The sequence below is a fragment of the Prosopis cineraria genome, unplaced genomic scaffold, assembly GCF_029017545.1.
Source record: "Prosopis cineraria cultivar Desert tree isolate PC_DT_omini unplaced genomic scaffold, ASM2901754v1 PC1, whole genome shotgun sequence".
NCBI lineage: Eukaryota > Viridiplantae > Streptophyta > Magnoliopsida > Fabales > Fabaceae > Prosopis > Prosopis cineraria.
The window spans coordinates 57,814,071-57,935,184 of NW_026555332.1; the positions used below are offsets into that span (position 1 = coordinate 57,814,071).

Below are 121,114 nucleotides of genomic sequence, written 5' to 3' on the forward strand. Positions count from 1 at the left end.
CGAGGATGTCAAAATTAGTGATGGCTAGCTCATGGATTGTTTGGGTGAAATTGCAGGGACTGGGAGCTGACCTCGCCGTGGAATGGAGTAGGAATCAGCGATAAAATTCCAGTAAGATTCATAACGGGCGATGTTGACCTGGTGTACACATCTGCTGGGATGAAAAAGTACATTCATGGTGGTGGATTCAAGAAAGATGTGCCTAGTTTGGAGGAGGTATTTGTGCAAAAGGGAGTGGCTCACTTTAACAATCAGGAAGCAGCAGAAGACACCAGCAATCTCATTTATGACTTCATTTCCAAGTTCTGATGCCTCTCTCCGTGCTCGATCCAATCATTTATTTGATTCCCTGCATTTTAATTTGCCTTGTGTGTTTATTGTAACAGGCTGTTTATCTTTGAACATCTTTCAACTCGTGGTTTTGCTTTTGTGTCCCCCAACATGCTACCTATCCATGGAGGCTGGCTGGAGCCATGCATTCTACTGTAGTATATCTCTGACTGTTTTCTGACCTGGAGTATACCTGTCTGTTTCAATGACTTATGCAACTAAGATATCGCGTATTAAGTGCCAGAACCCCCCCCCCCCCCCCGGAATCAAGATAGCAATGTGTAAACTAAGTCCGAAACGCATCATCGATCAACGAGTATCTAGTTAATGAGACGATTCCTCTGGGGATCTGGATTTGGTGAGAGAAGCAGAGTCCCCTCATCCCGTACGTGTTAAACAATGCACCATCTTGAACATTTGTTTAAAATAGGTGGTTATGACAGATTTTGCAAGCAGATAAAGTTGACACACTAAATCATGCACGCATTTTCTCTTACTCGTTGACTTTACCTTCCCGCCTTCTTCCCTCATTGCTTAGTTACAGAAATTAAAAAGAAGAAGAAGAAGAAGAAGAAACTTCGTCGGTTCCAATTATAATCTTTCTTCAAAACTATTACAATAACAATTACCCCAGGCCCAACAATAATCTTTCTTCAATATCAACTCAGCACACACGCAAAACAAATGCCCAAAACACAGATGCAGTGCGGTGGCGAAGAGAAGAAATCGAGAAAATGATGAAATTGACAGCAAGATCAGAATCCAGCGATGACCCAAAGCCCTAGATGATGGCATTTGCGCAAGTACCTAGCCTCCACAATTCCCAGAACTAAACCAGTATACTTGGCACAAGCATCGGAAGAAAACGTTTTAAGAAATTGTCATGCATCACAACCAAATATAGCTTATTTCCAAGCCTCCCCATTATGGGATCGTCACTGCGAAAACGCCCTGACTCCAACGTCACAGCAAAAGGTAAATATCATACTTCCTCGGAATCTCTCTCTCTCTATTTTTTTTAAAAGGCTATTTTCAGTTATTTTCATAAGAGACTTTACAAATTTTTAAAAATATTAAATCCTCATTTTCCTTAAATACTCCTGATTATTTAGAGAGAGAAAGATAAAACTGTAGTAATTTAATACTTCATTTGACTCTCTACATAAGTCAATTAAAACCATCATATTGGAATAAGATAAGTTAGTCAAATTGTTGACATTGTTTAAAAAATTTACTTTTATCAGGTGCATCATCTTTAAAAATATTCTTTTTCACGTATAATCTTTTACTACATGGACAAAATTTTTTTTTAAAAAAGAAGTAATTAATAATTCTTTTTAGAAGATTAGGACTAGAGGGAGTAAACTTTAGGGAGAATTACATTCAGGATCCTTGGAAAGAACAAAATTGTAGAAAGGGTCCAATACATTCTGAATCTTCTCTGAAAGCCAAAGGACTAAATTGATATTAATTTCTCACACTAAATGACAAAATTGCCCCTTATTTGAAAAACTAAAACCATCGAAATTATCTATCATGAAAAACCTGAAGTTCATTTCTCTCAATCTCATAACCTCATTAATGTTGTCAGAGCTTGTTTTTCACCAGATCGAAAGCCACTCTCTCTAGTATTGAGAGTCGAAGGTTGCTATCTTGTGAATTAATCGGTGAAAAGCGAAGGGAATTGATGTTATATCACTCATATGAGAGTCATTGGAACCATTTCGGCATTATTGTTGGCAAACACATTGAAGATTTACATTCGTGCAAGTGAGTGTAGCAAATTTATAAGAACTCATTATTTATGTGGTAGAAAAAATTTGAAAGAGCTTCACTATAGTAATTCAGCAAAAGTTTGTCTTGTATTATTCTTTTATTTTCACTATAGTTTGTAGCTGTGTAGTGTGAGTGTATAGGTTTTCGTAGCATTTGAAGAAAGAGCTTGATGAGTGAATCTAAAGTCTATGTTGTACAAAAGGCAAATGTTGAACTCTTGAATTTGAAGCTACCCTATCAATCAATCGAAATGGAGTTTGTGATGTAAAAATTAAAATGTGGTGTTGTAAAAACTTGGATTATAGTTGTAAATTCATAAACCAATAAAATTTTGGCATAAAATATGTTGGAAGTGAAAGTCACAAAAAGAAAAACTGAATTATATATTGTAGAAATGTGATCTTTGTCTTGTTGAGGAAGACAACAAGACAAACGGTTAAAAACATAAACATATTTAATAAAAAATAACTAATTTTAACTAGTTTTTTTTTTTTAAAAAAAGTTGTGTACAAATTGCTAAAGGTGTTCTATGAAGAGGGGAGGAAGGAGTAGAAATTGAAAAACTTGCCTCATAAATCCATTATTGTGAAAGAGGAACCCTAATTTTTTAATTAAATCAAAATACCAACCCATGCGCAGCTTTTAGCTTCACAACAGAAAAGGAGAAACGAGGGAGAGAGAGTGCCAGCGGTGGCGAAGAGCACCAATATGGCTATTCTACATCCAACGAGGGAGATGGCTACTTTTGAGATTCCAATAATATGGTATATGGACACTTAGATTTAACCTTCGATGGATGTTAGGAACTTGGGATTGGGTGTCCCCAAACAAGAGGCTTTGAATTTTTTTTTTAAGAGGGGAAAACAAAATTTGGTTGAGAATTATGAAGATCAACCTAAACTATCCTTACCATTCCCAACTAGAATTCTAATTTTTAGAATTTTATTCTTCTCTTAATCTAAAATCAAATTAATGATTGAATCAAGTTTCTAACATTTTTGATGTATCAAAGAGGCCACCTTTAAATTCTTCATCTCTTCTCTAACCTCCTCTCCTTTCAATCTCATTCCTTTCAAGATCAATATCCAAGCATTTAATCACAAGTTAGCTGTTTTATCATCACAAATCTTCAAAACTCTTTTTTTTTTTCAACAGATAACAACCCTCCAATATACTATGCCAGCAACATGAAGGTCTTCTCCCTCTCTTTTCTGTAAATAAATCACATTTAGGAAAGTATATACTTTTCAAGATTCTACTCCAAAATTCATCAGGATTTTAACTAATCTCCATACAGTTTTAGCAAGCATAACAATGTTGAAGGCTTTGAAATCTCTAAAACTCATACCACAATCAAGCTTAGATTTAGACAACAAACTCAACTTCCCTCAATGAATTTTTCCACTACCATCCTCACTATTGCCCCACCAAAATTTAGAGATTAACCTATCCAATTCTTTTCAAATTTTAATAGAAAAGGAAAAACAAGCCATTGAATAAATAGGTATAGCATTAACAATAACTTTTATCAAAACCTCCCTTTTTGAAAAAGCAAGAGAAGCTATTTTAGACCTAGCCCAAATGACAAGTAAACCAAGGTATTTTCCTTGTTGGTCAACACTAGAAATATGCCAAAGTAAAGATATTTCATCTCTCAACTCCTTGTTAGCATTAGCTGAGAAAACAAGCAAGATTTATCCAAATTAATTATTTGCCTAGTAGCAACACAATAAATTTCAATAATTTTTCTCAAAATCAAACAATTCTCCTTTTCTCCTTTTCAACCTTCATAAAAAAGAGTGATTAATCTACAAAAAAATAAATGAGATAATACTGAGCACCCCTTTACCAGCCTTAAACCTTTTAAATCTCCTTTTTTAACATGATAAATCATTATCTAAGACATGCAATGATGATAAAAAGAAATGGAGAAAGAAAATCTCCTTCACCTTTAAAAATATTTTATGTTTTATAAAAAGGCAATTGCACATAACCCTTCACCTTAAAAATTTAAATCAACTCCAATAATCTTTTATTTGTTTACCACAAACTTTCTTATTGTTAATTTTTTAATTATCTTACTACTAAAAGTTGCTATTTAATATTAAAAAGACATGTAGTAGCCTATGTAATATTTGATGTAAACCAATAGTAGCTTTATAAAAACTTTATTCATATTTTTCAGTTATTATTAACTTACATTGAATGCCACATATGTTATAATGTGTCTTTTTTTTAATATAAGATAAAAGATGACAATTTGTATTAATAAAATAACTAAAACAATAATAATAATAAAAGAATTCATGATAAAAAAAGATTTAAAAAAATTATGCATGTTAATTTTAATGAAGCTGTAATTTAAAATTATTTTATACTCCTTTCATTTAAAAATATAGAATATTTTTAATCGAATCTCACCCTCAAATAAAGTAATTACCTACTTTTAAACTAACCCTATTTTTTCATATTTATTCATATTAAATACTTTATAATAAATATAAAGTCACTATTAATAGGAACATTTTTTTAAAAAAAAAAGCAATGATTACACCCCAAAAAATTAAAAATGCCTTACATTTTTTTACGGAAGGAGTATATTTTAACCTATAAAAATAATAAAACAAACAAAAAAAACTAAAAAAATTAAAACTTCACATAATATATCTTCAAAAGATTAAAATCCTAAATTTATAATTTATTTAAACGTGTATAAAAATTTATCAATATATCTATATCCTAACAAAAAAAAAATCAATATCTATGAATATATTACATAAAATTTAAATCCTCAAACGGGAAATATGCTATAATTACTACGTTTTTATTTGATTTACATCGATCCGTGCAACATGAAGTTCTGCCCTAGTACACATGCACATCCACACCGGAACAAAAATTATCCAAAACATCATCAAGCGGGAGCAGTAACGATGATGACAATAGGAGCCTAAACATTCCCGCCTAGTTCTCTCTAGTTTGGGCTCCTATAATAAAAATATCACTTGTGTAATCATTGCTCGTTCAGTGAAAAACTAGCAAGCCTAACATTCTCAAAGAGTTATCTACTTTCTGACTATCATTTATCATAAATCGTCCAGATTAAAATCTGAGCAAGTTCAGAATAATTTGATAGCGAGGCAAATTCGAGATGTTGCTCGCTTGTCGCATTTGAAGGCTACAGAATTTCGGTTGACCTTCGCTCAGCCTTTTATAATCAAGCAATCTAAAATTTAACTCATCACCAAGGCATATAAAAAATTCCACCAAAACTACTAGAAAGAAAACTTAATTTGAAAATACACTTAAAATGACACTGATCGAACAAGAAATCTAAGAAACAAGAGCATTAAAGTTCATACATTACCATAACTGAATCAATAACATCAAATTTGTCTTCAGCTCGTATGATATTGCAAAATTTTGAATTTTTGAAGTCAGATCACCTTATCCTTATCCAAAATAAACAACTAGGATAAACTCAAACCCTAAATCCTTTGCTGTTCCTCCTTCCTCTCGCCCTCTCGAACTTCCTTCCCTTAGATCGCACATAAGGCTTGCTGTGGCTATGGGGCACACCAGGAGCAGGACCAAAATGCTTCACCGCTTCACGAGCATTCTTTGGGCCCCTAAGAAGGACCTGCTTCCAAGATTTTCAGGTCAAATTTACCGTCCAAAAACTGACAAAATCTTTAATTTTCCACACTTCTCTAATCATTAAACTACAATACCATCACACAAACATCTAGAGTGCTATTGCAATGGGGGAGAGGAGAAAAAGTAGCTAGGAAAAAGAGGGTTGAATGTTCTGAAACAAGTAGGGTAATGAAAAATTAAAATACAAATCCAGGCTTTTGTGCAAATCCAATCAATACTATTCCCTTAGTCAATAAAATTGTTAATTATTAGGAGATGGTAATTAATATATCCACTCAATCAGCACTTCCAACAAAATCTAAGATTTCTATAAAACACAAAGGACGCCACAAAATAAGCAAAATAAGCGCTATTGTGAGTCCCATGTGACAGCCTACAGAGATCTAACAACATAAGCATAGAAAAGAAAAATTAATAAATACATGTTCACTATTTAGATAAAAACACCATGAATGGGATATTAGATAAAGCAAACAATTCAGAAAATGGTGATATGGCTACATACCGTGTTCTGTCCCAGAGGAGCCCTAAGAGCAAGCTGATCAAATGTCAGGCATTCACCACCAGACTTTTCTATCCTAGCTCGTGCTGTCTCCGTGAACCTGAGTGCTGTAACTTTCAATGGGGGTACCTCATATACCCTTGTATCATCAGTCACAGTACCCACAATCACAGCGATCTTACCTTCCTATACAAAAAAAATTTCAGCACAGAATTAATGGAAATTACAATTAACTAAATTACAAAAGTTAACAAGATAGAGATATCTAACCTTTCCCTTCATAAATTTTATCAACCTTGACAGAGAAAGAGGAGGCTTGTTAACCTTGCTCATGACCAGGCGCTTCAGTATCACATCATTGAAATTGCTACCAGTTCTCCGGACTAGGAAGCGATAAAGCTGATCAAGAAACATTAATCAGAGTAAATCGATGTACGTAATAAATAAGAAACAAGTAACCTCACATTAACATGTAAGTAGATATATATACAATACATGAAATATGACGGGCAGATATCAAACTAAGAAAGAGTTCCCTCAGCATAAACTACAAGTCAAAATCATGATATCAGCATCATGATATCAGCATTAGCATGGTTTAACAGGCATCATAGGGAACCTTCCTCTTTGACAAGTATAAGATTGCCATTAAAACAAGAATTGAAAATATAAAATAAATAAATAAAATAACATCATAGAGATAATTAGATAAAACTATATAATGCTCAGTAATTAATATTGACAGGATATTCCATAACTTGGTTAAGAAAAAAGCTTATGAAAATGAACTAGTGAATTTCAGTTCTTGGTGAAAATATCTATAAATCAGTGGAATAGTTATTAAAAACCCAAAACTCTTCTAGTGCATTATATACCAAACGAAATGTTAGAGAAAAATAATTATTGTTATTTTTTCTACAGTAGTGATAAAAATGAAATAAAATGCTAGTTATTCCAGGCTCAGACAAATGTGGATAAATCTATTCCCAGACCTTCGCATGACGAAGGCCTCATAATGAGCTGGGATCACATTTATCATCATCGTGAAAAATACACCCATCAGATCAACACCGTATACTCTAACGACTTCCCACTTAATTAACAGGAACAGATTTATCAGACACAACTAATGGCTGGTTAATTTCTCCGAAAATTAAGAACATAACATACATAAATTCCACAGTAAAAGAAGGGATCGAATAGAGACCTTGACCAAGAGCTTGAGGTAGATATCATCGGACTTGGGAGCAGTTCTTTTGGTCTTCTTGCTCTTACCGCCAGCCTTAAGATCGATACCCTGTATAACAAATATAAAAGAAAGAAAAACATCGGCACTGAGGGGAAAAGGCCAAAGAAAGAAGAACGCACGAAGACACGTAGATGAGTGAGAGAATGAACCATTGTAGCTAGGGTGATGACAAGCTCCCTCTGTGCTCAGCTTGAACGACGCGACGACTGATGAAATATAAATCGGGAAGAGGAACGATGAAGTAGGGTTTTGTTGAGGTGCCGCCGGGCTTCGCCTGTCTTGTGTGGATCTGGGCTGGCCCATCTTTTTCATTAATCCGGGTCAGTTAGAGTGAGCCCACACCTATGCGTCCGGAAGCAACTTAGCGGCATTCGTATGTATGGTATGATATAAAGAATAATGAGAACGAGAATATTGTTTATTTTCCCATGATTTAAAGGCGATAATTTAGGTGAGCCAAATTTATTTAAATTAAACTTAAAATATTTTATCTTTTTAAAAAACTCATATAATCAAGTCTGACTCTAATTTTTTTTAGCTGGGTTCTGACTAATCCATCGAGTTTAGTTCAAATTATCAGCTCTAGGTTGATTGAATTAATTGCAACCCCGGATCCTAAATATGAAATTTCAGAAAAAAAAACATGTTTAAAATTATTCTAATTGAATTTTTTAATACTTATCTTTCATATTTTTAATAGTCATCCTTGACATTTTTAATACTCAATTTTTTTATTTTTTTTCATTAGTCACTTGAGATATATTAAATACTCCTTTTTCATGATTTCAATGCTGAAAAGTATTAAAAATAAATGTTTTTCAATATCATTAAAAAGAATTAAATGGAAGATGATTATTTAAAACACATAAGATGATTATGGGAAAATTGAAAATAGGAGTATCAATTACCAAATTACGAAGGCTGAGCAACAGGTAGGATGGATTAGCCTGAAAGGCTACCTAAAGCTTGTTCATGTCAGATAAAATGGGTACCAACTAGCTCGTACCTGTAGATAACCCTTTTAACCCATTTTTAAATGGGTTGGACTAATTTAAGTGGATTTTGGCTAGCCCGTTTTTTCTTGCAATATTTGCTAAATGAATTTTATAAAATTAGGAAGAAGAGGAGAAAATCAACAAAACCTAACCAACAAATTTACATGTTTAGAAAAAAAAATCTCATAAATTTATAGATCTAGCCAAAGAAGCAAGGCATTAAAAGAAAGAGAGATAGGTGTGGAGAGATAGAGAGTGGAAAATTAAAGGTGGTGATGGCAACAACTTTGTAGATCTACCAATATGGAGTGGAAAGACGCTCGTAAAGGAGAGGGAGATGCATGGGTGATGATGAAGTTTGGGGTTAGCTAAGGGTTGAGGCTTCTTCCTAACTTCTTCATAACTTTAACCTCTAATAGCAACCTATGTGGCTTGATTCTTGAGCTTGAGCACAGCACATGCATTAATGTTATGTGTCTTTTTATTTTTGTTTCATGTAAATTTTTTAAAATAATTATATATGAGTTGGGACGGGAAGTCTAAGAGATAACTTGTAGCTCGTCTCATCCATATATAATTGTTAACGAGCTAGGTCGTATGTACGGCTCGCCTATTTTTTCCTTTAATAAGTGAGTTTTTATTCCACCCAATTTGACTGAGTTTGGGCAAGCATATTAGGTTGCAGGTTGCTTACTTAGCTCTCTAAAATACTAAAGATGAGTGTTGGGAATATTAACTAATAAAAATTTTAATTTCAATTAAAGATTACAATACTTTTTTAAAAAAATTGAAATTTTAGGATCCTTAATTGAAAAAATATTTTTAGAGGGTTCTTAAATGTCATTATCCCTTGAATGTAACCAAAATAAAAATGAAGAGAAATGCTATAAAATGACCAAGTTGTCCCCTTGCAAAAAAAAAACCCTTAATCGATTAAAGGAAATCAAGTAGGATTAAGCATCATATAGAGAGGCATTTATTAAGAGATAATAATGGGTGATGATTGTGAATATCTGGCTGGCTTTGTTTACAATGTTAGATTGACAAGTATCACTAAAAGGACTCAACGTGTGTAACATAATCTGAGATAGACATTTATTCAATATATCCCCCTCTAGGCTAGAAATCATTATGATAATCTTTTGTTAATTACCTTGTGTTAGATGTCATTTTATATTTTTTACAATTGACGTGACATAATTCTATTTTTTAAGTATTCAACTATTCAAAATTTCTAGTAGGGCTCCCCGAAAGACTAATAGGATAAGGCTTTGGCCTAATCCAAAATCTAGTCTCTTTCATAGAAAAGACTAGGTTAGGCAACTTGTAATTTGATCCAGTTTCAACTTAACCTGAAATTGAATAAAACTATACTTGGTTCATAAGAGTCAAGAACTAGTCTCAGTAGTCCAATACCTTACTTTGTTTTTTTTCTTGTACAAGAGGCAATAATTTATTTCAACTTAATAAATTTAATTAAGATAACAAACATACTTACAATCATATAAAAATTTATCACAACATTAAAAGCTAATCATAATAAATTCATAACAATTTTCAATAAAAAAACATCAAACACGGAGTGAAGACGAGTACATAGAGTGAATAGTCTTCAAAGTTCGGGCTAGGGATGATTCATTAAACACTAAAGAACAAAAAACTGAAAATGTGGAGAAAACATTGGGTTGAGGCTCAAGCTTTAAAGTTAAAACTATATTAAAAAAAAGGAAAATTAATCACCCAATACTTATAGTTTCACCTGATTTTTAATTAAATACTTGTAGTTCTTTTCATTAAAAGTGTTGGTCCTTCCCTTCCTAAAAATAATGTAAGTTATGTATGAAAAATTATGTAAAGAGATTTATTGGAAAAAAAATAGTATGGTGACATAAGCGATTAAGACTTCTCATATTTGTTCCTAAGAAAAACTTTCTCATACATGTAATGTATATTAAGGGTTAAATGTTAATTTGAATCCTGAGTTAAATATTCCAGGCGACTTAAACCTTAAACTCATTATTCATACTTTTTTAAACCTTAAATCAATTACATTCGAGGCAATCTAGTCCCACTATTGATGTTTATGAGCTCTAAGATACTTGAGTGTAAGAAGCTTACTTTTAATATGTATGAGCTACAAAATACTTCCAATAGTTAAATTCCTCAAGCCCTAATAAAGCTCTTCAAATGCTCTCCCGAATCGCTCCCTTTCCTCTCATTTTGGCAAGTTGTAGACAAACTTATTTCTATAGAAAAGTGTCCATGTGTCATAGCAGATGCACAATGCACCACAGCGCACGGTATAAAGAGCATCTCCCCAAGCGTGTTATCACACATACACCATGGTGGATTGATCCACAAGCCACGATGCGTGGCACAGAACCTTGTCCTTTAATTTTTCTTCCTCTCTCCATTCCTGGGTGACCAGACTTCCTTCAGATCCACATTTAGGGCTAGAAATAAAATCAAACATGCCCATTAGACCTTTCTAGCCATATACCTTATGAAATATTCTCACTCCACTAAACCTTATTAACTAATAAAACTTATAGTAATCAAAAGATAAACTCAAAGGGTGATTATTAAAATTTAATTAAAAAGCAAGAGATCTTAAGATTTTTAAATAATAATGAGTTTAGATCAATTAAAATTTTTTATATCAGAGTTAAAATAAATTTTGAAAGCATCAGATACCTTAGAAGAGTGAAAGAAGTCGAAAATGGTTGAAAAACAAAACATGTGTTGTGGTACAAGGCAATGCGTTGCTGCACTGCATCGTGTTGCTCTCTGCGCCATGCACCCTGGCTCAGGCGCCATGCCTGGAGGTGTGTTGCATGAAAAAATAGCAGATTCTGCTGTCATTTGACAGCACAATCAGGGAACTTTCGACAGGCCCCAATTTTCTGTCTGACATCTAAATGACGTGATTTAGGGGTCTACGAAAAGTTCTTTAAATGAACTAGCTAATGGTATGGGTTTTATTTTTAAAACAAGTCACACTAGGAAGTTAGACATCCAAACTCATTTTAACTACTTTTCATTGCTTTAACACAAAATGAGTGTCTAAAACCCTCAACATGTGCCGAAAGCTTTTCCTAACACCTAGACCATGTCAATAGACCTAGGACTATCTATGCAATATGTCACAAGTATTAAAATAATAGTATAATAAAAATTCACTCCTCAACCCCATTCAAGCAAAAACAGAGAAGGAGGTAAATTGCTATTACTTTATACCCAAAACAATCAAAACATACTCAAATGTCTATTTCTATACTTGCACTAGTATTTTGGCCCTATTAACAAATATATATCAATATACACAAAGACTCAAGGTCTAAAATACAAATCTAACATTCCCGACAATAAAATAGTGCAAGTGTGATGGCATGTATCCTAAAATTGGCAAACATATGCTATTACACAAAATAAACTAAGCTGGAGGCATGTAGAAAGGAATATGCTAATTCGTAGTCTTTTTAGCCTTCTCCCTCTCAGCACCAGAGCTAGAGCCTGAAAAATGTTAAATGAAAGGGGTAAGTCTAACCATTCAGTAACCAAGTTTAAACCCACCCTATGCAGTTATATATCAATTATAAATTAAGTACATGCATAAAAAACCATGTATGCAAAACAAGCTCACATATATCATAACTTGTCCTTTATCATGGAATAACTTCTTTATCTCTCATAAACTAGGTGCATTATCACTATATTTTTAGATATGTGACACAACCTATTATTCATGCGATTTGACACCACTTAACACGTGTGACACATCATATATTTACTTAGGCAATGATCAACCAACCTTATATTCTTCTTATTTTCTCAAACCAAAATCGTGGGCTATAACATTGATTAGGGCTTTGTTCGTATAATCGGACTACCCAAACTCATCAATATTAAGGTGTGACTCGATCAAAGATCACAGGATTCACTCTCGGACCATAGCTTCCCCTATTCTCGAATCCTTGGGGTGTCTCATACCTTAGGCTATTCTCCTTATTGAATCGATAGAGATAGCTAAGTTCTAGTTCTTTGACAAACTATGGGACAGTCCCTCAACAAAGTGTAGGACAAGGCTATACCCCTATGCATCAGAGGGTAGCCTAAATACCATATGAATTTTTCTCTACGCCCAATCCTTAGGTGAACTCTCGCCACTAATCATACCATAATCAATACTCACTTATTTTAACTTTTCATTTTCATTTACTCATTATCACAACAATCACATTGGGCTCATGACCATATGCTATCCAAGTATGTATTCTCATTATTTTTTCAAAATCCATTTCTTATTAACACACATCTATTTCACATAATCATCACATTCATTTTTCTAAAGACATATGCATGTCATATTCAGATACATCTTAATTAGGAATTTGCATTTTAAGCCATAATAACTTCATGCACATTCCATTTTTTTCATAAACTCATCAAAACTAGCACGTGCTTTTCACATTAAAAATCAACCCATGCATGCCACACTCGTAATAAAAGTTAATTTACAATTAATTAATATATAACTACCCAAAGTAAAGTTTCCCCCGGTTACCTCAAACGTTTGAGAAATCAAAGGTTTACCTCTCAATATACTAGCTTCTAAGATTGAATTTTTCAATCCAATAGGTGATCAAGAGCTAAACATTACAATCAACCAAGTTGAATTTCATCAATATGACCATTTAAGCATTTAAACTCTCAATTCTCTACTTTCAAATTGCTCAATGTTCACTTTACATGAGTTGGAGCCTATTTATTGGGTTCATTATCTATCTATAACATCATATAACTTCATTGAATAGCCACATTGCCATTAATACCTGAACAACCACAATAATAACAAATTTAATATCTATTTTCAGACATTAATGGAGCCCATCATCCAACAACTATCAAAATTATTTATACTAGATTTAAATACTCTAAACAACTCTCTTTAACTCCATTTGATCAATGGGTTCATATCCATACCCCATATGGACTGAAATCACCATCCTCATCTAAACCTTAACTTAAATCCTTGAGAAAATGAAAGAAGAAAGGAGAAAAATAGTTTAGAAATCTTACCTTTGATGATTTAAAGCTTCAAACCTTCTCAAATTCTCATCTAAGTCGTGCCTTAGCAGAATATTGGCGTGTTTCTCCATTTTCTCTTTTCTCTTTTTTGTCTTAGGTTCACATCTAATAAATTACAGAAAATGGCCATGTGCCGCGGAAGATGCAAAATGCATCATGGCGTATGGCACAAAGAGATTCTCCTAACATTTAAAGTGTCTGTGTGTCGTAGCATATGGCACAACAACATCACTCTTCATTTTTCTTCAACTTTTGATGCTCAGGTGGCCCGCCTTGATATCAAACCCACAAGTAAGGTTAAAATACAATCAAATATGATTATTAGACCTCCATGGCCACACACCACTTTAACTTACTTAATTACCCTAAGTAGTTTTAATTAATTAGGGGATTAAAACTTGGGATGTTACACCTTACTATTAAACTCAATTTGACCTAATTCAGGCTTAATTAGTTTAGTTTAAAATCAAGGATGTTACATAAATAAAATATTAATATAATACCATAATCTCATAGTGCAAGTAAGCTAAAAACATGAATTTCCCTCACTGGCAATATCATGCAAGATTATGCACATTAATAATCAAAAAGAAAAATGAGGCCTATAAATAGGATAGTAATCCTATACCTCAGATTATTTTCCCTCTATCTTCTGACCTGTTGAGCTAGCTCCTGTATATTGAAGAAAAGGAGTGATTATTTCCCTCAGATTATAGTTGATTAATATCCCTTTTTAGATAATGTTCACTATTTAATCAAACACTTCTCCACTTTTAAGATTCAATCCCTTCACATATAAGGGTTTCTTAACTTACGCTAACTCTCATTAATTTTATTGGACTCTCAATTAGCTATTAATGAAGCCATATTGCCCTAATTATCACATTTATGGTGGGGTTTTCCGATATTTATTATCCCACAACTATCAAAACTCATAATACCATAAGTTACAAGTGTTAGTAGCTTAAACAATTCTCATTATACTCTATTTAAGTTAATGGTTTATGACTCAAAGCCTTATGGACCAAAAATCATCTTTTTCAACTAAACTTTAACATTCAAATTCAAGAAAAATAGAAGAGGAAGAGAGATTTAAGTTTAAGGAACTTACCTCTAGTGTTTAAAAGCTTTAAATACTCTTAATACTTCCAAACCTTAAGCCTAGTAGAGCTCTTTTGCTTTTTCTGTGTTTCCCTTTTTTTCCTCTCTAATTTTTGTTTGTTTTTACATCTTATTTTGACATATTTGTCATCATGCACCATGGCGCCTATACCACTCGCCGCGACAAGTGGTATGGAGAGATCGCTCTCGCCTTTTGTTGGCTTTGTGTGTTATGGTATGCCATGCAAGCACCATGGCATATGGCACAAAGTCATTTCTCTTTGTTTTTTCTTACTTCTTCATGCTCAGGTTGACCCGATCTCACTTCAGACTCAATTCTAAGGCTAAAATCACAACCCATTGATACCCATTAACTCTCTGTAACCACGCATCATATTAATTTACTTTAATCCTCATTTATCGTGCCTTAGCAGAATATGGCGCGTCTCTCCATTTCGCTCTCTTTTCTTTTTTGTCTCAGATTCACATCTAATAAATTACAGAAATAGCCATGTGCCGCGGAAGATGCAAAATGCATCATGGCGTATGTCATAAAGAGATCCCTCCTAAATTTAAAGTGTCTATGTGTTGTAGCATATGGCACAACAACATCACTCTTCATTTTTTTTTCAACTTTTGATACTCAGGTGGCCCGCCTTGATATCAAACCCACAAGTAAGGCTAAAATACAATCAAATATGATTATTAGACCTCCCTGGTCACACACCACTTTAACTTACTTAATTACCTTAAGTAGTTTTAATTAATTAGGGGATTAAAACTTGGGATGTTACACCTTACTATTAAACTCAATTTGACCTAATTCAGGCTTAATTAGTTTAGTTTAAAATCAAGGATGTTACATAAAATACTTAATATAATACCACATCTCATAGTGCAAGTAAGCCAAAAACATGAATTTCCCTTACTGGCAATATATGCAAGATTATACACATTAATAATCAAAAAGAAATGAGGCCTATAAATAGGATAGTAATCCTATACCTCAGATTATTTCCCTCTATCTTGACCTGTTGAGCTAGCTCCTGTAATATTGAAGAGAAAGGAGTGATTATTTCCCTCAGATTATAGTTGGTTAATATCCCTTTATAGATAATGTTCACTATTTAATCAAACACTTCTTCACTCTTAAGATTCAATCCTTCACATATAAGGATTTCTTAGCTTATTCTAACTCTCATTAATTTATTGGACGCTTAATTAGCTATTAATGAAGCCATATTGCCCTAACTATCACATTTATGATGGGGCTTTTCGATATTTATTATCCCACAACTATCAAAACTCACAATACCATAAGTTACAAGTGTAGTAGCTTAAACAATTCTCATTATATCTATTTAAGTTAAGGGTTATGACTCAAAGCCTTTGTGGACCAAAAATAATCTTTTTCAACTAAACTTAACTTTCAAATTCAAGAAAAATAGAAGAGGAAGAGAGATTTAAGTTTAAGGAACTTACCTCTAGTATTTAGAAGTTTTAAATACTCTTAATGCTTCCAAACCTTAGCCCTAGTAGAGCTATTTTGCTTTTTCTTTGTTTCCCTTTTGTTTCCTCTCTACTTTTTATTTGTTTTTACATCTTATTTTGACATATTTGTCATCATACACCATGGCGCCTATACCACTCGCCGCGATAAGTGGTATGGAGAGATCGCTCTCGCCTTTTGGTGGCTTTTGTGTTGTGGTATGCCATGTAAGCACCATGGCATATGGCACAAAGCCCTTTCTCTTTGTTTTTTCCTACTTCTTCATGCTCAGGTGAGCCGATCTTCACTTCAGACTCAATCTAAAGCTGAAATCACAACCCATGATACCCATTAACTCTCTGTCCAACACATCATATTAATTTACTTTAATCCTCATTTATTCAACTAATTCGGGGTTAAATTCTCCAGGATGTTACGCTTGGCCTTTGCACACTCGACACCTTCATGGTTTGGGTCAACTTTAGAGAGCTGGTATTGACTAAGTGAGTTTGGAATCAATAAGTAAGGCATTTTACCCACAATTTTGGATTCAGGCAAAGAAGATGAGTTCAAGGACTTGAACGATTGAATGAGTACCACATGTGAGAGGGGGACATTGAGAGAGAGAGAGATAGAGAGAGAAAGGGAGAGAGAGGATAGGATGTTAGAGGCACATATGTGGCCACCACTAAAAGTAACATATGTTTAGTCCAGATTGATGGCAAGGCTAAATTGCCCTGAATGTAATTGTTCAAGGTTGACACCGAAGATGAGTTTAAGGTTCAAATTGCTTTTGAGCTTATAGTTTATAATTCAAATTGCCATTTAACACATATATTAAAAGGACCTACAGGTTAGGGGGGCCATAGCCCCCTCCACTATACACTTGAGTCTGCCTTTGCTTGGATTGTGCAAGTCATGAGCACATGTTAGCCGCTTCATTGCTTTTAAACATCAAGTTAACGTAAGGAGAAATATTTATAAGGAAGATAATTCTGAGGCTTTAATTAAAAAAACTTGTAAGGACCTAATTAAAAACTATGTACAAGGATAAGGATTGGCGAATTAGCTTTAAAAATAATTATAAATATAAATATATTAAAATTACTGTACAGGACCAAACCAAACTAAGGCTTGACACCTCAATCTCCTATTCAGTTTAATTCAAAAATAAAATATGATCCTTTTAGTCCATTTTTTTTAAACCAGATTGGATTAAATTTGTTTGGATTGGACAAAATTGGGAAACCTTTTTGCAACCTACTTTCTGGGGAGTAGAAAGTTAGAAGTTCATGAAAAATTCAAGCAATCTTGTTCAATACTTATTGTCTAAAATAAAATAAATATGCTATTTTTTTATATTAAAAACATAAATATCATTGCTTCAGGCTTAGAGAGCTATATCATTTCATATTTATTTTTGAATGTCATCATTAAAAAGTCAGAAACAACAACATTCCAAATTTTACCCGGAGTTATATTTGGGGATTCAAGCAGCTGGCTTTCTACATCCCAAGAATCTATACATTTCTCTGAATCAAATTGAAGTTACCTACCTTCTGAAAAGTTTACATCTTCTGCCTCACTTTAGTGAAGCATGGATCAAAATAACACATTTCATATCATCTTAATTAAGCCTAAGAATAATAAGTCTAACATGGTTATATAGTCATACTCACAAAACAGCACATCTCACGTATTTCACGCGTAATTTGTTAGGATGTAAGCCCCATTACTTACCAAAAAAGAAAGAAGAACGACTAAGATGGCTTCAATTTAACCAAGTTGCAAAATTTAATAGGAAAACACCATAGCGTTGTATTTGTCAGGGGCCAGGGCACATTAAAAGCACATTCAGCAAAGCTACATGGACCAACACAAGTATCGGACGGCGAGAGGTCCGTGCAAAGGACTCCGTTTTTGTTTTTTAAATACTTTTCACATGGTAGAGAAATGAATCATTAGATGCGCCCGTGATTCGTAGCCCCGGATCCATCTCCAGATATACGAAAGCAGCCTTGTTCAAACAGAGCATTCAATCACATTGTTTACACAATTGGCGTTGCAAAAGCCATTAGCCTTCAATCAAGCCGCTCCATCTACAACATGGTTTAAAGAGAGTCAACTACGTTATATTGGTAATCGAAAGAGAAGACAGCGTCCCCATTCGGTCCACCAAGTGCTCATCAGGTTTGGAGCACTCGAGAGCATTCTGCTTTCCTTCAGCCATGATTGCCTAAGATCAGACAAATAAGAAATGTAGGCTAAAAGTCAACACAGCCAATAGAAAATGTTCATACACAACAATATCAACAAACTAGAGTAACATTGAGGCAATACCACAGGGGTTTCCGCTTCCACCCCCTCATCCAGGAGACCCCCAGGAGATGTGAGACCAGGGACACATTATATTGGCACCCGCCAAGACAAATTTATTGCACCTCGGTCAACTTGTAATTCTTCATTATATTAGGATCTGTAAATCAATAAAAAAAAAATAATGATACGCATCTGTGAGCATATTTAGTCTTTAGTCTCCCTCATCACTCTATAAAATGCTTTTGGTTGAAGCATTAAAAGTCAAATGATTTCTGAAAAATTACTAATCAACACCTGCAACATGGGGACTAAAGTTCTGAAAACAATGATTTTGTTCACACCCCACATCATCCTGCTCTCTCTCTCTCTCAAACACACACAAAATTAAAAATCCTCTTCCCTATGTCCATTCTTTAGCCGGACTTTAGCTCCAAGACTTAAACACTGTAATGACCTTAGAAATAATCACAGGACTAAAGGGCATGCAAAACACACAAATAGTAGGAAATACTTCAAAAGAAAACAGAGAAATCTAAGAAGTAAAACATCTGAATCTGACTGACCATGGAACCATGCGATCTTCCCAGAGTTCACTTCTGTCTTGTTCAGGATAACTGACTGAACTAGCAGATGTGAACACTACTATCCTACCACACAATAAAGACTCATAAGTCTAACAAGGGTTAACCTGGAAAGCTCCCACGTCCTACAAGAACAGAAGGCCCTAAGTCACCACATGTCAATCTGCCTTCTAACCTAGCCCACTCACACATAAGTCATGCTGGCCATCAGCCAGAAGCTGCTTCATTTTAATATACTCTTGGTCAGTATACCAGTTTCTGGAAGAGATATGAATTATAGAATGGTTTAAGCATGTCTCTATTATAGTGTACAAAAGAAATAGCATTGTTACAAGTTAAATTGTTAAAAAAATAAAAAGTTAGACATTACATTGATGGAGAAGTCGTAAGGTGGGCATGTATGGTCCATCACGGATACTGAAAAACAAGGGCACGTTGTTCACTAGAACCAGATTCAGATGGTTCTGACTACAAAACAAGGCAAGAAACAATTGGTTAACAACCACATGAGCAGTGATAAGAGGAAAAGTAGACTGAGGAAAACACAGAAAGAAAGTAATATTATCAGATATCACAAACCATTTAGCAACTATAAGAGGGGACTTCTTTGGAAGAATGTCATCTAACACTGGTTCAAGTCCTGGGTACTGCAAAAGAGTGATGAACGGATGATTAGATTATATGCAAAAAAAAAAAATAATACCCATGATAAAGCAAATGTGAACAAATTTCTGCAGCCAATGGTAACAGCACCTCTTCTGCAATACTCTGTCGTATTTTCCTTTGAACAGATGCCTTCACTTGGTTTTGTGCAGACACATCTTCTGATGAGAATCTGAATACTCATATATGTAAATATTTAGATTCAGAGTAGTTCATGGAAGAATTATTCATAACAAACAGTAGGTTATACCCATCAAGAAGAGCATCAGACAGGAAAATTTTAAAAAACAAAATAAAACACTGTGGATTGGGGCATGGCATATCCATCAGGGGGTCAGGAGAGGATATCGGTCTCTTCAAACAAGCTTAGAAATTCTGTTCAGCATAGGGATCTCATAGACTATGCTCATATCCTCAGCTTGTTACCCAATCCCTTTGGCAAACTAACCCCCTCCCCGAGAAATTCCTCGATTTTGGTACCACAGAATCCTCCCGACAAAGGAATTGCAAACTGGCACTCATTAGATACGGTCCGATTGTGTTCAAAACAAAATAGACGCGTTGCTGCACTCCCTCGGAACCATCTTAACAGACTTGGGAAAAAAAAAACATAGCGATGGAGACTAAGTGCCTCAAGTCTCGCTAAAGCAAGAACTGGAAAAAAAAGAAAACAAGAAACACACTGTCAGATACGAGAGAGGGGGAAGAATACTTTTTGAACATCTTTAATGGGAAGCAGGTCCAAGACGCTTTCCAAATGAAAAAAAAAGGTTCTATATGAAATCGAGGGTTCTAAGTACAAATGATCCAATTAGTGTGAGCTTGAGAGAAAATGAAGATGGTGGCGACTGAACAGAGATGCGTCCACTACTCTCGCCACCGGCGCACCAGAAGCCGCGTTGTCATTAAGCCTCATTTCCACAAGGCCCCCATCTTATTGGGCCTCCGACGACAACTTGATGCTGAGGTATGTTTGTCCGTTTTCTCAGGCTTCTACTATTAAAGTTTAAAACAGCCTCCTACATGAAGATCCCGTGTTTGGATCAAGGCCCATCGGGAGAATTTTGGGACAGCCTTCGGGATCTAAGGCTCAACAAACGACTGGGCGCGATCCCACTGTTTTTTGTCTTTTAATTAATTTTAATTAATAAGTAATCAATCTCTGCAGTGAAAGAATTTCAGCGCGTGATTGGGAAAGGTAAAAATTAGATTTAATCAGTTGCCCTATGTCAAGTATTATAAGCTAAAGGAATTATTGTAATTAGAAAGGTTTACAAACAGAAATCTATTTGAATCCATAGCCGATCAAATGATGGAGCATGTGGGGTAGGCCAAAACTTTATTTTCATAAAGTTGAATTGGAAAACAGTAAAAGGGGCATTTCATCCCTAAAGTAAACAGAAAGTTGGTCAATAAAACAAAAAAAAAAAAAAGACTTAAACATCATCCCTAGCCCAAAATAGGTTGGTTGGGTTAAAAATCAAGAGATTTAGTCCTCAGAAATTTGCATTGATAAATCTGTGTGAAGTTTTTCTTTTTCTGCTTAAAAAAAAAACAGAGAGAGAGAGTGTTTTAAATTTTATAAAAAATAATAAAAATGAGTAAAAATACTAGAAAATGAAAATTGCAAAAATATATTCTCCAATCTCAATGTCAGAAGATTTAAATCCTAAAATCAATTATATCAACCGGCCTCACAAGCAAGTCAAGTCATTGACAAAGCTTACAATTTTTGTTAGTTCGATTTAATTTTATACGTAAATTAACACAAGTATAAAAAAAATAAAAATACAGTTTTGCAAAATCTTATATAAATTGAGTTGATTTTTTTTTTTAACTGTGGTTGCTCATATGGGCATGCTAACAAATGAGAAGGCATGGGAAAATTACACGACATCTTGTTATAATATATTTTGTGTGTGAGTGAGTGACTGTGTGTATTAATTTGAAGTTGCCGCACACAATTCAGGTCACACTGGTGCTCGCCTTGATTCCTTGAAGTTATTTTCGAATTAATGGTGAATTCATTTTACAGTTCCCCTTAGATCTTCCGCGTAGGCAAAGGAGTCATGCATGAAGCCCCCCGGCGTTGGAAGATTGCAAACTCCCAACTTTCATGGAATTACATAATTATTTTATTTAAATTTCTGTTTCCATCGGCTATCCTTGCTCTGCTTTCTCTCTCATCCTTACAGCGTGGCTTCTGGTCCATCTCTCCGGTTCCAATTCCTATAATTTACTCCGTCGCCTCAAGGATCTGTTGGTGGATCCTCTATTTACTTTATTTATCTGGTCGCTCGCTCGTGTTGTGGGGCCAATTTGTTTGAGCCTTGCACCCGTCTCCGGAATTCCGCTCTTCATCTTTCTCCCTCGCGAGAGAAGATGACGACCATGACGATGGAGGGAATGATGGACAAGGCCGTGCTGGATGATATCATACGGAGGCTCCTCGAAGGCAAAGAAGGGAAACAGGTCCAGCTCTCCGAGTCGGAGATCCGTCAGCTCTCCGTCAACGCTCGCCAAATCTTCCTCTCTCAGCCCATTCTCCTCGAGCTCCATGCTCCTATCCACATCGGCGGTCCGCTTCTCTTTCTCTTCTCCCTCCTCCTCTTCCGTATCACCATAATCAAAATTAAAGACTCGTTTGTCATGATCGTGAATAAACAACTAGGCTTGACATTGCTGGTCGCATGGGGTCAAAGTTCCGTCAAACAATATTTTGCCTTCCAATGAATCGGCTGCCTGTTAATGAGTTTGAGTTTTGGGGAGGCATGATATTTAATTTCCCCTTTTATATGAATAGGTATAGACAGGATAAAGGTTTGTCAGCGATATGAAGTTGATTCATGGGCGCGGAATTTCATTGGTAACCATGCAAATTGCATCTTTCTTTAAGATTGACTTAATGCCCGTATACTTACTCTAATATAGATTATGATAGGGTACCCAAAAATCACGTGAATCTTGATTTGATGGACACTTTGCTAATGCTTAGAATTTAAGAAACGAAGAATACCTGGAAATGCAGTTTCAATGCCTTTCCAGTTTCATTGTTATGGGGTCATGTCTTGAGGGTCTAACCTTCATTTCATCGGTCATATCTTGGAGAAAGTAATTACATGCATTATGGCACAATTATATGAATCGTGTGGTATAATTTCATCTTGGAGTGTTGTCCTATATAATGTACAAAATCTTGGAATGAGTTATATTGTTCACGGCTTGTAAATACTGTGGCTTATGATAGATTTTATTATTATGGTTGTATACAGATTATATTCAATGCTGAACATTATGCCATTGTTACCTCGTAATGCTTTTCACCATAATCCCTTGCTTCTGGTACTGCAATTCTGTTGCAGGTGATATACATGGGCAGTACCAAGACTTACTGAGGCTTTTTGAATATGGTGGCTACCCTCCTTCTGCAAACTATTTGTTTCTAGGGGATTATGTAGACAGAGGAAAGCAAAGTTTGGAGACAATATGTTTACTTCTGGCCTACAAAATAAGGTACCCCAACAAAATATATCTGTTGAGAGGAAACCATGAAGATGCAAAGATAAATCGGATATATGGATTTTATGATGAATGTAAAAGGAGGTTCAATGTTAGGCTCTGGAAGATATTTTCTGACTGCTTTAACTGTTTGCCAATAGCTGCACTAATTGATGACAAGATACTCTGTATGCACGGAGGCCTCTCTCCAGAATTGAAAAATTTGGATCAGATAAGGGAAATTTCAAGGCCTACTGATGTTCCGGACAATGGTCTTCTCTGTGATCTGCTCTGGTCTGATCCTGATACTAGGATTGAGGGCTGGGCAGAAAGTGACCGAGGCATCTCAAGTAATTTTGGCGCTGATGCAGTCACGATGTTTTTGGATGAAAATGACCTCGATCTCATTTGCCGAGGCCATCAGGTGAACCCCTCTCTTCTTGTGAGTTAATTGAACATGTTACGCATCTTGAGTTAACAGTTTAGCCTGTGCTTGTCTTATTTTTGTGTTTTATCATTATATTCAACAAGCCCTGCCATCAGGTTCTGACCCTTTGCGGAATTAGTTCATTTACAATTCAAAGTCTTTAGTTTTGACTTAAGCGAAGATACTCTGGGCCTTTGGCGACACTAAATTAAGTTTTGCCGCCTTCATCATCCAACTAATCCTGATTCAGTTCTCTGCAAAATACATCTTATAGGTGGTGGAGGACGGATATCTGTTTTTTGCTAAACGAAGGTTAGTCACTATATTCTCTGCTCCAAACTATGGGGGGAGTTCGACAACGTTGGCGCATTGTTGAGCATTGATGAATCTCTTGTATGTTCCTTCAAGATCATTAAACCGATTGACAGAGGTTCGTCAAAGATGAATCTTAAGAAGGTATATATGATCATTTTGCTTTTGTATTTGCAATGTTCATGTGCATGGGAAATCTTAACTTGTTTTTTTTTTCCCCGTCAGCCTTCTAGTTCCAGATCTGGAAGGTCCTAGTTATGTGGCAACGAGCTCGGGTTCTCAACTTTGAGTTTGGCAAAGGAGAGCCTTCCCTAGCGCTACGAGTTGAAGATTGGCGATGATCTAATGGCTCTGATACTGTATTGTAAATTAAAACCTCCTCTGGATTCTTGGTGCGATTATACACCATTTGGTCACTTTTGTTTGGCAATTTAACATGTAGTTTGTGCGAGCAAACAGAGTTCCATGTTTGAGAAAATGTATGTTCGCGAATCACGAGGCTTTTGGTGTTCCCATTTCCTTGATATAAGTAATAATAGTGTTTTGGATTAAAAAAATTCATACATGAGTTTAAAATCAGTTGAAGTTAGAAAAAAAGTTTGTAACTTTAATATAATTTATGTTTGAATATATTTTATTTAAAAGTCAGTTAAATAAAATAAAATTTATTTTAATGATTTAATTTAAAAGTTAATTAACATGTATAATGATAAAAATGAATATGAGTTTTCTTGCATATATTTTTTAACTAATTTGATATTTTTAGGAAAAAAAATATTAAACTAAAATTACAATTTTTCTAAAGAAAAGTATATTACAAATATAAAATACATTGATAAAATTTGAATTAGTTACAAAAATATTCAACATGCTAAAATAAATTCATAAATTATAAAATATTCAATTCTAAAAAGTGAAATAAATTTATAAATAAAAAATATTCGATTCTAATAATTAATTGTGTCTCAACTTTACATCACGACTGTAACATGAAAAAAAGGGTATAAATTTTATTATATATATTATGACTAATTTGATATATTTAGAAATATTAAACTTTAAATAAAAATTTTTTTTACCTAAGTAGAATAAAAAAATTAAAATAAACTGATAAATTAAAAAATATGAAATTTCAAATATTTCGTGACAAAGAAATTATCAACCCTTTTGTTTTACAATTTTTCTCATCAAAAGCTCAAGTGTATCTACAACATGGTCCCCCATGCAAAGCTTCGACATCGATTCACAACTCAAGCCTCACTCCCATTCAGGAGGACAACGGAGGAGTGAAGGACCAATGAGGAGGAGAGAGAAATGCGCCTTGGATTTGAGAAGCTCTTTTTCACTACCTTTGTCTAAATGAGCATTTTTTCTAAAAGCTCTTTTCTACATTTTCTCATTCAAACAAGATTAAAATGTGTAAATGAGCTTTAAGTACTCCAACTGTGGTCCAAACCTAAGTTGAAATGTAAACCAAATACAAACTATAAATCTCGGTTCCTAAAACACCCAACCATGCTCCAAACTCAGAAGGAAAAACATACTAACATCTGAAAAATATGGTGCGTTATCCTGAACTGTAAGAATCATTTTTCCCTTCGTTTTCGTTAGCCATCTTGGTCGATTCAAATCTGGCGGTGCTGCGTCTTAATCTCCCATTCTGCTATTAACTAGAGTTAATCCCGTCAAAAGTTTTATGTTGAAGTCCATAACAAACCAATGTATAGAAAATTGGTCACCTCAACATATCTCCACCCAAAAACAAAACAAAAAAAGAAAATCAACAAAGAAAAGAGGGAGTGACATTTAGTCCGCACATCTCCTTGGAGCAAAGGTGGATAAACAAGTGTTGATTCCCGGGATTCAAAATAACATGAACATGACTATGAATTCGAAACTCATTCTTAAATGAAATCTGAACAATAAAAATTTATTTTGGGCAGTTTATATGTACAATTTTAATTCTTGATTTTTTGAGTAACTATTTATTTAAAACGACACAAGATTAATTAAAAATATAATCAAATCTAAACTATTCAATTTTAATCTAGACACTAAATTAAGAATGAACATCCCATATGAAGATAAGCTTGAATTCTAATTACAAAGTAGCACAAGACAGTTTGTCACAATCGAAATGCCACATAAAAGGCAATACATTTCAAACAAATCAAAATCTTACAAAAATTTTTATATTGAGAATCGGGGGAGTAGTTCTGGTCTGGCATCATTCATTCAATGATTAGAGGTTATTTTTCAGAAATAAAGTTAGCCATAAAACAAACAGGAAGAATGGAGAACGAGATAAAATATAATGCATGTATTTTCGCTTAAGTATCATAAAAACAAACTCAAGATTCACCTACAAAATAGCACAAGTATGATATAAAACATACAAGGAAACATTCATCTTACAAATCTTTTCCTATTTTCTTGAGCACTAGAACTAGAAGGTCGTTGATCCATCATCCTGCCTTCTAGTTTTCTTGCAGTTCGTTTTATAGCTGCCAGCTTCTGGCGTTGGTTATGGCTCTGCCTTTTGCTGCATGATCAGCGTATGGATGTAAGTAGGAAATACATACAAGTAGTCTTAGTGAAAAGACAATACAGACAAAAGTCAGAAATAAAAATATAAAAATCTATATTCTGTCACGTGAGTTCAATATGGTATATCACGTCAGGGGAGGAGAGAGGTGCGCTGATTTCTTTAACAAGCTGTTATATTATAGAGAAATAGCCAGAAAATGGGCATGAAGCAATACAATCAATTGAGGAAGGGTCAAAAATCGTGAAAGTAAATCAAAATAATGGATTATATTACACTTTTTTTTTTTTGGGGGTATGTTAAGTCACACGGAAATGCATATCAAGTAGCTCTCATACACAGGAAGCATTGAAGGCAGTATCCTGACCTCATAAACACCAATCCTGCTGTTAGAACCATCCCTCCGATAGCCCAGGAAATTCTTTCACTTAATGGCATTTGCCTCACCCATTGAGGGATATCTTCAAACACCCTCAATTTGTCACCTCTCTGGGTCACCCCAAACTGTGAAGCCTTCCATGAATCAGCGACTGACTCTAGGCTGGTTGCATCACCATAACAAGATGTTTTTTCGGTGCTAATATATGCATTGTCATATGGTTTCACTTGAAAACCTGCAGCAAGACAAAGATCTGTACCATTGGAGACCCATTCAGCAGCCCTACCACATACAAAGTCATTTACTCCACAAGGTGCTACAATCTGGGAGGTAAAATCAATCCAAAAAATGGATTTTGTCAAGCTTATATAAGGAGACATTTAAAATTTCAGATTCTGGTACTAGAAAAACGAACGAACGAACACACACACTCACACTGACCCCTCAAGTTACTAGATGAAGGTGATTTAAACCCTTAAACAGCATGCCGTTATAAATTATTAAACATATGTGTCCTATCACATGAAGCATAATCTCCTTTTAAAATAAGCACCGTACAAATGAATTAAATTACTGAGATAAAGATTAAAGATAACTTAATTCATGGAAAAACCCAAATCACCTCCTCTTTTGCTAGCATGTAAAGAATTCAAATTCACGAGAAAATTTACCAGAAGGATGGCAAGAGAGATGCCCACATACCTGTGTTTTCACATCCATAGAGAAGTAAGCATTTGAACATGCCTCATAAATTCTGTCACAGAATGATGCACATACGAGGGGGGGTCCAGGCTGAACACCAACGCGTGGATCACATATAGAGCACTCCAGCAATTCCCATAAGCCCAGGCACTCCTGGCTGGCTTCCCCAGTAGACGCAAGCTTCCTTACAGCCAAAAGAGCGGGGTAAGTCTGGGTTATGTCACAGCAAGTTCTTTTGCGAAAAACCCTGCAAAGGGTCAAATCTTTGGGTCCTTTTTTGGGAGGCTTCCCCTCTGACGTGAAGGGTGGAAAACGACTACCTTGAGAAACACATGCTCCATTTGGTTTAGCTGCATTTAAAGAATGAAAGGATTGTGAAACTATTTTGAATATACAAATGCTGTTCCATTAGAAACTTATCAAAGTAGTAGAAAGAAGTTATTCCAGACCCATAATATCATTTTATAAATATTACAGTTACTACATCATAATTTACATGCCTGATCTAGCCAAATTGCCAAAAGCAGGTTGTCCTTGTTGCTAGAAGAATGTGAAAAGTCATAGCATCAAAGAATGTGAAAAGTCAAGCCCTCAAGCCGAGTAGCACAGACAAAGGTAACCAGTATTGGTCCATGTCTGACTTTACGTGCAATGAACAGAGAGGGCAATATAGGTGGTGAGTACATATATGCAGCACAGATGAAAGTCCAGCGAAAATTTGTTTATCCTAATAGATTATGGCTTTATCAATGAATCAAACAAGATTATGGCAACTGACATTTGAAGCATTTGAAAAACCATCTCTAATGTTATCAAAAGCTACAGCAAATGATTGGTTCCTATGAGAAAGCCTTTTTCTCAGTCTACACAAAGAGAAGTAGTAGTTAATGGAAGAAGAAGCAGTGGGATACTTAATCTTTCAACAGATAGACAATCTAGTGGCTGCAATATTCTAACCATCTACATGGCCAGGGATAATAGCTTTAAGGTTCCAATGGTGCCAGAGAATAACTTGGTTTCTGACTAGATACTGTTGTTAAGAATCCCTTCAGAAGCACACGCTTTATCTAATCTTAGATTATGTGATGCCGGGGCGAGTCAGCTTTTCTAATAGACCAGTAACGCCCTAAAAATATCTATATAAGTCAGGCTCAAAAAAGACCAAGAAATTCTTATAACTACTGTAGACGATCCGCTCCCACAAAAGAAATGAAAAGAAAAAAAATAAAAATCAAAAGTAAAGACTTGCCCAGATCCTTAACTACTCAACTACTGCGACACCAAAATTTATATTTCAAATATCTTTCTCTACCTCGGTGTTCATAACACCGGGGAAGAACCGATAGAAAATAAAATTGACTGAGAAATTTGCAAAACTGTAGAAGATAAAACTCTTTAGATGAAGAATCTCACCGAGGGAGTAGAGAAGGAAAGGATGAAAAAAGATCAGGAAAATCAGAAACCCATACTTCATATTGTTCGCTCCGTCCACGGGTTCCAGGTGCGACCGCAACCATGCTGTGCAATTATGGGATGGCCACCATTTAACGGGCTGAACAAGGAGAAAGACTGGAGTCAAAAACCTAACTGCAGGGATTGTAGATCGAATTAGAGACTTGGCCCAAATAGCTCTTCTTCCATCTGCAAACTCTTGAAACAAGAAGTATAAAAATTGCACCAACCAAATTGGTTTAAAAAAAAACAAAGAGATTAAGCATCATTTTTATTTTTAAACTGTATATAAAAATTTATAAATAATTTTAAATTTAACTATAAATTATTTATATTATTCAACTTTAAATATTTTTTATTTGTTTTTTTTGTCCATTTTTTGCAACCTTAAAAAATTTAAAAGTGGGCTCCACAAAGAAAAAAATAAATGGAAAAAGCAGCAGGTGATGAAACAAAAATTTTTTGAGGTTGAAAAATATAAATGACTCATAATTAAATTTGAGATCATTTATGAACTTTCACATATAATATAATAGAAAAATAACCCTTAATTCAAAAAATAATAATGGACCCTTTTATTTTAGCTTTGAAAATTATATTTCTTTGATCCTCTATATAAATTATTTTTACCAATGTCATCAATATTAATATAAAAACATAAAAGAAGTGAAAATATGTAAAATTTTAAGTACTCTTCTATATAACAAATTTAAAAAATAATGGCATATTATTTTTTTTATGAAGAGTAATTTTAAAAATATTTTTTAAATATTACTTATAAAGTCACACTATGACTTATAAATAAAATTAAATAAATCTTCTAAATGATTAGAAATGAGTACTTATTTTTTTAATATGTAAACCCTATTGTTAAATAAATTTAAAATACTGAAAAATAAAAAACAAAGTTATACAGGGTACGATGAACTGTACGGATGGCAATAAATCTGTACGGGAAATACTGAAAAGTAAATAAATAAAAGATTGCACGGGGTTTCATAAGAGCCACACTGCTAACCACTTGTAAATAACGTGGACTGATGGATATTTTATATCTTATATTGACATGGCTTTTGCCAATATATATATATATATATATAAACGATATTTAAATTTGTGCCTAAGATTTAAATAAAAGTTATTAATAAAACATTATTGTTCATGTGTAAACAACAAATATTCAAATGTGTCAGAAACACTGAGTGTTAATTGATAACAAAAAGGATCTCGAGCTCCCTTATCACAATTCACTCGGATGTAAAAGATACGTAAGACTTAATAGAATAAATATTTTTTTATTTTTATTAAAATGTAAAAAGATTACAAGTCTAAATTGAAGGTAAAAACTAACTGCTAAATTTAAAAAGTCATGAGTGCAGAATGCGAATCTTTGTTGAGTGTTGACTGTCCTTTTTTTGTATTTTCGTATTATATTTATAATGTCGGAGTGATGGTAGCATCTCCCTTAAGACCTACAATGTTTTGTCGAAGAATCAGGGATCCTACGAAACTCATGACACGGTCTTGACTCAGTGTTCTCCATTTCTGGCAACCATCTTGTCTCACAAAGATACTTGAGCATGATGATACTGCTCCCGTGGATTCCGAAATCACTTGGAATCATATCTTTATGTTCCAATGGTCCAGTATTTGCAATTGGTGAAATTTCGACAAATTCATCCTATTGTGATCTTTTATTGAGCTTGGAGCCAGCTCCTCCATTTAGATTGGACCTGACTTTTCAATAACTTAGCTCAAATAGCTTTATAACGTATTGAGCGATATTTCATATTTTAACCCAAACAATTATTATAATTTTAAATAATTTTATTTTGAAAAATTTTTAAAACCCCACTCTCAAAATATGTAAATTAATTATATCTATTTTTAAAAAATAAGCTGGAACCTTTTTTTGGTATAAATAAACTCGAGCTTGACTTGTATTAGTTTGCATCCAGAAAAACAAACTATATGAAAAACATTTCCCCCCCTGTTTCGGGGGCCAACCTTTGTTTTATTAATGAGAGTTTCTTATACAACTGATGAGATTAACTGAAGATTTGAGTATTAGTATACCTAGTTAAATGAAACCCTTTTTCCTTCAAAAGCATTTTCTGTTATGATACCTTGAACAGGAAACTTTGCGTTTAAAGTATAACAATTCATCCCCTGATATTAGTAAAGGATACTTCGAGCTTTCGGCACATTCATGTATTTACTTTTATGGCCAAACGGTCAAGGTTATTCACTCCAGTGTTAATTTCACATTTGGTGACGGTGATTAATCCCGTGCAAGTCCCTCTACTGTCATTTTCACCTCTGCAAAGGCATTACCAATAATGGCAATTACAATCTCCAAGCCTGATAACACCCCATCGTTAGGAACTAGGACCTACATTTATAAGCCTAATTAAGAGGTTCTACGATGTTCGTCTTACTGCATCGAATCCCCCGACTGTCCGACAGATGCAAATTCAATCATGTTACGAGTGGGGCCAGCCAGCGGCTTCACCATGAAAAAGACAACACTAACACGAGAGCGATCGAGAAACTACTTCAGATTGTTAACTATTCAGGCCGAAAAACTTACAGGCAGAAGAGAAATCTAGAACAGTACCAACCAACGAAAACTGAAAAGGAAAGGCATCACACACATACACATAATTCTCTATTTAATACTACTCCTTCGGGACACCTACATAGCTCACCACACCTACGCTCCACTCCAGACTTCACAACCCACGGCACCACTTCATCTCATCTAAGCGTGCGCACATCTAACACAAAAATGGATACATCCACCGGCAGCATCACGGATCGAACATCTTCGTGCTTCCGTCGTTGTGAGATACTACTTCTCAGACATCGAAAGGAGGAGAAGGGCTTGATTTGTTCTCGCCTCCCTTCTCGTACGCATCCGATGTCGACCTTCTTCGAAACCGGAAGGGTTCTCTACCCCCTGAAACCAAACAAACGCACACATCACCATTACACACTTTCTTGCTTCTTTTTACGACCTGTCCTTCCTTGAAATCAAGATACGAACACACAACCACAATACCAATCATGAAACATCTACAGTAACTGATGAATAAAGCTGCTTTGTTCTGAGTGCCATTAGATACGATATAACACACCAGATCTGAGTTCGTGATTTCAGTAGAGATTGGGATTGACATGATACACAGACTACACCTGATTAGTATGAATTAAATTGTACCACGGCACAATAGAGAATTAAATTAAATGCCAAATGAACTGTGAGGGTACTCAATTTCAAACCATGACCATTCATAAATGGTATAATTATAACCAAGATGAAATGTATGAAATGACCCCTAAAGTCTGGACTCCAGAGAATATAGAATAATTTATTAGACGAGTATTACTGGGATTCATCTTCTGTAATGGTTTTATTTTCAATGAGATTTAAATTTAATTTGAAGGGTTCTATTAAAAGTTTTATCATTTTTATATATTAATTATTCAGATGTTCTCTATATAATTCAAATATTAATATATAAAATGATAAAAAATTTAAGATTAAACTAAACCATTTAAATTAAATTTAAATCAAATTAATAAAAAAAATTATTAATGTGAATTGATGATCCAAATCTCATTCTATTGATGAGCAGGACTCTGAAATCCAGTCCGGTATAATTGCGCCTGTGCGTGGATATGCCCCTCAGGCAAGTCATAATCCTTCGGGAAAATAAAAAAGTAATAAAAATTAAAAAATGACCATTCTGGCCAGATGCACCTAACACTCTTACCCCTTACTCATCACCCTAATCATCTCAATCCAACAAAAGATAACCACCAGCGCACAATGACAAAATTATCGCCTAAATTAGAGCATTTCATCACGTTAACAAGCTTACAGCAAAGCCATCTATGTTTCAAGTTTCAGCGCAAGCCAATTCCATTTCAGGATCCCACTATACATTCTATTAATGATGGCAAAAAGAGAAAATAATGACCTTACCCGAAAACGGAGAGACCGGCGGAGTAGACCCAGCTGGCGAAACCGGAGGCGAGCCACTCTGGTACCCCGGCGGCTTCACGATCATGATACTACGTGTTACTCTCACCGCGTCGTCCGAGGACTCGTCATACGGTCTCACGGTCCCAGCATCTGACTCTGATAGAAAAAACAGCCCATATATTATTAGCATGTTACTGCTAAACCAGAAGGCACACATACGCTCTAGTCTGAAGCGTTTCCAAAGCTATTATCTCCGGGAGAAAAATATCCAGTTAGATTCTAATTGTTTCAGTGTCCCCGATCTTCTGGTAAAAGCCTCGAGTGACAAAACAATAGATCATTCGGGCTTGAGTTCTTTAAACAGTTAAAATACAGAAATTGATACGCAGTTTAAAAGTCAACAATTTAGAGCCATTAAATTAATTCAATTGCAGGTCAAGTTCTAGTTGCAATCCTCTTAATTTTGATCAGCGAAATAGGCTAGGTAAACTCTACAGCTAATGTCCAGCGCCGGCGGAAGATAGCAAAAGTTTTGCGTACCCTTGCCGGAACTCTCTCGATAACTGAAGGTGTTGTGCTTCCGGAGCCTGCCGAGACCATTGTCCGGCCGCGGCCCGGCAACGGTGTCATCCCACAACTGGTCGAGGAGACCCATGGCAAGCAGGATCAAGCGTATTATAGCAGATCCAGCAAATCGGCTTCCACCTCGGTGACCAGGTTTAGTAATAGAACCTTTAGAAGCAGATGGAAGAGATACTCAACGAGGGCTAGGCTTTAAAGATCGAACAAGTCTTGAGGTGAAGAGCGATCTGGGCCGCTGACTAGAATGCGAGTGGGACTGCGTGACGTGGCAATGGGATCGAGAAGCACGTGCAGATAAGGTTAGGCCCGACCGGGTCCCGATAAGTAGGAGGTATTCAAGACGAAGGGTGACACGTGACATTTTTACAGAGGCGTAAGGTCACGTGACCAGTCATTTTCCAAAGAGATTATTTCGAGGTCCAGGAAACCCCCGACTCTCGTCGGAGTGAGGAAATTAAGCCCCCCCATTTTCCCAGAATTACAAAAGCTGGCCCTATAGGATGATTGAATTATTGAGTGACGAGACTGAGATCGTATCTGCATAGGGGGTTATTTCAAAAGAAGGTGCGATCGAATTCCATTCCACTATAAGACATGAGTCGTGTAAACTATGATGTCAAAAACTCAAAAATTGACAGTCATCGATCGTTGTCCCAAGGAATCGAGACAAACCTAACCCCCCCAATATATGCAGTGTTTGATAAACATCGTGGCCCACATGAATTGATCCGTTCTTTGAGAATAACAAAGAGAGGATGCTTCCCAGTTTTGGTTTAATGACGATGATGACCGCGGTACTGTTTTAGCTTTAAGATTCAGATACACTGTCTTCCTCTCTTTCTCAGGGTGACTAAAATGGGATTAAATTCACACATTCCGTCCCGCGCCCTAAAAACAGGGCACTTCTAATTGTGTTGTTAAAATAAGATGAGAGAGTTATTGGAATGACCTTAAAAAAAAAAATGCAATAACTTTTAAAATTTACCCTTATTCGAGAGCATGAATTCTAAAAAAGTGGAAAGTTTAGGTCTTGAGAAATCTGGTTCAAAGCAACAGGCGATAGGCAAGCATGAGAAAGACTGGTTATTTAGAAGGTGTAAAGTGAAGGTTTTGCCGTCAGTTCGGCCCCAAAAGAAAGTAACAGTAACATGCGGTTGGAAGCATGAAGCCCGCGTTTTTGAGACAATGAACATACACAAGTTGAGAAATGGCGAAAACTTGCATGTTGGCTGTTTGACATGGCCAGTACCATCAATACAGGTTCGGTTGCTTCGGCGATGCGCATTCCATGTATCAGCTCTTATTCTATTAGTTTTTTCCGATTCGTATATTCCTTGTAACTGCTTAGAAAAACATGCTTTTAAATCTGATGCTGTGGCTGAAAAGACGTGAATCCCGAGATAAAGTGGTGGCAGGGGTTCATCATTTTCCTTCTTTTGGTTAGTGGTTCACCATCTTTACGTGAATGTCGAGATAAACATGATAAGATCCATAATGATAAAATATTAAATACAACCGAAAGAAGGTTTCATAATTTACTCTCGATTATAAGCTGAACCAATATTCTCCTATCAAGGGGTCCCCATCCGACCCTAAAATACAGTAAAAGTAGATGGCGTTAAACAGAGGCAACGATTCGGTCGCTTTCTCCTCTTGACGTGTGTTTTTTTTTTTTTTGTCCTTTTGTCTTCCCTCTTGTCTTGCTAGTGTTAGTTTCATGTTTACCCCCACAAATAGCTCCTTGAGACGAGGCGAGAGGGACGTCCGCCACTAGAGGAAGAGCCCGGTGGCCAGTGCCTATCTCCATTAAAAGAATAGACTCGACGCCTAGTTGTGTTTATCCCTTCCCCACCCCAAATTGTCACTTTTCAAGTAGTCTAATGGGCTTCCCATCAACTGGCCCATACAATTTGGGCATCGTTTCTAACCCCAACACCATTTTAAAATGGGCTTTTCCCCAGATGTCCACGACATAGCTCAAGGGCGTTTTACCTGAACACTGGACTGCTGTCCGATATAATCCGATCTAGATCCAGCGAGTTATTTAAATTCATTTACTTAACGAGGATTTCAATTATAATTATTAAATTTCATCAAAGCACAAAATTATCAAGATATATTTTTATTTAAAAATTTATAATAACTCTCATAATTAGAACACATCTTACATATATTTATCCTCACAAAAAAATAGACATTTAGTACTCTATGAGTATTGATGACAAAATTTCTGACAATCATTCCATTAAATTGAATAATTATTATCACATAGCACGAGATACCCATTGAATAAATAGATACATGTCATTCACTTAATCCAAAATGCTAAATAAGAACTGCAAAAAGCCGTTTATCATTTCTCCAGCCAATTATAATCATAATGAAGCCAATTAAAAGCTTGATCCACATTAAACGATAGCTAAGTTAAGTAACTAACAGGGTTCGAGCACCCTAATCTTTCTCTCAAACGAAGACATGCATGCAGTCATTAGTGTTTAAGAGCGAAAAATGGTGATTCTTTGGAAGCTGCGGGTGACGTATATAGTCTTCTTCAGAGTTATCATTGACCAGACATCACCAATTGAGTTAGAACAAAGAGCGGGGAGGAGGGGCTGGCATTTTGGCGGCACAAAAGTGACCAACAAATCTGACCATTATATACGTAACGAGATGTGTGTGGATCTCGATTCTATCCCGCAGTTGAAGAGCCCTCAAGAATAAGATTCACTGGTTCGCGTCAATTTCAGGGTCCCATCTATCAGTCTCCCTCCTGCAACTCCCACTTTCCACCCCAAGAACGTGCCCTTCACTGTCGATAACCACAATATTTTTACGGACAGATATTTCTTCACTGTCAAGCATTCCTTAATTATAACACAATAAATATATGCACAGATTTTTCATAATCTACCATCCAGTTTCTCAAACATCTTTCACATTACATTTTTATTTTATCATATAATAACTTGGTAGCATACAAAGCGTGAGCAACTTCATCTAATTAATGAAATGGCATTGCATTAAATTTATGGATTATTGGGGGGGAAGAACCACAGTCAATGCCCTTCTAATTGACGGGTATGGCCCCTTTATAACTCCGAACTGTTGCACAGTGCAGAGTAGCTCGAGAGGTTGCTTCTTTCGCTCCGACGAGTCTCAAAAGAATGTCCACTTCCAGACTCAAAGTTTTAAATTTTCTTCAACTCGCACTTATCACTTCTTGTAAACACTGTATTTTATTCAAGTTTTCAAACATAAATTAAAAATTAATAAAAATATAATAAATAAAATAAAGAAATAAAAAAGGAGGGGCTTTTGTGATACTAATAACAATAATTTTTTTTACCCCAAATTTCCTTAGTTATGTTTCCATTAACGTTAACTTTTTTTAAAAGAAAATTTAAAATATTTGAAATTTAATTTGAGAAAATTATGCCTTGATTGAAATTTGTTTTTAACTAATTAAGAAAAAAATTTAAAATTTAAAATAATAAAAAAGAGTCAAAATAGAAATTGCATTTTTTATTTGATTCTATGTAAGTGAACCCTAATTAACACTTAGAGATCGAGAAGAGATTTGAGAGAAGGGATGGAGGAAAATTTGGAATGAAAAAACATGGACGAAGGGACAATGAAGCAAAGCATATAATAAGTTGTCAAGTGCATTGTTATGATACGTATATATTCTTCTTCATTTGTGCCATCTATGTTTTTCATCTCTAATGAGTAGCCCCTACATTTTCCTTCCTTCAACAATAAATTATTATGCTCAAATGAATGCTGCAAAGTACGGGTTAACATGGAAATTCATTAAGGGCGGAGCTGACATAGGTTTCACATATTGTGTATGATTTGTTTCTTTGTTATTACAAAATAAAAATCTGAAAGTGTGGCCATTAAGATCGCTTGAATGATGAAGAAAAGTCATGGGGGTTGCTGACATAGAAATTATGGAAATTGCTTTTCTTTTATTCTTTTGATGGCTATTGATTATAAAATATATTGATAAAAATGCTTGTGCTTTTACTTAGGTTAATAAGATGAGAATATAATTTTTTAAATCTCTTCCTACTTCATGGTATTGTCAATAATAAGAGGAGCAAAGTGTGATTTTTAAATTAATTTATGATTACAACTTTATTAATTTTTCATAAGTGATATTAAATCACTGTGAATTTTTTAAAAATACCAAATATGATACCTTGAATGATACTAAATCACTATAGGTATCCAATTTTATATTTAAAATTTTAAAATTAAATTATTCTATAAAAAAATTAACTTTGAAATTTTCTTTAAGGCTTGTCACGAGTAATACTAAATTACCGCGTACACATCAAAGCATTAATTAGTGAACTGTGAGTGATACTAGATCACCACAGATTCCAATATTTATTAAATTTCCCTCTCTTATGCATTATTAATAAAATAATGAAAACTTTAGCATATTTTAGGTTATCCCATGAGTGATATTAAATCACCATAGATTTTTAAAAGTATCAAATGAGATACCATGAATGACACTAAGTCATCGCAAGTATTTAATTTTATATTTAAAGTTTCAAAATTAATTTATTTTATAGTAAATTCACTTTGAAAATTCCTTTAGAGTTTGGCATGAGCGATATTAAATCATCGTGTGTACTTAGAGTGTCAACCAACGAACTGTGAGTAATACTAAATCACTGCAGGTATTACTAAATCACCGTAAGTTTTAATATCGATTATTTTCCTTTTATCCAAAGGGACATTATTATGTCAATTTTTATTTAAAAATAAATATAATTATATAACACAAAATAATCTTCTCTTTATAAAATAAATTAATAAACATTTAAAAGAAAACCTAAATAATAATATTTCAAACTACATTGATTTTAATCCCTATCACAGGATATGTAGGCCTTAAATTTTAATCCTAGGTCAAGTCCTTTCATGTAAATAAATAATTTATTTTTTTATCTTTATTTTTCATGTGCGATAAATGATAACTAAGATATTATTAAAAGGTCATTAATTTTACACAATCAATTTAGGGTAATTGTTCTTTTAAACGGATGTCGTAAAGTGTCTAATACCATCTCCATATACAACCGTCTTCTGAACCTTATTTTAATTATCATAAATTATTTTATATTTTAAAAAATTTTTAAAATTATCTTTTAAAATTTTGGTGGGAGTTTCTTTTCTTGAAGAGATCACAATCAACTCATCATTATCGCGATTCGGGCGCGACACTTCTCTGTCCCTCAATCCAACCTGCATATATATTAGAGCTCCGGCTTCTCAAGCACTCTCAGGCTGGAGGTTCCCTGTGGCTGCACAGGTGGGTAGGTCCTGTTGGAGAAGCAGGGCACGTGCAACATATCCGCCGAAGCCAGCTCTAGCTGGTGTTCGTGAGAAGATGCACGTGCTCCCCTTCTCCAACACGATTTTCCTGTCTCGTTCTTGTGTATCTCTGCTATTTGGTGGGTAATTACATACCTCAGCAAGGTTTTCATTTTCTCTGCTTGGTTCCCCTAGCTCTGTCCTCATTCCTGTCCAGTAAGTTTTTTTTTTTTTTTTGGTTTTAGGAAAGGAAGCGGAGGGTGGAATGCTGCATTATATTGCATGCATAGTGTGAGCTAGAGAAAGAGAGAAAAGCATCATGGGGAAAAATTAATAGGCCTTTTCTTTTCTTTTTCTTCGACCACGAGAAATTAACAGGGCCTTTTTTTCAATGGAAGTGGATATTTTGCAGGCTGATTTGGAATGAAGAAGGAAGACACAGAGTCAAGGTCAGAGAGGGTCTAAACCAGACTGCGGAAGCCCTGAGGATTCTTTGAGAGGCCAATGCTTTGTTTTTGTTTTTGGTGGCAACTGGACAGTAAATTTCCAGTTCATATTCCGATAGAGACACTGTCATTTTGTCGGAGACTCCGTTACGAACCACCACAAAGTCAATGTATTTTCATTATTTTTATTTAGTTCGAGAAGCTCGTGGGACCATGTAACAGGCGCACAACTCACAGCACACAAGTAAATATAGTACAGACAGTGTAATTTTTTTAAAAAAAGTACAGAAGATTTATGCTCAGCTCAATAGACTTTCCTTAACCAACTCTCTAGGCTTCACCAAGGCTTATTACCAGTACTACTACTATCATTATTCATCACCTATCCCCCTGTAGTTTAGATTTTATAGACAAATTAAAGGCACATCATGCAAAAAATTAAAATGCCAATGCAGGCAAAGAGGAAGTGACTGTTAAATCACCCTGAGATGACAAAGTTTTCAACTTGAATACAAATAAACTTCATTGTTTCTACCTCTGGCTCCTCCGCGTTCGAGTTTAACTATAAAAATGACAGTATGACGCAAGCATTGTGAGCGTCCTATATATGTCCATAATGAAAGCGAATCAGTGAATCTTATTTTTCTGACGCCAGCAAGGTAATGTTATATAATATATTGTTGCTCCCAGAAGGGAGACAGCACTTCAAGCGAGCAATCCTCACAAGTAAAGAAGCCATACGGAAATGTAAGAACCCTTCCCTTGAAGGAAAGAGTTGACAATCTTTCTCCCCCCCCCCCCTTTACACTCCATTTTCACGGAACTCTCCTTTTCCCCCCTCGGTCACGTTTTAATAATGCGAGCGCGCTTTTCAATAGACTGGATGATTAACCATTTAGTTAATTTTCTTTGGCATATCATGCATGTATGTGTTACATAAGCGACGAAGCATGCTTGGATGGATGGATAGCTTTTGGCTCTACAAAAGGAAGTGGAGATTTTGACGAAGAAAGAGGAAGATAAAAGGGAGTGAAAAGGAAAGAAGGAATTAGGAGGAAAGATGTGAAAGTAAATTAAGGGCGGAGCAGTTTTTGACTAGAGCGTTTGAAGTGCTTGACTAACTATAAAATCTGACAGGAAGATGATGTAATGAAAATGAAAGAAAGAGTACTTGGCCTTAAATATGTCTCTGCATTATGGAGGCAATTAGAGAGGATTGATTGAAGCAGAAGAGGATGTCAGAAGAGGGGTACGATCAAGATGGCGTGAGGATGATGGGAGGAGAGAAGAAAAGAGGTTTGAAAAATCAAGAGGAGGAGGGGAGGAGGTACGAGTTCGCCTAAGAAAGTGGGGGGCTCTGCTCTATGTCATGCTGTGTCTCGTTTTAGCTTTGCAGATAAGGAAGCTCTTTTGCATCAAAGAGGAACTGGCAGTGTTGGGAATTGAAGCGTCCTTGGAGGAGACAGGAATGGAAGGCCCTGCTGCCCTACTGGGGGAACCTTGAAATGCAAGCAATGCTTTACTCAGATATACGAAGGGAAATCACATGGAATAAATTATCACGCCCCAACACGCAATACACGAGTATCAAAGCAACGCTGCAGATGAAATCAACGGACACAGTATATTAATTTATTCGAGCAGAGTCAGCTGTAAGTAGTAAGATATTTAGTGTATTTTTTGTTCGGCCCGAAAAATTTTTAGTGAGTTTTAGGCATTTCCTTTTATATATAAAATATTATTATGTGAATTTATTTAAGCTGTAACTTCCGCATACTTTAATATCTGATTTTTTTTGGACGGATTTTAATATCTGATTTTACTTGTACAAGAAGCGTGTAGAGACTAATTGAGCCAAAAAAAGGAAAAAGGGGAAACGAAACGTAAACTGGATTCCCGAAATGGATTAAATGCACGTATCGTGTACTTGCATTGTCAGTGAAGGGACGGAGTCGAAGAAGCTTGGTGTCTTGCAAATGGAAAGCGGAGAAAAAAGAGAGAGACTCTCTCTCTCTCTCTCTCTCTCTGTGGTTGGGGGGGGTGATTGGCGGGAGTGTGGGGTGGTGAGGGAGGGGAGGACTAATCAAATATTCGATGAGAGCTCCTAAAAAGATCGAAACATGATTACCTTGACCACTAGGATTCCTGAATAAAAACACAGAAGAAATGCTCTATGTTTTAAATGCTCTTGGCTGGGGAAAAGCAGAGTTATCGGACCAAACTAGGGCAAGCCCTGAAGAGGCTCGGTACCTGAGAGATTGCAGAGATACTTCCATGAGACAGATCACAGGCACCAAGTTACGGAACAGTTAACGTTTGTCACTATAAAGTTATTTATGTTTGGATTTTCTTTTTTTTTCAAGAAATCAGATAAATTAGAGGGAAAATGACAATTGAGGACTTAATAAGGACATGAATTTCAATTAAGGACTATAAAATTTTACAATCCCAATTAAAAACCATTGGGATAAAAAAAATGTATTTTGTCTAAAATGCCCCTGAAAAAAAAAACTCAATTATATTATTTTTACAATGTAAGTTAGACAATTTTTTCACGTTGGGTTAGTAAATTTTTAGATGGTGTTAGTGAATTTCACCACACATTAATGGATCTCAATTTAAACAAGTTACTTTTTTTTAAAAAAAATTAATTCTTAAATGAGGTTTTATTTTTTCATAATATACGTTAGAAATTTTCTTACGTTGAGTTGGTGAATTTTTAAGTGACTCTTTTTATTAAACAATCGATTCTCAAATAAAATTTTATGTTTTCACAATATACATTAATAATTTTCCTCAAGTTAGATTAGTGAATCCACAAATGATATTAGTGAATCTCACTTCATGTTAGTGGATCTTAGGGGCATTTAAGACAAACTATATTTTTTTTATTCCATGATCCTTAATTGAGATTTTAAAATTTTATGATTTTTAATTGAGATTAATCTCCTCAGGAAGTCCTTAATTGTTATTTTTTAATATTAAAATTTATTTAGATGATTTAATTCAAAACCCCATTGAAATGTATAAGGACAAAAATGAATATTAGTTTTAGGAAAAACATAATTTTTAATCATATAATTTTATCAAATTTTACTTTTAATTTTTATAGGGATTAAAAATATTAAAAAATTTGACCTAGTTTTTTTAAAAATATGGAAATTGAAAATATTAAAAAAATTACAAAAACTAAAAGCAAACGTAAAATATAGAGGCTATGATTGTATCTTTTTTCTTAGTTTTATTGTCTACATTTTCGTGACTAATTTTATCTTTAAAAAAAATCATAAAATTTAAATTTCATTTTTTTAAAAGGTAGACTTAAAATATCTAAAATAAATTTTTCTTTTGACAAAAAAACATCTAAATAAATTAATTATTTTGGAAATCATAACTTTTGAAAAGAGTAAGAATGAAATGATAAATTATAGTCTAGATATAATTAAAATTTAAGAAATAGTCAAATTTGATCTTCTTAAAAAATATTAAACTTAAAATTAAAATTAAAAACATTGATATTTATAAATTATAAAAATATAAATAAATTAATATATCTTAAACAATTTATGATTTGAGGAGGATTTGGAGTTGACCGAAGAATAGCTCTGCAAATGGCATACGTGGCTTGAGCATCGTTCAAGGAAGAAATAAGGTGGAATCGCAAGGTGAATACTTTCTCTAAGGCCTCGTTTGGTATGATGGAAGAGTTTTTGATGGAATCGAAATCGAAATTGGAATTGGAATCGAAATTGAAATCAGAATAGAATTGAGTTATAAATGTATGTTTGGTATGAAGATGGAATCTGAATATAATATTAATAAATATATGTATTTAAAATAGATAAAGACCAAAATGCCCTTATAAAAAAAATAAAAAACTCAACCATCATGATAGAGTGTGTATGTGGGGCACTTATGACAATTCCATGGAATTGTAGCAATTCCATCATGATGAAGATGGAATTGAATTCTACGTATTTTGGTTGAATTGGAATCCATAAGGAATTGGATTCATGCATACCAAACAAGTGAAAACATGATTCCAATTCCATTTCTCTTGGACCCAATTCTAATGTACCAAACATCACCTAAGTTATACAATTTATGCAAGGTTAGAAGGTGCTGGGGTTGTACAGCTGCTGGGAGAACTAGCTAATAAATAAAAGCAATGAAAGATGTTCACTGATTCCCCCCCCCCCCCCATCTCCTCATCCCTTGATGAACTCAGCTACTGCTAAAGTTCACTTCAATAAGATTGTTATGTTCACCGAACTACTACAACCACGACACCACACCCTCACCTTCCACCATTGGATCAATTCTCCTGCTCCACAGACAGCAACAACCAGTGACTTCTTCAATACAGAGGCAAGATGAGTGTCAAGCTAGCGGGTAAGGAAGAGTAGAGAGACTGACACAATATCCACCGCTGCTACAACAGCGAGCAAACAGAGACACGATGCCCGAGCAACACAGTCGACAGAAGATCAAACAACAACAATGGCAGTGAGCACAATCTCCGGTCAGATCTGCGCCGATGAGGAGGAGGTGAAGAGCTCTCATGAAGGCACTCATGAACGGTTGAAGAGTGAAGGCAAAGCACACAGATTAGGCAAAGGTAAATGAAGAGAGAAATTAAATGCTGCCAAGGTGCACCACCAAATTTGAACACTCGTTTGAAAGCTCCCTCAAGTGGCTACAATGAAAACGCTCGTTCACCCTTGGACACTCGTTTACTTTTTCCTAATCCTAACAAGATCAAATGAGCTTTTAAATCCAACCTAGGTTTGGACCACCCCAATCTAAGTTGAGATGTAATCCAAACATAGCCTTAGGAGTTTTTTTCATATCGCGTTCAGGTGGAGTTATCTTTCGACAAACTTCCGTCCCTCCCTCATTTTCCAGACAAACATGAATCACATTAAATATCAGCAAAAACATTGATTTTTCCTTTTCAACGCTTCTATGGTAAATCCCAGGGCAACTTCCATGAGCAGCATATTAAAGAACTGCCACAAGGCAACAAGACGAGGTCATTTAATATGCTGCAAAGTTGCAAGCACACATTGATAACCATGGAAACCAGCACGATGCAGTCAATCTGTGTTAAATATGGCAGTCTGACAAAAATTATAAGAGAACTCTTTCCAATTAAATATCAATGGCAATTGCAAAACTTTCAATAAACATGAATGTTAAGTTGCACCTGATGGAAAGAAAGCAACATATTTTAAGCAATACAAAATGGAAAACTAAAAGATTCATATGTGAATAAGCTGATCAATTTGATCAATCTTCATCCTCTCCCTCGTTCTCAGCAATGTTGAAGTATCTTAGTTCATAAACACTTCTATCCTTGTTAGAAGCAATCACTCTAAGCCAGTCCCTCACATTGTGCTTCTTTAAATATTTCTTTGTCAAGTACTTCAAGTACCTGGAATCATATATGGAAAGAGAAGCGTTAGAGAAAGTGCGGAACCAATTTCATGGAAACCAACATGTACTTTTGTATACAAAACTTCAAAGACTATTTTTCCGAATGTTGAGGTTAGAGTGGCTCAGTATGCATATATGAACACAATCTGTCTATTCTAATCAGTCACCAATATTTTCCAATTTGAACCATCGAAAACAAGCAATAGAGTAATCAGAAACACAGGCTGAACTTCCATGTTCAAGAGAACACAATTCACAGCACAAAAAGCCAGTGCAAACTGAACTTTTAATGGCAAAACATTGAATCACAGGTCAATGGAGCAAGCTAAGCTGCACAACTGGATGCGTCATCAATTCAGCGTGCATGCCTTTATACTCCCAAACAACAATGAATAATAATAAAACCCCAAATTTTCATGCCAATTCATTATCCACACCAAACAATGAACGTAAACTTATCACATAAAAGCAATGAGATAGTCCGAGATTCAAGACATGACACTACAACAAGTAGATCTTGCCCAAGGGCTAATATAAGAGCTTGCATATCACATTCTGACAATCAAAGGTTTGTTTGAAATCAACTGATTGAATGAATGCAGGTCTAATTCCCATTGGACAATACAAATATGAAACTAAGAGTTATCTCTGCACGAGTCCTTGTATGAGCTAAGGGTTAAGAATGAAACTGCACAATCAGTTTTCAATTTTAAAATTTAACGTTATGAATATGGTTGAAGTAAATTAAACTACCGCTTAGAAAAGTTACTGTCAGAGGCAACAGTAATCTTGTTCTTGTCACGGGAAACAGTGACAGATTCACCAAGAGCACCAGCCTTGCCGCCGACTTTAATCCTCTCTTGAAGAAATTTTTCCAGAGATGCAATGTCCATGATCTTGTCCTCCACTGGCTTGGAACAATCAATGGTGAAAGTAGCCCCCTTCTTTTTCCCCTTGGGAGCAGCTGCACCTCCTCGACTCATTTTTTCTTTGGGACTTCTGCACCCCTCACAATAAAGCAATTTTTTTTTAAAAAATACTAAATAAAAAAAAATCAGCGTAAAGTTTTCTGCATTTATATGGCACACTCTTTGAACTCGGGGGCACGGTCATCAAGTTTAAATATTCTTGCTTCAACCTCGGGTGACAATGCTACCAATTTCTTTTATTTTTTTCTTCATAAGACTGTTCTACTTATCCGCGCAAGCCAGAATGCAAAATATATATAGAGAAGCATACAAGTGCATAACTTTTTTTGCAGGGAAACATTTGCCCTATTAATTTTTATAATGTAGCATACAGGATCAGAAGACAGGAGCTATATAAAGTTCCCAACAATGTTAAATTGGACGGAAATAAGGGCGAAAACGCTTTGTCCGTCTGATTAATATCTGGAATCTATTTCAAATTGGACAGAAGGTGAAGCAAGCAGGTTCTCATTATCACAAATCTAGTGTTTAAATCCAGAAAACTAAGACCTCATGATGAGCTTCGCGTAAGGAGAAATGAAATAAAAGGTTCCATAATTCAGTCAATATCAACGAAATCAAAGAAGGCGTAAGGAGAAATGAAATAAAAGGTTCCATAATTCAGTCAATATCAACGAAATCAAGCAAGAAAAAACACAGAAAGCGTTACCGCTCGCCAACACCGAATAGAGCAGCCAAAGGGGAAGATTGGCGGCTTCAAAGACTCCACAGGAAGGGGGGAAAAAATCAAGGTTTTGATTTATATTGGGTTAGGTCAGAGTTAAGAAAACAGGCCGGCCCGCAGATTTCAGTTAGGGTTCGCATTGAAAAGGTTTGTTTTTCTGGATTCCAACCCAGCCCGCCGATTTTTTATATTTGCGCTTTTTAAATCTGAATTTTTCCGTAAATAAAATCCATTTTTTCTTGTAAAATAAATTTACTCACTCTAACTTCTAAGCTTCATTCACATGCTTCTTCCAATAGTGAAAAACCAAAGATGTCATTCTCCTATCTCTCTCGCCACCCTCAATTCTAGTAAATTTTCGAAACTCACATATAGGAGATTAAGTATAGCTGTCATAGAGGCTTTTAATGTTTTAATGTGAGTTATTTTGCTGAGAATATTTTTTTGGGATTTTGTGAAGCTATATATAGGCTACAAATTGAATATGTTTGGCAAGTTTTTTCCCATTTGATGCATAATTTTTATACACATTGAAGCCACTTTACTGCATTGCTACAATGATGCATTACTTCCATTATAAATTAATGGGTTCTTAAAGGAAAAAAGGAGGATTGAATTGACATCCGTTCATATGTCATTATTGTTGAATTCGTTGAATGTAAATATTGGTTAATGACAAGTCTGAAATTTAAACTGTTTTTGTTGGGCTAGAAATATCCTAAACGCATGAGCTGTCTTCAGAGATTATAGTTGGTGCATCGATGAAATAAAAATATTATGAGCCTTTATATGTTCCTTTTTTTAATTATATGGGTGTTTGGTTAAATCAAAACTAGACATGTTTTTTAAGTGGATGTTATACAAATGATGAGGAGATGAGACATCAATTTTTAAACATAGCATTAACCCATTGTATGCTTTGGTGATTTAAATATCATAATATTACCCCATTGGACATGAAATTGACCCTGGTTTTATTCAATGGTTGAGAAATATCTCATATCGGCGTAAGTATGTCATATAGCTTTATTGGGATAAGTTTAGAGTAATCTACTTACTATGCTAAATTTATGGTGTGTGATATTTTTTTTAAAAAAAATGATATGGTGTCTACAATCTTGCACTGTTTTATGGACGTTGCTGGAAAATGTCTTCTTTTTTCATTCACATACTAATATTTAAATTGTGGGTGATGTCTGCATGTGTTAATTATAATTTAATTAGAATCATTGTTGTTAAGGTATGAAAATATTTTTCATATAATTGAAATATTTCAAAGTGTGGGGTACTTAATGTGTGGAGCATTTTGGAAAAAGTTATTTTTCTTTACTGAATATGTGGTACCAAAATATTAACCTCATTTTATAAATGCCAAGATATTATTTTGTGTTGTGATTTAGAGAAGAAAATTAATTAAGAGGAGGCTATTATTTTCATGAAAGCAAAAATTGTTAATTATGGAATTTTTGTGGCTTAACTTGAAACAAGCGTTGTCAAATGTAAGTGCATGACTTATTTATCTTGGCATAAATATTGATTATTGTGGATAATGATTTATTTACATGAGTGTTATGATCCTATTAGATAAATTAAATATTTTTTGAATTATGATATTATGACTAGTGGATTCCTATTATATAAGAGACATGATGTTAACTAAATTATAAAATTGTATGAGAAAATTCATCAGTGATTATTCACTCTCGATAATGATGAAATCAAAATATAATGATAGAACCATAGTGGAGTCCTAGTTCATTAATTTGAAATTGGATTGGAAGCTAGGTTGTTGGAGATCTTCTTAACAATTATTTTGATGCGTAAAATCAACACTTAGTGTTGATGAGTTCTCATGATGCTAATATATTATTTAACAAAAAATGATATATTTTGTTACTCAATATATGTGTACACAAATTTTTGAGAATTTGTTGCATTGATCAATATTAATCCCATGATATAACTATATTGCACAAAGATTGAGCATAACATTTAGTCTCATAACAAGATGAGATGAATGAGTATTTAAGGGATGCCATAAATATTGGTATTATGCATGGTTGGATTTTCATTGTATTAAAAAATACAATGAGGTTGACCGAATTTTATATTCTGATGAAAAAAATCTATTGATAGCCAAATAAAATATCATGTGAATTAGAGTTTATTACTCTGAAGTTAGCTAATAATGATGCTAAATAATTGAGAAACTTCTTAATAAATATTGTATTGAAAGTAAAAATGACACATGCTATGTCGATGATTTGTGTAATTGCCAAATGAAATTAATCAAAGAGAATAATGGTACGTAAACACCATTTGAGATACAATTACATATGTTAAAAAAGGGAGTTATCTAATCAATTATGTGATATTAGATATAAATTTGAAAGATCTGTTAACTAGCCTCTAAGGAAGAATTTAATTATTTAAATGTTGAGGGAAATGGGACTTGAGCCACTTTAAAATTAATGGTAATGTCAATCCAACTTTTGTAATTAGAGATCTCATAAAGAACGTTCAATGAGTAAGAATAAGTCATTTGTTAGTTATGCTAGCACTAAACTTTTTTATTCCTTCCTATGGCTTGAGAAAGTATTAGGATGCATTGATCGAAAACTTAGCGAAAGCTCTTATTGTTTTTCCTAATCCTTATGGATGGTGTATTCATTATAAATACACTTGATGAAAATACCTATACAAATGTGGAATGAGGCCGCTGTTATGAGTTTATGGCAAAATTTCTAGAGCATTTGTTAAAACTTTTAATATACGCTTAAAATTTGTTAGTTTTTAGAAACATAGTCTCACTGACATTTTTGTATACTAAGTTTTATTAATTTAGGTCTGATTTATAGAAACATAGTTTCACCAGATTTAAAATGGTTATATTCCATGTGAATAACTCAAATGATACCGATCCTTTTGACATATGTGGAGAATTATTATAATTGTATCAAAAAAGAAAGTCTCATGTTACTTAAATGAATGTAGGCCCTTGTGCATGTAAACTAAGGTGTGGACATGGGCTAGTAAATAGACTTAAAAGAGAAATGAGCCCTTGCATATGATTGTGCAAACCAGTTGTGGTATTAAGCAATTTTTTGAAATTTTAAAAAAATATTTTGCGGAGTTACAAAATTATTTGTATAAAATAGTTTTTCAAGAATTTTTTCCTTCATTTTAAAATATGTAAGGATTGTTGGATATTATAAAATATTTTAAATATTTTAAAATGAGTTATTTATAAATTACTAATATTAATTACCATAACCTCCTACTTAAAAATATTTATCCAACCTCTCTATTTTTATAATGGACTTTTTATTGTTATTAATGTAGTTTTATTGCCCAATTTTTTGATGTCTCTACCTATAAAAAGCAGTACTTGCCATAGGTTCAAGAAAAGCCTTTGAGTTTTCAGACTTCTCTCTTATCACACTGTTTCATATGTGCTATTACTTGAGCTTATTATGTGAATTTTTGTTGTTTAATATCCCTGCTTTTTGTAGAAAGAGTCTGTTTAATTTTAAGGAACTATCGCTGATCAACTCAATGTGACAAAATAAATCTTAAGGATATTATCTTTGAACACGATTCAAACTATGATTTTACTTATTATTGCTCACAAAATGTACTCCGGTCAAAGATTGACATTGTATTCCTGAATTATGGAGCTCTGTTACAAGAGCTGGTAGCTCTTGTGTATCAACCAGGAAGCAATGCTAAGGCTCGTCGGGCTCTCTAGGCCTATCATCAAAAGCATAGGCAATACAACTGCCATGCAAGCACCTGTATTGCTTCTTGAACTCGAGGATCAAACAGCCATAGAGGATGAGCCCAATTAGGACAAGTAACCTCGTCATCAGACCAAAATGGCTTCTTTTTCATCTCGCCTGGTTCATCAGGACACAATTTTCAATAAGAAGAAAACCATGTACATAGTCGCTTCCATGCTTGGGAAAGAAATCGCTTGACCTCATTGTCAATGAACCACATTGATAGAGATTCGAATACCAAGTCCAGTGGCTCTCGATTAAGGAATGGGTCGGACAGGTTACCTTGACAAAATCGATGATGTACTTTAAAGGTACTTTTTGTTGTGAAGCAGGCTACCACTATGGCAAAAATGATAAATTTAAACATAATTGAGGAACCTTCATAATGATTTGGTGTTCGGCCTATTGTAATGGTAGACAGCGCTCTGACTGGCTCTGAAATTTTCTGGCAACCACACAGCCTGCCCTTGTTCCCTTGCCTTTAAGGGTATAAAGTAAGACTTATGTCACGGGACCATTACTCTCTTCTCGAAAGGCTAACCTATTAGGACATACAGTGCACCCACCCATATAGCCAAGATCCTCCCCAAGTCCCTCTAATGTGAAATCTGACAACTCCCTTGACTAATCTGTGACATCCCCATCACGGGTGGCCCACCAGAGGGGCCCATCAACTGAGCAAGCTCGATTCTGACTCTGATACTACTTTATCATGAGACTATTACTCTCTCCTCAAAAGGCTAACCTATTAAAATATGCAGCACATCTGTTTATATAACCAAGACCCTCCCTAAGCCCCTCTAATGTGAAATCTAACACTTTGATGGCTTCTCATGGGCCAAAAACCTAACGGGGGAAGTTTTTTCTCAAGCGACAATCAGCCAGAGCAGATGCGCTTGAACGTTCGTGTTCTTCTTTTTATGTTTGATACGGACGCTCATGCCAAAGCTGTATTGATATAAAAGTCAAGGCACTTATTCACCTCCATTCCCTGGCAAGTGCTCGTAATCGAAGACCAGTGAGTACATAATTTGCACGGCTACAATATCTTATGTATGATTCTAATTAAAGGCCATAAAACCTGACCCTAAAATCAGAATGTAGTTAAAAAAAAAAAAAAATCAACGCACAGTTACATAACTGCTGCTTTGAAGTATCTTGTATTAAAAATCAAAACAAAATTATATAAATCCTTCATAGATCACAATTAAGAGAATCAAATTATATTGAACTTGAAAACCGCGACACTAGTTTTGTCATTTAAGGTTATAAACCCGACACTAGTGATCTGAGACAAACCAAAATTATGAAGCCATACATAAAATAATCTCGTCAAATGATTTCGATGTTCTCAGCAACAGAATCACTGGCTCTTCCATCAAAAGCAGCGCAGCTGGGTCATATAATCAAATGGCACACCTTTACCCAGATCTTGACAGTTTCCATTGAATCCCATTAACATAACTACCAAAATCCAGTGCTTAGACCCTAAGCATCGCTTGGTACCACAAAAACTACACATGCCAAAATCACAGGTACAATACTAACTGTCCATCCAAGTCAACGTACCACAGCCCAAGCATAATAGCGTGAGTACCGGCACCTATCGAGTGTCCTGATGTTTTTCACCTCTCAATTTAATATTGTTCGTTATAACCAATGGATTCTACAAATGAATCTCAGGTAGCCTAGTGTTCCATCTATCAATTAACAGAAGCATTACAGATAGTGTGCTCATTAATGAGTCAACGATCTCCGGATTCAACAGATCTGCTACGCTCAGATCTCACCTGCCAAATACACGTACATCGTCAGGAGACCTCCACACAAATTACAAAAGCAGAAATTAGGATTGCTAATCAACTAAAAGACTATAGTGGCTCGAGGGTAATAAGCATACTGAAGGTGAACGAGATTTTGAAATGCTTCTAGGACTTCGGCTAGGACTGCGACTCTTGTGAGGTGGAGACTGCACAGTAGAACAGGACAACGTATAAACTATGTCACAGAATGAGTTCGTGTTAACATAAATATGTTACAAAGTTACCACCCACTATAATGTGTTTCTCATTCTCTCCCCTTTTTCCTCCCAGGTTATTGGTTGGCCGAAGGAATTCAAGTTAATGCAAAATGTCAATCAAATCTAGTAGTCATAAATGTTCGCTCCACTCCTTTTAAGACCAATAACATATTGCAGGCCAAAAAAGGAACACTTACAGATGAATTTGGTGATCTAGATCTTGACCGAGATCTGCAAAATTTTGAACAAACAAACCCACTTAATATCCAGAATAACCCACCAAAACGTTTGTTCCTCAAGCCCAATACCAGTTTCACATCAGCGTTTCCATAACAAAGGGAAAGAAATTGATCTACCACAGGTCCCACGCAGCAACCAAGTGAAAAAGTATTTGAGCACAGTGTCTCATATTTTTAGTCTCAACAATTGCTACACAACTCATTCCCAGCAGTGCATGATTCCTTGTTAAGGAGCAGATATATAGACAAAGCCAGCACAATAAGAGAAATCCTAAAGAAAGGACAAGATCAATCCAAGAATCAAGAGCACGAGTTATGTTGAAGCAGTTTTTGGATTGAAAGAATGCTGATTTGCTATGGTTAGTACCAATAGCGCTTAGTTCACAGTGATCCAGCTTTTTTAGATTGCAATTCATCCATCTACGTTCATCCAGTCTACAACAGTGGCACACCGTGCCTAACATCAACATATCATTACTGTATCAATTGTCACAGCATTAGGGTGTTCAGAGGTGCTCATCAATAAAACAGCATTACCTCGACCAAAAAAGTTGCAAGCATTTGAGCACCGCATGCCATCAAGATCCTAACATGCAGTCCCCAGGTCACTGCAAAATTCCACATCTAGCAAACAAACAAGTCAACCCTATTGAACATTGTATAGCCTGCGCTCAACCTGGTGACCCACTGTAATCCCCCCATCACCTTCGCACAAATGAAGAATTGTGCAGATATGCCCATGAGACACTAGGTTTTACGAGATAGAATGGACGGAATTACAGTATTCACTTTCAGACAATTACGAGGAAATGAAATATTCCCTCAACTTCAACTTAAAGAAAGAAGACAGGGAGACTCCACATATGCTATTGACAACATAAGACCCTGATAACACGCTGCCACTCAAATTACAAAATAATGACAACAACAATAAGTGAAACCCTCGACTATGTGCAATAAAGCCGTGAAAGAACTCTGCATATCTCTCCTCAATGGGAGAGGGGACACCTAATAGCAAAGCTCCAAATGCAGCACTTCAGACTGCCAATCTTCTATCAAAGAGATAGACACGATACAACACCAAATAGGCAAACGATGATTAAAGCAACCAAACATTCCTCGCTGGAAAAAAAAGGTCCGAGCAAGTCCGTCCATTTAATATAAATGATGAGGGGAAATACTTCATGATAACAATAAATGATGCAGCTGCCTGCCATACTGCATCACACCTTTGATTGATTAAAAAATTCAGCCTCTATGAGTAAGGGCTGCGCCAGTCAATGGGGGGGGGGAATAACTAAAACTTGTTGGCAGTTTAAAATTTATAAGCAGTAATTTAATAAACCTATGATTATCATTTAAGAGTCCCCTACTCCTCCTTTATTTTCTGAACAAAAGGGTCCAATCAAAATTCAAATATTCAAAAATCATTCCAAATATCTAATAAGTTGATGTGGAAATTAGCAACCCATCAATAAAACTGCACACTTGTCGAACTAATTCAAAACTGACCTTGATAATGATCGTCGTGAACGTTTTGCTCGTGCAGACAAGCTGCAAAGCTAGAATATCAGTTCAAATTCATGATTACCGGGCATAGACTAAATCATACTTCAAGTCTCCAATGAAATGAAATGGACCTTTGGCTCCTGTCACTGTAGCTAGGACTTTGACTTCGCGTCATGTAAGGGCTGCGACTTCTAGAATAGCTTCTCCTTGAATCACGGCTAGGACTCCTAGAATAACTTCGCCGATCATATTCCCTCACCTAAAACACCGAGATAGATAAGTGATTGAAAACAAATATACAAACATCACATATTTTTACTCAAGAATATAATCATTCTTCTCCTTGCCATTGCAGATCGGTAGTCTAGAACGTGCCAACAAACTTACAAGCCAGTCAGGGAGCGCACGTGCACAAAAAAAAAAAAAAATAGTCATCACATACCCGTATATATGCACGAGAGAAGGCATTACGGAATTCTGAGTCATCAAGCTTCCGGATCTGTTAAAAAATTGCAAATAGTAATGAAGCCTATGCCATCAATGATAAAGACACCAATCACAAACTCAACTTCCAGGGCACGGGCAGGTCAGATATGAAGCGTTATAAAATATGCTGACATTAAGATTCAGATCACTTACAGCATATTTCATATCATCATAGTTTGTATAATCCACTATCCCAGTCATACCTGCACAAAGTTCCACAAAAGTCTAAGAAATGTATTCTGAAAAAAAAAAAAAAATCATTCCATCAAAAAAGAAGAAGAAGAAAATTGTCTCTGGCATAAGTGACAAAGAGTTACAATGCACGGTAATGGTTATTATTTCAGGCTACCTTTTGGGACCTAATTTTTACCAAGTCAGGTTCAGCATGATTATGAGTTATAGTATACTAAGTCACCTACTTGCATCAATCAGAACTGACATTACAAGAAAATATAGCTCCTGTTTGTTCAAGCTTTTAACAATAATCAGAATCTAGAAAGTGAAGTAAAAACATTGTGAAGTTACTTTCAGTAGGTTCTAATCATTCTGAAAAGCATTGTGACAGTAAAAAGTGCTTATTATGATGATAATCAAACGCAATATTGCTTCTGCATTTCATAAAAATCTCTAAACAACAGAACAACTTTTTTAGGCAATCTACAAATAACTGTTTTTAAGCTTAAGCAAACATGCCCACAGCCTCTCCAAAAAAACACTGTAAAGACTAATTAATTTTTAGCACTTGGCACATTCCATTCTCGCATTATTCTCAATGGCTACCAATACAAGCCGAAACCCACTGAAAAAGGTCTTCTTATAAGCAAAGCTGCTTGACGGAAAATATCTTTTCAGGAAACAGAATATCCTTGTTCTTACTAGCTAATTAAAAAAACACTTAACAACTAAAGCTGCATGTGAAATACAGTCTATTTTATTCCACTTACTGCCACGTTCACGGAAGACTTGAGAGAAACACACATCACCAGCTCTGCGCATGTGATCCTAAATATTGAACACTCAGAATCAGTAAACATAATACATTCATGCCAAAGGCATAAATCATATGTCAAACAGAACATTTGACAACTGATAATCGATATTGAGAAGAAAGAACCAATCAGACCTTCAAGTCTTGCCAAGAAGCAGAAGTAGGTAACCCAGTAACCATAACTTCAATAAGAAAACAAAAGATCATCAAAAACGTTCTTCTTATATCATATAAAACAGAAGCAAAATTAAAGTTAGCTTAAACTCATAAAAAACCAAAAATGTTATATCAGATAACAAGTACCGCGATAGTCAGATCGCCTGGAAATTCCATAGCTACCACCCCTAGAGCTATAACTACTGTAGCGGTCTGCTGATGATGAAGATCCCCGCCCACCATGTGCCAGCTCAACCTATAGTGACAGATACACCAAAGTTAGCAAGTGCCTTCGTGTAGCATATACAGTAGCAAAAATAAAGGAAAGTGCATATGTCACTAACTCGTAAACGAAAACCATCAAAATTGTATCCATCTCGATAATGAATTGCATCTTCAGCATCACGAGGATCTTCAAACTGCAACATAACACATTCAATATATGTAAGAATAAGGGTGGGAAAAACTTGCAAAATACTTTGTCATCTCCTTATATCTTGGATTCCAAACATACCTCAACAAAAGCATAACCAGGTGGCCGTGGAGGGATTTTTAAATCAATGTCAACAATGGGACCATACTACAATCAGATGATGAAGACAATAATTAGAGAATATATTCAACATTAATACTACCAAATATTTAGAAAGAATGGGGAAAGAACATTGGTACTTAGGAATATTACTAATTCAACATAACATGTCCATTTCACTATGCTAAGATTGAAAAAGATTCAGCAAGAATATGTATGAGCTTTAAAAAACTAAAATTTCATAACTTCAAAGAAAGAAGGAAAAAATATTCTAACAGTATAGTGAAAGGGAACATTTCAAAGCGAAAGATATGTAAATTAATGAACATAACAAAAAAAAAACAACACAGTATTTTCCAGGACATGAAAAGTACATGATATACCTTGTAAAAAAGATCCTCTACTTCTCTCAAGCGAATATCACCGGGAAGATTGCCAACATAGATGGTGCGACTTGAACGGCCACTCATTTTTTTTTTTCTGAACAGTCATCAAAAGTTAAATTTGTTTTATTTTGTGTATTTTTTATATCAAGAAAATTGAGGCACATAGGTTTCCACATCATAATACAACCCAGTATATATATATATATATATAAAATTCACCGTTAGCTATAAAAACACGAGTGGTGAAGAAAATTAGAAAGAAATTAATGACAAACTGAAATTTCAGATGGAAGGGAAAGAGAAAAGAAGGCATGATCAATAAAAGATTGTGACTCCGCAAAAGTGCGGAACAACCAAACATTATGGAAATCGAATTTAACAGCAGTTCAAATATTACGTGGAAAATTAGGAGGTTAGCAACTAAGTATTTCCATAACTGTTCCTGTTTGTAAGGGAATTATTAGCGTTCAAGACAGCTTAGACCATTCAATTCCTCCTACTCAACTGCGCAGACTCCTGCCACTTGGTGAGATGAACTTTACTTCGAATGCTCGTCCCAGAGAAACAAATCTTTCGGAAAAAGCGATAATGCGATTAAAGAAAGACAAGAAATCATATCAGAAATAACGGCACATGAACGTGAATCATTACGTACCCCATCATTTAGGGTTTGGACAGCAGAGGAAACGGCTGAAAAATGAGTCATGAAATCAAGCAAACTATTATATGTGACAGATGTAGAAGGTGACAAAAGGACTCGTACCTGAGCAGAAACTGGGTGAAGCGGAGGCGTCGCTGGGATCTGTGGTGTCCAGGCTTGAGTGCTTCCGCGTCTCTGCGAGCTGTCGGTTTGCAAGAGACGAGGAGGGGGTTCTAATTTCAGCCGAAGGCGACTGACATAGATAGTTCTAGTAATTTACGGCGATGCTTTGGCAATTACACGTGCACTGTCGTTCATTCTTGGATTGAACTGAGTCCCAGAGCCGATCAAATCCAGGCCGTTCAATTTTTAATATTAGTATTTTTAATATTAATTGGGTAAAAAAACTTTAAATTAAATAGCAAAAATAACGGCACCAAAGTATGTTAATAAGACACCAGTATTTTTTTGCTGAAAAAACCATGTATTCAAAAGTCCAGCTACAAAAGGAATATTTATATAAACAAAGTTCTGTAATGGAATAAAAGTTGATATGAAAACTGTTCCTGTTAGAAAAGAAGAATCTTTTCAAGACATTTTATCAAAATTGAAATTTTTCCATCGCGGTAGAAGAGTAATGCCTCCACACATACACAATTGAACCATTCCAGGAAATTTTAATCTGTAGAGATTTTTTAGACCCTGGTTTCCTGAAATGAGTGAACACTATGAGCAAATCCTTTGGTACGTTGCCAGGAAATAACGTTTTTCCATTGTTGGAGCTTCAAACTGTAACTAAGCTTGTTGCAATCGTAGTTTGTATGATGCAAGTCTACTGTCTTTGAAGAGCACATTTGCAGGCTGGCTGGTCACATGTTGAGGTAAAACCTAATAAAATACCCATACCGTGCATGAGTCGTGTATGATATTTTTTTAATGAGTGACATATCTATTATTCATAATGAATTTTTATAACAAAATATTTTATTGACATATTCTCCATGTTGTTCTATATGTAGTGGAGATGTTTAGCTATCATTAATAATATGTTTGCTTATTTAAGATTAAAAAGTAAATAATTTTTAAACGTTTTAAAGATTTTATAAATATATATATATATATATATTAGAAATCTTATAAAAAATAGGCATTATTTTATGTTTAATTATAATAATAAATAAATAATTATTATTTTTTTGTTTTTAAATGTTATGATGTCCCCTTGATTTCTATTTTATAAGAATAATTTATTATTTAATTATTTTAAATTTTTATAATATCTTTGTATATCACTCATTTTTAAAGCATTATCTCTCACATATTACATTAAGTTACTTTCGAAAATTATACTGCAAAGCAGCTTCTTAGCTTCTTAAAAAAAAAATCTGCTTTTTTATTCTGATTATTTTTAAAAATTTAAATAAATATAGTAAAAACTAAAAAAAAATCATAAAACAAGTTGAAACAATCTGGCAAATTATGTCAAGTGTGAAAGAGTAAAGTATAACAAAATCGTAAAAATATATGTTGTAAATAAATACAATGTGAATGTTATAAAAAAATAAAAATAAATACAATGCAAATTAAATTAAAAAAATTCATAATTTTTTATATTAAATTATCAACGACTTCACTATGAACAACACTTGAAATTCTAATGGTAGAGAGAGACTCCATATCATTATCAAGACTCAATATTTTTAAGTATTCCGTGCTTTAAACACAAGAAACAGCAACATATAATTAGTTGACAATGAAAACATGATAAAGTTGGTACAATGTGACATGACATAAGCTCTAATCCTAATTTTATTAATGATCATGGAAAATGCAACATGATGAAAAAGTATCGCCTCATAATAAATAGCAACTTGAAATTAGATGAATACACAACATGCGATATATATATTTCTATCTCTTCATTTGATCTAAGCATTTCTTAGGCTATAAAGATATGTTCTCTAATTTGTGTAATTATGAAATATATGATATTACACCACTCCATAAACTTATAAGTTCTTGTATTAAAATAATTGAGACACCCGTTTCAAGCCTTATTTCATAATTTGGGAGGTTTGGTATTGAAATCGAATTTAAAAAATATATAAATTAAAGGTTTTGAAGTGAATTTAAAAAAAGATGGAGAAGAAGGAGAGAGGTAGGAAGGGGGGAGGAGAATTTATGGGACAAATGACCAGCATTTGAATATAATTCGTAGTGGAGATTAAATTATCTCATATTTAATTGTGTAAGGTTAAAATGTATCAATTATGAGTTTAGGATCTAAATCACTCTTTAGCTTATACTTTATGGTTTACACCACCACTTAACTCATATATATATTTTCATGAAAATAATCAATTTATTAGTATACAAATTATTGTTGAAAGTTGTTTATAACAAATTTGGTGTTGTATACGGCATGTGTTAATAATAATAATAATAATAATTGTTAGGACTTGCAAAATTGCAATCCATGATTGTTTAATATTTTTTTTAATAAAAAGCCCATCAAAATAAAATGACACTATAAATATGATCATCTCTATAACAGACTCCTGTCGTTTTAATAGCATTAATCAAATTAAGAGAAATTTTTACCCAATATACATGTCATTTATGTTCAATAAAAAACATGCCATGAATAAAATAAAATAAAATATATTATTATTTTTTAAATGCCTATTTAATATATTATTATTTTATTATTATCAATAAAAAATCAATTTACCAATGATTATCAATAGCAAGTCTATATTGATTAAATTGATGATAACCAATATTCAAAATTATTATGAAAAATTGTTTTAGCTTGCTTAGTTTACAGTTTTTCCTTGCTGTAATGGTTCCAGGACTTCTTTTCTGTGCATCCATCGCTATGTTGGAATGAAGGTTTTCAGAATTTAGTCAAAAATATGAAAATATAGTGTTCTAATTTTATGCCAATGAACATAGAAAAAGCTAGTTTCACATAGCATGGATGCATGAGGCGATGTATCAAATCTCTCTTCCAGTTTATTTTGCGTGGCCACCCGACCTCTTTTTTAATATTTTTTATAATACTTTTTAAAATTATTATGTAATAAATAAAAATAAAAGTTATAAAGCTTTATAACAAGGTGAGTATGGAATCACAATAAAAAAAAACGATGAATACAAAATTAATATTCTTTTCAAATCACAATTGAGGACATTTTTTAAAAATTTTATTTAATTTAAAATATAAAATATTGAGTAATTTTTATAATTACGCAGATAAGTATAGTTTAAAATTTATAAACAATTTTATTTAGTTATCTTCTTTGCATTTTTTTATATTAAAAATTTTAATTTTCTACTCTTTTTTAAAATTAAATTCGTTAACATCTATGGCAAAAAAATTATTAAAATATTTTTTTAACTATTCTTTTTTATTAAGCCTGAAAATTAATATTTCGTGTCCGAGTATATAGTTTTTATTGAAAGGGGATCACGGAAGTCCCAGGAGCGGTTTTCGGAAACAATGGGCCACGACTCGACAATCGCGCGCCAGCTATATTCGTGCGTTCGCCGACACATGATTCATTAGCTGACGCATGTTGGAGGTTTAAAATTTCGACTTCGCTTCCCATTCTCTCACCTCTCAAATTCTCCGAGTCCCGATCCCTCCTTCCTCCAGATTTCCATCTGTACGCAGCTGACAATGGCGGATTCCAAGACCAAATTTGAATCTCTGAGGGAATGGGTCGTCGAGCACAAGCTTCGTACTGTGGGTAAAAATATTTAAATCCTCGCGTTTTATGGTTAATTTCATTTTTCCCTCTCTCGTAGCAATCAAGTAACCAAGAAATTTTTAGATATTTTACTCTGATCATCTAGTATTTCCGTTCTAATTCTCAAGGCTTCTGATACGGTATTTTGTTGTGCTTTTCTTTCCTATTACGTTTCTCACCCTCGTTTGAATATTCTCAAGGGTCCCTTTGGCTGAGCGGTATTGCGGGTTCAATTGCATACAACTGGTCTCGACCCAACATGAAAACCAGCGTTAAGATCATTCATGCTAGGTAAGTTGCGGTTGCTTGTTGTACTCTCCTTTTTCTTCATCAATGGACGAAGATGGGTTTGATTTGGTGATAAATCCTTTCTATCGGAAAAAAAATTGCTGACAAATCTCATTGTCTATTTTGAACGACGAATTAAGAAGTCCAATTTTGAATGAGATATGGTGACAAATCTCATTGAGTGCATACCTCAAGCAGTATCGCTTCCAATAGGAGGAATTAAAAAAAAAGGAGTCCAATTTCTGCTTTCCATTTCTAGATAGCAATAATGATTTGAATTAGGGAACTGATCATTTTATCGGCATCGAATTATCAGGCTTTCTAATTAATACATAATATTATTTTCGTCATATGACTGGGTTAATAGGTAACTAGTAATCTGTTCCACGAGTCCACGACCTCTGGGTGTCATTTAGTAAGGCCTCTTAGCTCTAAATATAGTAGAATATTTGTTGTTGTTGTTGTTGTGCTGATAATTTTCACCTTGATGCAACGAAGGCCGTATGTCTAATCCCATGCCTTCGAGAATCTCTCTCTCACACCTTTTTTTTTTTTCAAAATTTTTGAGTAAAGGTTTAAATTATAACAGAAGCTTTTACAACCAGTCTTGGTAAACTTGAGCCACGTCGGAAGTGACAACAGTTCTGTTTCAAATTAGTTTTGTACCCACGTTGTACCCTTTTCGATGCCTTGCCCAGCATTTCAGCTAAAGATCAAGCGGATCCAAGTTGTACTCTTTTCTCTATCATTCAAGTGTAGAAGAGATTTACGAGACACTAAGTATCCCTTAGATTTGGGCTTCCAACCTATACCCCCTTACTTTCTCAAAAAAAGTTATGCGAATTCCACTGTAAAAGCCTGCAAAAACATTTAAAATTACTTCCTTATACTCCTTGACATTGACATTTACAAGTTTATAACTATCCTCTGAATTCAAAACGCAGATCTCATGTGGAAGAATGCTGCTAACACTTAGGTTAGTATAAATAGTCTTTTGAGAATTTGGATTCTAAAAACAGTGTTTAATTGTCTGGTGATCATTATTTCATTTTGGTTTTTCTTGTAGCTCAACAGTAATTGAACAAAGTCCTTCTTAGCTAACAGCCACAGTCTCTATTTTCTCATCCTCCCCTGACCTACCCGTTGAGAAATACTTTTCTACCTGGAGTGGCTACCCAATTAGGTCTCCTCTGCCCAACTTAACTAGCTCCAGTTTTGGGTAGGAGCTCCTTTCTTTGCTTAACTACCTTCTTGGCATCCTTTGCTGTTGCTGCACATTTCTCTTCTCTTGAAACCTCTACTAGGTTTGACGTGCTGATACCTATTGCATAATTGCCTCTGTGCTTGGTTCTGTTGCTATTCTGGAGTCCATGTTGCTCTTCATTCATTTCCACTATGTATTTCCTAATCACTGCCACCTCCGTTCAAGGACTCCAATCTTCTCTCTACCGCCTCAACCCCCTCCATTCAAGGAACAATCTTTTCTCTACTGTCTCAACCCTTCCTTTCTTCCTCATATTTATCATACCTTCTGCTATCTCTGATTCCAAATATGTTGGAGATCAATAGTAATGTGGTGTTATTTATTAAACAAAAGCTGGATTGAGCTCCTCTGTTCAATCAGATATAGAAGAAATAGCCTGGGGGAATCACTGAGCTACCAATGCAGGAAATAGCAAAGCAAAATCTCACACCAAACCAGTCTCTGGTACTTGGAAGGGCAGAACTCTCCACTCACTAACTACCAAGTTGCCCCTAACCCAGCCCAACGCCCTTGTTAGTCCTGGAATAAGTTAACCAGCTGCTGGAAACGCACTTTGTCAGACCCGTCATTTTTTTTTTTAATGAAAATGTGATCACTCTATTTCATGAAAGAAACACTGTAAAAAAAACAAGACAGAAATGAACACCTCTCATCATCATCTACCTCTCAAGTTAGAGGGAGTTGATGATCAAAGGTCCAAAAGTCCCTATTACTATGAAGGCCTATGCTAATGAGATTGTTCAGATGTTGATCAGAATCGTGATATTCTAATGAAAGATAGATACTCCCTGCTCTAGAAAGCAATAATCTGGTTTCACGAACACTGTCAGGAAAAGGATGTTCTTCCACCTTGTCACGGGCAAGGAGATTGTAGCATCGTACATATTTAGTAATAACTCCCACTATATTCCTTCCCTGGTTGCCGCAAATATGTAGTCCAATCGTATGGCATTTATCTGCAATGACCGTTGGCAGTCTTTCATTTGAAGCAATGAAGCCACGGACCTTGTATAATTTTTAGAGCTAATAATTTGGGCTAAGCTTGATTGGCCAGCTCGAATAAGTGCGAAAATCTTAGGGCGAGGCTTAGGAATTTAGGAAAACCCCTTTACTTTAGACTTATTTGAGTTACCTAAATAAGCCCGAAAAAATTTAAGCTTTGGGTTTTTTTTTTTTTTTTATAAAGAATTGAGCTCGCAGTGTTCTTCTTTCTGCTCTGCTTGCCCTCCCTTCCCTTTTTCAGATTGTTCTTCTTCAAGCTTTGTTCAGATCATTGTTCTCCTTCAAATGTAGAAACACACGCATGCTCTTCTTTCTAGTTTCTTCTTCGCAGGACAAACACATCCTCTTCTAGTCTTCTTTCTTCTTCAGTCTTCACTGGTCTCTCACATCCCAACAGCTTCACTCTTCTATACCGTCAGTTTAGTTATTTCACAAAGGGTGACCTTCAGTTTGCTTGCGGTGGCACCTCCGACTCAGATTGTGTTCTTCAACCTCGCTTCAAATTTCAAGGCCAGTCATGACTCACGATCTGTGCCTCCTGTGCTTTTTTTGTTTACATCTTTTATCATCCGAGTAGCCATTAGTTCCAGTTGCATCATTTTCTTCATTTGCCTTTGTTGAATTTCTAGTCATGCAAACCCCCTTTTCCTTAGCGTTCGTTCTTCTTCATCTCTGGAACATTTGTTTTCTATTTTAATTTTGATTTTTTGGTTTTATCTGAAGCTAAAGAAAAAAGCTGCTGAAAATTTTTTGTTCATATGTTTAATTTTCTGGAATCTGCTACTGCAATATTTTAATATTCCGAAATATTTTATTTTGATCCTTCTTCTTTGTTCGAAAAGGGGGAAAAATAATTTTTTTAAAAAAGTTTCTAGAATTTGGGTTGGCCTGAATAAATTCGAAGCCTGAGAGTGTCAGGGATTCACTTAACTATATAGATCTTTTATAAGTTTGAGTGTTTTAAGCTCGGCCCAAATAAGTTTAGCTGGGCCGAATTAGCAGTTCTAATAATTTTGTCCCTAATGAGAATGCGGTTCTCTTTCCTCTATGCAGATTTTTTTCCCCAGACCCCGCATAATTTCCGGTTCATGTTTTAAAAGTTTTTTTGCACGATCTATTCTTAGGTCATTATGTCCAATTCATGTTTGCTAATTTTCTTACGTGCATTATCTATTTTCAGGTTGCATGCTCAGGCTCTTACACTTGCAGCGCTGGCTGGAGCTGCAGTGGTAGAGTACTACGATCATCAAACGGGAGCAAAGGCTGAGAGATATGCAAAATTCCTCCCAGTGGAGAACTTCAGCTCACAGAAGGATTGATTAATCTTTACATCTGACATCAGTATAGCACATAGGTTTTCGAATGAATTACACATGTTTTCGAATGAATTCTAAGTAATAAATCTGATTGTAACAGGAGCAACCCATCACAATTTTCCCCGTTATTTTTGTGCCGATACTTTATTCAAATGAATCTTTACATGTGTATTTGATATTTGATAGCAGGCATTTAATTTGATGCATTTTTTTTTTAGAAGAAGGAAACAATTTCTTCAGAATGATAAATGTAATGAATTGATGTGCTGGCGTTCAGCGCAACAGGTAGAAGTGTTTCCGTCGTTTGAACGGATTACATTTAAGTGCAATTTCCACTGCATTTGTTGGTAGTATGCAAAAACTATATATTGATTACTGTATCGAGCCTTGTGGAGTTGGGAGACTTGTTTGTTTTATCGTAACTTTTTTTTTTTAATCTGTTTTAATATGGTTTTTGGTTTAACTGTGGGAGAAGCGAAGAATTTTAATAACTGAGGGATTCTGTAGAGGCGATAAAGGGGAGGGATATGAGGGGTTTTAATATTTGGGTTACCTGTTAAAACAAAGAAAGCCTCTTGCAAAATTTAATATAATGAAAATGCAACTTTAGGAGATGAAATTACAAATTTTTAGGGGTACTATTCAAATAATAATTTGATTACAAATTTTTAGAGGTACTATATAAATAACAATTTGATACTTTTTAAATTTAATCATTAAAATTTGTTTTGTATTAAAATTAAGAAATTAAGTTACAAATTTAACTAAATGAAATAGTAAATTTTGGAAATAAAGTTGTAAAATACTAAAATATTATAAAAGACAAATTTGTAATTTTATAATCTTGAATTTGTAAATAATGTTCTCAATTCTAATAAAAAATATAAATCTTAATGATTAAATTTTAAAAATAACATAATATTATTTGAACACTTCTTGAAATTTGCAACTTCATTTGTCAAATTTATAATTTTTATTATTGAATTTATAACTATTGGGAACATATTATGTTATATAAAAATATTAGTTACGAATTTGTGAGACTTACTTTATACTTTAAAATTTGTTAAAACTTCATTGAAATAAAATAATCCCATAGAGATTTAAGCGTCATCCCAAAAGAGAAGTTTTGGAAGTTGATATTAGTTTATCTGTTCCGTTTCATTTTCTATAGCATGTTCTTTGTCTTTCATGATTGTGTGTCAAGTTCTATTTTTGGGTTTAGTTGGAATTGTAATTTTTGCCATTACCAAAGAGGTATTATTAATTGAGATAACAGGAATAGTAATAACCCGTTCGGTTTTGTTCTCTCTCTTTTTTTTTTTTAAAAAAAATAATTTGTAAATAATTTTTTTAAAAATACTTTTTTAACCACATTTTCAAACTTGTTTTTCAAAACAAAACCAAATGAAAATCTGTTTCATTATATTAATTTAAAAATAATTTTAAAGTTAAGAAAATGGTTAATAGTAGTGATTGCTAATGGTTAATGATGATGACTTATAATAGTAGTTTACTATAATTGAAAATAATTTACAATAGTCAAATATAATATGTTTTAAAAATAAAGAAATGAAAATAACTCTAAATTCTTTCCTGAGAATAATTTTGAAAACATTTAAATCTAAAACACCTATTCAAATAACTTTTTTATTTTAAAAAATAGAAAACAAATTTTAAAATAAAAAACGAAACACTCGCTAAATTCATGGATTTCACTCATAATTGAGAAGAGTGGTCGAATGTCAGGAAATAAGGTTCCCATACAAAATTGAGAATAACAATATTTTGGCGATGAGATTGAGTTCCTGAAATGCGGATTTGTTTCATACCTCGTTTCAACAACTTGCGTTAAGAGAATACTTTCTGGCAAGAGTTTTATGATCATACGTGGTACTAGGTTTGGAGTGAGTCTGGTTAAGAGGCAACTGGAAAACACATTACCAACCATAATAATCATGGCTCGCCTTTACTGCATGCCCCACATCAAATAACATCAGACTCATACACCAACCGTGCACCTTCATTATGTTCATACCCCTAACATGGGACTGGAATTGTTGATAACTCATCATGAGCACCCCTTTTAGAAATACAGCTAGTACTTGAACAAACAATGAGATTATGAGAATGCCAAAGTGTGGATTAACATATTGTTCCAACCTTTTTATTTGAAAAGGTATGATTACATGAATGTATAAGCAAGCTTCAATTTCTTATGCCATGTCATATTTAAAATATGTAGCAAATTATACTTGACTGAATGTATACTCTATATTAGGTTGTCAACAACTTTATTTCTAATTTTATTACACAGACATAAATATGCCTGAATATGTTCTTTTCCTTCCACTTTCTTTACATAAACTCAAAATCACGTAATCATGCATTTATAAAAATTTAATAGCTTTGGCGCACCTTATTTGAATTCTTCAACCATAAATCACACTATAATCTAATAAACCAGAATCAAATAAGGCAAAAACTAGATATTTGAACTTGTCTCATTTTCATTTGTAATCAACCAGACGAATTTAGATACACCTTGCCAAAACTTTGATCAAACCATCCAAGTAGTACTTTGACCAAATGAATTTTATCAATAGGACTTAGCTCTTAAGATTATTGGCAATAGTGAGTAAAGTCATAGTTTAAGTCATGTTCAAGGACATTGTTCTTAAGAGCTATTCCGTCACACCAAGTTAATTAGTGGCAACTCTCCAAAATTAAACAGACTCTTTCTACAAAAAGCAGGGACACAAAACAATAAAAATTTACATAATAAACTCAAATAATAGCATAGATGAAATAGTGTGATAAGAGAGAAGAGAAAGTTTGAAAACTCAAAGGCTAGAATATAACAATAACACGGCCAAAAAACACAATCAGCATAGCTTTTGTACCCCACAATCATCCAATCCAATTAACAAGTCTAAAACTAATCTTTCTATTTTATCAAGTGAATGGAGATTATATCTTCCACATGTATAATAGCTACACTTGTGATCACTTTTCAACTCCAGCATGCATCCACAAGTGTCCATGTGTGTGTGTGTTAATTTTTCCTTTGTATATTATTCAAATAAAAGAGAATAATACAAGAGTTATAAAACTTAACTATACGCTAAGCACAATTCCTGCTTTCAGGTTATCATTTACATACAGACAAGTAAACACCCAAGAATTTTCTTAATGAAAAATTCACAGTAAAAGTTTACATGCTGAAGAACACAGAAAAGAAATCTAATTATTGAAAACCAATATGCCAAGGGTAGAAGCCTTCCAAATCCACGAGGGGATTACCAAACTCCATACTTTGAGATTTTTAAGGATTTGCAACCCAAATGGGGAGGCTAGCTACCTGCAATATGTGTGTCCAAGTTTGCATTAGCTGTAATCTTTATATATTAGTTGTTGTGTTTGAGATATGTGCTGATTGGATTGCAGAAATTCATGTTAAATGCATGTCACAATATCATGGTCGATTCTTTTAATAATTTTGCATGGATAAATTTCATGTAAATGAATACCAGTTTTTACAATTCTCAGGTAACGGGTCTGGATTCAAGGATTTCATGGACCAGGGGATAGGAATAGATTTTGATACTCCATGGTGTTTGAACTTTAACTTTCAAATGCCACAAACAACTGCTAAGAGCCTGCACTTAGCCAACCCCAACCCACAGTACTAGCGTGTCAATTGAATTTTTCAATCTATATAATTTCTTAGGAGGAAAGAAACTCTAAATAAATAAAATTGTTTATAACTACTAACAGGAATTTGGCCTCGTCAAGGGGGCTAATTCCTTATAATATGAAGAATCAATATTCGAATCTTCATTAAAAGAAGTGTCCATATTTAATACTTGAATGTGTTTTGAATAAGATTATTTTTAATAAGAAAATACTTATGAATAATAAAAAAAATTTATTCATAATGGGTAGGGGAGGAGAATGAAAGTTTATGGATCAAGCTATTAAAGTAGTCAATATTGTTGACACTTTCAGGCTTCAGGTAAGGAAGATTTTATTTGCTTTGATTTTCCAACCATGATCTGCCGTTTTTCTGGTTTATTTACAATGTAAATTGAATATTCTTTTTCATTTTCAGGATGGAAGCAACCCGCTTTTGATGATAAGTAGTTTGTTACTTATATGGATAGATATATGAAGTTGGTGACAACCAAACTAGAGGAAGAGAAACAATTGGAATCTAGACTTGTTGGAGCAACTAAAGCTTAGCGGTCTCAAATTCTCTGTTTTCTCATTGTCTTCCATGTTCCTTGATTCTATGCTTCTTGTTCTGGTTACTAACAACTTATCTATTTTTGCTATCGCAGAAATGGTAATGGTTGAGTTCTGATGTGGCACTCTCATGGGTGACGCCTTGACGGTGAGCCCGTTCATGGCAGCATGGCGACTGCATGCTACATATTATATTACATATTGAAGATTACGAATAAGATCCTATTATCTTATGGGCAAGTTAATTACATATTATATGCATAAAAATTTTAATTGACAACTTGTATTTCACAAATATTTTTTTATGCCTTCAAATTACATCCTTAAACTTTTGGTTAAAAAAAATTATATCCTTAAATAAGAGAGTTTCACATGATAACATAACCTCAACAGTCACCTAGTATCATATGCAGTTGAGGCTATGATTAATATGTAGAATAGCAAACCATAAAAGAAAAAAGAAAAGATGTGAACCGCTCCGCACCAACACGGTTCGGAGATAAAGAAAATTACTGCTTAAGTGCTCAGACTATCAATCATTAATTATTTTTACTCCCTGAAACCCCATCGCTAAATCTAATTCACAACCACATGTTTTTCTGAAAGAAAGAGAGAAAAATGTCGGACCGCCAAAAGGGATAGTAATAGCGAGCTATAGGGTACAAGTATAATTCCGAATTAGAGTAAATTTAGCACTTGCGAACAAATATCAAACACCAGAGGTGGCTTCTCCTTGTCTTGAGAAATGCTTTGGGCGAACTGGAACTTTACTTCCAGAATCCAGCTCAAGCATAATAATTCAGGCTTGCTTTCTTCTTTGCTTGAACTTGAATGATACCTTCATTAAAATCCTCATGATTTACCTGAAATCGTACAAAATATGGATCAATGATTTGGCCGCAACAACGAACCGATTCTGATTTGATCCTGACCATTCAAGTTAAGCTCCTCCAACGAAGAGTGAACACAGTTGGCAAAGATTACTTAGCAATGGCAGGATAGGAGACAAGTTAAACAGCGGTTTCAAACAGAACTGTCACCGCAGGAATGGCCTCGTGTATTTAATTAATCGTAATATTCAATAAGTTGCATATCTCAAAGAGAACAAACCTCAGTTGCATCACGTCGAAGGGCTAACATGCCTGCCTCAACACAGACAGCTTTTAATTGTGCTCCATTGAAATCATCTGTGGACCGAGCTAGTTCTTCAAAGTTGACATCTGGGTGAACATTCATCTTTCGGGAGTGAATCTAAAAGATCCATGTGAAATGAGATACCAGTCATCGATTGTTCAGAAACTTAAGTTAGAATAACGACAGCAGATAGAGTCAGAAGCAAGCAAACCTGCAGAATTCGAGCCCTGGCTTCTTCAGTTGGATGTGGAAACTCAATTTTACGATCCAGCCTACCAGAACGCATTAGGGCAGGGTCAAGAATATCTGCACGGTTTGTCGCAGCTATCACCTGCAAATTACAACAATAATGAAAACACTACTTCAGTTTCCTGAATCCTCACCAGAAATAAAAATGGACTGGTTGGTTATTAAAATTAGGCTAAGGGACTAGTCCAAGGACATAGGTTTTCAGAAGTCTAGTGAGCTTAACCCAACAACAGCAAATGTTTTCGTAGTTCTCCCTGATTACATAGATTATGTAAGTAAGCAAATAACAGGTGCGTGGAGAAAAAGAAACGACAACAAACCTTGATCCTTTCATCACTGCTAAAACCATCAAGCTGATTGAGCAATTCTAACATCGTTCGCTGTACCTCCCTATCTCCACTTACTTCACTACAGTCAGGCAACAAGAAGTCATGTCATAACAATGCTGAATAGCCTGGACCTAGATTCCCTTCAGCATTGAAGGGATCCCATCATGAATATGACACTAATAGAACTCAATGGAAAATTCAAACATTTGTAGATGTAAAATCATGCCTGCTCATACGTATTAACCATACCTGTCAAACCGCTTCGTGCCAATTGCATCTATTTCATCTATAAATATAATGCAAGGAGACTTCTCTTTTGCCAGCTGAAAAGCATCACGGACAAGCTTTGCTCCATCTCCTATGAACATCTGTACAGAAATTCCAGGTAAAACCACTCCAAGCCCAGTAAAAATGACATGAATTCAGAGCTTATATAAAAAGACAAGATAGACAACCAAGATGGGCAAGAGCTACAAAATTATTCGTTACTAATTGCTGAAGCATGATTTTACAAGGAATGTGGAAGGTTAAGAACATAATCTTCATACAATCAACACCTGTCCAACAGCAACATGCATATATGATACATCACCAGTAACTCAGTAGGCAGGGAAAAAAAAGGAGAATAATGTATAATATGGTACCCAGTGAATTATTAAAGATTGACAAAAGTCAAGAAATCAACTCTACTTAAATTTACAAGAAAGAAAATGAAAACCAAAAACCGGACAAACAAACCACAATAAAATCATTAGCCATGCTGACACTTAAAACTGAAAATATAGGACAAAGCTTGGTTACAAATTATACACCTGGACCAGTTGGGGGCCTGCCAATTTCAGAAAAGTGGCATTTGTTTGTGCTGCACAAGCACGAGCCATTAATGTTTTTCCTGTCCCTGGAGGTCCATATAAGAGCACACCCTTTGGTGGACGAATTCCTAACTTCTGAAACCTTTCCTTGTGTGTCATTGGCAAAACAATGGCTTCAACTAATTCTTGAATCTGTTAACAAAGACCATGTTAGGGATTCATGTTGCCAAAAATAGTGTGCTACAATAGATTCAGCCAATAATTACACCTCACCTGCTTCTCTAATCCACCAATGTCATTATAGTCTTCAGTTGGCTTTTCATCAACTTCCATGGCTTTTACTCGAGAATCATACTCAGAAGGCAAGGTATCCAAGATTAAATAACTATCTTTGTTAACACCAACTAGATCTCCAGGTTTTAACTTATCAGGGTCAACAAGCCCAACAACAGGAAGAAAGATTGTCTGGAGCAGGAAAAAAAAAACACAATTTAAGATTTTATCATTGCCATGACAAAGACGAAGGGCTCTTCATCACTAACTAATTCCAAAAACATTGATGCTGACAATGTACGTAGGGTGCAATTTAACAAACCTTCAAATGTTAAAAACAAATAATACAAATAACAACCTTAATGACAAAACAATGTGATATAATCTATGTCACCTGTCGAGTAGATGTCTTTAGTACAACACATTTCCCCTTCCTTTGTGAGTCAAGATCAATATTGGCACCGTCTTCTTCAGCTTCATCCTCTGGGTTCATTTCCAATATCTGAAAAAAGGATCAGAATTTGAGGAGAATGCGGGACATGCCGACATAAGAATAAGCTAATAGATCACTACCAAGGGGAAGTGAGGGGAGTTTGCTCTAAATATTTATGTAAAAAGTACAGATTCATGTCTAAACGATATCTGATTGCCTTCTAACTTGCTACTCTCTACAATACCAAAACATCGTCATACAAAATGCAACCTTCACCTTTTCATGTTCCAGAGTATAAGGCACATTGGCATGTTATTTAATAGAGGGCCATACGGCCTCAATTTTTAAGCGTTTTAAGATAAATCAATATGACATAAAAAAAGAAGATATATGAGAAATATCAAGAGAGCACTTTAATTATGTAAACAGCATGATTAACAGGTATCAGACCTCAGAATTTCACCAAATAAACATATCTATGGCATCATATGCGTGAGTGCTTTAACATGCCATGACAATAAAAAGAACTATCAATCACAAATTTATTTCTTTATTTGACCAATTTGTTGTTTGAAAGACAGAAATCTTAATCTTCAATATAGCAGGCTATTATGGATTACAGAATCGCAAAAAAGTAACTGAACGACATACACCAAGGCTGCTAACGAAAATAAGACTGATGCACAACAACAAAGAGAGTAAGAGCAGTGAATTACCTCTACAATATTTCCTACAAGGTAGGGCAACTGCTTATTGAGCTTGATTTTCTCCTGATTCTCTTTTATCTTCTCCTTGTATGATTCCAACTCCAGATTAGTCCTCTGCAACTCCTCCTGCATTCCAAAACCTTACAAGTCAACATCAGAAACTCAACATCAATTACACCAAAACATTAGAAAGGACAACTAGTTCTCTATTTACCAGGATATAGAAAGTGAACATTTTGCATCAATAGCAAGAATAGGTGAGAAGCATATGAACAATAAAATTCTGATTATTTGGTAATCAATAAAATTCTGATGTCTGAGAATATGAAGAATTCACGGCGAGACTTCGGAAAAAAAATCTGAAATTTTCCAAGTTAATATTTGAAACTGGCGAGAACAATCAATAGGTAACCCTAACAGCCACGCTATACAGCAATCAGAAGCAGAATAAGCAACAATTGCAATACAAATGAAAAGAGATAACTAGAGAGAGGAGATCAGACCTTCAGGATTCGAATCTCGTTGTCGAGCAGACGGGAAGCTCTGACGATGTCGTCGGTGGTCATAGACGCCAACTGGTCATCTTCGAAGCTGCTATCCTCTACCATGGCTGTTGCCATCGAGAACCAGTGAGAGGAAAAATTGAGAGGCGATGAAGCAAATGGATTATCGAATGACCAAAAAAAATGATTAAATTTTAACAAATTTTTTTCCCTGCACCGCTGCACGCATCTTGGAGAACGGAACAGTGAGACATCGAAGGGAGGTACATTCGATTTTCTAGTTCTGAGCACTGGATGTACTTTTTTAATAATAAAAAATTGGAGGAAAACTTGTCTCCAACGAAATATGCAATGCGATTGCCATGGCTGAAAACAAATGGACTACTGGGCCAAGCCTTCTTTTACGACGTGGGCCACGATCTTGTTATTGGATGTGTTGAAAGAATTTCTGGGGTTAAATAGAAAAATGAGGTGAAAATGGAAATGTGAATTAACATGCAATTTAAACATATGTTTGATGTGTGACATGTAAATGCCTGAATGGACACCCTGTATTAATTTATTTTGATATAAAATGACCCGCATCCCCTACCCGTAGCCCATAAGTTAAACAACTGCCCATTATCATTGCCACCAGCATGATGAGGGGTTGTCTAGGAATGTGGGATGGTAGCAGTGTTCGAAGACTCATACCAATCCGGATGATAAGATGATGAAAAAATCATATCTAATCTCTTTTAAAAAAATTAATCACAAATAAGATCAATACGAAGTGAATTATTTTTTTTTTAAATGAGACTTATTGTTGATCCTTATTTGTGATTAATTTTTTTAAAAGAAGATTGGATGTAATTTTTTTTAACATCAATTGGACTGCTCCCTAAATATAAAAAATGACTTAGTTTGATTTGTTAACTCAGTTTGAATGTAACTATGTTTGATATGCTTGGAATTAATGGGGAATTTGAAACGGGTTTACTTGACTCAATTGGATCTTAGGCAGAGCAAAAAATTTATCTAAAAAATTCTACAATTTTTTATCTTATGCATTGCGGTGATATTGTATACTGTGAATTTTTTTTTTGTCAAATTCATGTTTAATTTCTTAGACACGCATGTAGGCACATGGAAATATTTTTTTATATAATCATCTCTACCGATATGATCGTAAGTCTAATTAATTAAATTATGAAAATTGTGACTCCATCTCTTCGATTTATCATCCGATTGAGTTATTAAAATATTATACGGCAGGAATGTAGGATTAAACATGGAAGGGACATGACTTCTATTGCAGTTCACTTTAAGTTTTAAAACCTCCCTGTCCCTACCATTGAAATGAGGTATGGCTATTTTGTTGGAAGTGAACTTTTACGGAGGGGTGACTCACCAAAACATGCCCAAAAACAAAATTCACTCCCACTTTTACTTTTACTTCCATCCTTCTACTCTCATGGTAGCAAATGTAGGAGGGTACAAGAACACATGCTTTTCCTCTCCCAACATTAAATCACAAGCCAATGGTGATTGATGAGAAACAAACCTGCAAGGTGCCGTTTCTAATGCGGAGGTAAGATTCTCAACTATTGTTTTTAACAAGTGAGATCAGATTGCTATTGGCCAGAATCTGATTCATCATCTACAGCCACTTGATGTTGATGGTAAAGGCGAGGGTAAATATACTACTGCTATGAATAGGGCATAAGAGCCAAAAAGATGATCAAGATGCTAAAAATATTCTATTCTATTCATCAATGCTTGTTTAAACAGTACATGAATGCTCCTTGTATACATAAGCTGGCGCAACATAAACTCTTACAATATAATGGCGTGTATATACTACTCGTACATAAAGAAGACCATTCCTAAAAATAAAAGAAATTATTTCCTATGATGGAAAACATTTTTGTTTAGAACTGATAATTTGAATCAAGTCTGACGGGCTAATTTAAGCCTGCCTGAAAAATTTAAGATCAAGCCCATAAATATTAATTTTTTAACGTTCGAGCTTATTCGGGCCACTTAAACAGACCCAAAAAATTCAGGCCAAGCCCAATAGGGTTTGGCCTTGGCCCGAAAACCCGAATAAATTTTTTTAAAAAAATATATATAAAATATGATAAATATTAATTAATTTTTAAGTTTTATATCATTTTATACCAAAAATATTATATATTTGAGTGTATTACTATAGTTATTTTTTTAAAGAATTTAAAATAGTTATATTTTTATATTTTTAAGGAAAAATTAGTTTTTTAATTCCTCAATTTTTAACTCACTTGTAACTCAATCCCTCAACTATAACTCAGTCCCTCAACTATAACTCGCTGTGACTCAATCCCTCAACTTTTGATTCATCTATAATTCAATCCTTATTTTTTATTTTTTTAAAAAATTTCTTATCAAATAAGAGGGATAAAAGAAATCCTCATATATTATTCTAAAATACCCTCCTTTTGCTCATTAATGTGAGATCTAAGCTAATATGAAAATAAAATTAACAAAAGCTAATGGACTAAATTATAAGTGATTCAAAAGTTGAGGGATTGAGTCATAACAAGTTATAATTGAGGGACTGAATCATAAGTGAATTAAAAGTTGAAAGACTAAAAGATTAATTTTTCCTATTTTTAATTAATAAAATATCTCAAAATAATATTTAAAATATATTTTAATATTAATTTTTATATTTTAAGACTCAATTTTTTAAAAAAATATTTCAGTCCTATGTATCATTTGTGTATAAAAAAATTAATTTTATATTTTTATAAATAAGATAATTAATTTTAAAGTAAAAATAAAATTAAAAATAATTTTAAAAATAAAATTCGAGCATTTATGAATTCTCAACTCTACTACTAGATAAACATAATAAATAGGACAATATTTTTAAATAATTATTTGGTTATTGTCCATGCTATAGTTGGTTAAAAATTAAAAATAAATTAGAGTAAAAATTTCTTGTATGTAATGGTTAAACAACATAAAAAGTTAAAGAAAAATAATTTCAAAAAAATTATACTTTACTCATAATTAAATAATTTTTCTTTATATAATATAATGAAGGGTATTTTTCTTATATTCATAAAAATAAAAAATATAATTTATTCAAAAGTTATTAAAAATTTTGAATTAATCATAATAATAATTTTAAATTAATAATCTAATTGTGATTGAATTAAGATTAATTAATTATAATTAAAATAATATAATTTAACTAAATATATAAAATATTTATATATGACTATAATAAGTGCAATATTTAAATAATTAAAATATTAATTTACAAGCAACAAAAATATTCATGAATAAATTATACATAATACAACAAAACAATAATAAAGTTACTTAAATACAACATTGATAAGTTATTTTTTATTTTATTCTTTTAAAGTTAAAATAATATTTGATGTTTAATAAAATTATTAAAAATTAAAATTGGTTAAAAAATAAAAAAAATATTTTTAAAAAGTTTTGGATATTTGGACCGCCTGAATAAATCGAAGGTGTTAGGGTTAAGTATATGAATTTTTTAAAAAAGATAGAATAATTTAAGTTTCATCTGAATAAATTCGACTTGAATTGAGTTCAACTTACCTGAATTACTTGCATTATTTTTGCTGGCATCTGAGAAGCAGCAGGAAGTCAAAGCTGAATCATCATCATGAATAAAGGTAGAATTATCAAAAAAATTATAGTTTCATAGAAGCTCAAGACTGCCTTTAACCATGAGCCTCGTGAATGAATCGGGCTTCGACAATTTTGATAGAATCAGTTTTCCTTGAAGAACCGAATCCATTACACCAAAATAAAAGACAGCACATAAATTTCACTTCCATTTTTACACCTACAATTCTATTGCACCAAATTGCCATAAATGATAAACCTAATACAGGTTCTACTACTTGGTAGATGTATCCCTGCAGAGATGAAGATCATGAAGGTGAAGCACGAAACAAGTTTCCATAAAGAAAAATGTGTTCTAAAATCCTCGATTGTTAACCCTTAAAAATCTTTGGCCAAAAAAAAAAACCCCTTAAAAATCATTAATAAGAAAATGAAAGAAAGAAAGCTCCAGCACCGTAGGCACATACATGTTGCCAGGGCTAAAATGTTGTGTTTTGCAAAACAGGTTGCCAGGCATATGAATCCGAATGCTGGTAAAGAAACTATGAATCAGAACTTGGCAAAACAGAAATATCTGACAGGAGTATTGATTTTGCCTTAAAAGGTACTCACCCCGCCAACCCAGCTTCCCCCTCTTTAAAGAAAAAGGAATTATTCTGGTCAGTAAACAACCAATCTCTTCGTTTATCATCAGAAAACTGCGCTTCAACACAAAGCACATCAACCAATGCTTGCACCATCCACTCGCCTTAGAGCACAAGGGCGGCGCGAGCTTACAAGATAATGCTTTATGGAGCACATGAATGTCTGATTTGGCTAAGCTACATCATTCCAGAGACAAGGGGGAAAGGAAGGGGTAACAAACAATCAAACATGATATAATTGCAAACTGATAGAAGATTAAAGGGAATGCAGACCAGAAGCAAAACACAGGTGGAGGATCACGTGATGCACCTCCCTCCCTAGATTTTTTACTGGTTGATACGAAAGTGATTTCCAATTATTAAGCAAAATGGCGGAGCAGCCAAAGTAAATATATGTCAATCGGAAAGCATACTAGAGTCCTAGCAGGTGCGTTCGTCAAATCGCGCTCCGCAAGAAAAAACCCTAGCCGTAAATTAAAAATAGGAGGGAGGAGGCAGAAGATTAGAATATGAAAAAACCTAACCATCTCAATCGTCCAGGGTTAGGACGTCTGGCTTTCACCCAGGAGACCCGGTTTCGATTCCCGGCAACGGAATTTTTTGGACAAAAGAAGAAAGGACGTACACGTTTTACCTCATGATATGCTGGACCGCTTTTGGGCAATCTGAAGTCCTGAACCCAGTCTATTTTTGGGCCGATTCACGCAACATTGCTTTGGTGGGGCAATCAAATTTCGTTATTTTCTGTACCAAAAACAGGATTGGCTGTTTTGAACCTATAATTTGTTTATCCATAATGATGATGCAAACATTCAATAAATATAACGTATATTTCATTTATAGATTATTTAATACTTGAATTTTTTTAGTTAGTAATAAATATATCAATAAGTTAATTTAATTTCTATACAGTTAGTTGGAATAGAGATGGATAGAAAGTCAAATAATTACTTCCCTGTCCTTTATATATATTTTATAATAAAAATAAAAACTGATTTAAATTATAAGATGTCTAGTTAAAAGATCAAATTATTTTTTATTTTTATCTATATAATTTTAATAGATTTCTTGTAAATTGAATAAAGTATAATGAGACTCCCTTTAACTAATAATAATATAATTAAAATATTAAGATATTTTGAACAAACAAAATAACATACTCTCTCCATCTCTCAAATTATAGAACACTTAAAAGTCTTTTCGTCTTAAAATATAAAATACTTTGAATAGATTAAAATTTTATTAAATATATTAATTTTAATATTACCCTTTCTTTTTCTATAATCAATTTCTATCTATTCTCTTTTCAATACATTAAATGATAAAAAATTTTAAAAAATTATATTTTATTTTAAAAAGATAAAATTGTTAAATATATTTAATAAAATTTATTAATATATAAAATTTCATTTAAAAATATCTTATAATTTAAAACGAAAGACGTTGTTACTTTTATTAATACATGTGAAAAAATATCTAAAAATACCTCATAATAATTTATATAATTGAAAGGGACCAAAGGGAGCGTGTCACACAGTAAAGGTATGTCTATGCGTTTCATTGATTTGTTAACCATCCCCTCTATCTCATAAAGGCAAGTTCGAGAGAGGAAAATAATTTGAAACGACCATTTCTTCTACCCTGAGGGGCACGAATGCGTGGTCTGGGGAGATTCCAACAGCGAAGATACGTTCCTGCAACCAAATTCTTCAATTCCTGGCCTCTGCTTTCTACTTTCTAGGACAACAAAGCCGCTTCATGCTGTCCGTGAATTAACAATAAAAAATGAATTTCTCAAGACCATAAATTTACTGCTATACAGAATTACAGAATTGTATTTAAAAGAATTACAGTACAAAGCCCCTATCCCAGGCAGAGTCTCAGAGACAGGAGGATGATTCATGCAGCAAATGAATGAAAACAGAAAAGCAGCCCCTGGAATAGTGAATACAAAAGGAACTCGTCAACACAACTAACCTCGAGAAAACAGCAGTCTTTCTGTTTTTTTTTTTTTTTGGGTGCATGTTCACTTTCCAATGCCAAGCTCTTTTGTGATGTCTCTTGTCAAGCTGAACTGCAGCGTATTGTGCCACGGAAATAGTGTACGAGTGACCGGAAGCTTCCTCCGAAGATCCTGCGAGTAATTGTCATTCCCGATCCTTAAATCTCAACAAGGGTAAAGCAACAGATTTGTACACAAGCAAAGCAGGAAATATGCCTTGCCATTTTTTAAATCACATCAATTTCTTCTATACAAGACTAAACATGCAATAAACTAGTCCAATGAATTATACAATTGAAAAAAATGAGACCACATTGTCAGGTTGAGCGATCAAAGGTATATAAGCCCCTGCACAGCAATTTCAAGTGTGAATGTGACATCATTGAACATGAGAGCCATCCATTTAAATGATGCAATTGACAAACGTAAAGGAAGCAGTGGCAAATTCACCCATGCGATCCAATAAGAACTGAGAAGGCAAGTTGAAGTACCCTGTATACATGAACTATTCATAAGTTCAGTTCAAATTTCACAAATGACTAGAGAGCATAACCAGGAAAAAAAATCATCAGAGCATTGAGCGGCTGGCACTAACAGAGATGCATGACAAGAATGAGATTACTTCAATAGGAGTTAAATTATCACAAAACAATTCCAGAAACACTACATCTAAAACTTGGACAGAAGATTAAAAGAAAAAAAAAGACGATAGTAAGGAATACCTTAAAAGTGGAATCAGGCAAGTTTAAATACGATGCCTGTAAAGGAACAACTGCAAACCATTAGTATATCATGTATAATTAATTAAAAAATAAGCCACAAGATGACAAATTCAGAACCTCAAGAGAAGCCAGGTACTCTGTTTCATGGTGACAAATAATGCTTGATATGGCAAGGGCACAATCTTCAGGGGCCTGAATTTAACAAATATCAAGCACCCAAGTGGCCAATCAAATGATAATATATGAAAAAACCAATGCAGGGATATGAGTCATCCATGAAAAATAAATCCCAGTTGAAGTATCTGATACGTCAACAATTAGCCCAGGAAAGTAATAAAAACATCTTCTCAGCGTAGCAACAGGGACAATTAGGTTAAATGCCAGTGGAAAACAAGTAATAGTTGTCAGGTTTACTTAACAACCATCATCATGTCATTCGTGACGCAACTCTCCAGTAAGTATCTCAAGCTCATTTTTTCTTTGTATATATTATGTTTAAAGAATATCCTGTCAGCAAAAGCAAATTATTAATATGACACTCGATAGGTTTTTCTCTTTAATAGGATATATTTGAGATGCCCTAGATGCTATCAAAGAAGCAAGGAAATTGACAGCAGATTGACAGAGATAATGAGCAACAGCAAGGATACAATATTCGCAAGAAACTATATGCATGGAAATGCATGCCTAATGATGGGAAATTAGGAATTTTTTTTTATGTTTTAGTAATTTATTTTTTTTGACTTTATTTTATTTCCTTTTAGGCTTTCTGAGCTTGTTGCCTATTTGATGCTTTATTTTACTTGAAATTTAAGTTAGGAAAGGTTTGCTTTTAAGTTAGGGTTCATTTATATTTTTAGGTTTAAGTTATAATTATTTTAATAATTGTATTTAAAGCTCTATAATTTAGCCCTCCAGTTATTCTCATAATCGACCTTTTGATGAACTATTACTGAGTCTAAGGGCTTGTTTGTTTTTTATTTTTTAAAAATCGTTTTTTGTTTTCGAGAACAAAACAATTTAAAAACTTATTTGGATAAGTGTTTTTCATTTAATTGTTTCCAAAACTTTTTTCATTTTTTGTTTTTAAAAACAAAAAAATAGAAACAACTTCAAATTGTTTTCATTTTATTTTTCTTATTTTTAAAACACATTAAATTTAATCATTGAAAGTTATAGTTACCTTAACCAATTTCTATTATTAATCATCACCATTAACTATCTATAACCATCACTATCAGTTCATTTTTTAATTTTAAAACTAATTTTTAATTGACATAACCAAATAGATTTTCATTTCATTTTGTTTTGAAAAACAGTTTTGAAAACTGGATTACAAAACAGTTTTTAAAAACAAAAAATGAGAATAGAAACCAAATAAGCCCTAAATATTTGCTGCCAGTTGTCTCCCCACATCTCTCTACCTGCCCCTCCCTCTTTGTTCCTTTACTCTACATCCACTAATTCATCCCTTTATATCTACACGTAAGAGAAAATAAAAGGTGAAAAATATACTGATTTGTAGTAACCTGAAAAAGGGTAGAATCTTTGCACTCATGTTTTGCATCTAACTGCACATTTCCTTCTTCAAAATAATGGGCACCAACCTGAAAACACGACAACATGATTCCGTCGTCTGTATCATCCATTCAAATTTATGTATCAAAAAGCTATCTTACATTACCTGCATTTTCCCCTGTACTTCAACTATCTGTAGATCATCGTTGAACAGAATATTCCATACTGAACGCCAACTACCATTGCTAAGGAAAGGCCAAAAAGAGTGAGGAAATAATAAAAATAAACTTCATCTGACAAATGGTAGTTGGAAAATGCAGAAAGAATTTCATCTGACTAATTTCACACACCAGAAATTCTGTGGACTATGCTTAGCTGTAGAAATCACTACAACAAGCTCAAAATCAGAACCTGGGCCCTCTACGTCTTTTCCATTTACACAGTAAACAGAGCAGACACCTTTTGGATAAGCTTCACCGACATATTTAAGTGTTTCTGCATCCAAGGCACATCTGCAATAAAGATATACTTTGTCATGCAAAGAGCTGCAGATAAAATTTCATTGGTCATTGTACTGAACTAGACAATATTTCACACTCTCATGCAGGTAAAAGACAAAAAAATTAATTGAAATAACACAAAATAACAAGGTTGCTCAAAAGTATGTAAACAAGTCAGAGTATACTGTCCCATGAGGCCATGATATTGCATAAAATCCTTTAAAGCTTGCTTTAGTTGAGGAAATTATGAAAGCAGACAAAATTTCAAGCATAAAATAAAAGAGAGAGCATACCGGAATTCTTCAATATATGGAGATGGAAGTTCTTCATCAGTTGCAGGTCTCACCTCTGTACAAACCTGAACCATTTAGCACATTATAATAACACAACAGGTGACAGTGTTACACAAATTAGAACATGCAGTTGAGAAAGAAAATGGACCAAAGTAGAACTGCAAATGTACTCCACTGTACTCTCTCTCCCTCTGTGTAGAATAGAATAGAATTGATTGAGCTATAAATAAAATAACCTATGGTTGCAGTAACAATTTTTCATAATTGGATCATCCCCCAACCTCAAATGCAACTTCAAGAAAATGAGCATTATTGGTGAAAGAGTCTTAAAATAAACAGAAAGTAGAGTACATTTGACAATAATACTTTATTTAAACTCATTGAACTGAAGATAATAGATGAAGCTGCAGGATAAAATTAAGTGGTGCTATAGTTTCCTTCACCTTTGTTATATTGCAAATTAAACCAAAATGAATGAAAGGAAAAGGTAGTGATCGTGAATAACGGCCAATTTTAGTTTGTTTTCACCATTCCTCAAGCTAAAAAAAAAAAAAAAGGAAAAAATCACTAAAACCATAGCATATTCCAATCTTTCATCAAACTATAATAAGTTTGCTAAACTGAACATTACCAATTCAATGCCTTTTGTTTCCTCTTACTTTTTGGGCAAAACTTACTTGTTTAACATGGTCAACTATGGCAACTTGAGTAGTCCTCGGATCAAGATAGGCATTCTCTTCAAGCTCACCAAACGTAGTAACCAGCACCTGCATGCATATGATAAATTAGGGTGCCAGAAGATATTTTAAATAAAAAAAATAATGCAGCCGAATATGCATAGTTAAGTAAAGTTGGGGTATTTGTACTATTCAACCCTTCTAGATATCACAAGGATTTTCAGAAAATAATCCTGAAGATGTACACAAAACGATTCGGCAACATAATCGGTTAATCTCATATGCAGAATTATGATTACCATTATTTATGTGAAGTAATGATATGATCTAGTTTTCATTAAAAAAAAATAATAATCGGTTAATGGAGGGGGAGAAAAGAAAGAAAAATTACAGCGCCCTACCAGTCTAACAATTAGCATATCCGAATTTGATATCATGATTTTTTTTTTCTTAAAACGAAATTTCCTTTGAATAAAAAACATGTAAATGTTGGGAACAAATAAAACCCTAAGAAAATAAGGAGACCCGTGTTTGGAGAGAATTTCGTCGATACATACGTCTCCACTCCGATCCGGCATTTCAAGGGAAATCATGTGAGATTTATTGTACAAGGAAAATGCCTCCAACGCCGCCTCACGATACACATCGTCATCGTTCAGAATCGATTTCACATCTGCAGGGGCAACTTTCAAATCCATATAAATTTAAAGCAGAAGAAAATATGTATAAATTCTAGGTATCCAACTACACGAGATAAACCAGGTGCATGTAAAGCGGATAAAGCAAATCACCTTTGGCCACGTATTGGATTTCTCCGGGAGGAGAGTTGAGGAGGAACCATTTGGCAATTTCGATCTTCTGCTTGTCGCTAAGCTCCGCTTCTTCTTCTTCTTCGGCCATACCTCTGGGACTCCGTCAACAAGATTCCGATATGCAAGTTCAGTGTGGAGAGAGCGAACGAAATGAGCAACCACGAAGGCCGCGCAGTGATTGGGATGCTCCTTTGAAAATCAGGACCATCCAATGGGTAGGGTCCTGAATCCGAACGGACAAGATATGCACAGTAGCTCAGGTGGAGCCCAGTGGATGATAGTAATATTCTGCTTCGCCGTTAGTGTGATCTGTAAAATGCTCTCTGCATCAGTGCCCTGTGCAACTTCATAATTTTGGTCGACAATCACGGTGACATCAGGTCAATTAAAGGCTTTGTTTGGTTTTGGTGGGTAAGAAAAAATAATTATATATGAAAAATTTATTTTTACATTAATAAAATTATTTTTTAATAAAATATAATTATGAATATTTTTAACATATAATTTTTAAATATATAAAATAATTATTATTATCAAATATATTATTAATAATTTGTCATTGCTAAATTTGTTTTAAAAAAATAAAAAATAACAATTATATAAAAGAATTTATTAATCATTATATAACAAAATCAAATCCTTTCCTTTTACTTCCCAATTTGTAGGGCCCCTCTCCTCCTTTTTTCAAATTAAACAAGTGGAGAGGAGTAATCTCTCCGCTCCCTCTCATCCAAATGTTATATCAAGCATGAAGCTCTTAATTTTTAATATTGGCCAAAAGAATTTTTTTTAATTTAAAATGAAAAATAAAAATACAATGATAATTTAAAATGAGTATAGTATATATTTCTGTCAGGCACACGTACTATATATTTACTAAATGTTTTTAAAGTCCATCGCCGATTAAAAAAATATCAGTCAAAATTTTCATAATTTAATTGCATATATTGTTATTGTTATTGTTACCTATTTGACAGCCAAAAAATTAAAACTATATTTTAATATTTAAATTTAAAGACATTACTATCATAACTATTTACTACAAACTTAAAAAATTAATATAAGGTAAAATTAGAGTAATTTATATTTTTAATTTTACTTCTTGTTTATTTATTATTGTTTAAATTAAGAATTTACTATGATTATTAATTATAAAGAATGATAGAATTGAAAAATTACATAATTTCTTAACATTTTTAATAATATAACTATCATAATACCATTTTTAATAAGCAAAAAACTAGTTAAATTTACCTGAGAACATTAATTATAATCACAAATGAAACTAATTTAGCATTAGAACATTAAAAAAAACTAATACTAAAATATTGATGTTATGAACAGGGGAAAAAGAATCGTTTATTATATTAGATTTCAACCCTTTATCTGGTTTTAGCCATTTTTAAACAGTCCTTTTTTTTTAATACCAAATTTTGAAAACATTCCTTGAAGCGTGGAGCCAATCTGAGCAACGAGCACCAACTAATCAACTTTTTAAATTAAACCAGTCTATTCTATATATAATTATTATTCTTATTATTATTTACAAACGATAGTTGTGAATAATTTATGCCATTCAATCTCCATGTGTTAATTATAACTAGACAAAGGACTACAAGTAGCTAAAATACTTTTTGAGCTTGTTGATAAGAAATAAATGAAAGCCTTATATTGAGCCAAAAATACAAGAAACAACTCCACAAGGAAAAATAGATAGTCGTTCCTAATATTTTAGCTCAAAATAAGGCCCTCATCTGTGTCTTATAAATAGGTGCTGCGGGAGGAGTAAGAATGCAAACATCCTAACGTCTGCTGCACAGCAATGCCCCAATTCTAGGCTAAACTGATCTGTTCTATCTAACTGATCGATCAAACAGGATGACTTTAATTCCAAACCACAACAGGTCACACGTGCCTTTCACTTCATTAGACTGCGTAACATGGCACAGATGGAACAACCCACCTTATCCCGTGAAATGAAAGAAAGCGAACACAAAAATAGCTATTTAGGTTAGAGATCATTCTTAATTACAGTGTGTTTGCCCTATAAATACTCCCTTTGTTTTTTTTTTTTTTTTTAGCAACCCACAATCAGGGCACAACCACTGAGAATATTTTTTAGCAGTAATTCCAATGTCGCAAGACGTTAGCTTCCAAAAATTGTTTCCATGCCCTTAATGGGGTTATATCTGTACAGCCAGCAGAACTCCTGGTTCCCCGGTTCATAAACAAGCCTCTCGCAGCAAAAGACATCAGCTCCATCCGATCCATATAACCACGCACCCTGTATGAGAAACCCGTTCTCAAATTCTGCTTATCGTGAGACTGCTGAGGTTTGTTAACATTGGCATTTGGGAGAGATGGTGTTTCTTGTCTCTGTTTGGAATCCTCATGTACTGACATCGAGATTCCCATTCCAAACAATTCCCAATCAACCTGCTGCAAAATCCCAGATGCTCGCTCCATGGTATCGGTAGAGCTAGCTTTTAACAGCATTTCTTGTTCAATAGCTAGATTGGTAACTTGGACTTTCAATTCATGTAACCGGTTGCCAATTCTTGTTGCTACTGCATCATATAGTGTTCTTCTTGGCACATTCTCACCTCTTTCTGCATTTACCAGATCGTCGAAATTGATTGGATCACCTACGAGTACTGTAACCTAGAAAACATCATGTCAAGACAATCAAATCAAGATATAACGAAAGATTTGTTCGATAAAAAACAATAATAAACCGCAGTCGATGACAAGAAGCTTTCCCCTTTTGTAAAGAATCAGGTTTCCATAATCACGGATAACTTGATCCTCAAGGAAGAATCAGACCAGAAGACAAAAGACAACCCATGTATCAGTCACAACAACACAACTTGTGAATTCTCTCATTTTGATGTGAAAAAATGGCAGTCATTTTGAGTATAACCAAACTGTTCAGTTAACTTGGGCTGCTCAAATCTGTTCAGAATTTTTTTTTATGGGAAAAAAACTAGACCATCTAGATTGACTAAAAAGTTAAAACGAGTCTCTTCCAAGGGAAAAAAAAATCCAAATCCAAATCCAAATCCCTACAACTAGCACCTCCCACCCAATCTAAACGAAGGAAAGTTCACAAAACCATTAAAACAGGATCTCTGTTGGTGGCTCATCACATGTAAGGGGCAAGGATGATACCGTCTTGCCAATTCTGGGAAAGTTAGAGCCTATTGGCATGATATCTTGCATCCCTGTATGTACAAATGGGACCACGATGGGCACACTATCTGAATCCAGAACCAACCTGAGAAGCAAACACACATATCAGGAAGCACATTTTGCTCTCAAAAAGCACTTAAAAATAGAAATGTCAAAACACTGTTTTGGTCCTAAAAGTATACTTAATTTTGTATGTATGTCAAAAAAGTTACTTTGTTGAAAGCATCGCAAATAAATTTCAGAATTTGATGCCATTAATACAAAACCAGCAACTCTTACATGGAATACTAGGCAGTGATCGGTACATGGAAAGGGATTTGAGAAAAGGGAATATGCGAAAGAAAGTATTTTTAGTTGTGTTTGATAAATGTCAAAGTAGCTTTTTTCAGAATGAGAACTTCCTATGTTTATAGAAGAGAGCTTTTCAATTCCCATTTATATCAAATGGGCACCAAAATGCATTTACAGTGCCATGTTCGCATAACATGGCATCCACGCAGAAGAAGTCAAATTGCTTTTTGGTACAAGTTTATAGATTATTTCAAAGGTTAGAGAGCAGTTGGGATTGGCTTAGCCACATCAGCGTGACATGTAATTATAGCCAACCAAAAGGACCTAAATGGAAAAATTTATACATACAGATTCATTTGAAACAGAAAATGTTTTTAGGAACAACCTGAAAATTTATAAAATGTTAGAACTGACATATGGTTTTAATCTGACGGGAATAAAGAAAGTAAAGTAAAAGAGACTATATTAAAGTTCACTGCTGTACATACATCATGGTAAAAAACTGTCTCTCAAGGCCACTGGGAAAAGTTTCAATACTTACTATAGCATAAAATGTCAGTCCATAAACGGTACTTTAATGATGATACATCTCTTAAAGCTGAATATGATTTTAATGAGAAAATCCACAAAGCACATGCTAGTTTTACATTACCCATTCCATCTCATAATAAAAGTAGAAAAGTGGCTATGATAATGTGAGAGAAGCAAACTTGTCAGCTAGTATTGTATCAAACTCCAAAATATCATAGAAGATAGTTACCTCCCAACACCTCTCTTGGAAGAACCCATGGTTTTACCACCATCACGTGAACGACTTCCTTCTGGAAATATGTGGACCCACCCACCATGGTTCAATTTTGAAATAGCCATGTCCATTCCCTTCAGTAGGATGAGAAACAAGAAAAAATTTCAATCATTTATCTCAAAGAGATTCCAGTTTGGAGAAGGCCTAAAGCAAGACATAGCTAGGAACTAGGAAGCAAAAGACATAGGGAAGAAAACACAGATAATAGAAGGTAGCTGCTCACAACAAATTTTGATACAAAACCACCAACGATAGGTTCTAGGTCAGAAGAGTAATTCACTCAAGAAAAGATACTAATTCAATATACAGATTTTTTATTGCTTTCACTCTGAAAATGTGACTTAAGGGTTAAGAGTGAATTCAAAGTCAAGTAATTAATAAATAGAAAACAACAAATCTATTTTAAGAATAGAACAAGTTGTTAAAATAAATAATTTAATCCGTGGCAGTAAAAGCCATAAAATGAAAGTAAAGAAAGAAAGAACCAAGAGCGGCACCAAAGGCTGCAAATTTTGCCAGACAATGGCAGGTACCATAGACACCAAAGTCTCCAATATACTGAAGCATACGGTATCATTAAATTCATACCTCCTGATAAATTCCATCACCGCGAGAAACTGGCAAGACTTTGACAGATCGAAAGAATGCAGAAGTTACAGGGTTTTTAAAACAACGGTCAGTTGCACACAAAGTCCATCTCAGGCTCTGAGCTTCCAAGAGAACATGTGGGGGAAGCAGTGAAGCAATAACAAGAGGATCATCCATGGAAGCCACATGATTGCTGACCTGACCAGGGATCATAAAAGAGAAAGCTTTGCCCAATAAGCTACTGTACCATGGAGTATGCAATACAACTGGAACCATAAAGCAAATATAGAGATGACTTTGTCAAAGATAACAAGACTAAACTAATCAAACTATACTGTTTAGAAGATATACTCCTAGGCCTTAGAACATACCGTAAGAAGAGGCTTGCCTTTGGGTCTGTGAAGCAACGGTTCGTGCAATTTTTCTAAACCATACACCTATTGTAACACAGCAGCCAGATCAAATACCAGACGACGAAAGTAGACAGCAGAAAGGAGCAAAAGAAGTTAGCAACATAACTCAGACCAAGTAAATTCACATACCTGGACACGGTTTAACCCGTTCATAAACACATGGCACACATTTCCAAGCACAGGAACAGCCACAGCTTGCAGCATTCGAAGTAGAGCCGACTCTTCAGAACTGAAGTCCTTACTCACTGGAGATAAAAATTCACAAAATGACAAATCCAAACAATACATCTTGCGAACCGTCACAAATTGCAATACATTTGAGAATTTGAACGAAACACACGGAAGAAGAGAGTAAGAAAGCAGACATCTAATCATCCAAAAACATTTGATGTCAGAATCATAAAAACAAAATTGAAGGCCAAACAACGCGCAATAGGAATAGCCAGGTAGGGGCTCAAAATTAGGAGGATATGTCATATAAATGAAATTGATAACGTCGAGCCAACAATACTCAAAGTGACGAAAACATGCATCGAACCTGTCCAAGGCTTAATCGATCCCGGTTAAAGAAATTGAACGTAGCAAATGTGAGGAAAAATCAGTTACGAGAAACAAGAAAGGAAGAATGAGCACCTTTTTTACGATAGAAAGAGGAAGAAGGCAAAGATTCCTGACGAAAATCACGACAACGGCGAAGCCAACGCTGCATAGTGGAGGAGAAATAACCTTCAGGGATAAACGTCGGCTGGCGGCGCCAATGGCGGTCGACAGCAACTCGGAAACGGTTTCGGAGCTGCAGCTGCAGAGAGCGAGCCTTGTTCTGCCAAAGATCTCCGCGATCAAAACGCGGCATTGATGAGGAATGGATGGAAGGGAGAGGAAATTCTGGAGATTCAAAATGCTACTGGGACACGGGAGGAACTTGGAGTGAGAAGAAGAGTGGCAACGAAGCACAAGTGTCGAGAGCAAATGAGGAGAACGTTTACAATGCCCGCAAGGAAGTCTGCGCAGATGGCTACCTCAGCCTGTGTGCGCATAACGCGCGTTTCTCAGGAATTGGGGCCTAGGTTTTCTTGGATTAGGGGTGGGGATGTACTTCAGTTTCAAAATTCAATTTTCAGCCAGACTCAGTCGGGCCCACAAGGCTGCTCCACTGACTAAAATAACGACATGTTGGATAAAGATGGCCCCAACTTTTATTTGGTTGTTATGGCATCATTCTTAGTTAGTACTTATATCAAAATAGATTAAGGTAAAATTGAGATATTATAATTAAATAATTATAATTAATATATATATAAATTGAAAGAGTCAAAGCGGGGCACGTGGCAGAAATAGTGCTGCTTCCATTCTCGAACTATGATTGGCCAGAAAAAAAATCCCCAGTCCCAGCATGCCCATCCAAATTCGAGTTGCTCATTTTTTAAGATTGTCTCTTGATGGATGATGAAAAGGAGCAATTTCTCCTCCACTGTCTTTTAACAAGGAGAGAAAAAATTTATAAACTTAACTTCATATACTCGACGATGAGGTGTAAATTTAACTACCATCTATTTTTTCAAGAACACTAAGTAATTTATATTATATGGTGGTATAAAATAAATTGTTAACTTTTAAAAACAATGCATCCAGTATAGTCTCAGTTAATTTTACTTAATGGACATTAGATGGGCCCACAAAATTTGATTAAAAATGACATGTGACACTCTATATAAGCATGTGTAAAAATGTAAATTTAACCACAAACTATTTTTTGAGAAGCTTGGATAGTCTTTACTATTAAAAATAGATCGTCTAATATTTTTTCATTAATTTTGACCAAATATCGTTTATGTTCACACTTATGAGACCAAAAACGGGTCAATCTCTTCAAATGGGTTCAAAAAGTTTAATTGAAGACATTTACAATGATGAAGCCAATGAAGGAAAATAATTCATGGTTAAATTAAAATGGAATCAAACTTCTCTTACACGAAGTAGCATCTCGATTCAAGTTTATACTTCATTTGAATTACTATATAGATTTAAATAAAACTTTGTCTTCTCCCTCTTCTTCTTCTACTTCATTGGCATCGTCATTATGAATGCCTTCAGATGAGAACTCTTTGAACATTTTCTTTTCAAGATGAGATTGAGAATGCAAATAATAAGATTGGAAAGGTTGATATGTTGTGAGTCTTATAAATTTAAAAATAAATAGCATCAGATCAAAATTGATGGAAAGGTGCTAAATGGTCCGTTTTTTATAGTAAATGTACCAAATCCTTTTTAAAAAATAATTCATGACTAAATTTACATTTTTCTTTGCTTAAGTAGAGTACCACGGGTCATTTCAATAAAAAATTTGTGAGCTCCACATGAAAGTTAGCGTTCATTAACTACAAATTAACGACTATTGAATGATCCATTTTTAAAAATTAAGAATTTATTTTGTATCACCTTATAGTATGGGCTATCCCATGCTTCTAAAAAAATTGTTGATAACCAAATTTACACCTTTATCCAATATTTGTATGCTTGTTTTCAATCAAAACAAGACATGTAGATTTTTTATTCTATAATAAATTATTATTATTAATTTCATTAATATATTAAGATCCACTTGTTATGATTTAATTAGATATAATTATATTAAATATATAAGACTAAGGCATTAAGATATAAGTCTTAGCCATACAATTTTATCTTACAAAGTATTCTATAATGCAACTTTCAACGACTGACTGTTCACTGCAGAAAATTATTACCATCTCCAAACTAATTTATAAAAAATGAATTATATTTAAATTGTAATTATCACTTATTTTTAATAAATAAGCTTGAAATTCAATCCTACTGCGGATAACATTCTATCACGTTTCACTACAAAGATTCATTGCTTATTGCCACCTATTCTTTAATAACTTTAGGCTATAAGCCTATAAGCTTCTTAAAATATCAATTCCCTTCCCTGTGCTTGAACGATTTTTGCGAGAATGAGATTTTTTTTTATAAAAAAAAAGTCATGCATGCATGATGAAACTTATTCATTGCTGAGGCATAAGTCTAAGTCCAACTCTTTGTTCTTCACGTCCTTCTTCCTTCTAAGTTCTTCCTCCATCTCCCTCTCTTATTTTTAAGGGTTTTTCCTCCGTTGCTTCCTCAATCTTGTTTAATTTGCATTCCTCCTTTTCCCCCCCACCCTTTTTCCACTTCTTTTCGTTCATTCATTCACTTAAAAAAAAAATGTGTTTACTATTTTAATTTCATTTGTCACTTACCAATGTAACTTGAGCAACTTCATTAAACTTATCTCAAGTCTATAGATCTACAATTAACCCTGTAGCAATTAGACGTGTGACTTGTTCCATAAACTCTTGACAACTTTAATCTCTCCAAGTAATCTCAAGGCAAGCCTGCCTCTCCTTCACGACTTCACGTGGAAAAAACAAGATTTTTAAATAGTGAAAACAACTCATTAAATGCCAAATCTCTCAAAAGTGAAGAGTGCAGCCACGAATTTTGAATTCAAAAAAAAAAAAAAATCAGACGATCTCATAGTATTACAAAATGATGATTAAACTGACCAAAAACAAGCCTGTTAATCGGAGTGATTACGTAATGATCTCACAGGCAAGGATTGCGCAAAATCAATGACATGATAAGAACTAGAATAAAAGAGGATTCAGCCAAATAATAATAATAATAATAATATTCAGTCAAAAAAGTTGCTACTAGAACATGGCTATTAATTGACGAATAAATATATATACATACATATATATATATATATATATTATTCATGTATGTGGAATGGGAAAATAGTTGAATCACGATCCCGACACAGCACAAGCTTGTGTCCTTTGCGTTGCCGTTGCCATTCCTGTAGCCTGTTTCATCTGCTTTGCTTATAACTTGGTCCAAATCATTCTAGAAAGCATTCTTCCAGCATATTCAGTTCATCTTTCCAGCAAGGACCATAACCATATCATCATTTATATCTGCAAAAGAAACATTCTCAGCTACCAAAAGGGGGAAAAAAAGAAGAAAAAAAGAACAAGAAAAGAAAGAAAGAAAGCAGAACAATTAGGAAATAACGCGCAGCACCAGCATTCATGAGCAGTAAGTAACTTCCTAGGTATCCATCACACGAGGGAGAGGACGTAAAAGTATCAGCATATCGAAGGAAGGATCCAGAGTGATATATATGAGGGCAAAATTTTAAATAACATAAAACATGGGGCACAGATTTAGTTTTAACAATTTTTATAAAATTAAAGTTTAATTTTATCTCGATACTTATTGAGGAACGTTAAACATCCTATACTCTTAAATGATGTTTTAGAGGGGCAAAAATGCTCTTATGTTAATTAACCATTAAATATTCCATTTTCTGATTATTTGTCATCACGTGGGACCTGGCAAATTGTCAGAAAGCCAAATCCTCTTCTCATCTGACCAAGTCGTCCTCCATTTTCATGCTTGTCAATCGCAGCAAAGAAAGAGTGCTTCAGTCATTCCCTTCATCCTCTGTCATTCATCTGACCAAGCCATAAGAAGAGCTTCTCCCACCTCTGCTTCCTTTTCCATCTGCTGCCTTCCTTGTGAGTGGACAGTGCTGCATCTGAGGCAAAGATCACAGGCGGCTTCCTTGTGCCTGAACTTCGACGACAAGGCGCTTGCATGAAATGTTACAAGTCTTTAGTTATTGTTGTCGGGGGCAGAGAGGAGTTTTCTGGGTATAGATGTAATAGTGTGAGTTAAAGAGAGATTTGAATATTGTTCAATTTGAAATTTGCCAATTGGGTTCTTTAATTTTTATTCTTATCCAATCCATAAGTCTATTGCTTTCTTCATTTTGATCGAGCTTCTGGGGACTTGCAGTGCTCCGATTGCTCCTCTCTCTCTACTGTTGAATTTGTTTCTTCCAATAAAGACAGGAGAAGGTTGATTGGGTTTGAGAACTTGTTGCCGCTTCTCGTTCTTGTCGCACAAATGTTGGACAGTTGTTCATGTGTATTTTCGAGGTTGTTTTCTAGAACTTGCCTGGCAGAGAACAATTGGTCTTTCATGAAATATCTGCCAAAATTGAACATTAAAAATGGCAAACACCCATTAGAAATTGATGGCGAGGATGGGCCCCGGTCAAACAAGCTTACCAAGATATTGGACCAAAGATCTGAAGGGGTTCGTAATTTGCTTGAACAGCAACCTTATCAGGACAAAGATTTGCTATGCATGGGCCCACATAGATGCCACATAAGAAGATGGAGGAGGAGATAGCATCTCAGTTACAAGAGGGCTTTTTTGCTCCTCAAAAAAAAAAAAAAAAACTTAGGGGAAGAATTGACTCACTTAAGAGTACAGGATATCCAACACTCTTTGAAAATAAATATAAAGATAAAATTAGACCTTAACTTATTTTTATAAAGAAAATTTTAATAATTTTCAAAGGGAAGTGGAAAGCATGGGTGGTTGCCCCCCTAGAGCCATCCCTGAACATATCCAGACCCTTTTCAACATCTGTTCCTAAGTCGTCTCATGCAAAATCATGGCTTTTAAAATATCTCTTCTGCAAAATTAGTAGCCTAATTGACTTACCATAAGATAAATTCCTTTATGGCAAAAAAAAAAAGTGTGGGCCCAACATCAAAATGCCTGTTTCACAAAGCCAAAACCATATATATGGCCAAACATCCATATGGTGCCTCCTTAAACCCACCCAAAATAAAAAGGAAAGAAAACACAGGCGCACCACTGTGAATAAGCAACAATTGATTCTTCACTGAGCAAAAACAAAAACAGGTGTCAATATTTGAAAGGATGAGTTCACTTACAGTAAACAGATGCCCAGCCGAGAGGAACTAAAATCCTTCAACAACTTTGATACCAGCACCCTTGTCCCATTCCTCAGGAGGAGCAACATCTGCCATCACCTTCTCCTGACCTCGCCAAAGAATCTGGAAAAATAGCATTCCAACATTAGTTTGGAAAACCACATGCATGTTTGGGAAAGCAAACAGAAGAAGAGGACCAGATGTTACCATTAAATAGCACTTACTTTGTCAATGACGCCAAATTCCTTGGCCTTTGAGGAATCCATATAATATGGTCTCTTCATCACGTTAGCTACTCTCTCCTCTGACTAATAATAAGAGAAGCAAGTCAAACAAGAAATCATTAGATTCTGCCTTACCCTTCACAAATAAATATGACATCCACAGACAATCTAAACACGATACTCACATTTCCAGTGTGCTTTGCTAGTAGTTTGACAAGAGTATCCCTGTTTATTATCACCTGCAAAATATTTCAAAATAAACAAAGGTTTCAATGATGCAAGAAGGAGTTCCATGGATATTTGAAACATATTACTTGGTAACAACCAAAATAACACTAATATAGGAAAATATAACACGATGTTAAATGCTGTGCAGAAAATAACAAATTTGACCAACCTCCTGTGCACGAATAAGAACATCACTGGCAGGCATCAAACCGGATGATGGAACACGAGGCTGCTGAATCATGGCTGAAATAGAAATCAATAGAACAGTTTCACATCTCTGTGGAATTAAAGTCCTGAAGTAGTAAGGTTAACCAAAAACATACCTTTGGAATGCGGCATCATAAATCGTTTACCCTTGGTCCCTGCAGCAAGTAGCAGACAAGCTTGACCTATTGCTGCTCCAACTGCCACTGTGTGAATCTGCAAAGGTAGAAAAATCTGATATGGGAACTGATGTGCTAAAGCATTAGGGGAAGAGTCAAAAGGCACCACTAATACATAAAAACGAATGCTACATCAAATAAATGAATGCAAGCTTGACTTGTAAGCACCAGAAACAGCCACTAAGCTACCAATAACACAAATCATAAACAGAATTTGGCATCAACAGCTTTCATAATATTATTAGCACAAATAGTTGCATCCTCCTCCTCAATTTTAGATTTCTACAACAGCCCACTTCCATTTCTCATTATATTATTTCCAAAAACAGTTAAAAAAGAAACAGATATACAAAATATATACGAGTGCAGAACTTGTATTGAACGGAAAGAAACAAACCTCATTTTTTAACTGCATCATTGCATCATAAATGGCAAAACCTTCTGTCTCCATTCCTACCTGAATGCAAACATCCAAAATACGTTAGAGACAGATGGGAAGGGAAGGGAGGCAGCTCAATAGAGTATCTTAAATTATAGAAACCTAAACGGCATGGACAACATGTCAATAGAACATGAATATTTCATATCATTTGGGAGTTGGAAATAAATGCAAAGCGTACCGTTTCACCATCATCGCGAGTAGTTCCAGTTGAATTAATATAAATATATATAGGTTCTTTTGGGTCCATCCACTGAAGGTACATCAACTCCGCCACAACAAGTTCTGTGACAGCTGGCACCAACTAACAAGCACATAAGGGCTATAACGAGTCAGAAAAATTACAGTAGTAAAATGCTGCTATCATAATCAATTAGCGCCGAAATGCAAGACATAGAAACTGTGGCTGAGTCGCTGAGAAATAACATACGCTAAACAACAGATGGAAGAGTATGGGGGAAGCATTTATATATGGATGTCTACTTTGTTAATGTTTACGAAATCTCTACGATGTAAAATATTTTCTTCACTATCTCCTCCAATCAATATGAGGCTCAAAATATGAGTTCCATTTGATTCACAAATAACATTTTAGTACATGAATAACCAGTATTGCAATAATTTGGAAACCCTTCAATGACTAAAAGCTAAAGCTTCCCACTCAGATTTCTCATTTAGATAGCAAGGGAATGAAATTTTCAATTAACGTACTCTCAGAGTTAATATTTTGTAATTAAGAGTAACAAGGGTCATGGCAGATGATAAAACGGAAAGAGTGAAGATCGAATCGGAAGCATGATTTGGTACTCACAGGCATGCCAATATAAACAATTCTGCCATGAAGAAGCAGTGAAGGCAAATCAGGTGGAGGCCTTCTAGGACGGTGTTCATTGTATGAAACAGATCTCTCCACCTATTTCAAGTAGACAATAGCGTTACTTGAACAAGCATAACCAACAGCAATATAGAACTCAATTGATTAAGACTGCTAAAAGGACGCCATATGTATTACGTAATCATCCTAATCTCTAACCAAATTCTGTTGACACCACATCCCCTTTTAGGATGTGATTCTCAGGGATTTATTCCCATCCCTTTAAAGGAGAGAACTTTGAACGGAACCATTTACCAGAACACCGAATTGACCACAAATTTTACAACTTATAACTGTATAGTAAGCGAGAGATATATTACTTGGGCGGGAGTAGCCATGAGCTTGGGGGCCTCGAATATGTCCAAATAAGGAGGGACTTCAGAATTCACGGGACGGTTAAGCAGCGTTTCCGGAGAAGTGGCAGCTACAGAAGCAAGCTTTGAAAGAAAGGGGTCTTTAGGGTTGATGGGGGGCATAGGAATTTTAGCTTGATTTCTGGCTTTCATGAAGCAACATGTCCTAAAATTTCTCCTTACGGGCAATTGAGAGGAAGAAGACGAAGTCGGCATGGAAGTGGCCATTGGCGCCCACATATAAGTGGACATGCTTTCTGATTCAAACTGTATCTCTGCTAATTCCCGGGTTCCCGTCGGATGAACTGGGTTCGAGGCTTCGCGCCGACCAGGGAGTGGGAGGCTGGGAATGCACAAGCGACCCTGTTTATGTTTTTTTTTTTTTCAAGAAAAAAATATATCTTGATAAAATTTCTCTCGAGTCTCATCTCTCGAGTCTCGAGTCTCTTTCATAGTTCCCCAATCCCCACTTCCCATGCGGCTCTTTTATTGGGCGGGCTTCGACCCGATCGGATTTTTAACTTGGATGGGAAAAATGTGTCCTAACTCCCAAGGCCCTGATTGTTAAGTAGACCTCAATTCAAAAAGATTATTATTAATATTAATAGGGAGAATAATAATAAAAATAAGATTTTAAAATTATGTCTGATATAAAATAATACTTGAAGAGAATAGTTATTTTTATTTTGTTTTACAATTCAACATATGTTATGAAAAGACTATAATATTCTTTGAAATAAAAAAAATATTGTAATTATCCTCCTCACCTTTACCTTCTCTTGACGAGCGACCAAGGCAGCACAAAGTATCATCTTCTCCAACCATGCTCCACACTCTACCACCCCTTCATTGCAAGATCTAAAGGTCGTTGGCTGCAAGATCAAAGGAGGAGAAGGCGACTATGTTCATGAGACCCATAGGCTAGTGGGTGAGAGATCAGAGAAGAAGGAGAGTGCATCAAAGATGAAGGTGGAGACTAAGTTGAGAGATTGAACATGTGTGATGTAACGTCTCACTCCACTCAATACATTTAATAAATCAAGTTTATGGTAATCGAGAGATTAGCTCTAAAAATTGATTACCAAGATTTAATCTAAAAGAGAAATGATCCCAAGTTTTTTTAAATAGAAACAAGTTAAGATCGAGCAAAATCTTTCATATCGAGTTAAAAATAAGTTTTGAAAGTATGGGATACCTCAGATGAGTGAAAAAGTTAAAAATAATTGAAAATAAATTATGTCTTAAAATACAAAGCAATGCATCGCAGCGTGTTGCTCTTTGTGCCACACGCCGTGGCGTGTTGCATGAAAATCCACTGGTTTTGCTGTTAATTTGACAATAGAATTGAAAAACTTTTGACTCACCCCAATTCTTCGTCCGACGTCTGAATGACGTGATCTAGGTATCTACGAAAAGCTCTTTTCTTGTACTAACTAATGATATAGGTTTTACTTCCAAAACAAGTCACACTAGGAAGTTGGACACCCAAACATATTTTAACTACTTTTTAACATTTTTACACAAAGTGAGTGTCCAAAATCCTCAACAAGTACCAAAAGCCTTTCCTAACACATGGTCCATGTTCAATGGACCTAGAACTACCAGTACAATACGTCACAAGTATCGAAATATCATTATAACAAAAATTCACTCCTCAACCCCAATTTAACAAAAACAAAGGGGAGATAAGTTAACATTACATTTAACTTAAATCATTCAAAACATGCTCAAATATTCATTTCTACACTTACACTAGTATTTTGGCCCTATATACATACATATGACAAAAATACCCAAAGGCTGAGGGCCTAAAATACAATTCTAACATTTTCAACAATCAAAATAGTGCAAGTAAGGTAATATGCATCATAGAATTGGCAATTTATATGCTATTACACAAATATATCAAAACTAGAGGCATGCAAGAAGGAATGTACTAATTCCTCGCCTCTTTAGTCTTCTCCCTCTCAACACCAAGGCTAGAGCTTGAAAAGTATTAAATAAGAGGGGTAAGTTTAGCTACTTAGTAACGAACGTTAAACCTACCCTATGCAGTTATATATCAATTATAAAACAATTACATGCACAACAAGATCAAGTTTATAAAACATTTCCCCATATATCACATTTTATCATCTATCACTCTATAGCTTCTTTACTCACATAACTAGGTGTATTATCGCCATATTCTCAGATATGTGACAAGACTCATACTCTTGTAACTTGCCACCACTTAGCATGTGTGACACATCATATATTAACTTAGAAAACGATCAACCAGCCTTATATCCTTCTTATTTTCTCAGACTGAAACTGTGGGTTATAACATGGATTAGGGCTTCGTCCGTGTGACTGAACTACCTAAGCTCACCAATTGTGAGGTGTGACTCAGCTAAAGATCACAGGACTCACTCTTAAACCACAGCTTCCCCCATTCTCGAACCCCTGAGATGTCTCATACCCTAGGCTATTCTCCTCATTAAACTGGTGGAGATAGCTAGGTTATAGTCCCTCGACAAACTATGAAACAGCCCTTCTCGGGATCTTACCGTCACCCAAGGCACTGGACACTCTCCCCCCAGGCCCCACAATAGGGCGACCCCACCCCTTTCGGTGAGCATCAGGAGACAAAGGTTTCCCTGCAGTAGTGTGCGGATTATTCCCCTTACGGAGAGCCTCTCCAGGTTCGATCCTCCAACCTCTCCTACATAACAAAGTTGAGGCTGAACCTGGTACCATTGAATCAATTCTCAACTTTGTTATGTAGGAGACGTTGGAGGATCGAACCTGGGGAGGCTCTCTACAAGGGAAATAATCCGCACACTACTGCGAGAAAGCCTTTGTCTCCTGATGCTCATCGAAAGGGGTGGGGTCGCCCTGTTGTGGGGCCTAGGGGGAGACATGTAACACTCTCAAAACTTACAGACCGATTTTTCGCAAATTATTAAAACCATTATCATGGTAGAAAAATTTCTACCATGATACATCCAAGACAATATACCACAGGTCTTAAAATATCTCAAAAAGCAATTAGAACCATGAGAGACAGACATGATCCTCATAGCATGTTATTCAAATTAGGTCATGAATCAAAAGGGACAGACATAATCCTCTTAGACATATAAATGCATTTAATAAAAAAGATTAGAGTTTACATGCTCCACAAACAAGATATGTCCTAAGTTGGCACAAGATACATTGTATAATCCAAAATAAGAGGCAACGTAAAAGATGGCGTCTCATACACCATAATTACACCTCTGGTGCTTTCTCGGCCGGATTCGCTCCTGTAAAAATATTAACCACGGGGAATGAGACTTAAAAGTCCTAGTAACTAAAAATTAATACGTAATGATGCATGCGGATGTAACTAATCATGCAATTGCTAAGTGGGCACACAAAATATTTAACCGAACAATATTTTCAAACAAACCGAATAAGTATTTAATTTGCATGATTGCACCTTATATCCCTCTTTCACCATGCTCGGACGCCAAATCACCCGGCCAAAGGTGAGTTGGACCAAGCGACACGCCACTCATTGGGTCCAATGAGGGCTTACCACGTGGTAATAATTAACCGAACAGAAATTCCCATTAACACCATACATTAAAATACCCTGACGAGTCATGCATCATTCAAATATCCAAACAGAAATATATCCGAACAATAATATCTCATCATGATAAATAAAAAATAAATTTTTAACCCACTTGGCAATAATTTCAAACAAGTATATACAGTATTTATTTTCAATAATTCATAATTTTTCAAACAACAAAACAACACATAACCATTCACAAACACACCTATCACAACACATTAATAATGGTTACCTTATGTCTTGAATAACAAGTTCCCATTCACAACTCCTTTTTCACCACTATCTTTGTCAATATAATCTAAATAATTATTTCACAATACTATATATTAATTTTACATTAAAATAAATAACTCTAATTTAAAGAGTTAGAAAATCTTAGATCTATAATCCATATTAACACTAATTTAAGATTTATACCTCATTTAACTTCCTAAATTCTTTTCTAAAATTCTCATACCCTAATAAACTATTTTTTTTATCCTCAAATCACTTCTAGTATCACAATTTCATCCTTCTATATTCTAAAAATTCATCCAAAAATAAATTAAAAATTTTAGAATTATCCTGAAGCCTCAAATCACCTTTCTATAACCTTAAAAATACCTATTCATACTTAAATAAATATTTAATAATCATAGGTTTATCCCTACATCTCAGATTCCACATAAATTCAACCATATGAATCTAGATTTTAACTCAAAAATTCTTAAACATGAGTTTCAACCTCAAGAAAATATTCTATAATATTTATTATATCCCTAAGAGTTTTAACCTATATTTTTAATCCATCATATCATCAGATTAACTATCCTATAGAAAAATCTTAATCAAAATATTTACTCTATCCTACAAAATAATCATATCACTAGAAAGCTAATATTATTTAGAAAATAACTATAAAATTAATTTTGTAATTAAATAAATTTTTAAATGCTAATCTAAATAGGAAAGTTAGAACATACCTGAAGAAAAAGAAAATAATCCCCCCTTGCGAGAAAACGCCGAGCAACGTGAGAGGAAGAGAGAAAAATAATATAAAAATGGGATTGTGAGTCCCAAAATTATATTAAAAAAAACTATAGGTCTGAATTTAATTATTCAAACCTTTGGGGCATAAGTTGCAATTTCCTCTAAATTACATCTTAGCCTCTCATGCTTCCTAATGCACACACTCCCTCCTTATTATACATGAAGGCACCTCATCTCTTTCCTCATCTAACCAATGTGGGACTTAGAAACAACAACCTTCCACCCTTTTTTTTTATTCCTTCTACTTTCTCTTTTTTTTTAACACACACATAAAAAAAATTATTTATGTATTACATCTTAACTAAATATTGCTTATGTGGTTTTAAATTTAAATTTTTAAATTCATAATTAAATACCTAACCATAATATTATTTCTAAATAACCTCAAATAATATAAATTCCTATTATTATCATTTTTTTCAAAACCTAAATTTCACAATTTCTTTATTATATAAAAATTGGGATGTTACAGACTGTCCAGTGCCTTGGGTGACGGTGAGATCCCGAGGAGGGCTGTTACACAACCTGATTACCATATGAATTTTCTTTACTCCCAAATCCCTAAGCGAACTCCTGCTACTGATCATGTCATAATCATTACTCACTTGTTCTCACTTTTCGCTTTCATATACTCACTATTACAACAATCACATTGGGCTCACGACCTTACGCTGCCCAAATGTGTATTCTCATCATTTTCTCAAATACATTTCATCACTAACACACAAATACCTCTACACATCATCACATTTATCTTTAAAAGTATAAGCATTTTCAAGCCAATAAATGCTTTTTAATGCATTCAATGAAACTCATATATAATTTTTATTTTAACAATCAATTCCATGTATGTAACATTCAAAATCTCACATTCAACAACCAATTAACCATTAATTAACATACAACTATTCAAAATAGAGTTTTTCCCCTGATCACCTCAAACCTTTGAGAGGTCAAAAGTTTACTCCTCAATCAATTAGCTTCCAAGTTTAGATTTCCACTCCAATAGGTGATCAAGAGTTAAAACTACAATCAACCAAATTAAATTCTATCAACACAACAAACTTAAACAATTGAACCCTCAATCTCTACTTCTAAATTGCCTAACCTCCACCTTACAAGAGGTAGAGCCTAACCATTGAGTTTTATAATTACCTTTAGCTCCCAATAGCATTAATGAGCCATTAAATTCTTATTAATGGCATCACAAACTTCCAACCACCCATAATAAATGGAATTTTCTGACATTTATGGTGCCCAACAACCCATGCCATCAAAACTCATCATACCTAGGTTTAAATACTCTAATCTACCCCCATTAACTCCATTTGAATTAATAAATTTAGACTCATATATATGGACCGAAATCCCACTTCTACTATCAAACCCTAACCATAAACTCATAAATGTGAAAGAAAAGGGGAGATTAATGGGTATGATACTCACCTTCGGTGTTTGTAGCCTTTAAAATACTCTTAAAGTGATCCCCAAGCAAACCCTAACAGAGCATTAGTATGCCTCTCCTTTCTTTTCTTTATTTTTCTGTCTCATTTCCCGTCTGATAAAGTGCAGAAAATGGCCCTGCGCCACGACGGAGGCGCATGGCACAAAGAGGTCTTCCCTTACTCAGAGATGGCTATGCATCGCAGCAGACAATCTACGCACTGCGGCATATAGCACATCAACTTCAACTCTTCCTTTTCTTCTCCTTTTGATGCCCGGGTGGGCCGCCTTGATACCGAACCCACAACTAGGGCTGAAAAGGCACCAAACAAGATTATTAAACCTCTCTAGCCACACACCACTTTAATTTACTTAATTACCCTAATTAGGTTTAATTAATCAGGGAATTAAAACTCGAGATGTTACATGTGATGAATCTAATCAAATGCAGTAATGGAGATCATCATCTAGAACTAAATCTGGAATCTCTAGAACTGAAGATGATGATGGCAAATCTTGGACTAAAGATGTTGGGTTTGGATACTCAAACCAGTAAAGGAAGAAGATAGTGTGCATGAGAGGCAGGGGTAAGGGCATTTTAGTCTTTACAAAAATCAATCTCAAGTTTTATTTTACAATATCAAGGGTGGTGGTAACGGATAACCCCACTCAAGTGGAATTAGGATTGGGGTTAAAATCTTCATTCCCACATACCTAACATAGAAGCTTTAAATTAGTCTGTCCCAATCCTAATCTCACTTTCTCATTCCCGTATACCAAACATGACTTAAAGTGTAGTTTTTTGTCGGGATGGACTTGCAATAGCTAAAAGTTTATATTATTATTTTAGGAAAAAAATTTAAAAGGGAATGAAATTGCTTGAAATGACCTTCTAAACCACCTTTAATCATCCTAAGCCTATTTTTTTAGGATGGAATAGTCTAATATAAATAACATTATTATAAAATTATCCTTATCATTTTCACCTTCTTTCACTCTTTCACCCTCCTCACCCTAAAATTGAAAATTATAATTATATACTCTATCCGTTAAAAAATACAAAGCATTAATCTCATTCTAATAAAGTAGTTAATTTTCTTCAAACTAACCTTATTGTTTTCATAATTATCCTTATTTAATAGAGTGTTGCACTCTAAAAAAATATAAAGTGATTTATTTAATGGAGGTAACTTTGAAAAAAGATAATAATTACTTTTTAATAGACTAAAAAGGCTTTATATTTTTTAACAGAAAGAGTATAATTTAAATATATTAATTTTATAATAATTCTTAAATATTGATTAAATTAATTCATTCATTTATTTGATAAAACTCCCAAATGCAATGTTCCATTCCATCCCACTTCATCGCATTCCATCTCATTAATAACTGTTCATTTCATTCCATTATATACTCTAAAACATGCCCTAAAGATTTAATCAATTTGTGTTTGCTCATGTTAAAAAATTAAAATAACACGTTGCTCAAATCCATATCAAGTTGCTTAGAAGCAATGTCAAAATACGAGGAGGCCACAACTGAAATTTTATCTAAATGTAAGGGTCTAACATTGATTTTTACACACGACGATTGATACAAATCGGAGACGGCATATCCTTGGAAAATTAAGGTGGTGCATGATTATAATTTAATTATTTATCCCCTTGGTTAAGTAAATCTTTATGTCCAGAATCAAATATATAATTAGCAAGTCGATCTTCTGTCACACACGAAGGCAAATACATACCTATTTTCCACGAGATAATGAAATTCACTTGCCATGCGGCAATCAAAAGGCTCTTCCACAGGGAGCCACCTATCGCCAAAGCCAATTTTATAAGATGTCGAAGATCTGTGAATGATGCTAAGGCACCCTTAAGTATTCTTTTGATTAACTTGTCCCAACACAATTGCATACTATATATGATATCCTCCCTTCCCAGGCCTCCCCATTTTATGTATCCTTAGTTGAGTCATGCCTTTTCATCCATTGCCCATTATAAAGCACTGATATGGTTATAAGTATCAAATTCAATATGGCATGATATGTAAACACATCAACTTTTAAAAACTTTAGGATATGGATATGTGTATATAAATAATTGAATATTAAATATTTAGATACACACATAATTTCATATTTAAGTCAAAAATGACAATTTCAAGACGTTCAATGTCATCACAAGATACAATATAATAAGTAGGTAAGTACTATCAAATGATAAAAGATAATGATTAACTTAAATTAATTCTCATTTTTTTTTATTTTCACTGACACCATTACTTTTTTCTATAAGTTCTCTCTCTAAATTTGGCTCGCCTAGAAATAAACTTTCAACTTCAAGACTTTCAGCATCGTTTATTTCTTAACAACCCTATTAATATTCCATAATCTACTTTCTACAATAAAATACTTCTCACTCTTTCTTGAGAGAAGACAAAAATTTGAATGAACAAAAATTTAAGTTTTCTATTCTTTTTGGAAGCATCTTGCTTCTTTTTGGTGAATGAACAAAAGAGTAAATGCTCCAATTTTTTTCAAAACAAGATGATGAATATGATTGATTAAGAAATTTCAATACAATCTCTTGAAGCTTAGGAGCGATGGCACCATAATTGTTTCACCAAATTTTAGATTCTAATTACCATCTATCTTATAAAGAATCAACAAAAGAGTACTCATTTAACTATTCAAAAAATTTTAAAATCTCTTTCATAACTAATTTTCTCTTTTCTTCATCTAAAAACATCCTTCTAAAATATTTTTTTCGCTCGGTTGATATTTCAGCATCTTTTTATAGAGAGACTCTATTTGATGCACCTTTAAGTTATTGTGTTATATAATACCTTTACTAATATAATAACATCAATTGAAGTTGTGATGTAAAAATGATAAAGAAAATAATTTCATGAACAAAAAAAAAATCACACATAGAATTCAGTGAACAAGCAAGATAATGAAGTGGAGTAACATTCTTTATTCATATAATACTCAAAAAGTAATTTTCTCTCATGCTTATAAATTGATTCTTTAATTTGTTCTATTTTTAATTCTCACATCTCATAAATTTTTAATAAATCTAGTTACCACTTTATATAGTTTAAATTTAATATTAATAATCTAAATTTTTATAATAACAACCATTTTTTTAAAAAGTACTCCCTCTGTCTTAAATAATAAAATATTTTTAAAAATTTTATACATCCAAAAATATAAAATATATTGGGTAAATTAAAATTTTATTAAATGCTTCAATTTTATTATTATCCTTTCTCTATCTATAATTAATTTTTATTTTTTATCTTTTTAATATATTAAATGATGAATATTTTTAAAAATTTATATTTTTATTTTAAAAAAACAATATTATTAAGTACATCTAATAAAATTTATTAATATGCAAAATTTTTTTAAAAAATATTCCATAATTTGAGACGAACAGAGAATTTGTTAGTCAATACTTACGCGATTCAAAATATTTTTAAATAATTAATTTGTAAAATTTTTAATATTAAACTTGGATCTTCAAAATATAAAATACACACACATGCACTTGGATAACCGATTTATAAAAAATTAAATATTAAATTTAACTCATTAATATTAAATGTAGATATTTTATTATTGGTAATCAGATTTAATAAAAAATTGTAATTTTTTCATTTTTACTAAAAATATTAAATCTGAATATTCTGGAAGATCCAGATTCTGCTGCGGAGCCTCGGAGGAGGCATCAGAGAACACAGCCAAGCCCTTAAGTTTCATCTAAGTTATAGACTAAAAGCATCGCTGCACATGAGAAGGGATTGGCTGTCTTCGGCTCATGAAAGTGGTGATATTAGATCAACATGAGTACTCAAACCATCACGCTGTTAAGCTCCAGTCATCACCTAGCACCTAAACACTCTTTACAACAGAACCGGGAAACAAACAAATAGCTGCTTCCTGATACAACAACTTAAACAGTATACAGGAGAAAGAAACAACAACCAGAAAAATCACAAGCGACTAAAGCAACACAATCCCTTACATTTTACAAAGACAACAACAACCAGAAATATCACGCCTTATTTTCACCGAAAATCCTTGCAATCTTCTCCGTAGGCACCAATGGCAGGTAGGTCGAAACTCTATAACCCTTCTGAGCGGTGTAAACAACAGTCTGGTTGTACTTCTCCGTACAGAAGGCTGCCGTTGGAATAACGGCACTAGCAACTTGCGGGAACATTGGCAGCTTGTTCAGCTTCTGCCATGCGGACACCGCACACTGCTCAGCCTTCGGCTCAAACTTTGCATACAGCTCCTTGGCTGTAGGTTCGTACTTGGAGTACGCCGACTTAGCCAAACCCGACGCAGTATCTACCACACCAGCTCGCCTAACTTCAGAAACCACGGTTCGAGCCGCCTCCGGAGCTTTTTGAGCGACAGTGAAGGCTTGGGCCGATGCCTTCTTGATGTTGGAAGGTACATGGCGGTCTAGCTCAGTCAAGGAGTCTCCCACCTGCGGATAAATCACGCACAGCATAAATCTCTAGAGCTTCAATCATCAGGCAAACCTAACAGATTCGTCTTTTGCCTTTTTGATTTTCAATTAAAACGCAGTATCGAATCAAATCTGAGTAAAAATTCTGATAATGTAATTTTGATTAACTTCATTTTTACATTGGCAGAAAACAATGGCAAGCAGGACAAATTTCTCCATTCGACCCTGACCTTGCGATCAACGTATTTAAGGACTTCGACAGGGACGTCATGAAATTTATCGTATACAGGTCGAATCACACTTTTGACGGTTCCCTCCACGCTCTCGACGCCTGGCTTGAGGGGGCCAGAATGCTCCTTGGCATAGGCATAGAGGATGGAGAAGCGCATGAGGGCATGAATAGCAGCCACTTGCACAAACGCCAGGTACTTGAGCCCCGGTTCATCTTCCCTGGTAGCCTACCACCAAATTCAAGAAACCGTATAAATCGAATTTGTTGGGAATCAAAATCATAACATGTAAAATAAAGCCAAAAAAACCCTAATTGGATTGCGATCAAGGAAATTCAAAATGAAAGGAACTAGACGAAAAGCTCCTTTTGGTTGTTCACAGAAGTTGATCGAATAAAAACACTGTCCACAATCAGTAAGGCGATCGATAAAGAAAAATCAGAAAACAAACAATTGAATCAAAAGCCCCGAACAAGAAGACAAGGGTTAATGATTGATTAAGTGCGTGTGAGAAATTATAGAGGGAAATTGAACGAGCTTATGGCGGAGCTTACAAGATGTTGCTGGGATTGGGGAAATTCCTCGGCCATGATCGCAGAAGAGTTTTGATCCGAAGATTTCTGGAAGGAGATGAAGAGGAATATGAGATGTTTTGTAATCGTATGATGCTAAAAATGGGAGTATTTGAATGGTGTGGATTGGGAAAATAGGAGGATTATATAGCAAGGGAGAGAATAAAGGAACAATGAAAGAAGCTTCCAGAAGCAGGTGGAGAAACCGCGGTGAGAACGAACGGCGGTGGTGTGGATGCGAGATGCTATTATTTCTTGCTGGTGCTCTACCTGGTATTAAGCTTAGATTTCGGTGGGAAATAGACCGTCATCGTTTAGTCATTGACTGCTCTTTTGGTTTTATACTTTTATATGTATTCGTCGCCAATACTTCGGTCTTAAGTAATTAATCCACAAGGTAGGTCGAAGCCGCACCCACTTGAACCAAAAGGATCAAGGTGTGGGTATCTAGGTTTTCGCAATTTTTTTAATTCAATTTAACAAGGCTGTGGTTCCAGCTGATAAGGCCCTGGCAGAAACAAGTCCATCACAAAGCGAGGGACTAGGGTCATGCAGTGGGCCGAAGAGTTGGGTTATTAAAAGCTGGATTGTTTTTATTTCAACCCCTGGGCCAATTGAAATTCATGGACCATTATTTCCCTGTTCACAAGACTAGCACGAATATTTTACCCCACGAATATTGCGGACGAATTTGTCGTTCTTAGGCGTCAATTGTTATGGGCTATTTGCCCTAATCCAAGCTTTCTCACGGATGAACCCCTCCTTGTGTGAGTTCGTCCACAAAATTTCTCCCCCTCCGAAGGAGCTTTCAAAACTCAACAACAACAACAAGAAGCTTTATTCTATTAAATGAAATCAGTCACATAAATTGTATAATATTATTGTGATCTATCATATACTAAGCTTTTAAAAATGTCGTTAACTAAAAAATTTTGATCTAGCAATTTTTAAAATTATTCTCTTTGACACCTTTCAAAATTCAATTTATTTATATTTTATTATTAAAAAAAAAGAGCACGACATGATAGCAGTATACTTGGGATTTATAGGTATATATGCAATCTTGTTAATATTACTATCTTATTATATATAAGGAAATGATATACTCTTGAAACTTCTTTAGGTATGTTTGGATTATCTCCCAATTGAGGTTGGGGTGGCACAAACCTCAAATGGATGGTAAAAAGCTCATTACCAATTGTAAAATCTTGTTTGAAAAAAAAAAGAAGAAAAGAAAGGAAGCTACATGAGTAGTGAGACTAGAATGAGCGTTTTGGTAGAAGCTGAGAAAGGTAGCTTTTTAACGATCAGTGGAGGTGAAGCGTTGAGATATTGTAATATTCTTATCTCTCCTCATATCTGCGCCTAGGGATTGCTACTCCTCTCTTTACTTGGTCTCTCGTCTTCACAAGCTAAGAGGATGAGTTTCATGTCACCAACTTCCTAGTGGCAAAGCACACTAAGGTCCCTTTCTGTTGTATTTGCTAGTCTTTCGCTCCTTGGAAAGCTTATGGTACCAAGCTCACATCGAGCCACTCTCTCCGCCATTGATTCACTCCTTAGAGGATGGGGAAGGAGAGAACCAAGTGGTTCCATGGTTTTACGCTTTCACTTTGGTGCCATCGTCACTGCTTGCGAGTTTTGCTTCAGCTAGTTTTAGTTATGGTTTTTGCAGCTAATTAAACCAGATCGAGATCATATGCAAATGATTTGGGCATGGAGACTGTGTCGTATCCTTTGCACAATACACGAACTTTAGAAGCGATAGGAGTTGGTGTTGTCGGTAAGAGATCAAGGCGAGAGAGGACTTTAAGGGACGAATTGATAAGATGACATGGGTTGTGCTATTCTCGACGATGGCATGGAAGGCTAAGATGAGAAGAGGGAGAAAAGGGAAGGTGATGATGCTGGAAGAGAAAGAAGGGGCCATTGGACAATATCTCTTATTTTGTTAATTTATTAGTTTATTTTATATTTTTTTAATTTTATCTTTTTTAAAAAAAATAAAATTATTTTTTTTTTGAAAATGTCAAAATGAGTCACAAAAATATTCTCCCTCTCTTCTTATCATAGGTACCTTCTTTTAACAAAGATAAAGTTGAAAATTTTTTATTATTTAATTATACTTTTTTAAAAATTAATGTTTTTATTTATCAATATATTTTATATTTGTAATTTATTTTTTAAAAATTATAATTTTAAGCTTAATATTTTTTCTAAAATATTAAATTAATCACAAAAATACATATAAGAAAATTTATATCCATTTTTATCATTATATATCTAAAGTAACTTTTTGAATCAAATTTTTTAAACAAGTTTCAGCTTGCTTAACTGATTTCTAAAAAAAAGACATACAAACATAAACATGTTAAAGTCACAGATTTTTTTTTCCTAACCTCATTTGATTCTAATGTTAGTTTTGAATTTTCTTAATCAAAACACATGCTTATTTAATCTTGCAAGGCCTTCCTTGATATTCTCTAATTAACTCAGAATTTAACATAATCAGGGATTAACTCCAAATAAGATTAAACATTTATTAAAATTGGATCCTGAGTTTTCAGAGTTTTCTGACATGATAAAACATCTTTACAAATGCAAATTAGAGTGCAAATATTATGCGAAGGCATGGGGATCTAAAAAGAGTCAAATCATTTGCACAAGAGTTTAAAACAATAAAATAGTGCAGAAAACAGACATGTGGTGGCTTGTCATGCGTGCATCATGATGCATTGCACAATTTTAATAGCATTGTTGCTATTATATGATAGCAATTGGGATAAATTTTTAACACTCCTCATTTTTCTGTTCGACGTCCAATTAATATGATTTAGGTGTCCATAGAGAGTTTTATCCTAACTCTAGATGATGACACTCGTTTTACAATTGAATTATTTCTCAGTAAAATATAGGACACCCATTACATAACTCTCTCCTTTTCGTAGTTTAAACACATATGGGGTGTCCTAATTTCATATTAAGTGTCAAAAGCCAAATTTACATCCTAGATCACACTCAATATACTATAACAGACCTATACAATACACTACATCTTACAAACATCATGTATATAACATATTTTCAACCCTTAACCACTTAACCATAAAAATAAAAGGGGGAGCCTTAATATCATAATCATCATAAATCATTCAACTATAATGACATTTTTACTCACTTCTTACTTACTCGATTTGAATTTAAGTAGAGATGGTTTATCCTAGTTGGCAATATCATAGTATATTATACACATAAATTTAAAATAATTGAGACATACAAATTGGGATAATGTCTTAAGTCTCATATCGTTTCCCTTGACCTTGTCCCTATGAACTAGTTCTTGTAATATTAAAGAGAAAGGGGTGAGTATAATTACTCATTAATTAATGTTTATATAACTTATACTAATGCATGTTAATTAATTAAAATGCAAATAGCAAAATATTGTCATACCTAAGACAAATTAACATATTCAAGCACATATTTGCATTTTTTATCATCAATGGTATAAATTTATGAAATAATATCATAATAATCAATGTTTATAACAATATAAGGGTTAATAACATGATTTCATCTCAAGGGATACAACATAGACAACCATATACCTTTTTTATCACAATATGCATTATCACACCTCTTTTATATCTTTCATATGCTTCTGACAGGACATCGTGAGCTAACACATTGGGACTATCTATGAAATTGGACTGTCTTAGCCATTCACACGCGAGAGGCCACCTGGCGAAGGTTGCCTAACTCTCTTGTGGGTCAATATTTCCTCCAATTATCATATTGTGAGGTGTCATTCTCCTTAAACTATCTTCCTCGTTGAATAAGTGAAAAACTAATTAGGTTCAAGGTCTTCATAGAACAAGTAGGATAATTTATCATCGAACAAGTGGGACGATAAGTATAAAAAAAAATTAGGCAAACCATTAAGCTCTGATGAAAGCCTTACCATGTGAATTTCAATTCATTGCTTCTCTTCCTAGATGAACCCATGCATTTTATGATCATGCAATGCATGAAGATGTAATTTCTCATAGTACTTATAAATTACATGTTCATCACATAACACATTATGTCATTGAATTTTTCTTTACACATATTCATTGAACCGCATTCACAAATATTCACAGAACTCCACAATCAACATATCATTAAACTCTACAAGCATCACATCATTGAATTCCATGATGTTATTCTATAAAATCTCACATAAGCATGTCATTAAGTTTCACAAACACAATTTCATTGAAATTCACATGAATTAAGTCACTTAACTTTATAAAAACATAGTATTTGATTTTCAAGTAATTTATGCCACATTTTCATTTTTAATAATCTTACTCACTTCAATTATAACATGCAAATCATCAATAGATACACAAAAGCACAAGAAATATTTTTTCAATTATCTTAAATTTTTAAAATATTAAATGTTTACCTCTTAATTTATCACTTTCAAAGCTTTTACGAAACTTAAATGGTGCCAAGTCGTGATTACTCTACATTTATTCACACAACAATTATCAATAACCACCTTAGGACAATTTCCAACACCTAATTCACACTTCAACGCTCTTAAAATTCAATTTCTTTATACATAAATGTATCTATTAGACTTATTAGCTTTCTCTAACTCTCATCAACTCTATTGAACTCTCAACTAGCTATTGATGGCTTCACGTTACTCCATCTTCCTTATATATGGAAGATTTTTGCGTATTTTTGACTCCCAACTTCCAAAAATGCATAGAGCCATAAATATTAGGTTTAAATAATATAAATAACTCATATTAACTCTATTTAAGTCAACGGGTTCAAACTCATAGCTTTTATAAATCAAAAATCATCTTTCTCAACTAAACATTAACTTTCCAATTCAAGAAAATGTAAAAAGAGGAGAGGTAAAGAGCTCAGGAGTCTTATCTTTAGTGTTTGAAAGTTTTAAGATACTCTTAATATATCTAAATTTCAAGCCCTAACAAAGGTTTTTCGCAAGCTCCTTGTCTCCTCTTTTGTTTCTCCTATATTTTTTATCAGTTTCACATTCTTATTTTTATAGAAACATACTTGTGCGTCATGGCGCTTGTGGAAACTCTCGCCTTCTGGTGGCTCGTGTGTTGCGGCATGCCATGCATGTGATGCAACATGTGGTACAAAATCATTCCTTTTTGTTCTCACTTTTTGATGTTCGGGTGGCCTGACCTTGCTCCGAACCTAATCCAAGAATTGAAATTATAACCTAAAACACTTATTAGCTTTCTATAACCACACATCATATTAATTTACTTAATTAACTTTATTTTTCTTTAGGATGTTGCATATGATCAAGTACAATACTTTCTTTGCAATTTAGTTCTCAAGGATATGAGTGGTTTTAATATTTATATCTGACAACAGAAAAGGCAACCATTTTCAGCTAGGTTTATGGCAGTTTCTCTCTCACCAACCAATTTTTTTCGAGTTTATTGAATTTTTAATTGGTTTTGAATGCCGAATTCCTTAAAAAAGGAAAGAAAAAAAAAACAGGTCAGGCGAAGCTATATATAATGACAACTATCCCTTTTTTTCAGCAAAAAAGGTCCAGGCTATGCTAGATTATTTGGTGGGATTTATCTGCTTTCCTATTGGTTGTACCGCGGGTTTATCTCTTTCCTCTTCTATATATATATTTTTTGTATTAGTGTGGGTAAATTTTTTTTCTGATAATAATAAATGGGCTCCTTTTTTGTTAAAAAAAAAAAGTGCCACTAGTTAATTCCGCTGTGTGATTTATTATATATGATGACCAAAGGGCAAAAGAGAATGATCCCATGAGGGGAAGGCAATATCATAACCTGCCAAGTCATTTCCTTAATACGCTTTTGAGGCCTCGTCAGGTCCCTCCCATCTCCATCCAAAGAATCTCAACTATTTGAAGATGAGTGGCTAGATAGCAAATGAAAACCTCACAACGTGCATCTAGGAAATATAGGAAAGTTGGTTGGTGGGGCCTTTTCATTGTAACTTGGGGTTTGGTAATGGGACCACTCGTGGCTTTAATTTGGTCATAAAACCCATCATTAAACTACCCACCAACTAAAATAACATAGGAAAGGTACATGATTAATAACTCTAACTACTCGTCTAGTCTTCTTGCCGGCAGCCTGCGCTTTCATGTTCCATTAATAAATTAACCAACACGTTTCACGACCAAACACCTCCCCATTATTTTATGGCTCATGTCGTTATTTTAAGTCGAGGACGATGAATTATGACTAGTATAACTTTGCTCCTGCAAAAGATTTCTCACTTCAATGAATCAACAATTCTGTGTTAAACTTTCTTTTGATCTTTCCCATTATTCCGTCAACAAAGCTCTCTCTCCCTTCCTTTATTTCTAGTGAACTGTCCTCTCTTTATAGAAACAAATGAAGGAGAACTAGGACAAATTCAAGATTAAGATTGCCCACGTCCCAAAGAACCCCATGGAACGCACGTCGTGTAAAATTCGAACCCCTAACACCCCCTTTTAATACTCAGTCTAGCATGTAAAGCAAGCCCCACTAACAAAATTAATCCAGAACACAACGGTTCAAGCACCCACTAACAAAATTTACCCAGAACACAACGATTCAAAAAAAAAAAAAAAAGTCATAGACATTACGGCATGGAACAAAAATTTTAAGGAAAATAGGACAGATGCTAAAATCATCAATAAACTGTTGCTATTAAAAATTCAAAGATAGAAGAGAGTCGTCAAAAAAATAGGAAAAATTACAATCAAGCCTTAAAAAATTAATTATTTTTTTAGTTTATTTACAAGTCAAATTTTTATATTTACAAATTATAAGCAGGCAATTTTTTTTTATTTAGCTGTAATTGAAAAAAGAGAGAACGAGAAAGAAAATCAGATGATGGATGCCGATATTCAAATTGAAAAAATTGCCCAAACACCTCCATTGGGATATCATCCAGAAAGGCAGATTGATCGTAAGTGTAGAGATTGAATTGTTAACGTTAATTCTTATGCCTAAGGAATATGTTAAGAATGCTGATGCTTTAACTAGTTTTGTTCAGACTTCGTCTTGGGATAACTACTTCTTTAACCATCCGCCATCATTTTCCAGAAAAGAAGAGAAAGGGTAGAGAAATGGTTTATTAGATGTGTTTTAATCTTGTAACCTTTTTGTTTGAACGAATCACTTTTTATCCAAAAAAGAAAAGAAAAATTGCCCAAACGGAAATCTTTAAAGCGTCGCTGTTCCCAATCACCAATAGAAGGACACTGCCCGTGCCCTCCTCGCCTCAGAAACAGTCAGTCTGGCAGAGGGAGAGTGATGGAGAGGCGAGAGCAGTAAAAATAGCCATTAACAGAAATATCATTATTTATTTTCTCTTCCATTTTACCGAAACGTCCAAAATGCAGATAAACACTAGTATAACAGTATAGAACATTATACCATTATCAATCAACACAACTGTGACCGACAAGTCCACCAATTCGAAATTGCAGATCCTCAATCTCGGGGTGCAACAATCAAATCCATTTAAAATTAAACAGTAAATAAATACATGAAGGGAATTTTATAGCAGGACAAATTCTAGCTCCTGCACCTCGTAATGGCGCTGCAGCCACGATTGTAAGGGTTTGCCTGAGCACCAGGTCGGCAATTGTAGTAGGAGGCGCCGCGGCGAGAGCAAGGCACGGTGTTCCTCTGCAACGCCCCGTAGCTGATGTACTGGGACGTGGCTAAGATGCGGCGATTGATCTCCGAGTCCAAGTCAAACTCCTCTCCATTCAAGCACTCTGCAATTGAACCCTCACAGCTCGACTTGGTGCGAATCAACCCTAGCCCCAAGTGGTGATGGCTGTCGCCTCCGGCGTTGACGACGGCCGATGAACCGATCACTAGCAGGATGGAACAAATAAGGAGGAAAACTACGGAATGAGGGTTTGCCATCTTTCAGAAGAGGATCCTCTGTTTCTGGATTGGATTATCGAAGGAGCTGAGGTGCGCTTTCGGAGCGGTCGTTTCCTGAATCTGGCTTTCTGTGGGAGGCTTTGGGTCTTCCAAATGAACAAGGAACCCACTTGGAACTATAAAAGATCCCTGTTCAACAACGACCCTCAAATACTTCTTATTTGCGCATATGCCATCCCCCTGTATAATTTTTCTTCTCTCTTTTCTTTTTAAAATTTTAACCGACAGGGCGTCCCGCCCTTCTTTTTTAATTTTTATTTTTGATTTTACCCTTTTGGATTTTGCCTCTGTTTCTAGTTTTTGTATTAGATTATTTTTTTTACTTATTTTTTTGCCTTGAATTATTATGAGTATTGAACGTATATTTATCACTTGTACTTGAGTATTTATTCAATATTAAGTAGTATTTTATTTTTAAAATATCATAGATTTACTAATTGAAAAATTAAGGAGAACGAGAAAATATAGGAATACAAATTTCATAACCTCTAAAAATAAGTTAATGATAAAAGGAGATGGTGTGTAGAGTCGGTATTTCGGGTTAAGCTCGATGGACTAACTTGAATCTACCTGAAAAAAATTTAAAGTCAGGCTTAAAAAAATACTTTTTTATATTTAGGCTTATTCGAGCAGGCCCAAATAAATTTAAAAAAATTTGGGCCAAGTCCAATCAGGTTCAGGCTTGACCTAAATATCCAAATAATTTTTTTATTTTTTAAAAATATATAATATATAATAAATATTAATTAATTATTTATGTTTTAGGTCATTTTATACTAAAATATTATATATTTGAGTCCTATATATTATTTAAATGTAAAAATATATTTTATACTTTTTATAAAATAAAATAATTAATTTTGAAGTAAAAAAATTAATTAAAATTAATTTTAAAAATAAAAGTCGAGTGTTCGGCCCCCTACAAAAATTCAAGACGGGTTTAACAATTTAAACTTTTCAGAGCATTGGACTTGTTCGAGTTCTCGTTTATTTAAACTAAGCCTGAATAGGCTCGATTCACCCAAATTTTCCGCTATAATTGTGTGTGACATGAAGACATTGGCTTGTCTTTATTGATTTGATTTTTCTCCTTAAATTTGATATGACGAGGCATTTTGACTTTTCTGTTGACCATTTCCGCGCTTTGCTCGAGCTAAGAGTTGAGAATTAAGGGTTAAGCCACCCTCTTTCTGTAGTCATCGACTTGCATCCAATAGAAAGAAAAGGCTTTTGTTGACGCCATGAATGAGTCAAGGTTCAGCCGCCGGAAGACAGCGCAGTTTCACATTCCTAGACAATAAACAATAAAAAAATACATTAAATTAGCTTTAAGACCGATGAATTTAGATTTATATTTAAATTTAAAACCTAGCTTGTCATTAAATTAACGTATTTAAATTTTTTTATTTAAATGGTGTAGAAAATCCACACCCATAAATTTTTTAAATATTATTGAAAGATGATTTTTGATATTTAAAATAGGATTAATAAGCATTTTATATTATAAATTAATATGCAAATAACATCCTAAACCTTAAATTCCTAAAATAAATAAATAAATAAAAAATTCCTTCAATTTCTAAATTTCAATCTCTTGAAACTTTGTCGTTAAGTTAAAAAAAATATAAACATAACTTTTGATGCATTTTACTTTTGATCCTTATACATTTTTTTAATGTTTTAAGTCTTTACACTTTTATTTTTATTATTTTTAATCTCTCTATGATCAAAGTATAGAAACCTTAAAAGAATCTAAAATAATAAAAATAAAAATATAAAGACCTAAGACATCAAAAAAATATAGAGATTAGAAGCAAAACCTGAATAAAGTACAGAGACTAAAAATTATGTTTATCCCTAAAAAAATGGCCGCTACTTTTTAATTGTAGGATCTAGTGGACTGATGTAGCACTTATTTTAGCCTTTAAAGTAGTTATCATTTCCTCCAACTTAACAACATAATTTTAGATACTTGAAATTTATAAGTTAGGAAAACAAATTTTTATATTTCAAGAGTTTAAAGCATTATTCACGCAATAGTTTAAAGTATATAATATTTATTAACCTTTTAAAATAATTAGAATAGATTATGTATTTAAAATTATAAAGCATTTGTGGTGAAAATATTGCTCCAAACCCAACTTCATGATTTTTTATGTTTCATTATTATGAATTCAGTTCAGATTTAAATCCCCAACGATCCAAACATGACGTAGATTCACTTCTAATATTCTACGCAGGCCTAATAGCGATGAATAACAAAAAAGGAAATGCATAAAAAAATAAAGTCAACTAGAAACTTTTTTTTATATATAAAGCTCATGTTATAAAGTTAAATTAAATAAATAATATAATATTTAATATATTTTATATTATAATTAATTTATTATATTTGTCAATAATATATTACTATATCAATGATAAACTTTATAAATTTTTAAATTCTTAATAATAAAATCTTATATATTAATAATAAACTCTTTATATATCAAGATGAACCGACCATATTATCAAATTTTTAAAAAATGAATTCATATTTTTTTTGTACAAGTCTTTTTTTAACCAGTGAATTAATTTATTCTTTTTTGTTTTTTTGAAGGGCAGGTGAATTCTAGAGGCGTTGACAAGGCAAGGAAGAATTAGGCTCATAGAAACTGCCATGATAATTTGTTATACCTAAACTTTGATTTTGTTGGCAATAATCTAAACAAGAAATTCAGTGGAGCCACTCAACATCATGTCATTTGTGACTTATTCAATTAAAATATTTTAAGTTATCTAGATAAAATATTGTATGATATTATTTTAATTAATTTTATTCTTGTAACAGAATTTATATTTAATTTCTTATATTTTCTCTCTTTATTGTTATTAATATAAAAATTAATTTATATTTAATATCATTTAAATGTCATGTTTTTATTAGATATATCACAAATGACGTAGTGTACCCTATTTATCTATGAATTTCTCTAATCTAAACTTATTTTTCATCAGACGAAGCATGAAATATCAGGACTTTTAATGCTGGTTACTCGTTTTGAGTTCATGCTCAGATATTATGAACGGTTTTGTAAAACGTTTATAGAGTTTCAATTAAATTTCGTACAGCAAATTCAGTGCTGCTGGAGTAAATTTCTCATAGGTAAAAAGATTAATTATTGAAGTCAATAGAAATAGGATGACGATTTATATTTGGCCAAAGGAAAAAATAACAACACTTTATAATTAAAAAATATTTATTATATGTTATGTAAATTTAATTTTTTAACGGAAAATTACATGTATGTAGAATTGAATAAAATAAAAAATGAGAGTAATAAAACTAAAAGAAATTCAAGAAAGAAATTAGAACGGGTCCGAAACACAACAAACAAGTAATATTGTTTCATTGTTTGCTAGATTGTAGCATTATATTTCATATTAAATACTGACAAAATCGTAGACTTGAATATGAAGGCACGCATATTCGTACTTCCAGTTTTTAAATAAAAAGCAAAGAAAGAAAAACGAGGGACGGCGTGCAAGAAAACTGCCCCCTTACCTAAAACACGTTTCTTCTCCTTATTCGCCTTATCGATTCCAAACTGACATTTCATTATTTCGCATAACTTGTTTGGAGTGCCTAATCAATATTCCGTTTCATTATTTCGCATGACTTGTTTGGATAGCTGAATTAAGTTCCCTCGAACTAGCAATTAGGTTCAGTGATAAGGCATCCAGAATTTATTAAGTGGAATTTGAGTTTTATCAATGTGATATATTTTAAAAAAATTATGATATTTTTGTATGTCTATTGTGATGGGAATTATAACTTGATACAATTGAGATAATATTTAAA

The 121,114-nt window shown here is 34.1% G+C and overlaps 15 protein-coding genes, 1 long non-coding RNA gene and 3 other non-coding genes across 39 annotated transcripts in view; 3 read left to right on the forward strand and 16 right to left on the reverse strand.

Moving 5' to 3' along the window:
• Positions 1 to 567, forward strand: part of LOC129318296 (uncharacterized) — a 1,534-nt gene extending 967 nt beyond the window's left edge. The window contains exon 3 of the mRNA XM_054963028.1: positions 57 to 567. Coding sequence (XP_054819003.1) covers positions 57 to 309 — 253 coding nt within the window. The 3' untranslated portion in view covers positions 310 to 567. The remainder of the gene's footprint in view (positions 1 to 56) is intronic.
• Positions 568 to 5,440: 4,873 nt separating this feature from the next.
• Positions 5,441 to 7,730, reverse strand: LOC129290750 (60S ribosomal protein L18-2-like). Its single transcript, XM_054927697.1, has 5 exons — positions 7,664 to 7,730; positions 7,473 to 7,562; positions 6,536 to 6,664; positions 6,269 to 6,451; positions 5,441 to 5,746 (listed from the first exon to the last, which is right to left on the reverse strand). Exons 1-5 carry the CDS (start codon positions 7,664 to 7,666, stop codon positions 5,588 to 5,590), a joined length of 564 nt encoding a protein of 187 aa, XP_054783672.1. The 5' UTR covers positions 7,667 to 7,730; the 3' UTR covers positions 5,441 to 5,587.
• Positions 6,796 to 6,884, reverse strand: LOC129297104 (small nucleolar RNA snoR53Y). Its single transcript, XR_008590115.1, has one exon. It is a non-coding gene; the product is annotated as a small nucleolar RNA snoR53Y (small nucleolar RNA).
• LOC129297069 (small nucleolar RNA snoR69Y) lies at positions 7,218 to 7,314 on the reverse strand. Its single transcript, XR_008590104.1, has one exon. It is a non-coding gene; the product is annotated as a small nucleolar RNA snoR69Y (small nucleolar RNA).
• Positions 7,731 to 18,312: 10,582 nt separating the features above from the next.
• Positions 18,313 to 20,681, reverse strand: LOC129302898 (uncharacterized). The gene is given in 8 exon segments (XM_054941802.1): positions 18,313 to 18,423; positions 18,528 to 18,587; positions 18,589 to 18,628; positions 18,630 to 18,663; positions 19,458 to 19,555; positions 19,667 to 19,734; positions 19,841 to 19,922; positions 20,463 to 20,681. Coding segments are annotated over 8 exon segments (504 nt in total). The 5' UTR covers positions 20,474 to 20,681.
• A 1,069-nt stretch (positions 20,682 to 21,750) lies between these two features.
• Positions 21,751 to 24,482, forward strand: LOC129294256 (serine/threonine-protein phosphatase PP1 isozyme 9). Its single transcript, XM_054932475.1, has 4 exons — positions 21,751 to 22,328; positions 23,113 to 23,672; positions 23,950 to 24,131; positions 24,213 to 24,482. Exons 1-3 carry the CDS (start codon positions 22,133 to 22,135, stop codon positions 24,049 to 24,051), a joined length of 858 nt encoding a protein of 285 aa, XP_054788450.1. The 5' UTR covers positions 21,751 to 22,132; the 3' UTR covers positions 24,052 to 24,131; positions 24,213 to 24,482.
• A 1,810-nt stretch (positions 24,483 to 26,292) lies between these two features.
• Positions 26,293 to 29,220, reverse strand: LOC129305555 (folate-binding protein 1). Its single transcript, XM_054945557.1, has 4 exons — positions 29,027 to 29,220; positions 27,614 to 27,963; positions 26,900 to 27,234; positions 26,293 to 26,529 (listed from the first exon to the last, which is right to left on the reverse strand). Exons 1-4 carry the CDS (start codon positions 29,085 to 29,087, stop codon positions 26,394 to 26,396), a joined length of 882 nt encoding a protein of 293 aa, XP_054801532.1. The 5' UTR covers positions 29,088 to 29,220; the 3' UTR covers positions 26,293 to 26,393.
• Positions 29,221 to 31,606: 2,386 nt separating this feature from the next.
• On the reverse strand, positions 31,607 to 33,812 carry LOC129303329 (dormancy-associated protein homolog 3). 2 transcript variants are annotated; one of them, XM_054942586.1, is made up of 3 exons: positions 33,594 to 33,812; positions 33,049 to 33,209; positions 31,607 to 32,024 (listed from the first exon to the last, which is right to left on the reverse strand). In XM_054942586.1, the coding sequence occupies exons 1-3, from the start codon at positions 33,706 to 33,708 to the stop codon at positions 31,917 to 31,919; spliced, it is 384 nt and encodes a 127-aa protein (XP_054798561.1). In that variant the 5' UTR covers positions 33,709 to 33,812; the 3' UTR covers positions 31,607 to 31,916. The 2 variants fall into 2 exon arrangements, with proteins under 2 accessions (XP_054798561.1, XP_054798571.1); XM_054942596.1 differs by having other exon boundaries at positions 33,054 to 33,209; positions 33,594 to 33,809.
• A 10,727-nt stretch (positions 33,813 to 44,539) lies between these two features.
• LOC129321799 (60S ribosomal protein L22-2-like) lies at positions 44,540 to 46,643 on the reverse strand. Its single transcript, XM_054967709.1, has 3 exons — positions 46,484 to 46,643; positions 45,599 to 45,844; positions 44,540 to 44,843 (listed from the first exon to the last, which is right to left on the reverse strand). Exons 2-3 carry the CDS (start codon positions 45,826 to 45,828, stop codon positions 44,699 to 44,701), a joined length of 375 nt encoding a protein of 124 aa, XP_054823684.1. The 5' UTR covers positions 45,829 to 45,844; positions 46,484 to 46,643; the 3' UTR covers positions 44,540 to 44,698.
• A 4,841-nt stretch (positions 46,644 to 51,484) lies between these two features.
• Positions 51,485 to 57,467, reverse strand: LOC129312037 (serine/arginine-rich splicing factor SR30). Of its 10 annotated transcripts, none has more exons than XM_054954593.1 (15): positions 57,357 to 57,467; positions 57,249 to 57,283; positions 56,591 to 56,687; positions 56,190 to 56,255; positions 56,020 to 56,094; positions 55,823 to 55,931; positions 55,655 to 55,701; positions 55,476 to 55,533; positions 54,685 to 54,734; positions 54,488 to 54,544; positions 54,177 to 54,304; positions 54,049 to 54,090; positions 52,495 to 52,528; positions 52,178 to 52,246; positions 51,485 to 52,067 (listed from the first exon to the last, which is right to left on the reverse strand). In XM_054954593.1, the coding sequence occupies exons 2-15, from the start codon at positions 57,254 to 57,256 to the stop codon at positions 52,023 to 52,025; spliced, it is 885 nt and encodes a 294-aa protein (XP_054810568.1). In that variant the 5' UTR covers positions 57,257 to 57,283; positions 57,357 to 57,467; the 3' UTR covers positions 51,485 to 52,022. The 10 variants fall into 10 exon arrangements, 3 of the variants coding, with proteins under 3 accessions (XP_054810568.1, XP_054810576.1, XP_054810585.1); XM_054954601.1 differs by having other exon boundaries at positions 56,591 to 57,163; positions 57,357 to 57,449; XR_008593443.1 differs by lacking the exons at positions 57,249 to 57,283; positions 57,357 to 57,467 and adding exons at positions 52,904 to 52,993; positions 53,074 to 53,160 and having other exon boundaries at positions 52,021 to 52,067; positions 52,495 to 52,807; positions 56,591 to 56,686.
• Positions 57,468 to 60,779: 3,312 nt separating this feature from the next.
• Positions 60,780 to 65,178, forward strand: LOC129286545 (uncharacterized). The gene is made up of 3 exons (XM_054922494.1): positions 60,780 to 60,985; positions 61,186 to 61,276; positions 64,720 to 65,178. Exons 1-3 carry the CDS (start codon positions 60,916 to 60,918, stop codon positions 64,856 to 64,858), a joined length of 300 nt encoding a protein of 99 aa, XP_054778469.1. The 5' UTR covers positions 60,780 to 60,915; the 3' UTR covers positions 64,859 to 65,178.
• Positions 65,179 to 69,569: 4,391 nt separating this feature from the next.
• LOC129295193 (26S proteasome regulatory subunit 6A homolog) lies at positions 69,570 to 73,853 on the reverse strand. Its single transcript, XM_054933675.1, has 10 exons — positions 73,541 to 73,853; positions 73,047 to 73,163; positions 72,292 to 72,399; positions 71,898 to 72,089; positions 71,625 to 71,816; positions 71,062 to 71,180; positions 70,804 to 70,891; positions 70,446 to 70,565; positions 70,211 to 70,351; positions 69,570 to 69,963 (listed from the first exon to the last, which is right to left on the reverse strand). The coding sequence occupies exons 1-10, from the start codon at positions 73,655 to 73,657 to the stop codon at positions 69,886 to 69,888; spliced, it is 1,272 nt and encodes a 423-aa protein (XP_054789650.1). The 5' UTR covers positions 73,658 to 73,853; the 3' UTR covers positions 69,570 to 69,885.
• A 3,969-nt stretch (positions 73,854 to 77,822) lies between these two features.
• LOC129297111 (small nucleolar RNA snoR127) lies at positions 77,823 to 78,002 on the reverse strand. Its single transcript, XR_008590118.1, has one exon. It is a non-coding gene; the product is annotated as a small nucleolar RNA snoR127 (small nucleolar RNA).
• Positions 78,003 to 79,294: 1,292 nt separating this feature from the next.
• On the reverse strand, positions 79,295 to 84,664 carry LOC129315823 (F-actin-capping protein subunit alpha). 7 transcript variants are annotated; one of them, XM_054959908.1, is made up of 13 exons: positions 84,315 to 84,664; positions 84,081 to 84,196; positions 83,524 to 83,613; positions 82,847 to 82,911; positions 82,404 to 82,565; positions 82,220 to 82,298; positions 82,065 to 82,142; positions 80,653 to 80,727; positions 80,536 to 80,571; positions 80,264 to 80,318; positions 80,106 to 80,161; positions 79,789 to 79,945; positions 79,295 to 79,572 (listed from the first exon to the last, which is right to left on the reverse strand). In XM_054959908.1, exons 1-12 carry the CDS (start codon positions 84,421 to 84,423, stop codon positions 79,838 to 79,840), a joined length of 1,029 nt encoding a protein of 342 aa, XP_054815883.1. In that variant the 5' UTR covers positions 84,424 to 84,664; the 3' UTR covers positions 79,295 to 79,572; positions 79,789 to 79,837. The 7 variants fall into 7 exon arrangements, 6 of the variants coding, with proteins under 6 accessions (XP_054815883.1, XP_054815877.1, XP_054815916.1 ...); XR_008594608.1 differs by lacking the exon at positions 80,106 to 80,161 and having other exon boundaries at positions 80,305 to 80,318; positions 84,315 to 84,661; XM_054959902.1 differs by lacking the exon at positions 79,295 to 79,572 and having other exon boundaries at positions 79,584 to 79,945.
• Positions 84,665 to 86,197: 1,533 nt separating this feature from the next.
• On the reverse strand, positions 86,198 to 90,723 carry LOC129286754 (uncharacterized). The gene is made up of 7 exons (XM_054922772.1): positions 90,255 to 90,723; positions 89,751 to 89,866; positions 89,580 to 89,645; positions 89,209 to 89,406; positions 88,576 to 88,694; positions 87,504 to 87,609; positions 86,198 to 86,996 (listed from the first exon to the last, which is right to left on the reverse strand). The coding sequence occupies exons 1-7, from the start codon at positions 90,472 to 90,474 to the stop codon at positions 86,454 to 86,456; spliced, it is 1,368 nt and encodes a 455-aa protein (XP_054778747.1). The 5' UTR covers positions 90,475 to 90,723; the 3' UTR covers positions 86,198 to 86,453.
• Positions 90,724 to 93,274: 2,551 nt separating this feature from the next.
• LOC129292756 (ATP-dependent Clp protease proteolytic subunit-related protein 3, chloroplastic-like) lies at positions 93,275 to 98,327 on the reverse strand. Of its 4 annotated transcripts, none has more exons than XR_008588983.1 (11): positions 97,906 to 98,327; positions 97,523 to 97,624; positions 96,893 to 97,015; positions 96,670 to 96,729; positions 96,213 to 96,309; positions 96,059 to 96,132; positions 95,847 to 95,900; positions 95,662 to 95,745; positions 95,438 to 95,560; positions 94,760 to 94,910; positions 94,357 to 94,646 (listed from the first exon to the last, which is right to left on the reverse strand). XR_008588983.1 is itself a non-coding variant. In XM_054930394.1 (10 exons), the coding sequence occupies exons 1-9, from the start codon at positions 98,188 to 98,190 to the stop codon at positions 95,465 to 95,467; spliced, it is 975 nt and encodes a 324-aa protein (XP_054786369.1). In that variant the 5' UTR covers positions 98,191 to 98,325; the 3' UTR covers positions 93,275 to 93,601; positions 95,438 to 95,464. The 4 variants fall into 4 exon arrangements, 2 of the variants coding, with proteins under 2 accessions (XP_054786369.1, XP_054786376.1); XR_008588978.1 differs by having other exon boundaries at positions 94,357 to 94,679; XM_054930394.1 differs by lacking the exons at positions 94,357 to 94,646; positions 94,760 to 94,910 and adding an exon at positions 93,275 to 93,601 and having other exon boundaries at positions 97,906 to 98,325.
• A 2,765-nt stretch (positions 98,328 to 101,092) lies between these two features.
• LOC129310905 (uncharacterized) lies at positions 101,093 to 102,663 on the reverse strand. The gene is made up of 3 exons (XR_008593177.1): positions 102,505 to 102,663; positions 101,775 to 101,840; positions 101,093 to 101,225 (listed from the first exon to the last, which is right to left on the reverse strand). It is a non-coding gene; the product is annotated as an uncharacterized LOC129310905 (long non-coding RNA).
• Positions 102,664 to 107,830: 5,167 nt separating this feature from the next.
• On the reverse strand, positions 107,831 to 109,623 carry LOC129321147 (REF/SRPP-like protein At3g05500). 2 transcript variants are annotated; one of them, XM_054966852.1, is made up of 3 exons: positions 109,283 to 109,623; positions 108,678 to 108,956; positions 107,831 to 108,516 (listed from the first exon to the last, which is right to left on the reverse strand). In XM_054966852.1, the coding sequence occupies exons 1-3, from the start codon at positions 109,316 to 109,318 to the stop codon at positions 108,076 to 108,078; spliced, it is 756 nt and encodes a 251-aa protein (XP_054822827.1). In that variant the 5' UTR covers positions 109,319 to 109,623; the 3' UTR covers positions 107,831 to 108,075. The 2 variants fall into 2 exon arrangements, with proteins under 2 accessions (XP_054822827.1, XP_054822828.1); XM_054966853.1 differs by having other exon boundaries at positions 108,729 to 108,956; positions 109,283 to 109,618.
• A 7,035-nt stretch (positions 109,624 to 116,658) lies between these two features.
• On the reverse strand, positions 116,659 to 117,367 carry LOC129293137 (rapid alkalinization factor). The gene has a single exon (XM_054930942.1). It carries the CDS (start codon positions 117,250 to 117,252, stop codon positions 116,893 to 116,895), a length of 360 nt encoding a protein of 119 aa, XP_054786917.1. The 5' UTR covers positions 117,253 to 117,367; the 3' UTR covers positions 116,659 to 116,892.
• Between the last annotated feature and the right edge of the window lie 3,747 nt (positions 117,368 to 121,114).

Coding starts and splice junctions, on each gene's coding strand:
- LOC129303329 (XM_054942586.1), bottom strand. CDS start 33,708: ATGGGTCTCCTCGACCAGTTGTGGGATGACACCGTTGCCGGGCCGCGG. Junction 33,210..33,593: donor TCGAGAGAGTTCCGGCAAGG/GTACGCAAAACT, acceptor TTTTTCTATCAG/AGTCAGATGCTGGGACCGTG. Junction 32,025..33,048: donor TCTCTCCGTTTTCGGGTAAG/GTCATTATTTTC, acceptor GTTTGGTTTCAG/GGGGTAGAGAACCCTTCCGG.
- LOC129286545 (XM_054922494.1), top strand. CDS start 60,916: ATGGCGGATTCCAAGACCAAATTTGAATCTCTGAGGGAATGGGTCGTC. Junction 60,986..61,185: donor GCACAAGCTTCGTACTGTGG/GTAAAAATATTT, acceptor AATATTCTCAAG/GGTCCCTTTGGCTGAGCGGT. Junction 61,277..64,719: donor GTTAAGATCATTCATGCTAG/GTAAGTTGCGGT, acceptor ATCTATTTTCAG/GTTGCATGCTCAGGCTCTTA.
- LOC129315823 (XM_054959908.1), bottom strand. CDS start 84,423: ATGGCCGAAGAAGAAGAAGAAGCGGAGCTTAGCGACAAGCAGAAGATC. Junction 82,912..83,523: donor TAGTTGACCATGTTAAACAA/GTAAGTTTTGCC, acceptor TAAATGGTTCAG/GTTTGTACAGAGGTGAGACC. Junction 80,319..80,535: donor TGCCTGATTCCACTTTTAAG/GTATTCCTTACT, acceptor ACTTATGAATAG/TTCATGTATACAGGGTACTT.
- LOC129294256 (XM_054932475.1), top strand. CDS start 22,133: ATGACGACCATGACGATGGAGGGAATGATGGACAAGGCCGTGCTGGAT. Junction 22,329..23,112: donor TGCTCCTATCCACATCGGCG/GTCCGCTTCTCT, acceptor ATTCTGTTGCAG/GTGATATACATGGGCAGTAC. Junction 23,673..23,949: donor TCATTTGCCGAGGCCATCAG/GTGAACCCCTCT, acceptor TACATCTTATAG/GTGGTGGAGGACGGATATCT.
- LOC129293137 (XM_054930942.1), bottom strand. CDS start 117,252: ATGGCAAACCCTCATTCCGTAGTTTTCCTCCTTATTTGTTCCATCCTG.
- LOC129321799 (XM_054967709.1), bottom strand. CDS start 45,828: ATGAGTCGAGGAGGTGCAGCTGCTCCCAAGGGGAAAAAGAAGGGGGCT. Junction 44,844..45,598: donor GACAGTAACTTTTCTAAGCG/GTAGTTTAATTT, acceptor ATATGATTCCAG/GTACTTGAAGTACTTGACAA.
- LOC129305555 (XM_054945557.1), bottom strand. CDS start 29,087: ATGAAGTATGGGTTTCTGATTTTCCTGATCTTTTTTCATCCTTTCCTT. Junction 27,964..29,026: donor TTTCCTTCTCTACTCCCTCG/GTGAGATTCTTC, acceptor CTTTAAATGCAG/CTAAACCAAATGGAGCATGT. Junction 27,235..27,613: donor CTATGGATGTGAAAACACAG/GTATGTGGGCAT, acceptor TTTACCTCCCAG/ATTGTAGCACCTTGTGGAGT.
- LOC129295193 (XM_054933675.1), bottom strand. CDS start 73,657: ATGGCAACAGCCATGGTAGAGGATAGCAGCTTCGAAGATGACCAGTTG. Junction 73,164..73,540: donor ACGAGATTCGAATCCTGAAG/GTCTGATCTCCT, acceptor TTTGGAATGCAG/GAGGAGTTGCAGAGGACTAA. Junction 70,352..70,445: donor CCAGGGCTCGAATTCTGCAG/GTTTGCTTGCTT, acceptor TGGATCTTTTAG/ATTCACTCCCGAAAGATGAA.
- LOC129292756 (XM_054930394.1), bottom strand. CDS start 98,190: ATGTCCACTTATATGTGGGCGCCAATGGCCACTTCCATGCCGACTTCG. Junction 97,625..97,905: donor TCATGGCTACTCCCGCCCAA/GTAATATATCTC, acceptor TACTTGAAATAG/GTGGAGAGATCTGTTTCATA. Junction 96,133..96,212: donor TATGATGCCGCATTCCAAAG/GTATGTTTTTGG, acceptor TTTCTATTTCAG/CCATGATTCAGCAGCCTCGT.
- LOC129312037 (XM_054954593.1), bottom strand. Junction 54,735..55,475: donor AGTCTTCCGTGAACGTGGCA/GTAAGTGGAATA, acceptor AACTTTGTGCAG/GTATGACTGGGATAGTGGAT. Junction 54,545..54,684: donor ATGATGATATGAAATATGCT/GTAAGTGATCTG, acceptor ATTTTTTAACAG/ATCCGGAAGCTTGATGACTC.
- LOC129286754 (XM_054922772.1), bottom strand. CDS start 90,474: ATGCCGCGTTTTGATCGCGGAGATCTTTGGCAGAACAAGGCTCGCTCT. Junction 89,867..90,254: donor CTCTTTCTATCGTAAAAAAG/GTGCTCATTCTT, acceptor TTTTATCTCCAG/TGAGTAAGGACTTCAGTTCT. Junction 86,997..87,503: donor TTCCCAGAATTGGCAAGACG/GTATCATCCTTG, acceptor GATGTTTTCTAG/GTTACAGTACTCGTAGGTGA.
- LOC129321147 (XM_054966852.1), bottom strand. CDS start 109,318: ATGGCCGAGGAATTTCCCCAATCCCAGCAACATCTT. Junction 108,957..109,282: donor CCCAATCCCAGCAACATCTT/GTAAGCTCCGCC, acceptor ATTTGGTGGTAG/GCTACCAGGGAAGATGAACC. Junction 108,517..108,677: donor TGCCATTGTTTTCTGCCAAT/GTAAAAATGAAG, acceptor ATTTATCCGCAG/GTGGGAGACTCCTTGACTGA.
- LOC129290750 (XM_054927697.1), bottom strand. Junction 6,665..7,472: donor ACCTCAAGCTCTTGGTCAAG/GTCTCTATTCGA, acceptor TTTCTTGATCAG/CTTTATCGCTTCCTAGTCCG. Junction 5,747..6,268: donor CTCCTCTGGGACAGAACACG/GTATGTAGCCAT, acceptor TCTTGGAAGCAG/GTCCTTCTTAGGGGCCCAAA.